This window comes from Notamacropus eugenii, chromosome 6 (assembly GCF_028372415.1).
Source record: "Notamacropus eugenii isolate mMacEug1 chromosome 6, mMacEug1.pri_v2, whole genome shotgun sequence".
In the NCBI taxonomy this organism is placed as follows: domain Eukaryota; kingdom Metazoa; phylum Chordata; class Mammalia; order Diprotodontia; family Macropodidae; genus Notamacropus; species Notamacropus eugenii.
The window spans coordinates 92,285,393-92,429,571 of NC_092877.1; the positions used below are offsets into that span (position 1 = coordinate 92,285,393).

General features: G+C 39.8%; 2 long non-coding RNA genes across 3 annotated transcripts; both read right to left on the reverse strand.

Annotated features, from left to right (window-relative positions):
• Nucleotides 1-42,253: 42,253 nt before the first annotated feature.
• On the reverse strand, nt 42,254-44,707 carry LOC140510491 (uncharacterized). Its single transcript, XR_011969254.1, has 2 exons — nt 44,200-44,707; nt 42,254-42,785 (listed from the first exon to the last, which is right to left on the reverse strand). It is a non-coding gene; the product is annotated as an uncharacterized lncRNA (long non-coding RNA).
• A 14,367-nt stretch (nt 44,708-59,074) lies between these two features.
• On the reverse strand, nt 59,075-104,221 carry LOC140511418 (uncharacterized). 2 transcript variants are annotated; one of them, XR_011969545.1, is made up of 4 exons: nt 103,644-104,221; nt 103,354-103,458; nt 62,679-62,751; nt 59,075-59,666 (listed from the first exon to the last, which is right to left on the reverse strand). It is a non-coding gene; the product is annotated as an uncharacterized lncRNA (long non-coding RNA). The 2 variants fall into 2 exon arrangements; XR_011969546.1 differs by lacking the exons at nt 59,075-59,666; nt 62,679-62,751 and adding an exon at nt 80,196-82,922 and having other exon boundaries at nt 103,644-104,214.
• Nucleotides 104,222-144,179: the final 39,958 nt, after the last annotated feature.

The following is a 144,179-nucleotide window of genomic DNA, read 5'->3' on the forward strand; positions in this document are numbered from 1 at the left end:
GTCATTTTATGAGGGAAAGCCCATTAACACCTGAGGGGATGAGAGAAAGGCTTCATACATGAGAAGCCACTGAGTTGTGCTTTGAAGGAAAATATATTGAGAGGCAGAGCTGAGGAAGGCGTGCATTCTAAGCATGTGGCGCCACATGGGTGGTCATGAGGGTGGACAATAGGAGAGGTGTATGGAGAATTGCTGGCAGGTGAGTTTGACCAACAATCATAACAGCCAGAATTTACACAGGGCTTTAAGGTCTCCAAAGCACTTTATCATCTCATTTTATCCTCATGACAGCCTTGGGAAATAGGTACTCTACTTATCACCATTTTACAGATAAGGGAACAGTAGCCCTGTTAAGTGACTCGCTCAGGGTTGCATGGCTAGTAAGAGTCTGAGGTCAGATTCAAACAGATTCGATTCTTCCTGTTTGTAGGGCAGTGCTCTCTCCATTCAGCACCATTTAGCTGCTTTGGAGAGACAGTGGAGGATTAGGAAATACTATGAAATAGCATTTTACATTTAAATAGAGGGGAGGACACATAGAGGTTATAAGAATAGTCTGATTACCTATTTTGATTATGGATCTAACCAAGATCCAAAAAGCAATCGGTTGGTCTGTGATCTCCAAGGTCAGAGAAGTCAGATTCTACAATGTCTTTCAATAAGGTAGGTTCATCATAGGTAGTGCCATGTAGTGCCTAGAACCTTCAAAGTCACAAGTGGAAACGTCATAAATGCTTATTGCCTTTGGATTTTGCACTGGATGAATACTAAGTTTACTTTTATTGAGGAAGGGGGAAGGAGATAACTTTGAGTATACTGTCTTCTCAATGGAAATGCATTTTAACTTACCCACTCTTACATTTCAAGGGGAGATGCAACGGAAGGGAGTGTATTTTGCAGTTTTAAATGAACAAAAGGGTCTTTTCTGGAACTTGGGGACCCCAAATTTAAATTTATATCACTTCTAATACGCAATTAGACATGCACACCCCTACACATATATACATATGTTCATATATTACATACATGGATATATATTATATAAATACAATTAAAATGATGTATATTATATATACATAATATTCATGTGTCACAAAAGTTTTAGTTCAGTTTTAGGTTTTTGATAGAATATGCATATATAACGTATATGTGTCTCCACACACACACACAAACACACACACACACACACACACACACACAAACTTCCTTGCTGGAAGTTTCATTCTCATTCTTATTTTTCTGTTTCAAAACCTAGATATATCCTGTACATCACGTAAATGAATATGTATTAATGAATATATTAAAATTATATCCAAAGATGCATTTATCATTTCACTGAGATACATTCAAAATGAAGACTATTACATGTGGATAAATGTTTATTGAATTGAAATGAGGGTTTAGAAGACACTAGAATGAATGAAATGCATCTTATTAAAGTGTTTGAAAGGATTACTTCTTTGTAGTACACAAGAACTTCAGTGTCCGGGAAGATAAGGACAGTGTTCTTCTCTTTCTGAGGATTGTTAGAAATAAGGTTGATATCCTTCCTTAGAGGATGACATAAGTATGACCCTACCTGAAGCGCAAAGGGATGAACTGGACAATATTTCAAGATATGTTCCGGCTCTATAATCTATACTCACACTTCAAGAAGTGTAGGTGTATGAGGGGCATTCAAGGATCTTGGAGATGTTTGCATGTGAAGAGGGAGCATTCAAAGTCACAATTAATGGAAGTCACTGGGAATAAGTGTCACTAAGACATATAAGTCCCTTAAGTTACATGGAGTAAAATATAGGCAACACTTAAGAGTCACGAAACATGGCAATGAAATTAATGGTGGAGGAGTAAGTACTGGGTGGTGACCAGGAAGGCAGGGTTAGGTGTTACCCTATTTTATCTTTATTAATGACCTATAGGAAATAAACACCTTCATGAAATTAGCCTAGAAGACCAAATTACAAGGTGTTGCAAACTCTGGTAGAAGGAATAATAATGAAAGAGTTGCCAGTGGAGAATGATGATGGGGTGAAAAGGTAAGAGCTATGCAAAGAAGCCAGATTTTAAAGAAGAAAGCATCTAACTGATTTGGGGGGAAATTATTCAAAGCCTATACAATTCCATCATTTCTACACAAATCCCCATTTTTCCTCTCCAGACTCTTCTCTCCATTCCAACTGTTATCATCCCAGTTCAAACCCTCATTACTTCTCACCTGAACTATTGCAACTGAACTTCTTCCTTCTAGTGTTCCTCTCAAATCCACCCTACTCATTACCACCAGATTAATCTTCCTGAAAGGCAGATTGCCCTCGTAGGTTCATTCTTCTGCTCTAATACCTTCCATGATTTTCCATTACCTCCTGAATAAGTCTAGTTTTCTTTACTCTGCATTCAAGGTCCTCTGTTATTTGACTTCAGCTTACCTTTTTCCACCACTCCCCTCTTGCACCAAAGTTGACACTTGTTCGTATTTTTGTTGTAAGCTCCTTCAGGTCAGGGACAGTGTGATTTTTTTTTTATAATTATTTTAGTTGTTTTCAGTTTCCTACTATCGCTTCCATATATCTTAGATTTCCCCCCTCCCTATTCCTCCTTTCCTCATTCTTCCCCCCTCTCTCCCCAATATGGTGTTCAATCTTATATAGGTTCTACACATACATTCTTATTAAATATATTTTCACCTTAGTCATGTTGCACAGAAGAATTAAAATGAATGGGTGAAACCATAAAACAAAGCAAAACATAACACAGGAGAAAATGGTTTGTTTCATTCTGTGATCCAGTTCCATAGTTCTTTCTCTGGATGTGAAAAGCGTTTTGCCTCAAATCCATTGGGAATTTTTTAGGTCCTTGCATCCTGTGAAGGGCTAAGTCTACCAGAAAAATTCCTCACACACTGTGGTTGTTCCTGTGTACAGAGTTCTCCTGGTTCTGCTCCTTTCACTCAGCATCAGTTCATATAACTCTTTCCAGGCCTCTCTGAAGTTTTCCTGTTCATCATTTCTCATAGCACAATAGTATTCCATTACATTCATATACCACAACTTGTTCAGTCATTCCCCAATTGATGAGCATCCCCTTGATTTCCAGTTTTTGGCCACCACAAAGAGCACTGCTATAAATATTTTTGTACATGTGGGACCCTTCCCATTTTTATGGTCTCTTGGGGATATAATCCTAGAAACAATATTGCTGGGTCAAAGGTTATGCACATTTTTGTAGCCCTTTGGGCATAGTTCCAAATTGTTCTCCAGAATGGTTGGATCAGTTCACAGCTCCACCAACAATCAATTAGGGTTCCAACTCTCCCACATCTTCTCCAACATTTATCATCTTCCTTTTTTGTCATGTTAGCCAATCTGATAGGTGTGATGTGGTACCTCAGAGTTGTTTTGATTTGCATCTCTAATCAATAGGGATTTAGAGGATTTTTTTCATATGACTATAGATAACTTCAGTTTCTTCTTCTGAAAACTGCTTGTTCATATCCTTTGACCATTTATCAACTGGGAAATGACTTGTATTCTTGTAAATTTGACTCATTTCTCTATATATTTTAGAAAGGAGACCTTTATCACAGATACCAGTTGCAAAAATTCTTTCCCAGTTTTCTGCTTGCCTCCTAATCTTGGTTGCATTGGGTTTGTTTGTGCAAAAACTTTTCAATTTAATGTAATCAAAATTATCCACTTTGCACTTCATAATGTTCTCTATCTCTTGTTTGGTCAAAAATTTCTCCATTGACAGTGTGATTTTTAAAAAAACCTGTTCTATCCTCAATCCTTGGCATAATGCCTTACACAGAATAGGTGCTTAATACAATTTGTTGAATTGATTAACTCTAGCCAAACTAAACAGTTTATTGTCTCCTGAAAATATCCCCAAATCTCCCCAGTTTGGCCCTGCTGTTCCTTTTTCCTGGAATGTCTTCTTACCAAACTCTTATCCTTAAAACTCTGCCTTTCTAACTCTTATCCCTCTTAGGCCCAGTCAAATTCCATGATCCCAGTAGCCAGATGCAATCTTCCCCTCCCCTGGATGGCTACTACACCTGTCTTACCACATGTGCACATTATGTTTTGGTTGTATAATTCTTTGTGTTTTCTGTGATACTCACGTATAAGCTCCTTGAGGGCAACCACTGTGTTGACATATTAGTCAACCTACATCTCCCACAGAGCCATCTTCAAACAGAACAGACACTAAATATGTGTTGACTATATCTACTGGGAGGCAAAGCAACAGTAAAAAGCACAAAATAAAGAGTAAAAAAACATCAAAATGCAACAGGTAACAGGGAAGACCTGCTGACTTTAGATTTTTCATAGAAGAAATGTTTTAGATAATTCATTTACAATGAAAATGCTCTTGGTAGTAACAATGATTTTACAAGAAAAATGAATTAAGTTATCAAGAAGTGTAGTAGCTGAAAGAACTAGAAGAGGGGTAAGTCTGGAAAGAAGATGGGAGATGATAATGAAGATTTCCTGGACAACATAAATGATAGTTACTAGCTACCTGGCCCGATGGCTGTTAGGTCTTCTGTGTTACCAGTTCAGAGCTAATCCGTAGGGACTGTTGTGGACATAGGGTTTAAGACAAGTACTTAATGATGCTAGGAGGATGTTAGCCAAGCTATACAGTGAAGAGTCCAAGATTTGTGTTCAGGTGAGTAAGCACAAAGATTATTACCCTAGATGCACTGGTGATTGAGTCGAAAAGTACTTGGAGATCAGGTATAGTACTAATCCATAATTGTGTAACTCATGTCTGAGGCCTCCACCTGACAGGAAGTATCCAGGTAAGCTTCGGAGGACTTCTCACTTCTTAAATGCTTGCCTCCACCCAGATAATTTAGGGACTTCCTGTCTAACATCTTCTAGAATGCAGCATCTTTGCCCTTTGATGTTTATTACCTGCGTGACTTTGGACATGTCACTTAACTTTCCTGGGCCTCATCTTCCTCATCTGTAAAATGGGAGGCTAAAATTAGGCTAATTTTGAAGGTGTCTCTGAGCTCTAGATTTATGTTCCCTGCAAACACGGAGGTTTGTAAGGCTCTAAGAATGAACAGATTTATCTACAGATCAAAGGACACAGATAGGGTTTAAAGCAGAGAGAAAATAATCTGTCACTGATACATCTTCCCTCTCTGGTCTTAGTCACTCACAGCCTACAATGTTTAGAGCATCTACTACAATCCTTTGATATGGCTCCACCACAGCACATGCTTTTAATGAAGACTTCTGTGGCCTTTATTTATGGCTCTTGTGTCCTATAGACTACACTATCCGAGGTGCCCTCAATTCCCAGTAGATATTGTTCTGTGTCCTGGGGCTACTCAGCCTAACGTTAGATTATCTATCTGGGTTTCTTCTAGTAAAACTCTCCCTGAACTCTTCCACTGCTGTCTACCAGAATTAGTTGAGTCGCTCATGAAGGTGTTGTAATACTCCCAGAGTTCCTTCCTCTCCTGTGTCTAGTTTTGTTTTTAGACCAACAGAATCCTAGTCTGGTGTTTGTCCCGGCACTCAGTGTGCATTTGTGTGGTGGGAGGATTCCAGTACTCCTTCAGAAATGCCTGCTTTCCTCCTTGTTGGATCTTAGTGGAGCACACCTTCATGCCTGGAAATTCTTTAGATCCTTTGCTCTTAGGAAATTCATATATACTGCATTCCTTCCCTGATTTCTGTATCTTCAATGAGGGAAGGGAACCCTCCCTTTTTTTTTACACTGAAAATATTCAGCCTTTATTAGATTTAGCGTAAGGTAAATACGTGGTTGCAAGCAGAAAACCAGATAGCTTATACCTGTATCATATGAAATCATTTGCCACTCCTGATACTAGTTTTGAATTACATTCTCCAATTTTTCATCAAGAACAAAGATGTCTAAAAAAAAGCATTGGGGGGGAGGTTGAATCACAGAATATAGAAACATATTGGCATTATACAATATCTTAGTTTAACATTTTGAACGATGTAAGTAGAATTCATCACCTTTTTAATGCAGAGAATGAGGAGGGGAAGATCAGCATTTTTAGAAAGGGGGAGAGAGAGGAAGAGAAAAGAAATAGATGTGAATGAATATGTTTATGGATAACTTTAATTAGAAACATGAGTATCATGAAAAATAGTCCACATGCCAAAATATTGAAACAAAAATAGCAAGTACAACATTTGTAAACAACTGCACAACAAAAGACTTTAGAACACACTCATGTTTCTATAAGAAAAATCCTAGTGGTTAATTTTTGTTTGACTCAGAAAAAGCACTGTTCCTGCATAGATCTCGGAGGAACAAAGCATTTGTCCTCACAAGTCTTTTTAAGGTAGGCAAACGTTATCCAGGTAGAACCAACTTTAAGTAATTCTGTGTTGATCATTTGATTGGTACATGACCTAGAATTCTTGCTTTCTTTCCTTCTCAATTCCATCTTTCTATGATGGTCAAGGTAAGAAGATAAAAAAATAGAATTAATTAAATTTTACTTCCTGATAAAACTCCACTTTGATGTTTGAAGTGAGAGTATGTTGAAGAGATTGGTTACTATGAAGTTAGTGGTTTAGCTAGGGATTCAAATGGTTTATGCCATTTCTCCCTGTTCCCCATTACCAAGGATAATTAGATAGTGTTTTTATTCCTTTATTAAAAAAAAACCACATAACTCTAGACTGGCAATACAAACTGCTTAAAAATTAAAATTGAATTTCACTCAATATATATGAGAATATAGTACTTAAAAATAAGAGTTGACTGTAAACAAAGAAGCAACTTCTCTAGATGGTCCTTTGAATTAGGTACCATGTCCACAAACCAGCATGACCTTCACATAAGCTAAAGAACTTCTAGTTCTCTTTTTACATATGGGTAGTGATGTGATAACAGCCATAACCAGTTGATATCCTGAAATATGACCTGACATCTGTGATTATTAACCATGTAGGTGAAATCATGCCTTCCCATCCATGGTGCCATGCTCCCATGCATCATGCTTCGAAACCTGTTATGAAAATCACTAATCACGGAATGAGTCCGTTTCAGTAGATTGAAAGCTGTATGAAAGCGGCAACGCTTCAGCTAACTGTGCTATTCATAATTCTGCAGTTATCTTTTCTGTCAGTTACATTTTGCTATAAATATATGTGCCCATAAATTGATCCTATCATCAATTTCAGTTAGTTAATCACATTTTTTTGGAAATGATAACCCTCCCTTTATTTAAAAAAATGAGAAATTTTAGCTTCCAGAGACTTCCCAATAATAGTTAAGTTTAAAATGACAGTTTTTAGTAACAAATCATCCTTTATATTTTTATCTTTATTATTTATCATATCTTTTATTATATTTTATCTTTATTTTGATTCTTTCTCTCTCTCTGTCTCTTTCTCTTGCTTTCTTTCCTTTCTTTCTTTCTCCTCCTCTCTCCCTCTCTTACATACAAATACAAAGAAGTGCCTGTGCACACAAAACACAAGGACATAAACAAAAAACACATATCACAAAGCTTAGTAAGAAGACAAAATGGAAGAAAAAACTGCCCTTATGACTCATTTTCAGCACTAGTTCTGATATTAAAGTTCTTAGTCAAATGCTCCTCTGAAATACAGCCAAACAACCAAGTAAAATCCCCCCTCCCCCCAAAGTTTCATTGATCTTTTGGGCATTTTGATGACACAGCAACATGTTATTTTAACATTTTTTTCCACAGAAAATATAAATTTAACAACTTGAGAATAATATGAGAAATTTGAGAAAAATGCCTTATCCACTGTGTCTGACTTTGAGACCAGGTGAAAAGATATCACTAGGGTATAGAAATTCTGAGTGTTTACAAACATTACAAAAATGTTTGTAACTACAAGAATGATCTTTTATTACTACCTTAAAGTTATTAATATCCACATGATTGTGGGACATGAAGGCTATTCACACACACACACATACACACACACACATACACACACACACATACACACACACAAAGTATTCTACTTCTAGCTGATGAAGTGTGGCTCCTTCTCTCTTTAGGCAAAAAAGTGGCGGTGGGCATCCACTCTAGGCTAGGCCTGCTTTCAGCAGGCATCACTTGTATCACTGTAGTACAGAGAGTACTTAATGCTTGGCTGCTGTTTGCTTTTATTTCCTGCTTTGACCCTCTTGGTTTTCCAGCTTTTTTCCTCATTTAGTGGATTCCATTCCTCTTTCAAGTCCAAGTCTTTAAAGCCAGAACAACGCATTGCATCTGTAAGAAAGCCTGCTTCTTTTCCCATAGCTTTTTGAATATGTCACATAAAATCATCCAAATATGACTGTGGAAGGAATGATCACTTAAGATGGATCATTTTCATCAGTATTTTAGTTCTGTTTAAGAGACACGAGAGGCACAAGAATTCTATGGTTTCAACCCATGTATCTGTACAATATATACAATACACAATCATACTTAATTAAAAACATTTGAAAAAGAGACATTTTGCTTACTATATTGCCATCAAATTGCAGTTCTACTTTGGCAATCATATTCACTTCCACAGATTCATCTCCTCCCCAAGGAGATGGCTTCCAAATCTTTATATCCATCACAGACCCTTTTTTTCTGAATGCCAGACTCATGTACTCAATTGTCTATATGACATTTCCACTTCGATGTCCCACTGGAAACTTAGTATGTCCCAAACTGAGTTCATTATGCTTTTCTAAACCCGTTCCTAATTCCTACACCAATATTTCTATTAGTGACTACACTTTCACCTAGCTTCAGGCTTGAAACCAGTGCAATGACCTCCAGTTTTGGAGTCAGAGGACCTGAGCTCAAACCCTCTCTGGGCCACCAGAGACATCTGGTCCAACGCATATTTGAACAAGAGTCTCTTATGCACCATACTGGTGGCCATCCAGTCTTTGTTTGATATAATATACACAGAGATAACAGGAATAAAAAATGAATGCATCAAACAGTTTTTTTAAAGATACCATTTGAGAAAGCAGTGAAAAGATCTCTGTCTTCTTACAATAAGTTTTAAGAAGGTACATTCTGTTTATACCTGGCTCTTTGCAAATTCTACCCATTGCTATGAGTGCTGCCTACTGGACTAGGCAGATTGGAATCCATCTTTTACAGAAAAGTTTTTTGAGTACTTCAAGATAGTTAAGATATCCCCCTGAATCTGCTCTTCTCCCAGGTAAACATCCCCAGTTATTTTCATTGATTCCCATATGATATAGACTGGAGGTACTTTACCATCTTGGCTACCCTACCCTGGTTGTGTTTATCAACCTCCTCTTCAAGACTGTGTTACCCAGAACCAAGTATAGTACTCCATGAGTTATCTGAACAGGTTAAACAGCACAGATCAAAAGGGCTATCCCCTCCCTAGGCCTGGATACTCTGTCTCTTTCAATATAGGGCAGAAGCACATATCACACTCACGTTAACTCATAAAGAGCTTACTGTCCATGAACATTCCCAGATCTTTCCATTTGAACTATAAACCATGTCTCATCCATCTTGAACTTTTGAAATATACTTTTTGAACCTAAGGGTAAAACATTTGTCCCTATTAAATTTACTCTTAATAGATTTGACTCATTATTTTAGTACATCAAGATCTTTTTGGATTCTATCCACCATTCAGTGTGTTAATTATCTACTCTAGATTTAGGTCATCTGTAAATCTGACAAGCCAAAGCCATCTATGGCTTTATCCAAGCTATTGATAAAAATATTAAATATTGATAAAATATTAAACAGAAGAACAATGAGAAATCATTTATTTTTAAGTACTAAACCGTATGATTCCCACATTAAATAGCAAAGGAATTCAAAGAAAGCAAAGATCCCTTCAGAACGAAATAGTAAAATATGGTTTCATGGAGGAAGTGACTTGACCACCTTGAAGGATGGGTAACGTGAAATAGGTAAAGAATAAGGAAATGGTCATCCCCAGAAGGGGGGTGGGGTGGTGATGAATCTAAGCCAGGCCCAAAGGGAGGAATGACAGTGAAATAGGAAGGACCAGAATAATTGGATTCATGTTGGGAAATAAATGAACTTGCCCTGTTCCTAGAAGAAATGGGTAGTTTTCATTCTAAAGCAAACATGGTGAACCTTTTAAATATATTCAGAGAAAGAAATTGGAGAAAACTTACAACAATTGCCTTTTGGATAATTTTTTTTCTTTTAAAGAGAATGGCTGATGGACAGACTGGATTGTCTCCTTGGAGTAAATCAAGCAAATTTATGCAACTTCCATCTGAGTAGCCAAGCTCTGAGGGGGGTAAGACAAAATTCTTTCTCCCATACCTCCCACTCTCTTGTGTGCAATTCAAACATATGTTGTTTGGGAAACTAAAAGAGTATTATTTTACTGGCAAGACTGCCTATACACATACACACACACACACACATACACACACACACAAAATGGGAACTGTCTGCTGAATTAATGATCAGTGACTTTAACTGCCTCAAAGATTTTTGTGTATGTTAACCCAGGCTTAGAATTTGTCAGCTTTTTCATATTGAGTTTTAAGAGTCTGAAAAGATATTCTAAATATAAATTCAACTCAATTCAACAACTACCTACTATGTGTAGAGCTTTGGCATTAAATCCAAGGAATACAAAGACAAAAAAAAATACATATTATTCCCTATTCTCAAGGAGATTGTAGGTTATTGAGGGGGTTTAAGGATAGTCAGCAAGTCAGCAATTTATTAAGTACCTACTAAGTGCCAGGCACTATATTAAGCACTAGATAAGGACTAGACCTCCTTTCATTGGTATGAGGAACTCCTAGGTGAAGAAACTCCTCCTGCCCTTGCAGTTGGGCACTATCTCTGAAATTTATAGACTTTGATGCCCAGAGCACAGGGTAGTAAAGTGAATGACTAAGGGTCATACAGCCTCTGTGGGTCAGAGGCAGGACTTGAATTCAGGGCTTGCTGCCTTCAAAGATGACTCTCTATCTAGCAAGAACAAAATATATACACAAATAAATAAATGGAAGATAATTTGAGAGCGTCAAAATAACTGCCAGCCAGCAGAACTTTAGCACAAGTAAAGCAATCACCAAAAAATTGTACTTTCCCCTTAATCCAGCTGGGTCTGTGCCTCACTGACTTCATAGTTTATTTGTATAAGTCCTTGTTTGTTAAGCTGAGTTTATTTTTTTCTTTGTAGCAAGATATTCTCAGCTTTCCTTGCCTCTTCTGAGACATCTCCAGTCCTTAGTGATGGCAATCATCTATAACACTCTTGGGAGAAACTAAGCAGAGCCTGAAGATTAGTGGTGTTATCAGTGAGATTATCAGCATATCTATTAGGTGACCTATGGAGGATGTTGAAGGTGACATGAAGAGAAAATCCCATCATAAGGAGGTTCCTAGAAATTCTCAAAAAAATCCCCCAAGCCCCAAACCCTAAAACAAGAAGGATGAGTTTATGATAATAAAATATAGATAAAGCACCAAATGAACGTGAGATTTTACAGAAAGGGGTAAATATCATCTGATAGGTACCACTGAGACATTATAATAATAATATTTAGATGCAACTTTAATGTTTGCAAAACTCTTTCCATGTTATTTCTTTGATCATTACCTTGTGAGAAGGATGCTATTATTATCCTGATTTTATAGATGAGGAAACCAAACAGAAAGAGGTAAAGTGATATTCCCGGTATCACATTTCTAGTAAGCATATAAGGCAAGATTTGAACTCAGGTCTTCCTGATTCTAGGACAGCATTTTATCTACTGTGCCACGTAGCTCACTTGATGAGATAGATCTCATAGAGAGAAAATGGTTGTGGAAGAGTGTACTATTTTTAAAAGAAACACAGATGGAAATACACAAATCAACGAGTAGAAGAAAACATTTGTGTGAGGATAAAAGAAGAGGAAAAAGTGATATTGTTGGGGCAGTCTGTTAAGGTACAAATTATAAACCGGTACGAGCAGGGATTATTTCATTCATTGTATTTGTATTTCCAGTGCCCTGTTCAGTGCCTGGTACATAGTAGGGGCTTAATAAATGCTTCTTGATTGATTGGAGCAGAGGTAAGCTATAATGACAATGGGGAACAAAACAGGTTTAGGATTTCAGGGAGCATAGATAAAAATCTCAGCCTAAATTGATCTAACTACAAGGTTTATCAAGTAACATACTGTGGAGACCCTTGCTTATTGAGAGAAGGTACATGGACTCACTTGTCTGCTTTACTGTCAAATGCTGATTCTTTTTTTTTTCTAGACTGGGAAAATGAAGCTTTCTAAATAAATTTTCCCTTCTAGAAAATTGTCTGTCCAGACATAACCTAATAGCTTCCCCATAGATTCTGAGAAGGGGTTGTGTGTTTTTATATTTAGATAGAGGCATCTGGAGACTCTTAAAATTGTATGAGTCTGGAGTAGGTCAAATCAGAGTAGACCCAGGGGCCAATAGATTTCCTTTGGAATCAGGAGCTGTGGTTCATGGATATATTCAGCAGTCACTAGTTATCTCTATCTGGTTTAGTCCATTTCCCCAGAAGGTTTTACTGCACCATGGCCACTGTGCATGCTACAACTTCGTGGAACCATAGGTGAGAGTTGGGTGACAGGTGGACACCGAAGGTGGATTAACAGCCCCTAGGTGCTAGCAGAAGTGCTAGTCTTTCTTGAATCCCTGGGGTAAACCAGGTTGGGAGGAGCCAAAAGGCTTCAAATCCATCATTGAATTAGAGGGATGACTACCCCAATCATGTGAAGACTTACTTCCCCAGGCAGGATGGGCAGATGAGAACAATTTGGCTGTAAAGGTGACTGAAGCAGACTCTGTGGAGTGCTTAGAGCTTGGTCAGACATAGAAGATGCCAAGGTCATCCACTGCGTCCTGGGCCATTGGCAGTTCTGATTTTTGTCTTGCCACTAGGCTTTGATGACTTTGGAAGGGAGAGTGAGGTTGACAACTTTTGGCAACTCTGCCTCACTTAAATCCAATTCACACTTGAGTCAAGACATTACCCTGTGACATCATCGGTCCTCTTAAAGGACAAACAACACCAATTGTCTCTATCTACACACCCCTCTCGACTTTTCTGGGTGAAGGGGCCTGATTGAGCTGATTGCATTCAACTGGATATGTATTGCAAGTCTCATTCCTCCACTAAAAGCAGAATATCTTAATTCTTTTTCTGATAATTATCTCCCTCACAGAGCAGAGGATGCAACTAGGGGAATTACTCTAGATTCACGGATGATATGGAAATGATAGGAACCTTGGGAATTTTCTAAATTTCCCCTCATTTCCATTTTACCAAGCAGATAGGACTTCATCAAAGGGAAAGAATGCTGGGCAGAGGTTAATACGTGGTCTTGATTTTTAGAAAGCAGATTTTTTTTTTAAAATAAGGAATAAGTATGGTCCAATGGACAATGATCCTAAAATGGAAAATGGTTCAAAAGGGATGGGAGATTCTAAAAAATGAAAATTTATCTATACAGTTGCAAGTAATCCTATGGAGGGAGAGAGAGAGAGCTTGTAGGGGCAATTAAAGAAATTAATGCGTTCATAGGGAGCTAGCTTTCTGGTTCAGATATTTAAAGGCTGTGTACAAAACATGGACAAATGGAGCACATAATGAAGATAAATTCAGAGGGATGTTACATTTTTTTAAAAAAATGTATCAAGATGGTTAAAGCTCAGAATGAACTTGTGAAAAATACTAAATATAATGATAAAAAGATATTTCAATGATAAAATAACCGATCAAGAAGTATTTCTTAAGTACCCACTGTATTTTGTGCACTATGCTAAGTATCAGGGAAATATAGAAAGAGAAGAAATAGTACCAGCCTCCAAGGATCTTACATTCTTGCTAAACCATAAAAGGCTAGACTGGGAAGACACAGGTCCACTGACTTAGGAAGACGATGTCAATTGAATGGTGATAAAGAGGAAAAACAACTCCTTTAATCCAATTTTGTTTTCCGTTTATTCCTACAGGAGAATTATCTTCATACTAGAAAGAGATCAAGAAACATCTTAAAGAAGAAACTGAAACCCTAGACAGGAGACAAGATTTGCAGACAACACCTAGCTGCTTTAAAGGATCTCAAGACTCTAAGTCTAGGTTTTTTAAGACTCCAAAAGAATTCACAGATATAATTTCCCTTTCTATGGCTAAGTTAAACCTCCTTTTTGCTAATTGCTAAATGTTATATAAGTGTCTAGGGGTAGCTAGGTGATGCGATGGACAGAGTGCAAGACCTGGCCTCAGGAAGAAATGAATTCAGATCTAGCCTCAGACACTTACTAATTTCATGACCTTGGACAAATCACCTAAATTCTGTCAGCTTTAGTTTCCTCATCTGTAAAATGGGGACTATAGTAGCACCTACCTCCCAGGGTTGTTGTGAGGATTGAATGAGATAATAATTGTAAAATACTAAGCATAGTTCATAGCACAAAATCATTGCCATATAAATGAAGCCATTATTATCATCTCATCCCAATATAGAACCTAAATGACCAAGTATGGGTCTGTGATACTTCTTGGGGTAGGACTGTTTTATTTTGTCTTTGTTTCCCCAGAGTCTAGCCCAGGGTCTTGCATAGATGTGGTTAGTAATTAATTGCTGGATTAAATGTAATTGGCATAATCTATCTTGTTTTCAACAAGGTGTTTTGGAAATTTTTTTGTGATATCCTTGCAGATAAGATAGAGAAAAATAAGCCATATGTCAATTGGTAGATTTACCCTTTTCATACATTCACAACAACCCTGTAAGGTAGAAACCCTATTTGATGGATAAATATTCTGATGTGGATTTGTAATTGGTTAAACGATCATATCCTGAAAGTGTCAATTAATACCCACATATAATATTTGATATATACTACTCTGCTGTCATAGAAAGGACTCAGCAAAAAAAAAAAAAAAAGTAGATAATCTTTAATGAAAAATAGCGGAACAGATTGTGGTATGTGAAAGTAATGGAATACTTTTTTGTGCCTTTAGAAAGGGCAAATATGAGAGATGAGTAGCAATTTGGAAAGACTTGTGTGAGCTGATGCAGAGGTAGCAATTAAGGAATCATGCACAGCACAGTAATGTACATAATGCAAATGACAATACCACCACATGGCAACTGAACTCAAAGGCAACGACCAATATTGTTTCCTGAGGACAGATAATGAAACTCACCTCTCTCACTCGTCTATGGAGAGGTGAGGAATGTGTGCTAGATATGGCGGAGGCTGTCAAACCCGTTACTGTGATAATTGGTTTTCCTTAATTATTTTTCTTAGTGACAAAGGACCATTCTGAGGTAGAGTTGGGAGAGAGAAGATTATCTGGAAATGTCCATGGTTTAAAGAAAATCTCAGAAAGTACTTATAAGTCTTTGGAGAATAAACAATGCTTGAGTTGGAATCAGCAGAAATCTGGGTTTGAGTCCTGCCATAACACTTTCTAGCTGTGTGAGATCACTCAACCTTTTATGTTGTTGTTGTTTACTTGTTTCCAGTTATGTCCAACTCTTCATGACTCCATTTGGGGTTTTCTTGGCAAAGATACTAGAGTGGTTTGCCATTTCCTTCTTCATCTCATTTTTATAGTTGAGGAAACTGAGGCAAACAGGGTTAAGTGATTTGTGCAGGGTCACACAGCTAGTAAGTGTCTGAGGCTGGATTTGATCTCGTCTTCCTCACTTCAGTCCCAGAACTCTAAAGTGTTTGGCAAATCTTAAGACACCATATAAATGGCAGCTATTATCATTAGAGGAATAGTTTGTGAGCATTTAGAAAGAAAAGCAGTGATGATTGAGTCAGTATGGGGTCATTCATCAGGAAAAAAGTCACATAAAACTAACCTTATTTCTTTTTTTTGATACTTGCTTGATTGTTAAATCAATGGAATCGCATAGACATGGCATACATACTTGGATTTCAGCAAACCATTTAAAAATTCTTTCATAATATTATGTTGGACAAAACAAAGATGTTTGTATTAGATGATATTACAATTAGGAGAATTCGGAAATGATTGAATGATGAGACCCAAAATAATTGTAATTGAAGAAAAACATCAACTTAGGGGTGTGTGTTCATCCTTCGTTGCCAAAGAAGACCATGCTACGAGAGAAATAATGACATGACTTGCGCTTGACTTTGTTTTTGAGTGAGGGAGGGCTGTGCAGGTCACTAGTCTCACTTCTCCTCCACAGTCATCTGAATCCAGTGACCAAATATTCATTGGGATGACTGGAGATGACCCAGGATGAGGCAATTGGGGTTAAGTGACTTGCCCAAGGTCACCCAGCTAGTGAGTGTCAAGTGTCTGAGGTGAGATTTGAACCCAGGTCCTCCTGACTCCTGCACTGGTGCTGTATCCACTGCACTACCTAGCTGCCCCAACTTAGGGGTAGATCACTGGCAGAATGCCTCAGAGATCTCCTTGACCTTTTCTTCTCTTTTTTTCAATATTTTTGTCAAAGATTTGAATAAAGGCAGAGATCCTCTGCTTATCAAATACCTGGATGACAAGAGTTAAGTCAAGCCAACAAGCATTTATTAAGCTCCTACTATGTGCTAGACCCAAAAGCTCAGAAGAAAAGCTAAAACACTGAATGCTAGAATGGTAATTCTCTCACTGCCCACCCTCCCAAGCACCCCTTCCCCAAATATAGACAGGCTATAACAATGGTCTGGCTCCGATGAAACTTATTAATGATAACACTAAAGTTCTTTACTTAGGTTAAAAAGATGTGCCCTGGAAATACAGAGAGTGGGGCAGGAGGAGAAGTAGTTATTTCACATAAAATAGGTGTTCCCCCCCCAGTAGCTGAAGGGATTGCAAGCTCAATTTAATATGCCCTGAAGTGAAAAAAAAAGTTAAGGCAAAATTAGGATCCATTAAGAGGTATGGTGTACTGGACAGCGGAGTTTGGAATACCATTAGAATGAAGATCAAGCCACAATCTCCGTACTCTGTTCTAGTTAGACTACATCTGCCACCTTTTGGGAAGGCTGTTGACAAGCTAGCACATCGTGAAAAAGGCGAATGAGAGAGTGAGGGGGCTTCATACTATAGCAAGAAGGGATTGTTAAGTCTCCAGAAGAGAAGACAAGGCTTATGGGAGATATAATGGCTGTCTTCAAAATATTTAAAGTTTCAGTTTCATTAAATTAAAATTTACTTTGACCCAGAGGGCAGGAGCAGTGAGTAGAAGTTACTGAGAGATGGATATCAGCTCGATTTTTAACTTACTTGTCCAAGGTCAAGAAAATAATAAGGCTCAGAGGTGGGATCTGAGCCTAGGTTCTTTAATTCCTGAAAAAAAAGTGCTCTTTCCACTGTACCAGACTGATATACCCTCTGAGGGATGGAGGTCACTAGTGATGTGCCACAGGGTTCTGTGCTTGGTCTTCTCTGGTTCAACCTTTTTTTTTCATCAACAACCGAGATGAAGATATAGATGGCATCCTGATTGAATTGCGATAGTCCCCAAAGTTAGGCAGATTATCTAATACAATGAAAGATGTAATCAAGATGCAATCAATGATCTTGATTTACTGGAAAGACTGGGCTAAAAATAACAAGATGAAATTACAAGTTTCAGGGAGAAAATGTAAAGACCAGCACTTAGGTTAAAAAAACAAGACAAAACAAAAGCAACATTAATTCTTTTACCTAACTAGGTACAGGAAGACAGAGATCAGGTTTTAAGGAAGTTCATGTGAAAAAGGCCTGTGAATTTTGGGTGACCACAAGATCAACTAGAGCCAACAGGGTGTGGAGACTTTTTTTTTTTAAAGCAAATACAATATAGTTGTTGTTCAACTCTCTGTGACTCCTTTTGGGATTTTCTTGGTAGAGATACTGGAGCAGTTTGACATTTTCTTCTCTAGCTCACTTTTTTTTTTTTTTTTTACAGATAAGGAAACTGAGGCAAACAGAATTAAGCAACTTGCCCAGAGTCATACAACTAGTAAGTGTCTGAGGCTAGAATTAAACTGAGGAAGATGAGACTTCTTGATTCAAGGCCAGCACTCTATCCACTGAGTCATCTAGCTGCTCCATATTAATATAATCCCCTGAGGCAGCTGGGGGATAATATAGTGAAGAGAGTGCCAAGCCTGGAGTCAGGAAGACCTGAGTTCAAATCCAGTCTCAGACACTTAACTTAATACTATTTGCTTCAGTTTCCTCATCTGTAAAAATGAGCTGGAAAAGAAAATGGCAAACCATGCCTGGGTCTTTGCTGAGAAAACTCCAAACGGGGTCATGAAGAGTTGGACATAAATGAATAACAATAAATATGAACAAGGAAAGACTTAAGGAGAGTATTTTAATATCCTTAAATTGTAGGATATTGGATTTGAGGGAATCAGAGATTATCCAATTCAACTCCTTCATTTAGTGGATGAGGAAATTGAAGAACATAGAAGTTCGAAAATTGAAACATAGAGTGGATAGAGCACAAGACTGAGAATAAGGAGAATCTGAGTTTGAATTCTACCTCAAACACTTACTAGCCATGTGACCCCCTCAGCAAGTTACTTGCCTCCCTGTGCCTCAGTTTTCTCATCTATAAAATGGGGCTAATAATAGCACCTGTCTCACGGGGTCCTGAAGCCTAAATAAGTTAATACATGGAAAGCACTTTGTGAATGTTAATGTCCTATATACATGCTAGCTGTTATTATTATTTAGACCTGGGCAGGGTAGGTGCCTTAGACATTATCTAATCTATCTCATTTTATAGATGAGGAAACTGAGGTCTACATGGGAAATAACTTGTTTAGGGCAGCAAGACGAGCAGTAAAGAGGAGATTTGAGATCTGAACCTGGGCTCTTTCCCATACTCCACCACAGTGGTATTTCTTGACCCACAATAATGGCAGATTTTAGGAATAGATCTCTCTCAAACCAGAATCTAGGTCACAGATCTCAAACCAGAATCTAGGTCACCTGACTCTCAGCCCTATCATCCAGACTGTCATTGAAAGAGGAAGAAGATGGTGGTGTTCTACTGGGCAAACCTAGGACTAATGGAAAATGCTATAGGGAAGCAGATTTTAGCTTCACAGAAAGAGGAACTTTCTAACAAATAGAACTGACCAACCATTTTCCAGGTTACCACAATAGTAATTCTCTGTTATGGGAAATATCTGAGCAAACATTAGCCAACCATACATCAGGGACATTGCTGGTAGACTTTTTATACTGGGTAGAACTTAGACCAGGTGACTTCTAAGGTCTTTCCAACTTCAAGATTATATGAATTATAAATATCAAGAAAAATAATAAATATACTTATACAGCATTTTAAGGTTTACAAAGTGTTTTCTGAGTTAAGTAGGGTAAATACTATTGTTCTTGGTTTACAGATGTGGAAACTGAGGCCCATGATCAGATTGTTATTAAGTGTCAGAGCCAAAATGCAAATCCAAATCACTTAAACCTTGCACTGTCTCCGCTAAATTGCCTCTTTAAAGTCAATGGTCAGTCTGATAGTAACAGCTGCAACGTTATCCTCAGACATTTTGATCCTGCTCTGTCCGCAGAGGTTTTCCATGGGTGCTGGCAGACAGGAGGGAATGGGACCCTCTGCCCCAATTTTATGACCCTTTGCTGTGTAATTTCCACACCCCTGCCTGGTTTTCAAAGCTAGTAGCAGTCAGGGAGCAAACTCCATCTGCAATCCTTAAGCCTCTGCCCAGGACTGCAGTCTTAAATCTTTCAACAGAAAAACATGAGTTATAGTTGTTAGTGATGTCTCTTTTGTGAGGCCTAGATAAACCTAGACAAAGGAAGTCTGGGAGTCAGCAGAGTGCTTGCAAGTGGCTTGGCTCACCTGGCCTCTGAGCTCAGGCCCTAGTCACTGTGGGAGGAGTGGTGACAGGCAACAGTTTGATGGATCTGAGTACTTAGGAGTGAAGTCTTTGGGCTTTTATTTAACCCTTCCCAGGCATTGTCCCAATCCAACAGCCTCATTTTCAGATGAGAAACTGGATGTCATCAAGGTTAGGAGACTTACCTAAGGCTAGAAAGTAAGTTAATGGTGAGAGCAGGACTGGAGAACTTCAGTTGTTAATAACCTTAGGGTCAGGTCTGACTATTTAACCTGGATCAGAACTGACCTCTTGATGAAAAGACGTTTATTAAACATTTGATAGTTCTATTTTATATACATAGATTTTGATCCCAGACACCAACTAACATGGTGTGATCAGGGCTTTGCTACAGGGCACTGGTGTGTGTGTGTGTGTGTTTGTGTGTGTGTGTGTGTGTGTGTGTGTGTGTGTGTGTGTGTGTAAGGACTGTGGTCCCCCACACCTTGCCTTGTGGTTCTCTGTTGGCCTACTTTATCTTCTAGCACTCTTGTTCCCTGGGCCACCACTTCCAATGTCTCTTCTTTCCTAAGGTGCTAGTTGGACCATTTGGAAGTGAGTTGTCTCCCTTTCTGGTATGTTCCACTTACAGTCAGACTGTTTTTTGTGCTGCTACTATAACCTCTCCCCTTAGTTCAATCTATCCCCAGGTGCAAGAATTCTTAGCTATAGCTTTGCTGCTAAATGAAAGCAGGTAGAAGACAAAGAGGTCTGACTGCAAGGGCAGGGGATAAATACTAGTTTCTTTAATGATATAGATTGTGTTTCAAAACAGGACTGGCAGAGAAGAGAAAAAGATAATAGGGTGTCATAGAAAGGACATCGAGTCAGACGACCTGAGTTCTCATCCCAGATCTACTACATACTATCCGTGTGTCCTTGGTCAAGTCACTGCCCTAGTCTGGGTCTCAGATTTTTTATCTGTACAACAAAAGGCTTAGAATAGATGAACTCTGAAGTCTAAATCAATCAAGTCATAAACTTAAAAGAAATTAAGCACTTAACTATGTGCCAGACATTGTACTAAGTGGCAAGGATGCATTGATTTGGTTTCTCACAGCCAATCTAAAATAACATACGCATTTCCCAACTTTTGAATGACAATGAGAACATTAAAAAAAAAAGAGTATAGTTGATTCTTCAAATAAGATGTAATTGAAATTATTTATTTGATGTTGGATAATGATTGAGTTTGTTTACCCTTGTCTATAACAGAATGAAAAAGTTCATTCATATTGGGTTCTAATTTCCTGTGCAACATGGTATAGTGGACAGTGTTGGACTTGGGGATCAGGAAGACCTGGGCTCAAATCCCACCAAAGATAATAGCTATCACCCTGAGCAAATTATTACTTAACCACTCCTTACATCAATTTCTTTATCTGCGAAATGAGACAGTTTGGACTTTGATGGTTTCTAAGTTCTTCAAGTCTTCAAGTTCTAAACCCATGTTCCCTGTGCCCCTTGGATATCATCCTCCACAGACCTTCCAAAGATAGCAGAGAGCAGGACGTTTCCATTTCCGTGTCCTGAGAATTGTTGAAGGGTTGAGGGACAAGTGGAGAAGTCACGGGCCTTCTCTAGTGATCAATAATCAATGAGTATTTAATGTACAAGGCAGCTAGGTGGTGTAGTGGATAGAGTTTGGAGTCAAGAGACCCTGAGTTCAAATCCAGCCTCAGACACTTACTAGTTGTGCAAGTCACTTAACCTCTGTTTGCCTCAGTTTTCTCAGTTACAAAATGGGGACCCCAGAGAAGGAAATGGAAAACCACTCCACGATTTTTGCCAAGAAAACCCCATAAATGAGGTCACGATGAGTCAAATACGACTGAAAGACTTACCAACATTTAATGTACAACTGGGTGGAATACTATGGGGAATAATATTATGTAAGAACTGTTGCGGCTCTTTGATAAATATGCCTTCTTCCACAAACAAGGAAAAGCCCAAAACAAAATCACCTGCAGTTAATATGAAGGGCATAAAGGAAGACAGGAGTAGGAAGTGGGGAGGAGGGCAGACCAGGCTTGGAGGGAGCTATTGGGGCTGGGATCTAACTCACTGCACCTCTTTCCCTGGTTGCTGCCTTAAGTCAGAGCTATTAATCTTAGCCTTTTCCCTAAGCACTAAATCCTCTTTTAAAAAGTCACACCCTGCCCCCAACTCCTCTTTTTTAGAGAACCCTTTAAAGCAGACCAGAAATGAAATAAACAATAGTGATGCTAGCCAGGGCTCAGTCCAGCTGTGAATGATGTAGCTGATAAGGTCAGGGCTCAGTCCAGATGTGAATGATGTAGGTGAAGGTCTGAGAGATGAGGAGTGGAGGGACAGAAGACAAAGAAGGCTGCTTGAGGGCCCTCTCCTTCTTTCTTTTTTTTTTCTTTTGTTTTTTTTCCTTGGTCTCTGTCAAGTGCCTTCTAAGGAGCTGTATTCGGCCCCTGTGGTTTACTGAAACACATCTCAATCGGTTCTAAGTTGGCATTTTGTGTATGTGTGTATATCTCCTTATTCCCTTTCGATGTATCAATGCTATAAATCCAGCTGACAGACTGACCCCATTGGGTCACCATCAGTGTTTGCTCGCTTGTGTAACTGGCTTACTTAGCAGGTGGGGAATAGGATAATGAGCCTTTTAACAGAGATAGTAGCATTTTAGCCATTTTCCCTTAAAATGAGGGGTGGGACAGAGTGGAGCCAGTAATTTAGGGTACCATTTCTCAGGATCAGTGGTCCAGATGACACCCAAAGAGCAGCCCAGATCAGCCAATAGTCAGAGGGCTCTTCTGCAGTCCAGTAGACAAGGGCTGGGTCTGTGTGTGCTTGGGGCCTAAGATTGCCTCAGGGATAATGAGGTGCTTTGTAAATGCTTTTGGATGATTGTGAGTCATCTGAGAACCATTTAAGATGCAAGGGCCCCTAAGAATACAAGGTGGCTTCCTGGGTGCCCTTCTGGGGTTATCCAGGGTCCACAGACATCTTTTTTTTTTCTGGGGCAAAAGTTATTTCAATTCTCATGAATGTTAATATTCTTTTTAAAGACTTCCAGAAACGAATTGTGAATGGTATTTGCCTTATTAATCTAAGAATGCTAAATACACAGTGGCATCTACTGCCATATGTTTCAACGGTCCTCTACTAGTGAGAATGTTTATTTCTTGTATTGCATTTCTTGTATAATGTATTGCTGCAGAGGGTCATTCCCCTCCATTCCCCTCCCCTCTTCCAGGACCCCTGGACTTCCTTGGAATTTAAATCAATCATTTAACAAATATCCACTGAGTACCTACTATGTGCCATAGCCAGCTGGGAGACATAGGGGCCTTCACGGAGGTGTACAAACAATTGCAATAACAGCTGTTGATGATAAGTACTCAAGGACAATTACTGCCATTTTGGGGCCCTCTAAGGTTTACAAAGCTTTTTACACATTTTACTTCACTGGGTCCTTATAACTTGAATTCAAAGGACTTCATAACCTGGCCCGCTTCTACCTTTCCAATTGTTTTATACCGTACTCCCTACCTCGACAGTGTCGACATGATCTACTCACACTGGCCTCCTAGATGTTCCTCCTCCAAGATACTCAGAATCCTTACTATCCTCCCTGTCCTTCTCCTAGGTCTGGAATTCTCTCCCTCATCATCTTCATCCTCTGGTTTCTCTGGCTTCGTTCAAGTCCCAGACAAAATCCTACCTTCTGCAAGAAGCCTTTCCTAACTCCCCCTTAATGTTAAAGCCTTCCCCGTTGTCTGTTCGTTGTCTTCAATTTATACTGTCTCTATTTTGTTGTTTCCATAGTGTCTCCCTGAGTAGACTCCTTGAGAGCAGGAACTGTCTTTTGCCTTTCTTTATATATTTTTTGTGCTTAGTATAGTGCCTGGTACATATTTGGTATTTAATAAATGCTGATTGACTGGCTTACTAGAATAATCTTGCATGCTAGTTACTATAGGTATTTTTCATCCCATTTTACAGATGAGGAAACTGAGACTTGGGGTATTTAAATGACTTGCCCCAAATTATGTAGCCAGTAAGAGGCAAAGCCAAGAACTGGACCTAGATCTTCCTGTTCCAAATCTAGGGCTCATAATACTATACCACTCAGCTTCCTCATGAGTGATGTAGACCATAAGAGGTTCTGGGAGTTCAGAGAGGGAGCCATCTATGTCTTCCCTACTGAAAACAAAATTTTAAAAAAGACTTTCCCTTCAGAGCCTTTTAAGACCGGATCATTGAAGAAATCCAGTTATAAGTCTTTGCACATCCCCAACCCCACCCCCAAACACACCAAACGCAACTCCCTGGCTCCTCCATTCTTCCCCAAAGTCCTCATTGTTCAGGTCATTGTCAGGAGTGTGAATTTCATCCATCCATCCATCCATCCACTTAGAAGCTAGTCCTTATATTTTCCAGAGAATTTTAAGCACACACAGGCACTTCATACCGAGTGAACGTTTCTGAGAATATCGCTTATGAGCTGCTGATTATGATCTATGGAAAGGCGATGCCATGCTCTCAATTAGAATGAGAAGGATGTTGCTACAAGCCTCGCCTCGAAGTTCTGAACGCTCAGGGTGATTGGCAGGCCTCCTGCTTTGAGCTCCCCGGTGTCTCCTTAGCTTTGTTTTTTCGAAGTGTTCCAGACCTGCTCCCTGTCACTAATGGGGTGGGAGGAAAGACTGGTAGTTTCCTTTCAAATTCCATCATCACTGGCCTCTGAGTCCCAAAGAAAGGCAGTAAAGGGAAAAATAATAGCTCCTGAAACCTAAGTTCTAAAACATCTGAGACACTGAGAAGAAAAAGGGAAAATCTTTTACACTTTGAAATTCTAAGTACTTACCTGATCTGAATGTTATCTCAAGTACACAACTATCTTTTCTTTGTTAACTTGAGTCTGGTCCAGAGTTCATTATTAATTTTAAACATTTTTGTTTGTGAAGCATTGCAATTTTCTTTTGTTGTGATTGGTCCTTAACCGTCCATCCATTTTTATGAAATACTTTTGAAGCGACTTGAGTACCTTTTGAACTATGAAATGAATGTGTCTGAAAACACTTCCTTATCATGTAAAATAGTACATATGCGGTCATATGTTTCAGCTATAAGCTGGAGACTGATTTTCTTTGGGTTGGAATTCATAAAGTCTGTCCACATGTGGATTTATGTTGCGGATTTATTTATGTTTGTTTATCTCTCGAGTGGTATGTAACTAAAAAATAAAATCAATTAAATCAGTAAAAATAAATTATTTATTATTTATTTAAACTACAATATTTTAAGTTGAGACACAAGGAAAGACACAAGAATTGAAAGACAATTCTATCTAATGAACTTTTATTGAGCAGCTACCACATGCCAGTAACTGTTGGGGATACAAAAATGAGTCTACTCTCAAAAAAATTTACATTTTCCCCTTCTCTTCAGAGAGGGAGATAAAAATTTAATTTTGTGAATTTAATAATAACAGTAGCTAACATTGACATAGCACCTTTAAGTTTGCAAAGTATTTTACAAACACCTCATTTAAATCTTGCAACAAGGCAGGTAGGTTATTATTACTTCCATTTTACAGATGAGGCAACTGAAGCAGAGGTTAAGTGATTAAATAGGGTTTCTTGGGTTTTCCTCCTTTAGTCTGGTTTGTCACTCATGTCATTTACTCAAGGCCTGGAATAATAACCTAAGGCCAGCCCAGAAGGAAGATCTTCTAGTGCTTCCTTTTCAAGGTCCTCCTCAGTCTTAGTTCATTCTTATCTTGTCCTTTACCCTACCTTATCCTTTGTTCTGGATCCATCCCTATCCTTGTTCCTCCCCTCTTAAAACAAACAACATTAACATTTGCTTGAAGTCTAGGAGCAGGTGTAAAACAGGTTCTGGAGTGATCAGGGAGAAGAAGTCAAAATGGCCTTAGACTCTGCCCCAGACGGAATGAGTCCTGGCCCTATAACTGTCACTCGTCAGCAAAAGTGATTTTTGGCTAAGTCTCTCCTCTCTGTGCCTTTGTTTTATTATCTAGACAATGGGGGTAATCATGTCTGTTCAGTGTACCTTACATGTTTGCTGAGATGCTAAAATGCAGCTCTTTTTCAAAAGAACTTGGAAAAATATTACTTATTTGGAGCTTTATCTGGGGTTGCACTGATATAGTTACAGATATCCCTTCTCCTGCAGCAAGGAAGTTGGCCACCACTGGGCTAGAGAATTAACAGGGAATTTAATTTGATGCATTCAGCTCATTTTGTAGCCTATGCTTAACTTCCTGAAGATTCTTGGCTCAGTCTTTCCTCCTAGGCATTGAGTTTGGAGGTATGTGAAAAGTATGGATTTTCACCTATGCTAGGTGGGTAAAAAGGCCTGAAAAGGCACCTGAATTAACACACATTAAGTATTTACTCCCGTTCCTCTCTCTCCTGTTACTTTCTGCCCCTGTAGCCTCCCTCTCCCTAAGGATCTGTGACTCTGGAAATGGGGTGCCTCACTCTGATTGGAAGGTGAGGAGCTCCTCTGAGCCCTCTAAAGAGGGCCCTCAGGTCAACCATCTCTTCCAACTCTAAGATTTCCTGATTCTATACTACCTGGCTCTCTATTGATATTTCTCGCCTCTTTCATCCCTTCCCCACCAAAGTTACCTGTGTCCTGGGTTCTAAAACTTAACCCAATCAATAGTAACACTGAGAGCCAGCTGCTTTTTTCTCACTCAAATGCTCAAAAATACATTTTTGCTAGTGAGGAAAAATCATTAAGAATTAACTAAGAAATCATTAGTCAGGGAAAATAAAATTGATAGTTTCTCTGATAAAGGCCTCATTTCTCAAATATATAGGGAACTGAGCCAAATTTATAAAAATAAGAATCACTTCTCAATTGATAAATAGTTAAAAGATATGAACAAACAGTTTTCAGAGTGCTAAAAATGCTCCAAATCATTAATAATTACAGAAATACAAGCTACAACTCTGAGATACAACCTCATACTTACCAGTTTGGCTAATAAGACAGAAAAGTAAAATGACAAATGCTGGAGGGGATATAGAAAAATATGTACACTAATGTGTTTTGTTAGGTTGTGAACTGCTCTAACCATTCTGTTGAACAATTTGGAGCTATGTCCAAAGGGCTACAAAACTGTGCATATTCTTTAACCCAGAAATACCCCTACTAGTTTTGTATCCCAAAGAGAGTTTTTTTTCAAAAAGGAAAAGTATTCATATGTACAAAAATATTTGTATCTGCCTTTTTTTTCGTGGTGGCCAAGAATTGAAAATTTAGGTGATGCCCATGAATTGGACAAGTTGTTGTATGTGATTGTGATGGAATACTATTGTGTATAAGAAATGATGAGCAGGATGGTTTCAGAAAAACCTGGGAAGATATATATAAACTGATGTGAAATAATTCTATCATTTTCTGTAAGCAGAACCAGAAGAACATTGCACATAGTAACAGCAACATTGTAAGGATGGTCAACTGTGAAAGCTGAGGTTCTCTAAGCAACAATGATCCAAGACAATTCCAAAGGATTCTTGACGCAACTCTCCACCTCCAGAAAGAGAACCAAAAAACACAGAGTACAGATTAAAGCATACTTTTTTCACTTTATCTATTACTTTCTTTGCTTTTTTAATTTCTTTTGCACCATGGCTGATAAGGAAATATGTTTTGCATGACTTCACACATACAGTTGCTATACATTGCTTGCCTTCTCAGGTGGGGGAGGGGTGGAAGGAGGGAGAATTTGGAACTCAAAATTTTAAAAAAGAATATAAACTATATTTTTTTAAAAAAGAAATCATTGGCTAGGGTGAAGAAGTCATCAAAGGATATAGTAATGTAAAGGAAAACATTGGAAGACTTCAGAATCCTGACTAGTAGGTAGAGGATTATTTGTGGAACGAGACATACATTTTAGACATGACCAATAGACTGATTTGTTTTGCTTGCTTGAATCTATTTGTTACAAAAAAGAGTCCCTTTGGTAGAGAGTAGGAGTGCTGGGAGGGTGGAGAGGAGGGATAGGGTAAGGGGAAAAGTCCTCAGGAAATGAATGATATAAAAGAGAAAAGAATATAAACAAACCATGAAAAACCAAAAAAAATGGTTAAAGAACTAGAACTAGAAAAAAGATTCCCATTTAGTGGTTCTCAGACTCCTTGGAGGTTCATGATGATGGTTCAAGGGGTTCATGCTAAAAATCCTTTAATACCTTAAGCAACAAAAATTGCCCAAATATGTTACAAATATATTTTCCTCTATAACAATAAGCACATATATGTTTGAAGCATATAGATTTGTTTCTATAATTTAAAACCATCGTGATATGCACACAACAATTTTGGTGCTTGCACTGTGATTACGGTAAACTCTGTCCATTTCTCACTAAACTCAATTTGTTCTTGCAGTTTCTCGATCAGTCATCAAATTGTTTCCAAACCACCATAAGGTCTGAAATTTCAACTTAAACTGATTCCCAACTGATGGTCAGATATATGCATGTATCCCATTTGTCCTCTGTACACTGCACCAGAATAGCTTCTTCCTTTCCCTCCATTATCTCATAATTGTGTTGCATCAGCATGTCTAATGATGTGATCAAGGTGTTAAGAATGTGTTCCTGTAGCCCAAATGTCAGGTTCTTTGGAAACCATAATTGCTGGGGATATGCATTACAGGTCATCTTGAAACTATCACAGATCATCACAAATGTTCTTCAGAAACACAATTCATGTTACCTCTTATTGCAGTACTAAGGTTGTTTTCTGCTTTAAACTTACCTTCTGCTTATGCTGTTATTTTTCTACCTGGCAGATTTTCAAATGAATTGCTTGGCAATAGTGGTCAGTCAGTTCAGTAGAGTTTTTGTGAGAGTGTAGCTGGTGAGCCAGTGATGGAAGATCAGAAAGTTTGTCTACTGGTGTAAGATAAAACATTCGATATAGAGGAGTAATAGCAGATATCAGGATATCCTCAGATTGTTTCTATGTTAGCCCCATCAAAAAGGATAAAAGAATGACCATGATGATGATGACGTAGTGGTAGTAGTAATAGTAGCACTGGTAGTAGTAGCAGTAGTAATAGTAGTGTAGTAGTAGTAGTAGTAGTAATCCATAGTAATAGTAATAGTGGTAGTAGTAGTAGTAGCAATAGTAGTAGTAAGCCAGTAGTGATAGTAATAGTAGTAGTGAGAGTGATAGTAGCGGCAGTAGTAGTAGTAGTAGTAGTAATAGATCTTGAAATGCACAATTCAAGTTCCAGTTGAAGGAAATGGAGAAATTTAGCTTAGAGAAGAGAGGAATTGGTGATGAGATTAGGGGTTGGGGTGAGGGACACAATTTCAGATATTTGAAATTTGAAAGAAAGATCAGACTTATTCAGCCTGATCCCAGCAAGCAGGACTAGGAGCACCAGGTGGAAGACAGAATTTAAAAACAACAAAAACTTTCAACCAGTTATAGAGAGTTGTCCCTAAAATGGGGAAGACTCTGTGATGAGCAGATTCTTCAACACTGGAGCCCTTCATATGGAGAGTGCCCACCAGAGATCTTATAGAGAGGATTCATGCTTCAAGGAAGGGGCTGGAGTAGTTGTCATCTAAGGTCCCTTCTAATTCCAGGGTTCTTTGATTCAGTCATATCACCAAGATGCTTCTGCATCTACTACCTTGTCTTTAGTCATCTCTTAGGATCTCAGTAAGAGCTGTCAATCAAGGCACAGCCTCACCTGCCCTGTGTTCTGAACAGCAAATTAGTGCCAACAGTAGGGCAGGAGTTCATATATTTGACTTGGGCAGCACACCCTGCGGCGAGGCCACAAGCTCTGGAACTGGGTTAATTTCTTTTTCCTAGCAAATGCTCCACTATTGGCAGGAGGGGTGGTAGTGGGAGTCCTGTTGGGAAGGGAAGAAAGCTTGGTGGGCTACATATTAAATATTGTCATTTTACAACCAATTTTTGTCAACCAGCCAACAAAAGACTTGTGTGCAGCCTGGACACGTCTCCATTTCCTTCTGGAGTATCAGCTTGCTGGCTGTGAGGCCTTGCAAATGAAATCAAACAGATGGTAATAACCACACCCCAAGTATCATCCTAATAAAATCCAGTAATTAGGGCAGCACCTCTCCTATCATTTTCGTCTGGGGCCCCACCCATACTCCAATTAACTCGCTCTACCAGGCACAATCCAGGAAGGAACAAGTCAGGCTTTTTTCATTTTTTATTTTTTTGCCTGTTGTTCCCTCCACCTCCTGCCAGATTATGGTGTTGTACTGTCCCTTCCTGCTAAACAAACTGTGTTGTGGTTTTGGAATTAATAGCTGTTCCCCATTTTATGGTGTTTCGAGGCTCCCGTGTATTACAGTATTTGCAGTCACCAGAGGTCACTCAACCAGCTTGGTAAAGTTCAGGAGTTGTTTCATGCATAGAGCACCATGGGGTACAGGCCCTGAGGGAACACAGCTGTTTGCAGACTTTCTGTATATATGTTACTGAAAGCACAAACAAATGATCATGGAAGATGTATGAGTTGGCTTTGGACAGTTTCCAGCTCCTTTCAGCAATGTGGTAGACTCTTTCGCATGTAGCCTTTTCATCTTCCAGGGAATATACCCATCATGACCTGGGTCCTTTTATTCACAGAGACGGCTGTCCAGCATGTGTCCAGAGCTTCCATCACAGGCCTGAGAGTGCCCAAGAATTACAAGTTCTCAAGTAGGATGCAGCCTGGGTGACAAAGAGAGACTCCTCTCTTCCACTGAGAGCAGGGTGAGAGACTGAGTTTTGAGAGAAGACTTGAGAGACCCTGGGCCATGTTACCTGGGGATTGTGGACTTCCTCTAGAGAGATTATTTTTTTTTAATAGAAAAGGATAGAGACCTGTCTTTCTAGGATAGTTTAAGGCAAGGAAATGAATCAGGTAACTTGTTGGTATTACCTTAAACCCCATGAATCTTTGAAATTCACTGAGACTTTTCCCTCACCAATACAGTACTTTTTTTTTTTCCAGTAAAAGACAAGGTTTATTAAATAACCAGTTAGGGGTGGGTGAGATTTTAAGAATCTGAGTATTTGTATTAAGCAGGCCAGATTCTTAAGGAATCTGAGCCCAATACAATACTTTTAATGACATTTTTGTACCATTTCTTTGTACTGTTCCCTGTACTAGTTTTGTATCATTTCTTTGCCATCATTCAAAAGACTTCTGAAATCCTATTTTCTCCCCAAAGTCTTCCTTAAAAAACTGAAAATAGACCCTAACATCTCCCTTAAGCCTGAGCTTACACATTCCACATTTCGTTCCCCCCTCACATTCACACACACACACACACACACAAAACCTTATCCTTATGTACATACATAGCAGTATTTTTGTCTAAGATGTCTGATCAGTTTGTATGACATGCTTTGTATGTTTCTAATTCAACAAATACTTATTAAGAGCCTACTGAAATGCGTGCTAGGTCCTCTACTATGTGTTGGGAGTTTCCATTCAAAAAATAAACATCCCAACTGGAAGCCACTGTTACTAGTTATGGCATGAACATAACTCTTTCTGGCTGTGGTTTTGTCATAGCTATTTCCAAAGTGGTGCTCTCATAAAATGTGACTGTGTTGCATTATCAGTCACGTATGAGGCAGTCAAGTGGAATAGTGGATGGAGTGCTGGAGTTAGGGCTAGCCATGTGACCTAGGCATGTCACTCAACTTTCTCAATTTCTTCACCTGTAAAAAGGGGACAGTAATAGTGCCTACCTCCTAGGCGTATTGAGGGGATCAAATGAGATAACATATATAAAGTGCTTTGCAAACCTTAAAATGCTATATAAATATTACCTATGATTTTTATCAGTCAATGAAGACCATTTTGACTCCCAAGGATCAGGCCATATGACTAGGGGTTTTAATGAGAAATGTGGTTAACTCCTTCATGACCAATCTATCCCACTGAGTTCAAATGATAGTTTGAACCTTTTAAAAAAATATGTGAATGCTTACATGACATTTAGTTTGTACTGTTGATATGTCCAGTGGGGGAAAACCTGCAGCTATTCCGATAAGAAGTTAGCACAGGGTTTTGGGAAATTGGTGGCCTGAAGCTTTTGGCAATCATGTACGCTCCCCAGCAATCAGGAAGATGAAGCTACAAACCAGTGGGGAAAAATTGCTTTTAATTCATGAATCTTAATTGTATTTCTGACATAGGATGGGCCACGATAAACCTAAAGAGATGAGGCAAATTCTTGTGATGTCAGGCCAATGAACAAAGTGTCCTAGGAAGGCAGGTTCTCCTAGCTCCTTCTCCTGTTTCGAAGTGTTAAAATTCTAAAAATGTAAAAAGTATCAGTTGTTTCCCAGGCCACCCAGCAAAAGTCTTTTAGAGTATGGAGGTCATTTGACCATTGATACTTTATAGGAGGGTGACCATACTCTCTTTTTATTGATTTTGTCTTTTAATGTATACATATATTCTTCTCGATATATTCTGTTTTTATACTGCATGCATTTCTAGATTGCCACTACTTCATCAGAGCTCTCGTGTAACAAAATAAAACTAATAGCAGAGTGACCTCATCTGAAAGTGCAGGTAACATTTTACATCTGCAGCACCCACCCTGCCTCTCTATTTAAAAAAAAAAAAAGAAAATTAACAGAAATCTATTTTCTCTTTTTTCCACCCTGCCCGACTCCATTCACATCTGTAAAGTACATCAGAATTTTCAAAGCACTTATCTCATCTGGTCATCACAGGTACCCTGTGAGATAGGGAGAATAAGTACCACCACCCTCATTTTGCAGATGAACCCCAAGGTCACAGTAGGTAGTAGATCTCAGGACTTGGACTGCAACCCAATATTTCTGATGCTCAGTCTTGGAGTCAGGCGGTGGGGTGGGGCAACAGGAGAGAAGAAAAGAGCCATCTTGAATTAATGAGATTTTCATTCTGTGTGTCCCCTCACTTCCCCCATATTACCGTGTTCTCTGAGTCAGAATTAAGTGGGGAGGGGGTTAGGTGAGGGAAAGAATAATTTATATAGTGCCTCCTATAGCTAGACACTGTACTGAGCACATTACAAATATCCTCTCATTTGATGTTCTAGTTTCTGAGCATACCAAGGAAAAATGACAAGTAATTCCTTCCTTTAGAGATATGAATAGTGGGTAGATTGCTGGCCCTGGTGTCAGATCTTCTTGAGTTCAAATCTGGTCTCAGACACTTACTAGTTGTATGACCCTGGGTAAAGCACTTAACCACTGTCTGCCTCAGTTTTCTCATCTGTAGAATACATATAATATTAGCACCCCTAGAGTTGTTATGAGGTTCAAATGTGATATGTGTAATGTTTGTGTATATATAGATATTTGCTGTTATTCAGGCCCTTCCGACTATTTGTGACCCCATGCACCATAATATGCATGGGATTTTCTTGGCAAAGATGCTGACGTGGTCTGCCATTTCTTTCTTAAGGCAAACAGAGGTTAAATAGCTTGTCCAGAGTCACACAATTAGTAAATGTCTGATTTGGATTTGAATTCAGGTTTCCTGACTCCAGGTTCAGTGCTCTACCCATTGAACCACCTGGCTGCTGTGTATGTGTGTATACACACACACACACACACACACACACATATGTATATAATGGTGAAATCATTTGGAAGAGGCAGTATTAACAACAATGGGATCAGGAAGGTCTGGTGTAGAAGTTAGCACCTGAATAATGGGGTGAAGGGATCTAGGAATTCCAAAGGGGAGAAAGAAAGAGAACTTTAGGAATAAGGGACGGGCTGTAAAAAGGTCCAGATTTTGGAGATGGAATGTCATGTTTAGAGAACAACATGTAAACCAGTTGGTAGGAATGTAGAGGGTGAGAAGGGAAGTACTTTTAAATCATACTGGAAAGGTAGATTGGAAACATAGGGTGAAGAGCTTTAAATATTAAACAAAGAAAATTCTATTTTATCCTAGAGGCTATGGGGAGCTCTTGAAGGTTCTTGAGCAGGGAGGTGACGTGGTCTGACTTGAGCTTTAACAAGATCACTTGGCCAGCTGTATGGAGGATGGCTTGAGGAGGGCAGAAGCTTGGAAGCAGGCTATAGGAAGAATCAGGGTAAGAGGTTATTATGACTTCACTCAGGGTGATCACCCCTTGAATGGAAAGAAGGGTATAGATACAGGGGATGTGAAGGTAGAATGAACAAAACATGACAACCGATTGGATAGAGGGGTAAGGAAAAGTAAAGAGCTAAGGATGACTTTAAGGTTTTGTAGCTAGGTAACTGGGCTCAACACAGGTATCACAGCGAATAGATGCTGGTCTTGGAACCCTGAGTTCAAATTTGGCTATAGACGTTTACTAGTTGTGTGACCCTGGGCAAGTCACTTAACCTCTGTCTGCCTCAGTTGCCTCATCTGTAAAATGCACTTAATAATAACACCTACTTCCCAAGGTTGCAGTTCGGATCAAATGTGATAATGTTGGTAAAGCACTTTGTAAAACTTAAAGCTGTTACATAAATTCTATTATTAGTATCAGCTATTTATGCTGGTGATGTCCTTGATAGAAAAAAAGGAAATTAGGAGGTGGGGCTGGTCTAGGGGGGAGAGATAATGAGTTTCATTTGGGACTTAGTATTGAATTTCAGATAAAATCTCATCCCCTCAGTTGCTTTCTTAACTAAGCTGATGACTATAATGTTTCCTGGCTAAAACCAGTGATAGTACTTTACATCTGTAAAGCACATTAGGGTTTTCAAAGCACTTATCTCATCTGGCTATCAGGTACCTTGGGAGATTGGGAGAGTAAGTATCAGCCCCCCCCCCCCCCAATTCTACAGAGGAGGAAACTGAGGTTTAGAGAGTCCCAAGGCCACAATAGATAGATCTCAGAACTTGGACTACCACCCAATATTCCTGATGCTCTGTCTTAGGCTCTTTCTCTCTGCCATTCATTAGCATGATACTTCCTGAGTCTATTCCTTAGCTATTTCTGTACCCTCTCAGGCATTGGTGGATTTCTGGAGAACCCCACTTGCTGCCTTTGCACCATTGGTTCCAAAGGCCTTTGTATAACTGTGGCATCTGGAGGCCCACACTGTAGTGTGAGGAAGTCCCATCTTTATTTCCTCAGCCTCAGCATGCCTACATGGGCTCCACACTGCAGGGCTAGGTGTCAGGCTTCTCCTGAAGCTCTGACACATAGTTCAGAGATATGGGCATATGAGTGGGATTGCCAAAACCTTTTCTGTGGAAATGACCCCGTACTGTGTATGAACAGAGTAGGAGGAAGTTGACTCCATGGTGTGACCTAAGAAATGTGTAATAGTACCTAAAATTCACACCATCAGAATCAGTCCTTGGGCTAAGACACTGTCTCTATTAAAGGTCACTACTAAACTGGGAATGCTCTGTGGGAGAAATGATATGAGGAGGGCACTCCAACCCATCTTCCACATAGTGATTTTCTTAAAGGACTAGTCTGACCATGTTATTCTCCTCTGTAAACTCCTTTGGCTTCCTGTTCACTTTTAGGAACACAGATAAACAGACATTGTGATGTCATTGGTAAAGGAACCCCCCAGATAAGGAAGCTCCCTCTACCAACGCCAGTTCAGCAACTTGATGACTTAGAAAGTTGTACGGAGAATGGAGGGGTCACATGACTTGTTCAATATCCCATCGCCTGTATGTGTCAGAGTTAGGACCTGAACCTAGGTTTTCCTGGTCCAGTCCTGAGACTGGCTTTTTCTCCACTATAACATGCTGCTTCTGAATACATAGTAGGTGCTTAATAAATGTGTGTTTAATTGATGGATTATTGAGCACACAAGCACTTCTTAGCACATTGGAAAGGATGAATTCATTTGATTCTGTATCTGTCACCTCTGAGAGAGGAGAGTGCCAGACTAGACAAAGAGCAGATGAGTTTTAAAAGAACCACTTGGGAGTCTGGAACACAAGGTGCTGCTTAGAGAGGGAAGACCCCAGGGGAACAGCTCAGTGCTGCCATGGGAGCCAAGGACAGAATAAGGGAACAGGATGCCTCAGAATGGGGGAAAATGATGGTGCAGAAGCTCAAGACCAGATTGATCAGTTTTGTCATTTTGACTAGAATAAAGCCTGCTATAATCAGCTTGCAGCAGTGGCTCAGGGGTTAGCCGACCTGGGTTTAAATCTCACCTCTGGTGCTTTCTTACTATCTGTGTGATCCAGGACAAATCAATTAACCTCATCTGTAAAATGAGAGAGTTGGGCTAGATGACCTCTGAATTACCTCCCCGCTCTAGATCTATGATCTAGTAACTTCCTCTCCTTTCTTTCCAGAGCATGGGCATAATCAGACTTCATCCTTTACTTTTTCTTACTACTCAAAACAAAGTCAAGTGCATGTCTTCATTTCTCTGATGGCATGGTCTTCTTCGGCAACGAAGGACAAACACGATAACTGTAACTCAGCATAGGCAATTTTCTTTCTTTTATATTTTCTTACCTGGTGTTTCTTAAAGTTATGCATTTGTGTTTCTGGGTCACAGACTCATTTTAGAGTAGGAATCATAAGATTTACAATGAGGAAGGAACCTTAAAAGTCACCTAATCTGATCTCTTCGTTGAATAGTTAAGGAAATCGAAGCCCGGGTTGATAAGAGTTAGGGAGATCTGAGTTCCAACCTGACCTCAGACACTTACCAGCAAGTCACTTTAATGGCTGCTTGCCTGGGTTTCCTCATCTGTAAAATGGGATAGTAATAGCACCTACTTCCCAGGATTGTTGTGAGGATAGGATGAGATAATAATTGTAAAGTGCTTAGCATAGTATGTGGCACATAGTAAGCACTATATAAATGTTGGCTATTATTACCAAAATGACTTTTTCCAAGGTCATACCAAATACCACGGAATTTGGGATTTAAACCTGGCTCTTCTAATTCCAAAACAATCATTCTTTCTATTATAACATAGGGAATCCTAGGGTTAATTTAGAATTTTTAGATACTTCCTTCTTTTACAGATAAAGTCTTCCTAGGATGGAAGCAACTGTAGAAGTCATTGGAGAGAAATGAAGTGGATCTGTCCAAGACCACATAGCGGTTAACAGCAGAGCTAGATATGAGCGTAGGTCCTCTGGCTTCCAATCCAGTGTTCATTCTCTTTCGTGCCATTCATCTGACCATATTTTTGAATCCTGGGCCTTTGTTTGGGGAGTTTCATAGATTGAGAAGTTTAGAAAATTTTGTAGTAAAGAGTCTTTGGGGTCATCTGGTCAAACTTCCTCATTTTGTAGATGAGAAAACTGAGGGCCAAGGAGATGAAGAGGTGCAAGGTAATAAGTACGGCAAGTGTCCCTATCATGAGGCAAATGAAAAAGAGTCAAGAGGGGGTGGAAAGTTCTTCTCTCTCAGTACAGACCTGGAAGTCCAGTTGAAATTGAAATCTTGAAGTAAATTTTATTTCTTTATCAATCTAGAAATTCAGATTCTGGCTTTATATTCTTGTGATTCCTTTGAACCTACTTTGAAGGATAGCCTAACATCTACCTGCATCTCAGAACTTTCCTGGAAATCTCTGAAGCCCTGTGGGCTTATCCATCAGATACCCAACACTGTCACCTCCTTCTATCACAGGTCTTCTTAACCTTGGGTTCATCAACATGTTTTTTAAAAAGCATTTTGATAACTGTATTTCTATATACTTATCTTCCTTATAATCTTATGTATTTTGTTTTATGAATTTAAAAACATGATTCTGAAAACAGTCCATACTTCGGTAGTCACCAGATTGCCAAAAGGCTCCATGACCCCATTCCCCGCCAAAAAAAGTTAAAAGAACCTTGCTTTAACAACTCCTCATCTGGGGGATAGTGATTCCACCCCTCATTGGTCCAGAAAGAAAGCCACAAAATATGGGAGCTGAGGTCCTCCAACTTCTGTTGGGACAACTAGTCAGCATGAAGACAGGTCACTAACTGCAAGGTTAGGTGCAGCCACCAAGGTCTGGCTTGTACACTCCCCGGTGGACTTCCTCACTGCCTCTCTCCATCACTGAGGTTGAAAGTCAGCCACGTCCGGGCCATGTCTGCTTCTCTATTTGCACAATGTCCCCGGTGCATTGTTGGTTTTACATATTAAGTTAATTAATATTGTAATACCACAATTGAGTATCTGGTGCAGGTGTCAAAAACACATGGAGAGTGAAATTGTTTTTAAATACGTGACTCATAGCTAGCTCATAGCTTGAGAGGTTTCTGAGACTGCTTCAGCCTTTACCTTAAAGAATGGGTGGGGTAGAAATAGGATCTTTTTATTACAGAACACTTTCCTGAGGGGGTTATTTTCCTGTATGTTAATCTGGGCCCAAGTTGTTATTCTAAAGGAGCACTGGAGCTGAAACTGAAGTATCGAGGTTTGGTTGTTAACTCATTCCTGACTCACCAAACAAGCGCAGCCAGCTGTTTTGTTTATCAGAGCTGAAGTCCAGCCAACAGAACAGCTTCCCGCATGGCCCATTAAGAACCAGGAAAGAGAGGCTGCCTCCTGCAAACATAAATTCCCTGCTCAAAACTGCCCAAGGAAACCCTGAGTTCTGAAGAAGAGTGCCCCCTCCATCCCATGCACCTTTCCTGTCTCTTCAGAGGTGACCTAACTGTTACTGAGAAGTCAGTTTCATCCAAAGTTAGGTTTGTACTAAAATTTATGGTCTTTTTTTGTTGGGTGGATGGCGTCTGTGCTCAGTGCCAAATGTAATTTAAGAGGCAAGCCAGGCCAGTAGGAAACAGTGAGCAGTTAGAATGGATCCTCCCAGAACAACACCTTTCCTAACTTCCCAGCCCTCAGGGACATCCCGGCTCCATCGGGGTAGGCTTTCTCCTTCCATCACTAGCATCCTTTTTCAGCTGGAAGAGCTGCCCTAGAAACATGAGCTGGAGGAACCTCTAATTAACCTCTAATATCATTTAATTTCTTTGGACCTCAGTCTTTTCATTTCAATATGAAGGTGCTGTCTGCCTTGAAGAGGGCAAAAAGGGTTAGGGAATGCAACCCTATGGGGATTTGGAGTGAGAAGGAATGTTAGAGTTCATCTAATCTAAAACCTCTCATTTTACAGACATGGAAGCTAATGCCAAGAGTATGGCAGAGTGTAAAGAGCAGTAGGTCTGGAGTCAGAAGACCTGGGTTCAGATCCTAGGATCATATGCTCATAGATTTAGAGCTGGAAGTCAGTCAGTTGGCATATGTGTTTTTAAGCACTTGCTATGTGCCAAGTACCGGGGATACAAAGAAAGGAAAATAGCTCATTCCTGTCCTCTGGCTGCTCACATTCTCATGGGAAGATACCACACAAACAATTATGTACACACAAGATATAGATCGAGCAAATGGAGTGTAATCTTAGGGAAGGCTAGCAGGGGAGGGGTGGGGGAAAGGGAGGACAGGAAAGATCTTTGAAAAAGAAGGTGGGAATGGAGCTGAGTTTTGAAGGAAACCAGGAAGGAGGTTGAAATGAGGAGAGAGGCTATATCAATACAAGTAGAGAGTTTTGAGTTAGCAAAGGCATTAAGTATTCTAAGACCTGAAGGCTTAAGCCCAGCAAAGCCTCAGGACAAACTTCTCCTTCAGGGTCTTACCTGGATCCATTTCAGTTCAAACAAGCATTTATTAAACACCTAGTAGTTGCCAGGATACAAGACCAAAGAAGAAAAAAAAAGAAAAGAGCATCTGTTCTCAAAGGACTTACATGCTTTTGAGTCAGAGGAGCTACTTTGTGGGAAGGGGTCCAAGAAGCTTTCTGAAATCTTATTCATGGAGCCATCCCTGGCTTTCTCTACCAGTGAGGCTACCGAGAGTGCAAATGAAGATGAAATCAATCCTGGGTGGTGGCAGGTGGTTTTTAGTGCAAAACTCTTTTTCTTTTCCCCATAGGGTCTTAAACATCTAAACTTGAAAGAAACTGGCACAAGGAATCCTTTGGCATCATGATGAATCAATCATTTAATCAACCAACCAGTATTCATAAAGTGATTCACTCTTGGATAGGTTCCAAGAATACAAAGGAAAAATGAATGAATGAATGAAAAGCACTAAGGACAGCCCCTGCCCCCAAGGAGCTTCCTAGGCAGAGACCATACACTTGGAAGAGTGGTGCCCAGGGATGTCTAGTCCAGAAGGTTAGAGGAGGGGTGAGTAGCCCCACAAAGAAGTAGGTTAACATGTTAACTCATCCTTTCTTGAACTCAGTGTTTCTGTGTACTCAATGTTGTTTACATGGTCTCCCTTCCCTCCCCTCATCTAGCAATATCATTTTTTTGGGGGGGGGGGGAAGAAATGGTGCACAGAATTGTGATTTCATTGATGTAGGGCACTTCTCCTCTCCCCTCTCCCATGCAATTGATGCAGACTGGACAATCCTCTGTAATTTGTAGTCTTAGGAAACTACCCGGTTGACAGAGAGATTAAATGATTTGCCCATTGTCACATAGGACTGTGGGAACAGATGGATGGGGCCCAGGTCTTCCAGACCCTAAGGCTTATTCTCTGTCTATCATAGTGAATAGATGCTCCTTAGAAGGTTAAATTTTCTGGCATCATTTTCCCTCATATCTTGAGAGATACACAAAACCAAGTTTTGCTAGAACTATAGCTAGTTCAGGGCACCAGGGCTCTGAGGTCTCTTAGCAATACCATGAGCCTTCAGCAATATTAAGCTCCCTCTTCCCAAATTCCCACTTTATTGTCCCAAGTTGTCTGGATGTGGCAAGACAGTAGAAATGATTGAAATTTAGCTATTGGATATATAGCTCTCCATCAAAACCCAGGCTGGAAAATCAGATAGGAATAGAACTCCATCTTCTTCCAAGGTCTGGGTTTTCTTTTCCCTTTCAGGAGCCAGTAATGCATGAAACATATGTATCCATAGACAGGGTGCTCTCTGTAGACATTATTAGTATGAATTCTCCTTTCTAGTTTCTTAGAGCAAGTGTACCATGGCCTCTAGGCACATATTACTCTGCTTCTGTGGTCATAAAATGGTAATGAGACTTCAAAGTCTTTGGGTGAGCACTGGGCATGGGATCCACCTTTCCTTAGGAGGAGCCCTGTTACCAACTTGCTGAGGCTTCAGTCATGGTGACCTCAACTCCCTTTGCCGGCTCCACCCTAAGTCATGGCTCCTATAAAGGCAGCTTATTACATCACTGGTGATTAAGCTGACCTAATTTGTACTCGTTAACTGAGTCCAGAAAGTCAATCAGTACAGAAGCCTACCTTGTAGGCTCTCAGCTAAATCAACTAGAAAGGAAAATATGACTTGTAGGAAAAGAGACTATGAAAAATGATACCCAGTAGCATTTCATCTTGCCTAAAGCTTTTTACTCAAAAACAAAAATCAGAGCTTGAGACATTCAATATATGTGGCATATTTGTATGTATATGAAATAATTTACAATTTATATGAAGCAGAACTTGGACTTTTATATGCTGTTTGGAATTTGGTTCTTCTTGGCCAGATGGCACCATGGATAGACAGCTGAACCAGGAGTTAGGAAGACCAGAGTTCAAATCTAGTCTTAGACACTTGGTGGGTGCCCAACACTGCATAAGTCATTTAAACCGTCTGCCTTGTTTCCTCATCTGTAAGATGGATATAATAATGGCACCTACCTCCCAGGGTTGCTATAAGGAACAAATAGGATATTTGTCAAGTACCCCATAGTGCCCAGCCCATGGTAGCTTCTTAATAAATATGTGTTTACTTTCTTCTTCCCCCTACTGTAGCTGTATTAGTACTCTCTGATGGACATCTCCACTGGGAAAATAATTCCCCACAGTTATATAGCACTTCTAAGCTTTGCAAAGAGCTTTTCTCTCCACAGCCCTGTTAGCTAGGTGTTGTTGTGTTTGTCCTTCATTCTTGAAGAGGGCCATGACATCAAGAGGATGACATGACTTGCAGTTGACTTTGATTTGAGTGAGGGAGGGCCGTGCAAGGTCACCAACCTCACTTTCTTCTCCTGAGCCATCTGGGTCCAGTGGCCTGATATTCATCAGGATGATTGGAGATGGTGCAGGATGCAAAGTGAGACCCTAAAGAAGCCTATTCATTGTTAGCTAGGTGGTTCAGGCATGACTAGCCATGCTTTACAGACAGGAATATAGGCTTAGAGAGGCTAGCTATGGAACCACAGACATGTCACCTAACCTTGTCTGCAAAGGGGGCTGATTGCACCTACAATACACGTCAGGTTGTTATGAGGGTCCAATGCATGGAGGCTGCTTTGCAAACCTTAAAACTCTACTTGAATGTTATACTATTTTTATTGTTACCTTATTCTCCCTTTTTTGGATGTAGCTCAGATAGACATAGTTCAAGGACAGATCACTCTCCTACTGTTATTCCCTTATATTTAATGTTCTGTAGACTCTTACACAGATGAATAAAAGGTTACTTTTTGTAACTGAATAGGAGAAGTTGAATGTAGGCTCATGTTATTACCATGAGATGTAAACTCCCTCTTCTCCTCTTCCCTCCCATGATTTGCTGAGGGTTACACAGCTACAAGGAGTCAGAGCTGGGATTTGAACCAAAGGTTTTTTGACTCTAAGTCTTGTATTCTTTCCACTACACCATATATTCTGGCTGACACTTTGCACTCGGTATTTCCAAAATGTCAATCATCACTTCTCCTAATCCTTCTTTTCCTTCTTACTTCCTCATTTGGGTGACAATACAATCATTTTCCAATTATTTATGCTCAAAATCTTGATATAAACTTTAACTCTTCCTTCTTCCTCACTCTTCATATTGAATCAATTGGAAAGTTGCCCACCAATTCTAGGCCTGAATTAACTCAACTTCTTCTGCTCCTTTCCATTCCAATTGCCTCGACCTTTATTATCCAAGTCCAGGTCTTTACTATCTGTCAAATAAATGATGCAATAGTTTGCAAAATGAGTCTCCTTGCCTCCATTTTGTCCAATCAATTCTTCACCGTTTTGCTAAATCAATAACCTCTAATGCATTAGTCAGGCAGCTAGAGGGCACAGTGGTTAGAGCACTGGATCTGGAGTCAGGGAGACTCATCTTCCTGAGTTCAAATCCAGACTCAGACACTTTCTAGCTGTATGAGCTTGGGCAAGTCACTTAACCCTGTTTGCCTCAATTTCTCATCAGTAAAATGAGCTGGAGAAGGAAATGGTAAACCACTCTAATATCATTGCCAAGAAAACCCAAATGGGGTCATGAAGAGTTAGACATAACTGAAACAGTTGCACAAGAACAAAATGCAGAACTGACTATAAGACAAACGTGAGAGGTGCAAAGTGCTAAATATAGATGATTTTAGGAAGAACAGAATGCCTCTGACTGAGTGGAAAAGTGGTGTCAATAGGGTTGAGTTTGAGAAGAAGATAGTAATTGAGTGAGCCTTAAAGAACTGGAAAGATTGACAGGTAGAGATGTTAGGGGAAGGCATTCTCCTTATTAATAAAGCTTAAGTCCCTTTTGACTCTGAAAGTCTTGTGATTCTACTTAGTCAGGCTGTACACGTCTTCCTCCGGATGGTGGCCAAGATTGGCTTACCCTAGAGGGTACCAGGAATTTCTCAGTGGCCTGCAGGGTAGTATACTTGTTTACAGGGCAGGAGAGAGGGAGCAGTACTGGCAGGCCACCAAATTCTACCTATGCTCCACCTGTAACCCCACCCCTTCAAGATGACATGGGAGGTATCACTGATCACAGAAGGCCTAGTCTTGGAAATTCTGCCAGTTGGCCTGGCATCATGGGGATTTTCTAAGCCCACAAAGAAGAGACAGTTAATTAGAATAGATGACCTTAAGGCTGACAAGTCTCTCTCCCTTCCCCTAACTGTTCCTTCACAAATCTATTTTCCTTTATTCTCCTTATAGGTTCTGCATTGTTTTTATATTTTTAGTGGTTATTCCATTGGTCGGGAGATTGCTTTTTAAAGGCAATCTAAACCTGGGTGATTTAAGTGATTGGTTGAGGAGGTGAGTTGGGCAAGGATAATGTTTACAGTAAGTTCTCCTTTGTAGTAATCCTGAGTCATATTCACTCCCCTCCAACCTGTTTGCTTACAAGTGATGGAATCCACTCTATTCTGGTACTGCTTTCTGATTTAGCCACTCACTGACTTAGAATAAGTCACTTGGTTTCCCTCATGACAATTTTTTCTCATCTGATCAAAGGGAATTTTACAAAACAAAACAATCAAACAAAAAACAACTTAAATCTCATTTATCTGAGGGCACTGAGCACTCAGACCATTTAGAGTCCCAGGACCTGGCTTTGCATGCCAGTCATTACTGACTTACCTATGTAACCTTGGCTAAGTTCTTTCATCTCTTTGGGCCAATGTTTTCTTGCTGTAAAATGAGGGTATCGGACTGCCTGATCTTTGAGGTCCATTTGAGCTTTAAATCCTTATGATCCTATGATTTTTTGATTCTAGTAGTGATAAGAAATGTTATAAAAAGATGTAGAAATGCTGATCATAGTCTGGCCCTATGAATGCCCTTCTTCTCCAATCTCCATATTTCTTCACTTAATTGGATTCAGCGGTGGAGCTGTGATGGTCTGACATAGTGAAGCCTCTTTGCTCTCCTGTCATCTTCAAGAAAAGAAATACATTATTCAAAACAAGGCAATATTATAGCCTTAGGACCCTGACGTTGCATGAGACAAACCAGCCCTACTTCTATCTTTCCAGCAAAACCAGTTTGACATGGGGCATTTTTTTCCTTTCTGGGTGTAGCACTCATTATAAGATTAAGTTGTCTGGCATCACCTTCCCTAATCTCTTCAAACGTCCTTGGAGCCAGGTATCTCCACTGTTCCAGCCAATTAGAACATGGAAGCCCTTGTGACTTAACAGAGTCAACACATTTTGCTGGGTTACCCACTTTTTTACTTTGGAATAACTTGGGCATGGGAGACTCTCTGCCTTACTCTGACTTTTAAAACACTTAGTAAACTCTAAATGCCTCAGCGCTTGCCTGTCCAATTTATCAATGACTGGACTATAAGGGTAGGCCTTTGGTTTCTTTCTTTCTCCTACAAGTTACTTACCCTTTTGATAGATTTCATTGTTTGCTAGCTACCTTCGACAAAGGTGAGCTGGGGTTTTTGAGGAGCAAAGGAAGTGATTGTTCCTGGTCCTCCTTCCATCCTGGATTCCCAGAGTCAAAAGGAACAAGGAGGAAATACGGATTTCTCTTAAGGATTCTTAAGTATTTATGTCTTGGGTCCCTTAGTCAGTCTGGTGAAGTCTCATGACCCATTCTCAGAATAATGGTTTTAAATAATTGAAGTAAACGCTAAATGTCAGTTAGAGGTTAGTGAAAATTAATACATAAAATTTTTTTTTCCTATTTAAGCTCATGAATCTCCTGAAATCTATCCATGGACCACAGTTTAATAAATGCTGTTCTAAGTGCTTTATTGGCCCATATAGCTCTGACTAGAAGATAAAGGGAATGAGCTTGCAGTGACTATAACATGGTTAAAATTCTTCCTTTCCCCTCCTCCATTCTAGCACAAGTGTTGGGCTTCATATTCATCAAGGAACAACCTTCTCTGTGATGTTTCTAGGCATTCCTCCCACTTTTTCCTGTCTGAATGTCACTCAAAGGGTCATACAGGATGTTCCATCTTTGCTGTAGTTTACCCTCATTAGAATATCATTGGCATACATCAACCTAGTCCTTCTCATGTTTAATGCAGGCTTTGGGGAATGGACTCTTCTGTTATTCTGATAACAGTTTCCTTTCCCTTGTATGCGGGTGCCTTGGTTTGCCACCTGGTTATCTGGACATGGGTCCTAAGAGTCAGTGTTCCTATAATCTTTTAGGACGGGACTCTTCAGTAGCAGATAACATTCCTAGAGGGCTCTAAGTTTTATAAAGCATCAATTTTATAAAATTCTCATTCCCCCCACTTGATAGATGAGAAAACCTAGACTCAGAGACATTGAGTGACCTCCTCATGGTCACTTAGCTAAGAAATAGAAGGAGCTAGATTCAAACCCAGTATTCTACTCTTTCCACTCCACCATGATGGATGTAGCATTAGTACTGTGGAAAGAGCACTGTCTTTGGAGTTAGAGGACTTAGGTTGGAATCTTCCCTTTGATACTTAAGTACCTTAGACAAGTCATTCAAACACCCCAAGCCTCAGTTTCTTGTGTAAAATGAGGGGACTAGCTTCTGAGGTTGTTTCTAGCTTCGTAACTATGATTTTATGATCTGGTCTATAAGATAAGCTACAGCTACTGAAGTTGTTTCTAAAATCATAAGGCATAGCTCATGGGCCTGGGCCAGCTGCTCTCTGAGCTCTCCATCCTTCTGGCTTCTCTTGTTTCTCCTATAAGTTAATCCCTTGGCTAACACAACAGAAGGGGAGTGAGTTGAAACTCAAATCCATCAGTTTCATTCTTGTTAGCAGTGCAGTTAAAGGTTTAGCAAGAAAAGTGGAATTAACTGAAATGTAGTAGAGGAGAAGCCTTGGATTTCAGTTATTTACATTTCTTGCCATTAGTAATGGAGAATTGGATGCATTTGAGCTGTTGGACTCTTGGGTTGTTCTGTGTCACAGCTTGTCAATTTGGGAAAGACAACAACTCCAGCTGGTTATCTGGTACCACATAGATAAAACAAGCAGGTCAGAGGCTGAATTTTTCACTTTTCAACTAGTTTTGTCATTGTGTGGCTGCCATCTTAGTGTGATTGTATTATTTTAAATTTTGAGTATGGCAGAGATAAGGGGAAAAAAGGTATAAGTGGTCTCTCTTCATCACTTTCTTGGCCTTCAGATGTCTATGCTGGAGTTTCAGAATACTTCAGTAGTTGTAGCATATCTTATAGACCAAATGATAAAATCATAGATATAAATCTGGAAACAATCTCAGAAACCATTTAGTTGATCCAACCATAATAAAATAAAACTGCTAGAACTCTCTTCTTAATAATTAGCCTTACCTTTAATCTACCCTATCTTTTTACCTTCCTAAGTAATATGTACTCAAAGTTAGGTTATTTTCAGTCCCAACACTATTCTCATCATTAATTTTATTGCTATAAATCAAACTGTTACTGAAAAAAAAATTGCTTATTTATTTAAAAACAAAAACAACAACCAATTTCTAAGACCCTGGTCAATGGATCACTTTTTCTAAACTTAAGTCAATTCATGAAATCCCAGTAAAAAAAAAAATATGATAATTCGGGTAGCCCCTTGGAGTTCATTGTAATGTAATTTAGCCTGTATGTTATTTGAGACTTGTACTCTCTGTTAGATGTAAACAACTTTTCTAATTTAGGTAATTACCTCTTCCAGGCAACTAGCAGCAGTCAGCCAGACCAATCTGACCAGGAGTATAGTTAAAACAAAGTTGGCTGGCTTTGAACAGCTGCGGTGAGGGAACCTCTTGTCAGCAAAGATACAGCTACAAATGGGGGCAGTCAAGTCAGTAAGGAGACTTAGGCTGTTCAGTCAGGATAGTCATCGCATGTATCAAAAACGAATGCCAGTTATCTCTACGTCCATCTCATTGGGACCCCCATGAACACAGATGGCGATGTTGTGCACTCTCTTACCAGACAACAAACCTTGGTTTTGATTTTGGTCTGGCCTCATTCCATAATTTTACCTGTCAATGAATTTAAGCCATATAAACCAATTTCTTCTCTTACCCTTTTTACTCTAGGATAAAAGAAAAACAAAACAAAACTGAAACCCAAACAATGTTCCTCCGTTTTTGGATGAAAATGCATTGGCTAGAGAAATGTTGATTTGGGCCCATTTTTATTATTTTAGAGAAAAAAAGTTGAAACTAATTTTGTTTGATTAGGCTAGTATCTCTGTTGAATAAGTATAGTTTTTGCCCTGGTTTCTGAGTTGAGGAGCAGGCATTTTGGAAGTATGTCTCCTCACGGTTTGCCTCGATGTAAAACACCACAGCATGGGTGTGTGCTGGAGAGATCAATGGGATCAGAAGACCTGATACTGCCAACCAATCAGCTGTTAGGATTCTGGGGTCAGTTCATCTCTCTGAACCCTAGTTTCCTCATCTATGATGATCTGTGGGATGACAATAGATGGCTCGTATGTCCATACACTAGTATGTAAAGATGTTCATAGGTCATAGGAACACTGATTTAGGGCTAAAAGGTACCACTTGTAAACCACAAATTGCTATATAAAGGGAAGCTCATTGTTATTATGACCTCAAAGGACTGTCAAATGGAAAGCTTTTGTAAAGCGTAAAGACCCTTAGGAACGTATGTAATTGTCTTTATCTTTCAGTAGGCATACCACCTTCAGGAGTTCTTAAGTTGAGGTAGATGAACTTGTTTTAAACAAATATTTCAATATAAGTGGCTTTCTTTGCAATCTCTTCCTTGTTAATTTATTTTATGCATTTAAAATATTTTTTTCTGCAAAAGGGTCCATAGACGTTATCAGGCTGTTGAAGGGGTCTGTGATACAAAAAAGGGGAGTGAAAAATATATATATAGGATTTTTTCTTCACAGATCCTCCTCCTGAAACCTATCCACAAATCTTATGGTCTCTTGATAGAATCCCTGATTTAGTGCTAGAAAGGACTTTAGCAGCCATCCAATCCAGCCCCCTCATTTTACAGATAAGGAAATGAAGACCTAGAGAGATCAAGTGATTTTCCCAAAGGTAGTTAATGTCAGAGGCAGCTCTGAATCCTAATTCTCTGACTCCAGATCCATTGTTCTTGTACTTGTGCCATCTTATATGATTACAGGATCATAGATTTATTGTTGCTATCCTGCATTTCTGAAGAGGATTCATGACATCACAAGGTGATGACTTGTGTGTGAATTGGATTTAAGTGAATTAGAGCTGCTCAAAGTCATTGGCCTCACTCTTTTCCAGAATCAACAAAGTCCAGTGGTTGGAGAAAAGTCACAAAGACTGGAGGTGGCCTGGATGTAGTGGATGACCTTGGTGTCTTTGGTGTCTAACCAAGCTCTAGACGCTCCACAGAGCCTGCTTCAGCCACCTTCATGGCCATTGGAACAAATTGTTCTCATTTGCCCATTCAACTGGAAGAAGTCTTCACATGCTTGGGGTGGACAACCCCTAAATCACCAACAAGTTTGAGGTATCCATCAACCTGGTTTAGCCCATTTGTCGAGACGGTTTTATTGGCATATGGGCATTGTTCATCATACAGATCTTGGAGGCACAGGTGTCACATTAAATGCCAGGTGCACACCAGAGGCGGATGAGCTGCCCTGAGAAGGGCTCTCCAAGCCCTCCTACTGGAGGAGGTACTGGTCTTCCCTGAACACCCCATATACCCCTTGGAGGACAATGAATACAACCATCTTGTTCTACAGGTGAGGAAACTGAGACTGAAAGAGTTTAAATGGCTTATCCAGGGTCACACAGTTAGTAAGGTGCAAGAGGAAGGATTTGTGCTTTGGTCTTCCTGACTCCAAGCACAGCATTTAATTCACTGCATCACTTAGCTGTTCCCTATCTTAAAGCAGATTATACTTTTCAGCTGTTTCCTTAGAAAGAAATAGTCCAATATGAACCAAGCATCCTGGAGTCAGTTTTACACAAATGCCCAAGGACTCAGTAGAACTCTTGGGATCAATAGGTTCTATGTCAGTGAATTGGTGCCTTCAGCGGTGATCTTTAATGAGATTGTTTACACCATTAAGGAGCACTGATTTCCACTCGATTATTCTGACGGTGCTGAGACCTCATGAGTGCAAAATAAAAAAAAGCGAGAGAGAAGTAACCTTAGTGCTTCCTTCTCACTCGGGGCATGGCAGAAGCCCATCTGAAAGGTCTTTCTGTTAATTAGTCATTCATCATTCCTGTGGGAGAGGGGGGTAGTGTTTATTGAAGTGTTAGATGTGTGGCAGCAGGGGAGGAGGAAGGGAAAAGAATGAATGCATGTAAGGAAAGATGAGGTCTGATATTATAACTTCCCACAAAGGTGTTTGGTGGGCAGGCAAGGAATCACCCCTGGAGGAGATTGTAGAGGAGCAGGAAGGAGTCTTATCCAGGGGTGGGGAGCCTTCGGCCTCTAGGCCACACATCGTTCTCTAGGTCCTCAAGTGAGGCCCAGTCAAAGGGCTGTATTTGAGGACCTAGAGGCCGAAGGTTCCCCACCCCTGATCTTGGCCAAGAGGGAAATCAGAGTTAAAGAAGTTGGAGGCCCCGGACAAGAAAGACCTTGAGAGTCACTGTGGGTGAAACCAAGCTTAGGGGGCACAGGGACCAGGAAGGGGATGAGAGACTGGACTGGAAGGCTACAATGTAAACTCCTAAGGGGCAGAGACTATTTAAATATTTTTTGTCTTTGTACCCTCAGTGCCTGGCACATATTTGGCACTTACATATTTGTTGAATTGAAGGCAGTGTGAGGGCAGATAGTCAGGAAAAGCTAGAATAAATGTTTGCTCTGAGTGATTATCATGATGGGGTTTCACGAGTAAGCAAATAAAGGTTTGGTGGAAAGAAAATAGACTTTGCAGACATGGGGAGGACCAGAGATCATATTCTGCCTTTATCACTTATAGAGTAGCTGTGGGTAAGTCATTTAACTCTCTGAGACTGTTTTGTCATTTGTAAAATGAGATGATCTTTAAGATCCCTTCCAGAATATGATCCTAAGACTTTTGAGGCTATGAAGCCCAGCTGCCTCATTTTATGGATAAGAAAACAGAGGTACAGAGAAGTTAAGTGACTCAAATCCAGTTCTTCTTGACTTTAAGTCCTAGGCTCTCCCTACTGCACTACCCTTTCTCTAAGGCAAGGTCACAAGGATAAGAAGTCATAGAATTAGGATGTGAACCCAGATCCTTTGGTCCTAAATCTGGCCATCCTTTCCATTATTCCACAAATAAATTTCAGCCACATGCCCTCTTGTTATTAAATTGGCAGTACATGAGCAACACTGGAGAACCCATGCTAAGTGATAGCCTCCCTCCTGTAACATAAATGATGAATGCTTAAAAAGTCAGATCCCTCTCAATTTATTTGCTATTTCCTTATGGAGACTAGTTTTCTACACTCAGTAGGTGCTCAATAAATGTTGTGTGATTGCCAATTATTCTTGATTAATTGTTCAAAATTACTTGATTCCACCTTTAATGACTTCTTTGTATAGCTCGGTAATGGGCCTCCTGTGCTATTCCCCAGGCACACATCGATCTTCTAAACCTACATGGTAGGTGAAGAAAGTGGTACCCAGTAGCAGTGAGGATGGAAATGAATAGTAATTTCTCCCCAAATTAATCGCTATAAACGCTATCTTTTACTTCCTACTCAATTTAAGCAGGCACTCTTTGTGAATCATTAATGAAATAACAGTCACAGAAATTCTAGGGCAGCCTAGAGGTTTCTTCCTAACATGAATGGAAAGGGAGAGAAATATTCCATCTTTTTTAAAAGTCCAGGTTTCCTAGAAAGGTAGTATGTTACAGTGGGAAGCATATCGCTCTTAGAGTTAAAAGACTCAGTTTCAGTTCTTGGCTTTGACACTAGCTTGTGTGACCCTAGACAAATCACTTTAACCCTCTCTTAACATTTACTTTCTTCATTGGCAAATTGAGAAAATTATATTTAATAAATCCCTCAGAGACTATGGAAAAGTGTTTGTAAACTCTATTGTTCTATGAAATATGAGTTATTATAATTAATTCAAATTGTCTCCTTAATAGGATCCCAGGGAGGATGAAAGAGCTGAATTTAGGTATTGTCCCTCAGTGATTAGTGGACAGCCTCTGCACTGTCCTTTGGTACTTTAACTCTAGGTTCAGTCTTTCTTTAAAAAAAAATTTTTTGTTTATGTGGATCTTAAAAGGGTAAATTGAAATCTCCCACTATTATAGCTTTAGCATATATTTCTCCCTGTAACTCGTTTAATGTTTCCTTTAAGTATTTAGATGATGTGCTATTTTGCATAGAGGATTGATATTAAACCAGTACCTATAGTACCTTTCAGCAAAATATAGTTTCCCTGTTTATCTCTTTTAATTAAGACAGATTTTGATTGCCTGAGAACATGACAGCAACCCCTGCTTTCTTACTGCAGTTGAAGCAAAATAGATTTTCCTTTCTGGCCTATTCTTGATGTTCAGAAGCATACCAGCTCAGCCAGCATGACCTTGTGGAACCCTAGAGAAGTGACTTGTTCATTATGGCAGACCTCATTAAGGTCTGTGTCATTGAGTTTTTCAGCTGTTGGTTTGTTTTGCAAAGCTGATGTCAGAACTGAGACCTGGTTAGCAAGCAGGAATGGACTGAACTGGTCAAGACTGGGCCCCATAGACTGGAGAATCCCTGCTGAACATCCTTTGTCTAGCTAAGGGCTTCTTAAACTTTTTCCACTTGCGACCTCTTCACTTTTCCTCAGCACTGGTTGGCATCGTGTGATGTGACGGCATGGGCAGTGCAAAGTGTGCATGGCGTGTGTTCAGAACCAAGGCTGTGGTGGAGTTACATGATGCAACATGGGCAAGAGCTGTCAGAAACACCCCAGATTCATTACACATTTGATTTTTAATTAATTTTTGGTCATTGTATGTTCAGAAATCTTTTATTGTTACCAAATTTTAGTCACAACCCACAGTTTAAGAAGCACTGCTCTAGCTCATCCTTCCTACAACTGCCAAAACAACTTTCCTCACGCACACACCTGATCAAATTGCCCTCCTGCTCAAAAGTCTTGAGATGAAGTGAATGAGTCAGAAAGGAAAAGAGACTCAGATACAGGGTTTACAATTTTGATCAAACAGCTGGATCTGGCAAGCTAGTTTTTTTTGGTACATTTTTGTTTTAAATTGAATTTACAGGTTCAAATCCTCCGTCAGAGGCTTGCTGGCTGTGTGACTCTGAGGAGGCCACTTAACTTCCTGGGTCTCAGTTACCTTACCCATAAAGTGAGGGAGTTCTGCTCAATAACCTTGAAGGCCCCTCCCAGTTACAATTCTATTACCCCCATGATCTTTCAGTGACTCTTTCTTGAACTTAAGATAATATGCAAAATTCTTAGCATGGTGTTTAAGGCTCTCCTCAATCAGATTCCAATCTACATTTCCAATTTAATTTATGTCTCTCCTTCATGCCTTCCCTATTCCAGTGAAAGTGGACGACTAGTGGTTGCTAGATGTTCCTTCATTCTCCTGCTTTCGTACATTTGCTCAGGTCCACCATCCTGGAATGTATTCTTCTTTTCATTTCCATATATTGAAAATCCTTCTCTTTCTTCAAGGGAAGTTGATTCTACAGATGCCATTTTCTCTATGAAGCCTTCCTTCATTCTCCCTGCTAAAACTGCTTGCTTCATTCTCAGTTTTTCCTAGGGGATTTGGTCTAGATTTTTCCCTTTCCTTCACTGCACTCTGTTTTTATCCTACTTATTTGTTTTATCTATAGGATTTTCTCTAGTAGACTATAAACTCCTGGAGGTCAAGGTTCTCCGTACCTAGGATGTAAGCTTGTGCATGGAAAATAGTGATCTTTTCCAGCTAAAACTCTTACAAATTGTTGAAGTAAAGGGAGGGATTGTGATAGGGGCTGGATCTGGGATTTCATTTATATAGGGAACTCCTAGGAGTGGAAACTCTACCAATATAGCTCTGTACCTTCTCTGAAACATGGTTTTAGACCATGGGTTCTTAGTTTTCTGCAATGAAGACCTGTGGCTATTTCTCAGAATAGCCTTGTTACTTACATTTATAATTGAAGGAAATTCTAAGTTTCAGTTAGAAGTTAGTGAAAATAAAGATACAGCATTTTTCCCAACCAAGTTCATAGGGATCTGTGGACCCCAGTTAAAGATCTCCTTCCTAGAGAGTTTCATAGAGCATTGAAAGATTAATTCAGCTGAACTTGAATCCAAGTCTTTGTGGCTGTGAGGCTGTGTCTCTATCCATTACTCCAGGGTGAATTGAGGGAGGGACAGGAAATTGGAGCAAGTAGGAGTAGGAGGGAAGGCCAGGAAGATCAGATAGGCAGGCAATTAGCATCATTAGGATGATGTTCCCTCAACAGGGAGGGAGCAAAGACTGGGTGTTCTTATTGGCAGCAGCTGGTACAAGGCAACCAGGGGATTTGGCAATAGGCAGTAGGCAGAGATCCAGGTTGGCAGGCAGGTAATGTCTTCTGTGAGATCTGGCACCACATAATAGTGGGGACTGGAAGTCAGGTGCAGGACTTCCCTTCCAGAGGAAATGGAATGCTAGGTGGGGAGCTAAGGCAGAGAATTGGTCATGGTGGACAGGAGGAGGCAGGAAATCTGTTACTGAGGCTGGAGTGCCATGTAAGGTCTCCATAACAAGGGATAAGTCAAGAACCTCTCTATCAGTGAATGTGTCAGGCACATGACACATGTTAAGTGTTAGTGGTACAAAGACAAACCCCATAAAAATAACTTCTGCTCTCAAGGAGTTCACATACAACTGAGAAAGAAAACATGTAAATCATATGTATATGTGCATACCTGTCTATATGTATACATATATGACATATGAAGAAGGAAGATGACCTTAGAGAAGGTTCAAATGGCTAAAGGCACCGTGAAGACCATCTACAGAATGGGGCATTGGAGCTGAGTCATCAGACAAGCCAGGGCTATGGAGAGGAAGAAGGAGGAGGGAAAGCCTTCTAGTAAGGGGATCCACCAGTGTAAAGCATGGAGATTGGAAGTGATGTTTCCTATGGAGGACCAGCAAGTAGACTGGTGTCTATCAACCATGGTGTATGGGAGAGGGGAGTAAACTATGAGAAGACTGGAAATGTAGAAAGGGGCAGGGTATGAAAAGCCTCAAATGCCAAGCAGAAGATCCTGGAGGTAATAGGGAGCCACTAGGGTTTATGAGGGGCAGTTAGGTGGTGCAGTGGATAGAGTACTACAAATAGAGTCAGGAAGACCTGAGTTCCAGTCCAACCTCAGACACTTACTAGCTGTATGACCCTGGGTAAGTCACTTAACTCTCTTTCCCTCAGTTTCTTCATCTGTAAAATAAGCTGAAAAAGGAAATGGTAAACTGCTCCAGTATCTTTGCCAAGAAAACCTCAAATGGGGTCACGAAGAATTGGACATGACTGAAATGACTGAACAACCAAGAGTTTATAAAACGGAGAGGCAACATGGTCAGAAGGTCTCTTTGAAAGCTGAGTAAAGGATGGAGAGACTTGAGGCAGGAAAATCAATTAGAAGCATATTATAGTAGTCCAGGTGAGAGGTGGTAAGGGCTTCAAAGGACTCAAACTAGGGTCCTAGGTCGATGTATGCCCAGGAGGAAGGCTGACCATGCTGAGCCTCTGGAGCTTTAATCAATTAGTTAATTGATGGAATACTAATCAATTAGGTAATTAATTGATTTCTTCCCTGCCCAAGTTTCTTTCATTCTTAAAAAAACCCAAACTCTAAAACCCTCTACTTCTCTCAAGCTATTATCCTGTATCTCTACCCTTTCTCTGCCAAGCTCCTTGAAGAAACTCCTATTATTCCTTCTACTTCCTCTCCTCTCATTCCTCGACCCTTTGTAATCTGGCTTCTGACCTCATCTCTCCATTGAAACTAGTCTCTCTAAAGTTACCAATATTTTCTGTCTCTCTCAGGCAATCGAGATTGCATGACTTTTCCAGGGTCATGGAGCTAGTAAGCGTCTGAGACTGGATTTGAACTCAGGTCCTCCCGACTCCAGGGCCAATGCCCACTGTTCTCTTAATCACCAAGTCTGACCTCTCTGCTGCACTGGCATTGTTATCCTCTTGGATTCCCTCTCCTCTCTGGGTTTTTACGACTGCTTTCTCCTGCTTCTCCTCCTACCTGTGTGACCACACCTCAAACCCCTCTGCTGGCTCATCATGCCTATCCTGACCCTTAATTAGGAGTGTTCCCCAAAGTTCTGCCTTGAGCCCACCTCTTTCTCTCTTGCTTGGTAACTTCCTTAGCTATCAGTACCTCTCGCTCCTATGCAGTTTACTCCCACATCTACATAACCAGCCCCAGTTTCTTCCCAGAACATTCATCCAACAATCACCAATTGCCTTTTATATGTTTTAGACATCTCAAACAAAATAGATCCAGAATAGAACTCATTGTCTTTCTTCCCAAGCCCTTCCCTCCTTCCAAGCTTCTGTATTTCTGTCCAAGGCACCACCTTCCTGCCAACCCTCCAAGTTTATAACCTTGGCATTATCCTCAGTCCTCCCTCTTCCTCACCCTACATGTCTAAGGAGTTACCAGCCTATTTCCACAACCTTTTTCACATCTGACCTCTTCTCTGTACTCATGTAGACACCACCTTAGTTAAAGCTCTAGACAGGGATGGGGAACCTGCCTAGATGATTGCAGTTGCCTCCTAATGGATTTTCCTACCTCCAACCTCTCACTAATCCTATTTATTCTACACAATCCATTCTATTTTGTTGCCAAAGTAATTTTCCTTAAGCACTGATCTGACAGTGTCACTTCCCTTCTTAATATCACTGGCTCCCTATTGCTTCTAGGATGAAATGCTAACGTCTCGGTTTAGCTCTTAAAGCTCTTTGGCCCCTGACCCCAACCTATCTTTCCAGCCTCGATGGGTTGCAGTCTCCCCTCCTGTAGTCTGAGATCCAGCCAAACTGGCCTCTTCTCTATTGATCATCTATGACCCCCCATTTCTGTGCCATCACACAGACTCTGTCCTTACCTGCGTCTCAGACTGTCCCTCTGTTGCTTCACAATGCAGCCCCAAGGCTACTTTCTGCATGAAGACTTTCCTGATTCCCGAGTTCTCCCCCAAAACTGCCTTGTATTTGTTATATTTATTTACCTTATATGTATTCAATGTATACTTATATGTGTATTTGTCTCCTCCATTAGAAGGTATGCTCCTTGAAGGTAGGCATGTTTAACTCATTGTATTGGTATTCTTGGTGCCTAGCCCAGAGGAGTTACTTCATAAACACTTGTTGATTGATTGATTGGACATTCAGCAAGAATGTATTAAGAGTCTTTTATATGTCAGTTACTACGCGAGGCACCAAGGATACAAACTCTGTTAGGAGTTTACATTCTTTTTTTCTTAAATTAAATTTTCTTTTATTTTTCAAATGAAGATCCACCTTCTCTCCCAATCTCTACGCCCAAGAAAAACCAAATCCTCTATTAAAAACATGTATAGTTGAGTAAAATTAAATTCCAGCATTGGCCATGAAGGATGTTACTTTCTGTTGGTGGATAACAACATAGTCACGGATAAGATTTTTTTTAAAAAAAGGATACATAAAAATAATTATAATCATGAGGGTGTCTATATAATTTTTGATATTTTTAATACCAAAAGATACTCCTATCTAAAAAGTTTAGGAACCACTGTTCACTTACGTATTCCTTGGAAAGCAGGAAAAGTCCCAGGTAGCATGGTGAGCTGGGGTAGGTGAGGACATGCCCTTCATTAGGAGACATTATTGCATGTTACAACATTATAGAGCTTCCTGCTACTGGCTATGTGCTTGCAACTCTGGCAGCATGGGTCAGCCCAATGCAAATTGCCAATGGCAAAATGCTGAATCATGAAGTTTTCCTGTATTTCCAAATACACAGATAATTAGTATCACGGAGACACATCAGCAGATATTTGGCCATCCTTTTCAGTCATCATCCAGATACTTTATATAGACAGAGCATGGGGCTCAACCCAATAAGATGAAATTTGTGCTGAAATAAAACTGATCACCCAACATGGACTCTAGGTCCTTCAGCAACCTTGTTGCCCTTCTCTGTACAGTCTCTGACTTATCCATGTATTTCTTAAACTCTGGCACCCAGAACTAAAAACAATAATCCAGGGGAGGTCCGATGAGGGCAGACCATAGTTATTATTATTCATTGATAAGGGAAATACCCTACCATATGAATTTAAGTTTTTTGGTCTGGATTTATGATTTCATGTGTGTAAGGAATTTTCAGAGAGGAAAACCCACTCTGGATCAGTAGACACTTAATAAGTTATTATTGATTTATTACAGGCGCAGGGAGTTGCCTGAGGTACTAAGAGATTAAGTGATTTATCCTGGGACACACAACTAATATGTATCAGGGGCCATCCTTGAACTAGGTCTTCCTGATTCTCCTATGTCATTTCTTGTTCAGTTCTGGTTGACATTTTGTGACTCTTGGTGGGTTTTCTTGGCAAAGATACTGGAATGGTTTGCCATGTCCTTCTCCAGCTCATTTTACAGATGAAGAAACTGAGACAAAGCAGGGTTAAATGACCTGCCCAGGGTCACACAACTAGTAAGTGTCTGAGGCTGGATTGCAACTCTAGAAAAATAGTCTTCCTGTTCCAGGCCTGGCACTCTATCCATTGCACCACCCAGCTCCCTGATGCCATGTTACTTCTCTAAGCAATTCAATATTACTATTAAGTGAATTTGTATTTTAACAATCACAGTGGCACCTACCTGCATCTGAAGATACAGATGTGTAACACATATAAGATCATAGATTTAAAACTAGAAGGGAACCTAAACAGCATTGACTCCAATCTCCTCATTTTATAGATGAGGAAATTGAGGCTATAAAGGTGAAATGACTTGACTAGGGTCATATAACTACAAAATGTCTGAAGTGGGATTTAAGTTTAGATTTTCCTTATTAAGTCCCACGCTCAATGGAGTTAGGAAGCCCTGGATTCAAATCTTGCCCCTGTTACTTATTGATCTGGAACATGATCAGTACATAATTGATTTCAAATACTTCACCACTGTGTCCCAAGTAATTTTTGAAGACTCTAGGTTCCACTCAAGTTGATGATCTCCGGCAACTGAGGTCGTTTATATACAGAGGAATTCCTCTCACCTTTCTTTTTATAGGCAGAGCACTGGGCTGAATCTAATAAGATGAAATTCAGTAGGGATAGATGTGAAGTCTTATGTGGGAAAACAGGTAGCTAGATGGTGTAGGATAGACCACTGGGCCTGGAGTAAGGAAGACTCATTTTCCTGACTTCCAATCTGGCCTCAGACACTTACTAGCTGTGTGACCTTGGGTAAATCACTTAACTGTGTTTGCCTTAGTTTCCTCATCTGTAAAATGAGCTAGAAATGGCAAACCATCCCAATGTCTTTGCCAAGAAAACCCCACAAGGGTCATGGAGAGTCAGATATGATGAAAAATGACTAAACAACAAAAACTCCAAATAGGCCTGCACCCAAAATCCCTCCCAGTATGTATATGTACACGTTGATTTAATCTGCCAAGATGTGGTTGTTTATTATTTATGTTTGTTACATATTATTCATTGCTTATTTATTATACTGGGTTACATGAATGTTTCATCGACTCTGAATAAAAATCAAGATGACCGTGTCTGGTAAATAAATGGATATGTGGACCTTTGTAATATCAGTCAAGCAATAAACATTCATTAAGTGCCTCATATGTGCAAGGTGCCATGATAAGTCTTGGGGACACAAATATAAAGAAGCCATCCCTGCTCTCAATAAGGTTACGTTTTCATTGGGGAAACAAGAACGTGTAAAGATATATATACAACTAAAGGGTAAAGTTAATAAATCTATGCACACACAAAGTAGTTAGATGTAAAGTAGTTTGGGAGAGAGAGTCCTAGCCCTTGTGAGGACCCGAGATTCTTCACACAGAAGTTAGTGCTTGAGCTTCATCTTAGGTGGGGAAGGAGTACCTTTCAGTGCAAAGATATGAAGAGAGCGGATGGGCTCAGAACCTCAGAACCCTCTGACTCCATCATCCACAGGTTGGGAACCAGTACTCTAGAACAGAAGAATGAGGTGGGTCTTTGTATACTGACTTCATTTTCTTTGTTTCTCTGAATTCCAAGTTTCCTGTCAATGTTGACAGCTGAAATAGAATTTTCCTTGCCCCCTTGCACCATGCCAGGGGCCTGCAGAGGGCATATTTCTCTTCTTTTAGCCTGCCAGTCATGTGAGAAAAACCCCCAGCACATTCCAGGGAACAAGCTGACAAGCTCATACATGTATCTGAAGGACTGAGCAGTGGCAGGTCCCCTGAAGTGGGGGAGGGTGAAATTGTCTTTGCATTATACCTGAACTAGATTTATAGCCAAAACTATAGAAAATAAGACTATTCTGTGGTAGAACAGTATTTGAGAAATGAGGTATTTTCATTGATCCTAGAGACAAATATAAAATCTGATAGCTGGAAGCAAAAATCTTGGAGATCGTTTAGGGTGACAATATGACCTGTTCTATGAAGGAGTTATGTGGGTCTTGATCACAAAGACTTGCTATTATTACTTCACTTTTAAGTCATGTCTGACTCTTCATGACCCCATTGGATCTTCTTGGCAAAGATACTGGACTGGTTTGCCATTTCTTTCTTCAGTTCATTTTACACATGAGAAGACTTAGGCAAATAGTGTTAAGTGACTTGCCCAAGGTCACACAACTAATAAGTTTCTGAGACCAGATTTGAACTCAGGAAGATGAGTCTTCCTTACTCCAGAGCTGGTGCTCTATCCACTGCGATACCTAGCAGCCCTCTCCATTTTTTAAGGGTGGAATAAGGGTAGATTGGTGGAAGAAGCAACTAGATCTGACTTCAGTGGACCTTGGTTTGAATTCTAGTTTCCTAATTAATTATTTCCTGTGCTATCCTCTAGGGTTGCAAGTCACAGAATACCATAATCTCTGAAGAATTAAGGGTGAGGGCCACCCAAAGGGCAAGGATGTAATGCATGGTGGGTGTGAGTAGGCTACAATGCATTACCAGAACCATGCGTATTTGTTATACAGAACTCATTTTTCTTACCTTTTTTTCCCTTCTCAATAGGAAGGAGGAAAAATAGGTTTCTGTTCATTAAAAATTTTAATTTAGAAAACCGTATTACCAGCAATATAACATATAGAATAAGCATCCTGTATAGAGTGTTTCACAAAGTTTTCATCTTGTTCCCCTTCTCCCCTGTCCACTAAACTGTGAGCTCTTTGACAACAGGGACTATATTTTGCCTTTCTTTGTATCATCAGCACTTAGTACAGTGCCTGGCACACAGTAGGTGCTTAATAAATGCTTATTGATTAATGGATTGATAAGGAATATTACTAGAAGGATGCATAAGTGAAAAAAGATGGGCTAGTCAAACAGTAAACATGGTTAACGATGAACAGTCCATACCTTCCGTTGGTATCCACAAAAAATCAAGGGAGCTAATGCAGAAGGAAACACGTTGGATGGGTCCCTGGTATGGGATTTATAGGGGAATATGTAAAGGAGTTGTACACAATGAGAAATTATGGATGGGTTGTGATCTGCATGGGTGAAGAGAATGTCCACATTGATGAGACTGTCAGTCCAAGAACTGAAGTCAATAGGCTATGAGTAAGTCACTTAACCTTTTACAATGTCAGTTTCTTCAGTAAAATGAAAGATTCGGACTCAATTTCTGAGCTTACTTCTAGTTCTAAATTCTACAATTTTATTTTTGGAAAAAACCAGAAGGAATTTAAAACCAAGTCCAAGTAGGATGGATGATTAAACTGTGGAAGAGAATTTTTGGTTAAAAGGCAAACAAACTAATAACGAGGTGTGGTTATAAAGTAATGATGCTGGTTTTCCTGCGTGGCTGCTAAACTTTCTTTGAAGGCAGTGCCAAAAAAGGAGATCCAGACATATCCTGAGCAATGGCAGCGTCTTTGGATGGCTAGACAAGTGTCTAGCCTCTCCCAAGGTGACTCCTTGGAAGAATAACATTCATTGGGTGCATTTGTTAAAAAAATCATTCTCCTTCCTCATGGACATAAGTTATATGATTTCATTCTTGATTTAGTGTCACATTAAACTTTCCTTGATTTTTAACTGACCATTGACAATTTTAAAAATTACAGTAATTCTTAAAATAGTTCTTTGGATGCTGATTAATCATTCCCTACCTCCCCCTCTGCCCCCAGTCTACAAAACCAAACATTTAGAGTCATAGAATCTAGAGTTGAAAGAAGCCGTCAAGGTCATCTAATTCAAACTTTTTCTGAATGAATAAGTCAACCAACAAACATTTGTTAAGATTCCTACTATGTACCTGGCATTGTTAGATACAAAGACGACAATAAAATAGTTCTTGTCTTGCCCTCAAGGTGCTTACATTGCCGAAGGGAGGGGCAAAGGTTGGCATGATTCTTCCCCAAAATATCTCTAACAAGTGACCTTATTGCCAAAGCTCATACACCTCTAAATTTGGGAAACTGACTTAGTCAAGAGGCAATTCTCTCTACTGGACAATTCAAATTGTTAAAAATTGCTTTCTTAAAAAAATAAAATATTATTCAAAAATCAGCTGAAAACAATTCAAAAAGGAAGATTAACTCAGTTATCTTCTTCCTTTCAGCAGAGATATAAGAATGTTGGATCATACAATATTAGATGAAATTGCCTTATCAAACTGGTTTAACTTTTTTTTTTTTTTCCAAGAAAGGGTTTAACGGGGGTAGGGAGCAAGTAGGGAGGAGAAGTAGATTTCAAAATGACTCAAATAAAAAAAAATCAATAGGACTTGTTAAAGAGAGAGAGAAAAAAATTTCTTTCTTATAGAATTGGATTCTATTTCCTAACAGACTCCATACATTAGTCCTAACATTTATTCTAGATGTTAGCTCCTGACTGTGGCCCCATCATGAAATCATTTTTATGCATTTCTTCCCAGCACCAGGCTAATTTTCTTTTGCAGAAGGTGGATGATTAAACATTGCAAATATTTGAGAAAAAAGTTGTTTTTCTGTGTATCTTGGGTGCACTCACTATTCTCTTACCTCCAGATGGTACACTGCTGATTCATTTCTTGATGCTTCTCTCAAGTTGATCCTTTTCTTCTTTCAAAGAATGCTAAAATTGTGAATAATGTGTTTAGTGAGGATTTGGAGATGGAGTTTAGATCTGAAAGATGACATTCTAACTTGAATGAGGAAGCCTGTGATTTAGAGTTACCGAGGAGGAGGTATTTGCATATATTATATACAAATAGATAAAATCATAAAACATTCCTTTATGTGCACATACACACAGAGAAAGGTAAAAGTCATTACACTAAGAATAACATAATGATATGTTTGATTCATTTATGGAATTAAAAAGGATTGCATTTCTATTTCAATTCTGTTTGTATTGTGAACATTATGAGATAGGCCATTCCATTGCCCTAGGGAGCCAACATGGGTCAGGGGAGTGTGTCTTGGGGTGTAGTGCCTATATGTCTTCCGTAGGAAGATAAATTTCCTCCTTGTAGAGACCGCTGTCCCTTTGACTTGTGGTCTTCCACTCATATACAGTACAGCTACAACTGTAAAGGTCCTGTGACCCTGGAGCTCTTCTCGCATTCCTCATAATGTCTATGAGGACCCTGGTGCATCCATACTCACATATCATCCTCTCTGCCAACAAAGCTTTCCTCCCACTGTCTTTGCTTTAAGTGTACAAATCTCTGATGGAATCTCTATTAATTACTATGGCCTAGTCTTAGAGAATCTGGCCTGTATAAGTTCCTAAGCATAGTACAGTTTATCATCTCTTGATGAGATCTTTGGTGGAGACCAATAAGACTTTATCTTGTCATTCCTTCTCAACACACTCTATGCTCAAAAAGGGGTGAAGTGCAGCAGTGAATGTCAAGTAGGGCTGTCAGACCATCAGGGTTAAAAATGAAATTCACCTCCATTCTTTTATTGAAACCAGATTCAATGATCTCACTCTTTCCCCAGTTGCTGGATAAGTCTAACGATGTGAATGGAAACCAACTAGCCTGACTTAATTTGGGTAAGAAAACAAGTGACAGCTCATTTTGAAGAATGAATGTAGTGATTGTACCCCTTAGAATCATAGATTTAGAGCTGCAACAGACTCTCTTTTCCAGTCCCCTCGTTTTGCTGAAAAGGAAACCAAAGGCCCAGAAAACTCCAGTGATCAGATTCACACAGGTAGCAAACAAATGATTTAAGCCTCGAACACAGGTCCTCTGTCTCCTGATTAGCATTCTTTCTACTGCACCACTTTGTTTTTTCTCACAATCTTTGCTTAAAATGTCCCATAGCCTTGGAGTCCTGTGGGATCTATTCCTAACTGCAACTTGTGCATGAGCTATGTGAGGACCACTCAAACATGTCTGCACCCACAAATATATACTATACTTGGTCTTAGGGAGGAAAAATGATTGTCTCACACACATATACATATATGTGACATTTTATTATAATATATCATTTTATCTTTTACCTAGAAATGATGCTGTGGATAGCCTCTTTTTTCTTAAATCTAGCACAATAGTACAATGACTTGCTTGTAGTAAACATTCAATAAATATTTGTTGATGTAGCCCCCAAGTCATAAAGGTGAATAATTACTTGAAATGTTGATTGCCTCTGGTTAGAGGCAACTGATTGGCTGAGGGCCCTACCACTAGCAACCTGGCTAATGCCTGCCCTTCACCTGTCATAGTGGTTTGCCTGGGTTTAGTTGTAAAGAAGCTCGTGTGGTTTGGGGGTTCAGTTTGAAGGGAGTCCGGGTTCTCCCCAGGGGATTGAGCTTGCTTTTCTCACATTCATTGGTTTATCACTGCCACCTCAGCTTCCTGAGGAAAGTAATGCTACCTGGAGAAAGTAAATCTACCTACTGCTAGTCTAGGGTTTCGCCAAGAAGGGGAAGAGGAAGAGGAAGAGAAAATACTCAGAATACAAATATGAATCAGGTATAGAACAGGTTTATTCCCACAAAGTAGAGCTAGCTATGCACAAAAGAATAAGGGCATGTATTATCGTATGATTCGCTTATCACTAGTAGTACAATCAGTGGAGAGGTTAACATTCAAGCCTTGTTGGAACATAAACAGTTTTTGCAAAGCTGCTGATTAGCCACTTTACATTTCACCTCCACTGAGTACAGTCTGACAGTGACTTCTCTGTTTCTGTCTCTGTTTCTCTGTCTATGCCTCTTATCTCTTTCCGTCTCTGTCTCTATCTCTGTCTCTGTTTCTATCTCTGTCTTTCTCATCTTTATTCTTTCTTTGCTACCAGTCCACTCCCATTTCTTTTTTCCAAGTATTTTATTTTTAAATTTTTTCTTAAATTTATTTTATTATTCCCACTTCTGATGTAGCCATAACCACAGAAGCTGCTGTGGCTGCCATGATGGTGGTAAGAGATGCTACCACAGCACCAGGCTTTTTGAGTTTTCACAAGACTTGCCTTAGCAGGACATGTGATCATGACATCTAGGTGGAAATGTAGCTCCATTCTACCCCCAACCTCTAGGCAGCTCAGAGTGGTCCTTATACTTTTAAGCTGGTGGGAAGAGGGCCACCCAAGGGGTGGGTGGCTCCTTTAACAGATTCATGCAGTTCTGGCTTAGCAGCCAATCAAAGAGTCTCTACCCAGGGATAAGTCATACATGGCTAGAAGCCCGTTCCCAAACCTCACCTCTCTCCTCATCTCTCCCAGCTTCCATTAGGAATGATGACTTAGCGTTCTCTAAGAACGAGGTGGGGAGGACACCCAGAGGGCACCTGCTTCACTTGTTAGAGGGGATCCTTCAGGGTTTGTCAGACATAGCACCAAATCTATCGGTAAAGTTGAATTTATTCTTTTCTCAGACTAAAAGGTCAGACATACCAAATATCATAGGATCATAGATTTATAGCTGGAAAAAACTATTAGAGATTGTCCAGTCCAAACTCCTCCTTTTATAGTAGAATGAAATGCTGGTCTTAAGGCAAGGTCTTTAATTTTTATCTTTGTATACCCCAAATCTAGAAAAGCAGTGTGGCATAGTGCATAGACAGCAGTTCTCGGTGGTCATGAAGACGTGGGTTCATGTCTCACCTCTCGCACAAACTGGTTATGTGACTCTGGGTAAGTCATATAAACTTCTAGCTCCACAGGAATCTCTCTAAGACCATAAGCTACAGAGAAGAGAGCATGGATCTACATTGGTGGAGCAAGTTTCTGCTTTACATGAATGAAATCACAGGTCCAGACAAAAAAAAAAAAAGCCTATCTCTAGCATATCTTTTGTACTTAATAAATATTTGTTTACTTGAATCACAGAGGAGAAAATCGAGACCCAGAGAATTCAAGCAACTTGCCTGGTGTCACCCAGGGAAGAAATTTCAGGTGTTAAGCACTTCTTTAATGTATTCTGTTTGTCCCAGGTTTTGCCATTACTATAACATTGATTCCAATTAACTTCTATAGACTTTCAAAGTATGTATGTTTTCTACCCCTTTACTACATATTACCAAGTGTGTGATGTGGGGTGGGGCCAAGGGAGAGCAGGGACATATAGCTTTATTAGGTATCCATCACCAAGGAATCATTTGAACTGAATGGACCCTGTAGCCTCAACAAGGTTAATAATCTAACAAGGGCAGATAAGAGAATGGGAAAATCCATTGGATTTTCCCTACCTGGATCACAAATATTCTATATTTGTGTATGGAAAGTCCCTTTATTGCCTATAAAAACACTCGTCCCAAAGGGGCTATTTGGTTGGCATTGGCTAGGAATTGAGAAAGAAACTTTGATGGGAAACTTGAAAAATTGTTAGTAAAGGACCTATGAGTATGGGTATCATTTTACCTACTGACAGATGGAAGGTAAAAGGCCGACTCTCTAGCCAGCTTTTGGAAATACATTAATTGAGAAAAGTTGGTCAGCTTGAGCTGTAGAGCAGGATAGCATCTGGCCTTCACTTTTATTTCTTTGAAGTGAATTTCATTTAGCTAAGACCTGGGATAAAATGAAAGAACTCATTCCTTGATGAAAGGTGGGTGTTCGTGTGATTGGGCACATTACATGGAAGGAGCTGGAGTCTGGGATCATCTGTTCCTCTGTGCTGTGAAAATATTTCCAGGGTATGACTGACAAGTGTATGGAACTTCCCTAAGGGCCCATTTCAGATCCAAGCACCTAGAAGCTTGTGTTGAAGCCAAGGAGGAGAGGAAGTCTGTCTTAGCCACAGCTCAGCACCCACACCATAGGAACCCTCTCAAGCAGTCAACACCAAAGAAAAGGAGTCTGAACCAAAATGAAGCTTCTGTTTGAAAATACAAGCTCTGAACAGTGCACCATCAAATCCCTGAATCAGAGTCAGGACATGGTGGTGCTTCCTGATGTAGCTGAGCCAACCAACACCCTGAATTTCTCAAATAAGGAAAATTAATAGCTGCTAAGGACCTGTCTCCCTTCTTCTCTCCCTTGGGGAACAGCCGTGAGAATGAAATGGACATCTTGAAGCACACAGCCCTGGATGTATTACAGAGATGGTAATAAACAGCATAGTTTCTGAAAAGTAGTTTGGTCAGAATCTCAAATTTTCATGAAGCCAAAGCTGGGTGACAAGGAACTGCTTTTTGGGTTGAGAGGTTGCTCAGGCTGTCTTTTAGTTTTTTGCCACGGAATTTCCACTGAGAAGAGGTATTCCTGATGTCACCGTTTGCATATTGATTTAGAAGGAAATGCAGGTTTAATCATTTTGGTTTCTGTATAACTTTGCAGTCATACTGAAACTAGGATATAAAGATTAGCATATGTGGGCATCTTTCTGGGGTGAGTTTGGTTTACCTTAATGACTGTAGGAGGAGATAGGAAGTGTGTTGGGGGAGGAGAATGGGAAAATATATTCTGTAATTCCTGTAAAATAGGACCTTTGTGTTATCTAGGAGGAAGGGAAGGGATAATGGTGGACAAATGCTGCCTGACCCAGGAGAGGCTATGTGCAATCTTTCATCCTGGCAGCTAGGTATATTGGGAGGGTTAATGGATGCATTGCCTTGGCATTTGGATGCTTATTGGGACTCTGAGGAGACTTACTCTAAAATGGTTTTAAACGTGTTGGCACTAGTTCAGTGTGTTTGTATGTAAGGAAAGGGAGTAGGGTAGGGATGGGGGTCCATGATGATCTCTCTCTTATCAAACTATTAAAAGTACCAAATGGAGAGTTAGTTGGAGACTGTGGATAGACTGAGCTATGCAAAATGTCTTCATGAATCAAGCAACCCAGTTTTGGGCAGATTGAATACTCAGAGGTCTATACCACAGCATATTGTGAACAACGGACAATAACCCCAGTACTTTGAACAACCGAGTAAGTTTTTGGGGGGAGGGTTAAAGGATCTGGACTTGTGATTTCATCAATGTGGGTAACTCATGAACTCCCTCTATCTAGCTAGGTTGGCAACCTTTGCAATACAGGGTAATGAGAGGTTAAGCAATTTGTCCTTTGTCACACAGTAAGTGTGTTATCACAGTCAGGACTTTGAAACCAAGACCAACAAGGTGGCATACTGGTTCTGGAGTCAGGAAGACCTGAGTTCATATCCAGCCTGACCCCTACTAGCTGTGTGACCCTGTTTAAGACACTTAACTTCTGTCTGCCTCAATTTCCTCATCTGCAAATTGGGGATAATGAATATATTTACCACTCTGGACTGTTGTAAGGATAAAATGAGAAAATATTTGTGCTAAATAAATGCTAGTTATTCTTTTTAATCTACTATGCCATACTGAACCTCAACTTAGTAATTAGTTATCAGCAAACTAACATGTAAGTTGAATGAATGCTAAATCCACATGGACAAGCAACTTTTGGAGGGTAATGGTCCAGAACCCTGTGACAGAAGATATAATGTAAAAAGCAAACAGAGACATGTCTGAATCCAACCTTCAACACTTACTCATTGTGTGACCAGGGGCAAGTCATTTAGCCTCTATAAATTTTAGCTTCTTCATCTGTAAAATGGGTATAATAGTATATAGTACTTGTCTCACAGAGGTAATATAAGGTCCATATGTTTGTACAGTGCTTTGTAAATTATTGAACATTAGACAAATTGCAATCATTCCTATTGTTCAGACTGATAAGTGAGAAACTAATAAATCCCTTATGGAGGAACAAGCATGGTTTAGGAGGCCTTCCCTGCACCCCACTCCCCAGCCTCCACTAGCTGCTACCACTACTTTCCCCTCTTAGATTACCTCCCATAGACATTGCATTTACCTTGTATGTAACTAGTTATTCATCTGTTATCTCCCTCATAAAAATGTTAACTCGTGGAGAGTGTGTACTCTTATTTTTCTTTTTTTGTATCCCAGTGCTTAATATAGTGCCTGGCACATAGTAGGTTCTTAATAAATGCTTATTGACTCACGGGACTGACAGGGAGGACCTTGGACTTCTGTTTCTCAGTTGCAAATTCATTGAAGGGTCTTGGAACATGCTTGATCTTCTTGATTTTCTAGTTATGAAACTGGCTTAAGTGATTTCTGAAGAACGGTGATGATTGAATGAACAAGGGTAGAGAGACCAGTATGTATTACTGTTGCCTTGATATTTCAGTTTCAAGGACTCCTGATTTCATCAATAAGGATACTCCTTGGGACAGTTAGGTGGATTAAGCACTGGTCTTGAAGTCAAAAGGACTGAGTTCAAATCCAGCCTTTAATACTTAACACTTACTAGCTGTATGTCCCTAGGCAAGTCATTTAACTCTGATTGACTTACCAAAAAAAAAGTGTACTCTTTTTTTACTGATTTAGATCAGATTCCGCTACACTTTACCAGGCAATTTAATAATCTGCCATGGAGAAAAAAGAATAATATAAATTCTGGTCATCTCATGGTCCGCCTTCTGGTGATGAATCTGTTGGGTGATAGACACAAATCTTTGCTCAGTTGTCCCTCCAAGTTTTTATGACCTAGCATCTTCCTTACCTCAAATCACTTTTTATCCTTTATGAATGTGGAGAATTGGAGAGATTAGTCTGGAAAGAAATAGATATTTCCACACATCCAGTTGAGCTGAACAGTTGAGATTTTGGAGTTTCCCTATTTCACATAACCAGAAAGGAAGAACAACCTTCTCCCCCACCCCACCTCAGAGATACGTTGGTGTGTCCTCACCCTCCATCAGATATACCCTTCCCTTGGTGCCCACTTTGATGAGGTCAAATCCTGGGTATGCTTTTTAGCCACCTAATTCAGACAGGCTAGATATACCATTTAAAAATTCTAGTTAAAATGAGTTACACAAGAGACTGTCACCCTGTTGTTAGCATTCACCTCAGTCAATTGACTTTCCAGATTAGATGGAGGAGAGGTGGTAGCTGATTGGCTGGCTTCTGCTTTTCAGTGACTTTCCAGTCACTGTTAATAGCATACAGCAGATAGGCTATACCATCTATGTTGGATTTTAATTTTTAGCCCTCTTTCCTTTGTCTTTCTCTATAGGAAGCTAGATAGTACAGTGGCTAGATCCCTGGGCCTGAAGTCTCACCTCAGACACTGACTAGCTGTGTGATACTGGGGCTGTCACTTAGTCTCTGCCTCAATTGTAAGATTAAATGAGATCATTTTTGTAACAATATTTGTGAAATTTGTGAAGTACATAGCACAGTGCCTGCCTGCGTGTTGTGGTGGTTGTGTTTGTCTCTCATTTTTGAAGACCATGACATCAGAGAAATGATGACATGACTTGCACTTGACTTTGTTTTGAGTGAGGGAAGGCTGTGCAGGTCACCAGCCTCACTTCTCCTCCAAAGCCATCTGAATCCAGTGACCAGATATTCATCAGGATGACTGGAGATGGCCCAGGATGCACTGGGAGACCTTGGCCTTTTCAGGTCTTCACTTCGACGGAGGTAATGCTCATTGAATGAATAGGCTTCTTTAAGAAGTAGTCAGAGAATGGTTCTCTTAATGAGCAAAAGAAAAAAAAAATAACTAAAGCTGGGAGGAAAAGACAAACTACAACTATTGATAGTCACTCTAAGGTGGCCAGTAAGTGGAACTTGGGCATTGAAAATGAAAAGCACTTTCACTAGAGGCCCCTCTATGGACTCTGCCTGAAACTGAGGCCTAGGGTGTCTAATGAACATTGTATGTGCACCCACAAGTGTCCAAGAACAAGAAGTGACAAGTCCTTCAGAGGTGCTTAATATGTGCTTGCTCCCTCCTCCTTCTTACCCTAAAAATGGGACAGCAATGACAATGAAAGAATCCCTGAAGTATCCCTCCCAATACACAGATAGATGCAGAGTGGAATGGGAGAAAGAACATTGATTTGGACCGAGAGGACATAGGCCTGAATCTCGTCTCTGCTGTTTGATTACTAGGTGACCTTAGACTAGTTATTTAATGTGTTTGAGTCTCAGTTTCCTCATCTGCAAAATGAGAGGACTGAATTAGATGACCTACAATGTCTTTCTACCTATAAATCTTGGGAAAAGTGAAATTCAGGTTCTCAATTTGTCCTGTTCCAATTTGAATATGGGTAGTTTCCTGTACTTCTCTCTTGTTAGCCTCTCAAAAGTTTTAATTTCTTCTAAGTTTTATTTGCTATTGCCTAGGGTATCAATGTGTTTTACCAGTCAACATGGATTCATTTTTTTTTCTTCAAAGGCTGGTTGGATTAGTACATTAACTGACTAGGGTATGTTTATGATTTTTTACCTTTTTATTCATTATTTGGCTCCTTTTCATAGAGCTTCCTACCACCCCAATATTTGAGTTCCACTACTGATTAGAGGGTAGAAACTGGAGATGGAGGAGATTTAGTATTCATCTTTCTTCTGCAAATGTACAGATACTTTAGAAGTAATACTTCAAGGAGTTGGGTTGAAACTCTATGAGAATATAGTGTTTGGTCCTTAGGTAAGTTTTCTAGAAATTGCATTAAAGAATTGAAGTGTTGGACCTCTGTTGCATAGACCGTATCTGAACATTACCTTTAAACAAATGACTCCCAGATCCATATTTAGCCTTATTCTCTCTCCTGAGCTCTAGCTGTGAACCATCTTTTAATGCCTTTTTAGGCATTTTGAACTGGATGTCCAGGAGATATTTCAAACTCAATATGCCCAAAACAGGACTCATTATATTTTCCTCCAAAATCACTCATTTTCTGTATTTCTCTATTTTTGTTGAAGGCACTACCATTCTTCCAGATTTGCAACACTGATATTATCTGGAGAACGTCACTCTTCATCTTGATATATCTAATCAGTTACTAAATCTATCATTTCTAGCTTTCTCACATTCTTTCCTCCCTCGCTTTTCATAGAACCACCACCTTAGCTTAGTCATTCATCACTGATCCCTTGGACAATTGCAATGGCCTCCTGATATTTCTTCCTGCCATAAATTATTTCTCATTAGTATCTGTTTTCCACACAGCTGTTAAAGCAATTTATGGAGTTATGATTATGTCATCCCCTTACTTGATAAACATTGATGGCCCCATATTGCCTCTAGGATCTCATTTAATCACCATTGTTTAGCTTTTAATAACCTTCCCAAATTGGTCCCAGCCTAACTTTCCAACCTCATCATACACAAATCCTCTTTTCTTTCTCTGTGGCATGGCCAAATTGGCATTCTTGGGGTTTCTCATACATGGCACTTCATCTCCTCTATATCTGTCCCCTTGCAATGGCCACATCCTGTGCCTAGAACATGGTCTCTTCACCTCCATTTCATGGAATTATTTACTTCTTTCAAAACTTAGACCAAGCATTACCAGTTGTATGAATTCTTCTCTCAACTCTTTCCTTCTTCCCCCCACCCCCAAACCAAATTGATAGGTTCTTCCCTCCCTAAATCATCTAATATTTATTCTGCATATACTCATATAGGTACATATCTCCCTTGGTAGAATGGAAATTCCTTGAGAACAGGGTGTGTTTAATTTTTGTCATTTCATCCTGAGTCCCTAGCAGAGTACCTGACATTTAGTAGACAATTAATAAATACTTGTTAATTGACTGATGAATAGATTCAGACTGCAGAACTGGGACTGAGTTTCAGGTATCAAAAATGAAATCTCTATGTGACTCTGGTTATAAAATTGCTACAGGTTGAGAACATGATAAGAGATCATAAAATAGAGATGCTGCTCCATGGATTGAGTCATCCCAAAGTGTCTAGTGGATTGACAAAAGCTTGTATTTATTTTTAACCTTACTTTGTTCATAACTTGCCCCCCCCGGCTCTTGGCCGGTTTTATAACCATACCCCTCTCTTCCAGTAACACCAGTCTCCTTACTGCTCTTGTACATAAGACAGCATCTCCTGACTGTCTGCTCCCTGTGGCCAGAACTCTCTCCCTCCTCATGTCCTTCTCCTCACTCCTGCGGCTTCTTTCGAGTCTCAGCCGTAGTTTTACCTTCTTCAAGAAGCCCTTTTCGTTCTTCCTTAATCTTAGGGAATTCTCTCTGAGATTATCTGTACTTGTCCTTTATATGAGTGTGTGTGTGTGTGTGTGTGTGTGTGTGTGTGTGTATTTGTACATAGTTGTTTAAGGAGATGGCTCCTCCATTATACTATAGTCTTCGTGAGAGCAAGGACTGTATTTTTGTTTGTTTGTTTTGCGTTTCTGCCTTTCTTTGCATCCCTAGTGCCTAGCCGGGTAGGGCTGAGGGCTAGGGCCTGGTGCATTGTAGGGTTAAGAAATGCTTGTTGACTCACTGAAGATATTATGACCTGGCGCAGAGTTAAATGAGAAGAACCAGGAAAATAATCTATACAATGACTACAGCATTGTAAAGGAAAACAACTTTGAAAGACTGAAGAAATATGATCAATGCCATGACCAGCCGTGACTCTAGAGGAGCTGATAACGAATCACGCTTTCCTTTACTTGGCAGAGAGGTAACAGACTAGAAGTGTATTATTGTTTAGTTGTATCTGACTCTTTGTGAGCTCATTTTGGGGTTTTCTTGGCAAAGCTATTAGAGTGGTTTGCCATTTCTTTCTCTAGATCATTTTACAGATGAGAAAACTGAGGTAAAGAGGGTTGAGCACTTGCCTAGGGTCACACAGCTAGGAAGTGTCTGAGGGCAGATTTGAACTCAGGAAGTTGAGTCTTCCTGATTCCAAACCCTGAGGCACTCTGTCTACTGTGCCACCTAGCTGCCCCCAAGAGGTGTAGAAAAAGACATGCATTTTCAGTTATGGCCACTATGTGAGCTGCATGATGGTTGGACTGAAGGGAAAAAAGATCTTTCAGCAGAAGAATCTGTAGGAACTGTAACTTACTCCCTCTACCACATCATATGCTCTAAGCTTGAGCCCACTTTCCTATGAACTCTGTGGGTGCTTGTAGGAGAATGCCACTGGCTTGGGGGGAGAGGTGATGGTTACTCCCATTGTCCTTAGGAAACACATATTTCTAGAAACTAGTTAAGTATGGCTAATTAATATCAACTGATAACCCATGGAGGGAAGTATACTAGTGAGGGTGAGATCGTAGGGTTACCCTTATAAACATGAAGGAAGAAGTAATCAGCCCCTGTCTAGGGTACCACCTGCTAGTACAAATTGGGTTAGGTGAGCACTATATTTATTTGTTACAAAAAAAGGGACTTTATTATCTTTTTAAAAGGGGGAAGAGGGAGGGAAGAGGCAGTGATAATGAGGCCAAAAAGAAATAAAAAGAAGAAAACAGCAATGAAACATTTACCAGCGTACAGAAGGGGGCAGAAAGAAGTTTAAAAGGGCGTGGACAAGAAGGATTGTTTTGAAGCTACTATGTTAAAAAAAATATACATATATTATTTAGTTTTTATAATTATAATATTTATAATGTATTTATTTAAATATGATATATTTATTATTTAAACATATATATGTATACATATATTTAAAAATCCCAAATTTCATATAATAGACTTTCATGGTTTTATATGATATATGGTATTCTTCTTATGGTTTTTTTTTGTATAGGAAAATTTTCATGCTTATTGATGTTCATCAAGTTCATAATAATAAAAAAAGATTGAAAAAAAGGCATTGTTTCTAGAAAGAGGGAGGTTATAATCTTACTACAGTTTGCCTGGGTCATACTACATGTGGAGTGTTATGCTCAGTTCTGCATGCCGTAGTTTGAGAAGAAAATTAGCATTGTGCTGGTGGTGGTGGTGGTGTGTGTGTGTGTGTGTGTGTGTGTGTGTGTGTGTGTGTGTGTGTGTGTGTGTATGATCTGACATTTAGAAAGTCTTGATATTATGCCATACTGGGGCCAATGGAAGGAATTTAGGATGTTTATGCTAGACCTAGATAAAAGAACATAGGGAGGTGGGGGTGTATTTGGGGATGGAGATAGGATACTTGTCTTCAAGTATTTCAAGGGCTCTTAAATGTAATAGGAATTCAGCTTGTTTTGCTTGGATCCCAGAAGGGAGAAATAGGAAATAGATGTTTCAGAGAAGCAGATTTCAGTCTGATATGAGGAAAAAGTTCCTAATAATAGGAGAGGCTCAAAGCTGGAATGGGTTGCCTTGTAAGGTACTCAGTTGCTTGTTAGAGATTTTCAAGCAGAGACTGATCACTTCTCAGTGACACTGCTGCCAAGTGGACTTGGCAGTCCCCTGGGAGCTTCTGCTCAGATACAGGTTGAACTGGATGACTTCATGGACCTTACAAGACTGAGATTCTTTAATTCTATGATGTAGCTCCCCTCCTTCCTCCTCCAGATCACAGTTCTATGCAATATCATTCTCTCTACGATGAATCTCATTGGGATTGCCTATCATCTCGCAAACATATTAGTGCCCCAGCCCAGCCTTTCTGACAAGCATATCTCTCCTTTACACCAGGATTCATAAGTTTTGGGTGATGGTGTGTCATAAGGATGGTGTGTGTGTGTGTGTGTGTGTGTGTGTGTGTGTGTGTGTGTGATCATGGTATCCCGTGGAAAACTGTGCTTTACACCCCAGTTCCATGTCAGGTCATTTTCTCCCTCTCTGGTTTTAATTTTTTTAATTAAAAAAATCTTTAGTACAGTGTTCTTTGGTCAAAACAAATAAGTTCTGGTCCTTCTACAGTGGAATAAGGTTGGGGTAAAGATAGGAGAAAAAATGTCAAATAGCCTATTAGTTATTACATCCTGCCAAGTGAGAAAGTCAATCTCTCCCGAAAGACCAGTGACAGGTGTTCGAAAAGGATAACATATGGAACTTGGGGTTTTTCTTCAGCCCATCCAAGACAACAAATAGCCTCGCCCTCTGCTCCTCCCTAATCACAGTTATAAGAAGCCTAGGGACTTCTACATAACTGGTCAATCAGGGTACAGGCCTGGGAGTGGTTCCTTCCCTCTAACTGGGGACAAATACAATTCCCAAAGCCTCATTTCTCTGTTACTTGGTGTTGGAGTAAACCCAAGAAAAATGGAAAACAGATCAAATGAACCAAGGGATGCTAAGTGCCATGGTAGCAACCTTATTGAAAACAGGCCCTGTGGTCCAGGTTTCATATAGGGCTTGGGCATACTGTTCCTTGGGCACACTGTGGTGTGCACCCATCCCAACCACAGTTCAGTTTTCACTCAATATCTCATTAGCACTAATGAGGGTAACAAGGAACCACTTGAAGCTGGGGCTTGGTTTCTTCTGCATCATAAGTGAAGTTCTGACCATGGCCTCAGATCTCTTTCTTGACTAGGGAACCGCTCATATACATGTACATACATGTACTGGTACATGAGAGGCAGCATCATGTAGTGAATAGAGAGTTCTCCTTGGATTTAGAGAGACCACAGGGGTGGGGAACCTGAATTCAAAGTCAGCCAAAGGGCTGCACTTGAGGATCTAGAAGGCCTCATGTAGTCTCAAGGCTGCGGGTTTCCCACCTCTGATTCCTGAGTCCTGTACTGGCCAGACACTGCTTATGTGAAGCTGGGAGAATCTCATAACTTCTCAGGATGCCAGGCAAGTCTCTAAGACTTAGTTGTAGTCACATAGCTAAGACAGATTAGAGGCAAGACTTGAATCCAGGCCTCTCTGACTCTGAGGTCAGCCCTCTGTCTATTATGTGATATATACTTGTGGGAGGCAGCTAGGGAGTTCAGTGTATAGACCTGGATCTGGAGTCAGGAAGTCCTGAGCTTAAATCCCAACTCAGACACTTACTAGCTGTATGACCTTAGACCAGTCCCTTAACTTCTAATTTGCCTCAGTTTCTTCATCTGTAAAATGGAATAAAAATAGCACCTCCCTCTCAGGGTCGTTGTGAGGATAAAATAATGTAATATTTATAAAATGCTTTGTAAAACTTGGATTGTTATATTATTTATTATAATAATTAGATATTATTGTGTGATAAGAATATGCATAAAAACTATGAAATACCAGATTTCACTATGTAATTGTTGTAGATTTTATGCCAATTTTTTACAAAAAAATGGGGTGTGACCATTATGTGAAGCTTTTTCTTTTTTCTTTCCTGCTTTCTTTCCTTCCTTCCTTCCTTCCTTCCTTTCCTTCCTTCCTTCTTTCTTTTTTCTTTCTTTCTTTCTTTCTTTCTTTCTTTCTTTCTTTCTTTCTTTCTTTCTTTCTTTCTTTCTTTCTTTCTTTCTTTCCTTCCTTCCTTCCTTCCTTCCTTCCTTCCTTCCTTCCTTCCTTCCTTCCTTCATTCCTTCCTTCCTTCCTTCTTTCTTTTTAAAATTGTGCCGGTATTACTTAAAAATCATTTATTACTAAACAGTCTTGGGTGCAGGATTAAGATGCATAGAACACTTGTGAATATACGTTAAAATTGGGAAGATGCAAATTTTACCATGTCATGTGACTTACTCATGTCCACTCACTGGCTCCCCCTGTGCCTATGGCTCTTCATTGGATTGAGTGACAATACTGTTAGTACTACAGCACTCTAAACAAATCACACAAGTAGGCTTTGGGGAATATACTGTCAGTGCATGTGCACTGAGAATTCTAGGCTCATGGCTCTCAATGCAGGAGAAACAAATGCATTTCCATATGCCACTGGTGAATACACTGCTGCTCTGTTTACCTTTTAAGCGATGTGATGAACAGAAGTATCCCATGTGATGATTACATGATGAAAGGCTATAAACCAATTTTTGGACTGAAAAACCCCAACCAAAACAGGGCACAACGATTATGTGGTGGCGATGATTATGCCATGAAATATGGTATTCCAGTCTGGATTGTGGGTGACCCAAGAGGGAATGGAAAGATACCATTGAGAATGCATGGATGGTAGTCATATTGGATATATCCGTGTACTTGGAGACAGGAAGTCCTACCTCAGATGCCTACTAGATGTGAGATCCTGGGTGAGTCACTAAATCTCTCCCAGAATAACATGTATCTCACAGGGTTGTTAGTGATATCACATGAGAGAATATGAAAAAAACGTTTTGCAAATCACAAAGTGTTGTGTAAAGTTCCTTTAAGTAGACTGTAGCATATTACTAATCTAAATAACATAAAAGGAGTAAAAATTATCATTCAGGAAATGTACAATAAGAAAAGAATGGGGAAACAATTAACAATTCAAAATAAAACAATGAACTTCTAAGACTCAGGCAAAAAGAGTAGTGAGCCTATGTATTATCCCATCACAGGCTCTAAAGAATCGTGCTATCACACACACCAGCCATACCTGCCTAGTTTTCATAAAGAAAATGGCCACCACATAGGCTGACCAACCAACCATTCTAGGCTCTTTTATAATGAAGCAATCTCAATGATTAGCTGCTCACTGTTCAACAACCCAATTGACTACATGCACTATGCCAGGAGTGGGTAACTGGAGACCTCGAGGCCATGTGTGGCCTTCTAGATATTTAAGAGAGGCCTTTTGACTGAATCCAGTCAAATGGTCACCCTTGAGGACCTAGAGAGTCACATGTGACCTCGAGGCCACAGGTTCCCCACCCTTGGCTAGAGCATTGAGATGTATAGGTCTTACCCAGGATGCCAGCCTTTATGTGTCAGGTACTGGACCCAGGTCTTCCTGGTTTTGGAGCTAGCTCTCCATTTATTATGGCACCCTGGGTATTATACTTTAATTGGTGATTTTTGATGCCAATATTTTCTTCATTCTCTCATTTCTCTTCTAATTCTGTCTGCACTGATTTTATTTGGGCAAAAGCTTTTAAACTTCATATAGCTATAATTATTTGTTTTATCTTTGAAATTTTCTATCCATTGTTTGATTAAGAATTCTCCTCTTCAACCCCTCACCGTCAGCTGTAGCTTTCCTGGTTTTAAAAATGTTTATTATGTGTGTTAAATTGAAAGAAATCCTTAGTGGATGTGTGCAATAAAAGTTAGGAAGTGGATCATATGATTAACTTTCTGCAAATAATGTCCTTATGTGCCATTTATATAGAGGAAAAGATGTTGTACTACAACGGGGGTGTGTAACCTGTGACCTCAAGGCCACATGTGGCTCTCTAGGTCCTCAGGTGCGGCCCTTTGACTGAATCCAAATTGTACAGTTCTGTGACTTCAAGTCAGAAGATTCCCTACCCCTATACTAGGACTTACAGAATACCTATGTTTTACCATTTTTCAACTGTGGAGAAATTATGCTACTACTTTGAATCTCAGTTTCCTTGTAATGTAGAATGGGGGTAATGAAACTGTCCTACTCTAGATTTATTATAAGGCTCAGATGAGATAAAGCATAGGAAAGCTTTTTGGCAAATATACTTTTTTACTGCTAGATAGATAACATTTAAAGTTTTCAAAGCCCTTTCCATATATCTCATTTGAACCTGACAAAGATCCTGTGAGGTAGATACTGTAAGTATTATGACATCTATTTTACAAAGGAGGAAACTAGAGCTCTGACAAGTTAAGTCCTATCTATGGGCACACAGTAACTGATAGACAAAGGATTCAGACTCGGGTCTTCCTGACTCCAGAGTCATTAAGTTATACAGTTTCTGAGTACAGCACAGTTTAGGAAAAAGTGAAATAAACTTGCCATTTAAGACCTGGGTCCAAGACCCAGACTACTTTTGCATGTCTATGTAACTTCTCTGAGCCTCAGTTTCCCCATCTGTTATATGGATATAATAATAACTTCCTATATCATAAAGTTCTTGCAAAGAAAGTATGCCACAAACCATAAAGCATTATTTAATGTGTGGCATACTTTTATAGCATATGCCTTTGATAATATATTTATACATCTATATATTACTTAAAGACTCATTATATATGTATATATTCATCTGTACATTTACTTAAAGAGTCATTATGTATTTATATATCCATCTGTATATTTAATTACTTAAAGACTCGTGTACATATCTATATATAGTATACTATGTATGAATTATATATGCATGTATATAAGTCTTTAATGTTTCTTGACCAAAGGCTATTGCGAAACTTCTTGGCACACAATATATAATACAATCTCTAGAGTATTAGTAATATATCTTTCCATTGTAGTATGAATCCAATGTACTGAGATGGGAGTGGGGCAACCTCAGAGGTTGGACGCGACAGACTTGACATGACAGACACAAGGAATAATGATGTCATTTACTGAAAGAACAAATAGTTTTGAGGAATTAATGCCAGGTTCCATCCATCATTGGCTCTCTTTTGCTGAATAAGGCATTCTCCATACCTAGAGAGGCAGCATCATTCTGGGCCCATCTTAAAGCTGCTTACTAAAAGTCATAAGAGGGATGGATGATAGTATGTCTTAGGTACTCCTTAAGTACATATGTATGTAAAAATGAAGTTATAACCATTTTTTGGTAGGAGAGAAAGGAAGGAGGGAGGGAGGAAAGGGAGAGAGAGAGAGAGGAAGAGAGAGAGAAAAAGAGAGAGAAAGAGAATGAGAGGGGAGCCATTAAGACCGAGTTAAGGCAGAGTTAAGGAGAGAGACAACAGGAGGAGTGAGGGAGAAGAAGGAGAGGGAAAGAAAGACAGAAACAAAGAGAGAAGAGAGGGAAAGGAGAAGGCAGTATTTAGTTTCCTTTGAACAGAAATTTGGGGTGATAAAAATGCTCCCCAGACTCAGGAAAGGCGTCCTAAAGCTGTTTCTCTGATGTAGCTCTCCCATCCTTCACAAGGCCTGTCTAAAAGCATTCCAGGTTGTGTAATGCCTGATCTTAGGGAGGAGTCCATTTCCCCTCCCTTCATTAATTCCTGGCCCTTCCTGATGCCACAGGGAAAAGGGAGGGGAAACCTAAATCTGAAACTTCAACAATACGTGGGCATTATTGTACTTCTGCTAAAATGTGATATTTATTTTCATTTATGAGGTCAAGTTTAGGTCAGACTATCCATAGAATTACCTCTGAAAGTTACTTATTTGGGGGAAGGAGTATGTGTAAAGGAAGGCGAGGCAAACACCCAAAGGCTTGTAGAATTTAAGATGAATGGAAAACTTGATCCACAAACACTTGACCCAGAAGTCTTCTTTAGCCTGGACCAGTTTTGTGGCAACATTTCTTTTACTTCCTGTTTGTGACTAGACTTTCCTTGCCCTATTTCCTTTTTTTTTTTGGAAGGGTGGAGGGTGGGGTTTACATTATCTCCTTTTTGATTTTTACCTGCCCTTCTGAAAAAGTATTTTGAGAGGAAAGGAGGAAAGGAAATTTGAAGGCGAAAAATAAGGGACAATGTTAATGTGGAATAGGAAAAGTTGATCTAAGGATTCTTAATTTGGGGGCTGTAAATTTGTTGGTTTAAAAAAACCCTATGGTTTAATAGAATAAATTTCCTTTGAAATCTTATGTATTTTATTTTAAGCAGTTAAGAATATTACTCTGAGAAGAGACCCATAGATTTTACCTGATTGCCAAAGAGGTTTATGACCCAGAAGAGTTTAGGGACTCCTGAGATTATAAACTTTGATTCATAAATTTACTTTCATTTCAATCAACCCCAAAGGGTATCTGGCAGTCAGCAGAGAATATCTGTTGAGTTCCTAACTTGTTCTGTGCTGAGAATTTATGGAGATTGTACAGCATAAGGAAAAGGCCAGGTTTGGCTACCCACTGCTGAAGTGGAAGAGAGCTCAGAAGCATGTTCTTCCTTAAATTCAGGACTTCCGTGTAGTCGTTCCAACTTGGCTTTCCCAGTGGAGATCTCTTTGTCCATAGACGCTGAAAAAGCTCAGGTGGCATGTTACCAGATTTGGTCAGCAGGGGGTGCAGCTGTGCAGCTGAGATGAAGTGTAATAGCCACTTCATCTCAGCCAAGGAGGTTGCAGTAACGAGTGAGACCCCAAGTGAATTAACTAGAGAGCAAGGCAGGAGTCAGCAGCCAAGAGAGGCCGTGGGTATTCTGGCTGCAAAAAGTGGAAACAGACAGAAGAGACCGTGGTGGGAGGGGAAGTGAAAGCCTGCTAACCTCAGCTCACTAGGGTTGCTGTTGGCAGACCAACGTCCATCACAGATCAAAATTAATGCACCTTATACTCACCTAACACTTTGTAAACTTTCATTTCTGTTATTTAATTTGATCCTTATGGTAAGCTGTGAGGTGGCCTTGGAGCCAGGAAGACACGTTAAAAGTTTAATTGCTGACACATATTTGCTGTGTGACCCCAGGCAAGTCATAGAATTTTTCAGTGCTCCAGGCGGATCTGTAAGACTGTAAGTTGAAGACTAGGTGTAGATCTGCACTGGTAAATGGACTTTCCTCATCCTGGAGTATATCCCCAGATAAATGAAAACAAAGGTGCAGTTGCTATATCTATCCTCATTGTGAATTTATCATCGATAAATATAAGCATTTCAGTGTACAAAGAATAAAAAAGAGGTGTGTAACATACATACACATACACATGTATTTTTAAAAGTGTTCATTTCTATTACAAAGGTTTTTTTAAGGACTGTATCTATTATCTATCTACACACGTGCATATATAAGAGAACTAGTTAGAAATAAAACCGATCCATTTTTTTCCTTTTCTGTATTTTTTTAGTTTTCTTCTTTGTATTTTAAAAAGCTTTACTTTAAGGGTATCTATCACAATGCACTAAGCTACCTATCCAATGGAAGCTTTTTCTTTTAAGAACTGTATGTATATATATGTACACATATATGTACATATGTTTGTATATATACATCCATGTAGAGACACATATTCCAGAAAAACAACAAATCAGCATGTTGGTGAAGTGGATAGAATGTTGGACTTGGAGTCAGGAAGACCTGAATTCGAATTCATGCTCAGTAATTTACGAGCTGTGTAATCCTGGGCAAGTAACTCTTCTGCGACTTCAGTTTCCTCATCTGTAAAAAGGGGGTAATAATATTATTCACCTCCCAGGGTGGATGTGAGAATATAATAAGGCAATATTTATAAAGCATTTTGCAAGCATTAAAACGCTATATAAATGCTAGCTATTATATCTGTGAATCCATATTTAATTCTACATCTGTATTCTATCACTTGTCTGTCAAAAGGTACATTTCATCATCAGTTCCCTGATATAGTTGCTTTTTTGTCTTCCAAAGTTGTTTTCTTTCACATTCATTATTAGTGTCGTCCTTAAGGAAATTGTTTTCCTGTTTCTGTTTCCTACACTCTGTATCAATTCGTATAAGTTTTCCCATGCTTCTCCTATGTAATTTGTCATGGATCCATAACATTTCATTATATACATAAATTCAAAATTTATTCCACCATTCCCCAAGCGATGGGCACTTAAAGTGCTGCTATAAATATTCTTGTATATATGGAATCTTTCTGTCTCTCCTCTGTCTCTCTCTCTCTCTCTGGGATATATACCCAATTATAGTATTGCTGGGTCAAAGGTTATGCTTAATTTAGTGACTTTTGGGGAGGGTTCCAAACTGTTTTCTAGAATGGTTGGACCAATTCAATGCATTAATGTGTAACTCTTTTCTGGAAACTCTTCCAACAATGGTTCCTTGTTTGTCATCAATTTCACCCTGATGGGTGGTAGGTAGAACCTCAGAGTTTCTTTAATTTGCAGTTCTCTGATGATTAAGGTATCCAATTTTGCTTCCTGCTACCTTCCAGCCCTCAGATACGGGATGCATCTCTCCTTTCCTTGGAGAGGTGGGGGACTTTGGGTATAGAATGCTGCATATGCTGTAAGATGGGGTCACTCAATTATTTTTATTTACTGGATAGTTGAGTGATAGGGGAGGAAGCAATGTAATGTAAATACAAAATGCATTGATAAAACTTTTATTTTATTTTTATTGCCATGTAAACTTGGAAATTATCCAATTACTTCTGGGCCTCAGGTTTCTCACCTGTAAAAAAGCAAACCAACCCAAAGTAAAGGACTAAGAAGAGCTCTCTGAGATCCCTGCCAGGTTTGGAATCCATCTACTATAACTCGATGACAGGCATAGTCTGTCGTGATCAGATGGGTCTCACTGTCCCATAAACATGCCATGATCATCTCTACCCCAATTTTTGGATTTAGTTGCTCCTCACACTTGGAATCCTATCTAGCCTTTATCAACTTCATGGTATTTCTGGTCTGCTTATGTCATTGAGCACCGAATTATATATTGTCTTATATTTCTCTCTATTGTTTCCCATTGCCAGTGTTCTCCTCCCGACTCGATTGTAAGCTCTCTGGTACTAGAGACCAATTATAAACCCTACAGCACCAAGCACGCTGGCATCTTAGCAGCTCAGTAAACACTTGTAAGCTCATTGATTGACCTAAAGGCTAGCCCAGGGATGGGGAACCTGGGACCTCAAGGCCACATGTGGCCCTCTAGGTCCTCAAGTGCAGCTCTTTGACTGAATCCAAACTTCAGAGAACAAATCTCTTTAATAAAAGGATTTGTTCCGCAAAACTTGGACTCAATCAAAAGCCCGAATGAGAATCACATTCGCACAAGCTGTCAACAGTACTGCATTCTGATAAGCATCTTGAAGCAAAGATGGAAAAGTCCTTGAGATTGCATAACCCCAAGTTCAGAGGGACCAGGAGATTTGAGGTACCCCTAGGAACCTTCACTGAAACTGACGTGTACTGACAAGTGTCTCACTCTCTAGGTCTAGCATTCTCTCATCTCTCAGGAGCTACCCCCTCATCTTTGAACCTCAGAAAGAAAAAGTTCTAACAGCAGAGAGAGCCTCAGGGCTGGCTGACAAGTTTTCCTTTCCCGGGAAAAAAGAGAAAAAGCAAAATGTCGCTGAGGTTTGCCTACGCTTTTGTTTTAAATTTAGAAAAAAATTGATCCTCTCTTTTAAATGGAAGTTATTTATGAGAAAACAATATTTTGTTTTGTTCTATTTTTTTTTGTCTTAGATTCAAATATAGGTGAACTTCTGACAAAGTTTAGTTTACCTCTTCCCAAAGATAGATTCCTCCCTTCCTCCCTCCCTCCCTCCCTTTCTCCCTTCCTTCCTTCCTTCCTTCCTTCCTTCCTTCCTTCCTTCCTTCCTTCCTTCCTTCCTTCCTTCCTTCCTTCCTTCCTTCCTTCCTTCCTTCCTACCTTTGTCTGTATATGTGTGTGTCACCAAACCTTGTATATCCAATACAATTCAGGAACCTTAACCCTAGGCAGACCCATGGACACTCCCTGCCAGGACCCTATCTGCACCCCCTTTTACTTAGAGGATTTGGAATGGTGAATCAAGAGGCAATTGTGAAACCAGCCAGAGAGACCACTTGGTATAGTAGTTAAGAGCTGGGCCTGGATTAGAAAGCCCTGTGTTCAGGGGCTGCTTCTGACACATCCTGGCTGTTTGACCAATTGCTGAGCTTCTCATTGCTTTGAGCAAATCTTTAAAGCTATAAGTCGCAGAGAAGGGTTCTGACCTGCTTTAGTAGAGGGAGTTTCCTCTTCTAGTTCTCTATTACCAATGAATTTAGTCCCTTTCCTTATTTTTTATTCATTTGTTTATTTTAAATGGTGAAACAGTAGAGTTCTTTCTAGTCTAGGTGGTCTTGGAGTTAAGACTACCTGGATTCAGTCTTTTATTCAGATACTTACTTAGCTGTGTGACTCTGGACAAGTCACTTAACTGCTGTTAGTCTCAATTTTTCATCTGCAAAATGGGGATAATAGTATCATCTATCTCTCAGGATTATTGTGAGGACCGAATGGGATAACTTCTATAAAGCACTTTATGAAACTTGAATTACTACATAAGTGCTGTCTAATATTATTATTAATTATTATTCTACTTTAGCCAAAGTTTTCTGTAAACATTGCGTTTAACTGTCACTGGCGTAGGGAACTCCTGGTGTGGAAACTTCTTTCACCAGTGCATATATGTAATTGCTAGTCAGAGGTTGCTTGGGGCCCAGAGAACTTCTTACCCATTGTAGAAAGTTGCCCATCATCAATTACACTTCTCACTTGGAAACCTGGGAAATAATCCCTAATTAGCATCCCAATTCTTCTCTTCTTATAAACCTTTATAGCTCAGATCCTCAAAGAGTTTTACATACTCATGACTATAATACATTGCCTTTGCAGCCTCACCAACTACAATTCATTTCCTTGCCCACCAACTTGCAGGTTGGCTAGACCCCATGTGGCAAACTTATGGAGGAAATGGATGTCATACAAGATGACTAGTCATGGATGGGCTGAGATCTTATGGATCCAGGGAACATCCAAAATGATGATTTCACAGACATATTTTAATATTTTGTTATGTACTTGTTTATATTTGCTTTTACATTATAAATACTTGTTTTAGCTATCCTATCTCCCTCCTAGACTTTAACTTCCATGCAGGTAGCAACCATATTTTTACTGATCTTTATTTCTTCCTGAGAGATTGTTATGGTTCTTTGTGTCTAGTGGTGCTTAATAAATTATCATATTTGGTCATTGCCTGATGATCAGGACACATAGGTGGATTCATAACTGACTAATTGACAAGATTCAAATGTGGTGCCAGACCCCATCAGTTTGCTAAGATAGTATCTCCATAAGAAGGGTACTAGGTAGCTACTTTGGGAAGAATCCTGGTGACATGTGTGAGAGAAGCTCATGTATGGGCTTTCTGTCACTGGTTCCAGTTGGCCCACCAGGTGGTTAGGAAGAGCCCATTTCTACTAGACACATAGCCAGAACTGTCAACATCTTGAAAAGCTGATTAAGCCCTGGTCATCTCTTTTCTATGTTCCTACGTGAGGAAAAGAGGTGACTCCTGACTATGCTGTGAAATGAAAGGCCTCAGGGCTTTGCCATATGACTACCCAAAAAACAGGGTCTCCTTGGTCTGTTCATCTGTTCTTTTCTATCTTTTTTTTAAATTTTACTTTTAATTTATGAATTAAAACAAACATTTCTATAGCATATTGTAATAAAAAGGTGACTGTACATGAAACTGCAAATCTACTATGCACAATTTGCTATTCCTTTCAAATATACAAAAAATTTATCATGTGAATTTCGTTTTTTCCCTTCCCTTCCAACCTAGAGATGGCTACCATTAGATACAAATAGGTATACGTATGTAAAATTTTTCTATGCATACTTCTATTTATCAGTCCTTTCTCTGGACGCAGAGTGTATCTTTATATGTTCTTTATAATTAATTTTGGTATTGATAATAGACAAAAAACTTATTCGCTCAAAGTCTTAAAAACAATATTACTGTTACTGTATACAGTGTTCACTAGGTTCTACTCATTTCACTCTTCACTATTTTGTGCAGATCTTTCCACGTTTTTCTAAAATCATTGAGCTCATTATTTCTTACGGCATAGTGATATTCCATCACAATCATGTATCACAACTTATTCAGCCATCACCCAATTGATGTATATCCTTGCAATTTCCAATTAGAAAAAAATGATAATAAGATTCATTTGAAAAAGCAAAATGTCAAGAATATCCAAGAAAATAATGGGAAAAAAAGTGTAAAGAAAGGAGGTTTAGAGCACCAGATCTTAAACTATATTATAAGGCAGTAATTATCAAAACTATTTGGTACTGGCTAAGAAATAGAAAGATCTTTGGAATAAAGTAGATGTACATTTTATAGCAGCAAATAAACATAATAACCTTGAATTTGACAAGTGCAGACTTGTGTTTGTCCTTCATTGCCAAAGAAGACCAGGCCATCAGAGAAATGATCACTTAACTTGCACTTGACTTTGTTTTGAGTGAGGGAGGGCTGTGCAGGTCACCAGCCTCACTTCTCCTCCAGAACCTTCGGAATCCAGTGACCAGATCACTAGATCAGGATGACTGGAGATGACCCAGGATGTACTGGAAGACCTTGACCCCTTTAGGTCAAGGTCTATGCAGGTACTCACTTAGGGTGAGGCAATGCCCATTCACTGAATAGGCCTGTTTAAGAAGCAGTCTTTGCTGGGGTTTCTCTCCCAGCAAAGACTTAAGATTTTGGAATAAGAATTCATTATTTGGTAAAAATTGTTGGGAAAAGTAGAAAGTAGTATGACAGAAACTGGGCATGGACCAATGTCTCACATTATTTACCAAGATAATGTCAAAATGAATGCATGACCTAGATATAGAAAGATTTTACAAGAAAATTAGAACATGGAACATGTTATTTATCAGATTTATGGACAGGTGAACAATTTATGAATAAGCAAGAGATAGAGAGTAAATTAGGTAGAAAATAGATAATTTCAATTACACTTACATTTAATTTTTTTGTACAAATAAAACAAATATAGCCAAGATTAGGAGGAAAACAGTTGGGAAAAAATTTTATAGATAGTTTATCAGATAAAGGTCCGATATCTAAAATATATAAAGAACTTTGTCCATAAGAATACTAGTCATTTCCCTGTTGATAAATGGTCAGTGGATATGAACCAGCAGTTTTCCAATGAATAAATCAAAACAATTTATAGTTATAGAAAAGTGCTGTAAATCATTATTGATTAGAAAAATGCAGATTAAAACAACCTTGAGATATTGTTTTACAGTTACCGGATTGGTTAAAAGATAGAAGGGAAAAATGACAAATGTTGGAGAGGATTGGGATGCATTCATTGTTGGTGGAATTATAAAATGATCCAGTCATTTTGGAGATCAATCTGGAATTATGCTCAAAGAGTTATTAAACTGACTATATCCTTTGACCCAGCAATATCACTAGTTGGTCTATTTCCAAAGATGATTAGGGAGAAAGGAGAAAGAATCTATCTGTTCTAAAATGCTTATAGCAGTTCTTTTCTATTTCAGGTGTAGGGAATGGAATCTCCAATCTGGGTTAGGAGAACAAGCTGGCCTTTCTATCATTCTTTTGTAATCTAGGTGCAGAGAAGAGTCTCCAACCTTGAGAATCTCCAAAGTTATGAATGTGAGCTACTTTGAACAAATGAAAAGGTCCTAATGCCATTTCCCAGGGCATGATCTTGGCTGGAGGTGGGAAAGGGTTCATGCATTTTCCCCTTCCAGTATGGTTATTTCAACAGAAGCCATGAGAAAAGGAGTAACAAATTTAACAAATCAATGGCCAGAGCTGACTCTAGCTCTTTTGAAGATGCTGATGGTTCTGGCTCAGCAGCAAGTAGAGAAAGCCTCCCCCCGGGCACATGGCGGGCCAACCAGAACCAATTACTGAATGTCTATGCAAGCACTTCCCTCACATGTCATCATGATTCTCTTGGAAGCAGCTAGCTCCCTAGCACCCTCCAAGTGGAGCTGCCATGTTAACACACCTATCTGATCTCACCGTTGGGTGACCTTTTACTCGGCTGAACGAGGGGAGGGCATGATTGACTAGAATATAGTCATCATGAATGATAACTGTCTCAAGCTGAATCGTTGTGTGAGAGGAACTCTTAGTGGTATAACGCTGTATATAAAACACTTCTCACTTCCATGCCTTCTTGACTTTTCTCCATGCAGACTTGCTCCCCTCTCACCCACTCCCACCCTTGAACACTGTGGAACTGGGATTACATTCTCCTGTTTAGGAGAATGGCCTTGTTGCTTCTATCAACTTCTGCCTCTGGCATACATTGGCTTATGCTTTAGCTCTCTTGGACCATAGACCCGGGTGGGGAAACTGTGACCTTCTAGGTCTTTGGGAGCAGCCTTTTGACTGAGTCCAATTTTTACAGAACAAATCCTTTCATTGAAGGGATTTGTTCTGTGAAGTTTGGATTCAGACAGAGAGTTGTACTTGAGGACCTAGAGGGCCACATGAGGCCACAGGCTTTCCCACCCCTGCCATAGACTTTCTCCCCCCCACTTTTGGCTAGGGGCAGCTAGGTGACCCTGTGGATAAGCAGATCCAGAAAGACCTGAACTCAAATCCAGTCTCAGACACTATGTGACCCTGAGCAAGTCACTTAATCTCTATTTGCCTCAGTTTCCTCATCTGTGAAATAGGGATAATAATAACATCCACCTCAAATGAGATGATCATTGTAAAGTGCTTAGCACAAGGCCTGGCACATAATAATTGCTATGTAAATGTTTATTATTACCATCATCATCATCATCAGTAATAATAATAATTCCATCCGGATGTGTTAAAAACCTCACACCTCTCCCTGGATCCTGTCTTCCTAGGCTAATTGTGCAGTGTTCTCCTTCTTGGACTCTATACTCATATTTCATCTCCCATCCCTGTGCTTTGACAGAGACAGTGCCCCATGTCCTTTATGTACTCCCTTTTTACCTCTGCCTTTTGGAATCTCTGCCTGCCTTCAAAGTTCATCTCCAGTCCTAGCCTGGCACTCCAGGAAGCCTAGCCTGATCTCTCCCCCTACCCCCACCCCCTCAGGTCCTAGGATTATCCTAATAATCCTAAGGATTATTTTGTATTTCACTTTCTTCACCTGTGCTGTACTCCTTCTTCCCACCTGAAGGTCAGCTCCTTGAGGGCAGGGAAGGGCCTATTTCATTTTATCCTAGCACTGAGCCTGGCACAAAGCAAGTATTTAATAGATGCTTAATGAATTCAATTGGGGGTGGGGTGGGGCAGGGACAGGAATGGTCAGAACTGAATCACCAGGAAGTTACATAACTCCATCGAGAGGGTAATGAGGGTATTGGACAATACTTTAGTCTGGAGTTGCAAATCTAAATACTGGACTAGGTCCCAAGTCACTTCCAAGCAACATTGGGGTAAAGCTGTCATGTGTTTTGTCTCAATAGAAAAACAGTCATTGTTCTACAAAATATCAGGGTCAGTAGATTGCTAGTATTGTCATATATACACATCTTCATGTTGAAATGCATATCTGAAAATATACACATACATACCATATATATGTACATCAAGATTCCTCCTCTGGGGATATCATGACTGTCAGCTGACACTGCACCGATGGTAAGAGCTGCCTTGTACCCATACACTCACTTCCTTGGGTTGACAGTCCCTATGCTAATGTGGGGGGTCTATCCAGTCCTTATTTCATGCTACTCAGTTTGCTATTGACGATAACAATGCGCTTTAAAGAATGATAATGCATGGATTAAGGGAGACAATTGTTTTTCCTTACTCTTCACATGTCTGGAGCCTGAAGAACTGTGTTCAGTTCTGGGTCCCATGACTGAAGAAAGACAAGGTAAACCAGAGGAGATTGAAAACTGAATCTGATTATTCTTTCACAACATGACTAATGTAGTAATATAATATGATTGTATAGGAGTAGCCTATATCAGATGACGTGCTGTCTTGGAGAGAAGGGAGGGAAAGAAGGGGGAAAAACTGGAACTCAAAATCTTACAAGAGGGAATGTTGCAAGCTAAAAATAAATAAATAAATAGATACATTTAAATAATAAAATAAAACAATATTGCAGTTATTCTGGAAAAAAGAAAGAAGGAAAAAGAGAAAGAAAGAAAGAAAGAAAGAAAGAAAGAAAGAAAGAAAGAAAGAAAGGAAGGAAGGAAGGAAGGAAGGAAGGAAGGAAGGAAGGAAGGAAGGAAGGAAGGAAGGAAGGAAGGAAGAAAAGAAGAAAGAAAGGAAGAAAGGAAGAAAGAAAAGAAGAAAGAAAAGGAAAGAAAACTGTATCATAAGGAGGACAGGTGCCAGGTGTGCTGTAACCACCTCTCAGATGCCATTCTGTTGGAAAGACCTTGTGATAAATATGGAAATACAAATGCAAGCCTTTGTTCCCATCTTTAAGGAGTTAACGTTCTAATGGAGAAAGACAAGGAAATGGGCTGGGGTGGGGAAGAAAAGAGAATGGGCATGCCCACGTCACCCTATCTAATTATTCTAGTCTACAGGACAGTAGCAACAAATATTTTATATTTGCTATATTTTACACTAGGAGTATCAGTGAGGGCAGGTATTTGCTCATTTGTGTAGCCAACAAGCTTTTGTTCTTTGGGACCACACCTTCTCATTATATTCCTTCCTTCCCACTCCTCTCATATGGATAGGAAAGGAAGACAAAATACAGGAAGGACTTAGACCTATTTGCTCTCTCATCGCAGACTACATAGCCCCAGCCCAGGCTAGGAGTCACTTGACTGTATCAAGGACTCCAGTTCACTCCCAGTTCCCATTTCTGCTTTGCTCTGCTCCTACTTTTACTCGACTCCCCTCCTGTCGCTTCTTCTTACCACAACAGCTTGGCCACCAAAATCCCTGCTCAATTTCAACCTGCTCATAGAACCCCAGTTCCCAGGGGAAGGTAAAAGTGTTCCAGGTAGTACCTAACTGGCTTTAACCATGGCTTCAGCTATGTACTGTACTTGCACAGTTTCTTAAACTTTTTCCACTCATGACCTCTTTTCTGCTGCATGACCTGAGAGCATGCACAGTGCAATGTATGCATGTTTTGTGTTCAGAACCAAGGCTGTAGTGAAGTTGCTCCATGCAACATAGACAAGCACGTCCAGAAACACCTCAGATTCATTAGGCATTTGATTTTGAATTAATTTTTGGTCGTTGGGTGCTCAGAAACATTTTACTGTTGCCAATTATTCACAACTTCATATAAGGTGACCCATAATTTAAGAAGCATTGATATATAGCATCCTTGATGCTAGGGGGATCTGGTATGGCTTAGTTACCATTCTATTTGTTTCTTTTCCCTTTAACAATTTGTGACATCAGTCAGTCTGATGTTGGCTAGCTGTCATCATGTTTCCAGCTACGCCCATGCCCGGGGCCCCATCACAGGATCTTCCATCAGGAACTGGAATTGCTTAGGCTGAGAAAGAGAGGTCTGATAATTATTTTCAAATATTTGAAGAGACATCACTTGGAAGAAGGATCAGATATATTCTACACAGTTCCACAGGATTTAACTAGAACTAAGTTGGAAGTTGCAGGGAAATAGATTTCTAACTTTCTACCAATTAGAGAAGTTCCATGGGCCCCCTCATGAGGTTGTTGTCATCACCAGAGGTATTCAATTAGAGAATAGTTGAATGTCTTTCAGGGATGTAATAGAGGGGATTTCTCATGAAGCTGTAGACTGGACTGGTGTCCAGTGTTCTCTCCAACTCCAAGATTTTATGATTCTGTGAAAAGTAAGAAATGGTTGGAAAGGAATGCTCGGGCTCTGCTTCTGGCCTCTGTTTTACCCCTCTAGGCTCAGGTCTATTGAAGGTATCTAGAATTCAGGAAGGGTGATGGACTCAGTCTCAGAGTCTGTAAATTCTTTCCTGGCCTTAGGGGTATAGGTCTAGCACTGGAAGAAGTTTCTCAGAAGCCATTGAATCCAACGCCTTCATTTGGCAGAAAACGAAATTGTGGCCTTGCTCGGTCAAGTGACATGCTCAAGGTCTCAGAGGTAGAATTTGAACCATGTCCTCTACTGGAGTCAGCGCCCATCTATACTGTCCTCATGCTTGCCCTGTGTCTGCTGCCTAACAAAGACTGAATTGCCTGGATCATTTGAAGTAGCTTTGGAAGTGCCCAGTGGAAATGGAGAGTAGTCACAGGTCACAGAAGTCAATCGATTTCTTTATTTTTCTCAGTTTTTTTAGATTGAAAATAACAGTGACATCTTTGAGATCCTGGGATTCTTTTCTGGCTTTGCATGAATCACAGAAGATGGGAGATAATTTGGATTTAGTTTATTAATGGGGATAACAATTCTCCATTCAAGCACAAATCAAAACAGGTACCATAACTTATAGAAAACAAACCATCCCAGTCTCCTGCTATGTAATCAATCTGCTGCACTTCAGTTCAGAAGAGTTAGGACCACAGAAAGCCTGTGCTAGAAAATTCCAACCTCAGTGAAATGCCTTCGGCAGCACACGATTTTAAGTGATTCCTGGCATGGTAGCTAGAGAAATAGCCTCAAAGGCAGGAAGACCTGTGTTTAGGGTCTGCCTTTGACGTGTTCTGACTGTGTGTTCCTTGGCAAGATATTTGACCTCTTAGTGTGTCGGGCCAGTAGTTACCAGGGGGGGTCCTTGAGGTTAAAACTATTTAAATAATAATCCTAAGATGTTCTTTGCTTCTTCAAATACTACTCCCTTAACTACATGTCTGTGAGGAGGAATTTTCTTCATGTACTTTAACCAAAACAATATATTGCAACAGATTGAATGCAGAAGGAAATTTGAGAATACATCTGTCTTCAATTATGCCAGACATTAGAGAGAATTGTAAAGATATGGAAAACAATGCTACTTTTTTCACTAAATTTTTTGTTTTGGAAAATATAGTTATTTTTCATAAAAAATATGTTATTTATGTTAAATCATAATGGGGAAGAGAATAAGCATTCTTTCTGTTGTTCAGTTGTTTTAGTCATATCCAATTCCTTGTGACCCCATCTGAGGTTTTCTTGGTAAAGATGTTGGAGTAGTTTGCCATTTCCTTCTCCAGCTCTTTTCTCAGATGAGGAAACCGAGGCAAATCAGGTTAAATAACTTGCCCAGGGTCAGCCAGCTAGTAAGTGTCTGAGACCAGATTTGAACTTGGGAAGATGAGTTTTCCTGACTCCAGGCTTAACATTCTATCCACCGTACCACTTGCTTGTCAATAACTATTTATACAGTGCCTACTATATAATAGGCACTTTGCTAAGCTCATTACAGATATTATTTTGTTTGAGCCTTTGAGGTAGATTCGGTTGCGATCCTCATTTTACTGTTGAAGAAACAGTCAAACAAAGGTTGACTTATTTGCCTAGGGTCATACAGCTAATAAATGGAGAGGCCAGATTTGAACTCAGGACTTCTTGACTCCAGGTCCACTGCTCTATCCATCGTGACACCTAGCAGCTTCAATTAACTCCGTAATAGGTTTATTGTTGTTATTTTTAAATGAGTTAATAAATGTTTTAAAATTTTATCAGTTTTAATTTCTAACATGGTAAATATTCATAGGTTAATCTGAAAATTCACAGGTTAAAAAATTCTAATTTTTAACCTGTGAACATCTAAATCTAAATTCTAATTCACAGGTTAACCTCCCAACACAAAAGCTCTGTGGTTCTCAAAGTTTTAAAGAGTGTTAAGGAGTCCAGAGACCAAAAAGTCTGACCACTGCTCTAGGCCAGAAATACCAAACTTTTGGCAAGGGAATTTCAATTACCTGCAGAATTGTTATAACCAGAACCAGATTAAAGTGTATTTGGGAAACATTTTACAAATTAAATAAAAATATAATACAACATAGCTGATGTTAGTTTGTGTTTTAAGTCATTATGTGACCTGCAGAGATCAACTTCTGTTTGAGTTTGACACCCCTGTTCTGGGCACCCACGGTGTGTTAGGCACTGTGTTCTCTAAGACCATAAATTGTTGAGAGGGTGCTGACCTTCTCAATACTGGGAGAGGAAGTTTCCTACACCAGTGAAATCCTAGGTCCCGTCCTTGTCCTTCTCCCTAATGCCTAGCATTCTGTTGCTAAGGCTGCACCCTAATTCCTTAGCATAGCATTCTTGAAGGCTTAGCTGCCAGAGTGCTAGGGAGACTTTGAGTATGGTCCCAGGGACAGGCTTTATGCCCAATACCAGAGGACCAATCTAGCTAAGTTTGCAGGGGTGCTTCACCTCTTTGGTTGCAAGGTGGTAAATTTTTTAGCCACAGAAACTCCTCCAGGCCATCTACTAAAACCACAGAGAGGTTGTGATCTGTGTCACACATGAAGGACAAAACTGCTTATCCTTCAAGTATTGAAGTCATGCCCAGGAGAGAAAGACCAAGTTTTACTATAGCTGGGTTAGACCCTGGCTCCGTTTTTAAACAATCTACAGAAAAATATAGATTAAAGTCTGGGTATCTGATCCTTGGGTAGACACAGACATCCTCAACATAGAGCCTCCAGCCCAACTCAGACCATAATCCCTCCATCTATTCCTATCATATTCAACTGTGGTCTAGATGTTTCCAGAAAGTGGAGGGAAGATGGATATGCTAGATGCCTTTTTCCAGGTCTTTCCAGCTCTTCCTCTTCCTGTGCTAGATGTAGATAACCAAAGAATGTGGTTTTTGCTTTGTCTCCTTTTCCCTTTTTGCTAGGCAGAGGAGCAAGATCTTTTTTTTTCTTTTGGTATTTCCCTCTTCTTCTCTTCCTTGGAATCAATGGAGAGAAGACCAAGCCAAAATTATAGGCAGTGTTTTGTCCTCTTTCCTAGAAGACAGAGGGTCAAGGAACCAGATAACTCTTTACCTTCTTTGTGGGCAACATTTAGGTACAAGCAATGCTCTCCTTATTTAAGCAACTTAAAATCTCTATCTGTATCTGTCTCTGTTTCTCTCTGTCTCTCTGTTTCTTTCTCTGTCTCTGTCTCTTTCCTTCCCCCTTTTCTACTCTAACTCTCTATCCCCTAGGAGGTGAAAAGTTCATGCAACATCACATCAAGGTAGACCCAACTTGACCCAGGAGAGGTAGTCCATTGCCATCTTTTTTTGAGAAATATTTGTATATCTCTTATCTTTATGCTTAATGTTAAGTATTATGATATCAACATAATATAAGTCATTTTGATAGGTCTAATGTTCACTATTGAACTAGAAATGTCCTTGATACTATTTGGTTGATGATTCTTATTAAATACCTCTCCCCTTTCAAGCAAAGTTATGAGTTTATGGTTCCACTATCCAAATGCTTTAATGTCAATGTCCTCTGGCGAAATGATCCCTGGAATACAGGGAATATTAGTGCTAAATACATATGGAGTGCCTCTAATCTCATGAACATTAAATTGTTAGGTTTTTTCTTTGTTTTAACAATTAAGGATTTGAAAAAAAAATATGGACATCTTTCATTTTTTTTACAAGACTTCCATTTCTGAATATATACTTCCTTTTACCCCCATCAGAGAGATATCTATTGTTTAAATATATATATGTATATATATACATATATAAGTGTGTATATATGTATATATATATTTAAAAGTTCAAGCAAATCAACCACATCTGATAGTTTATGCAATATTCTATATACAACAAAGAAGGGAAAGAAATACATTTTTAACAATATTTCTCTAGGGGGCCAAACTTGGTCATCATAATCATATAATGTTCCACTTGGGCCATTCTCCAGTCTTTAGATTTTGCTGCTGTGACTTCAGTTGCCTTCTCCCTCCACTCTGGGACTTGCTGCTCCCACTGATAAATTCTTCCGGGAGTTTCCATTTTAAGAAAGTGCCCAGACCAGTCATTTTTGTTTGCATTTCAAATCCTCAGTGATTAGCTCAATACCTGGCACATAGTAAGTGCTTAATGAATATTTGTTGATTTGACTTGATCTTTCCACTTTTCATTGTTTAGTCATTTTGCATATTTTTTTCTGGTTCTGCATTTCTTCATCAGTTTGTATAGTCTTCCTATACTTCCCTGAATTCTTTATCCTCATCATTTCTTATGGAACATTAATATTCCATTAAATTAATATACCACAATTTATGTAGTAGCTCCTCAATTGATGGGAACAAAGAGATTTTAAAAATAATCCTCAACTTTCCTTAAACTGAAAAAACCATTGATTCCCTGCCCACCCCCACGTTAAACTGAGCCCTTCTCCAAAGCTCCTTATTTCTATCAGGATGTGCTATCTTCCCAGTGATCCAGGTTTGTAACCTTGGTGTCATCCTAGATTCATCTCTTTCCCTTGCTGTCCCCCCAGTCTGGTATGTAATTAGTTGTCCAATGCTTTTTAATTACATTTCTACAACATATCCAGGCAAGATTTAAGTTAGGTATTTCAATAGATAGTTCTGGACCTAGAGTTAAGAAGACCTGAGTTCAATCCTGACCTAAGACATTTACTAGCAGTGTGACCCAAGGAGAGTCCCTTAACCACTATTTGCCTCAGTTTCCTCATCTGTAAAATGGGGATAATAATAGCACCTACCTCCCAGGGTTGTTGTGAGGATTAAATGAGATAACACATGTAAAATACCTTCCTAGGCATTACTCACCCTCCTGCATTCTACATTCCAGCTCAAACATACCATTCTATTTGCTACTTCCCATTCAATCAGACTATTCTCTGTGCCAGTAATGCAGACCCTCCTCAACTCCACCTTTCAGAATACTGATCTTCCTTTAAGTTCAGATGCCATTTCTTCTACAAAGCCTTCCCTGGTTTTCCCAGTTGTTAGTATTCTCTCTCTCCCTTCTTAGAGGGCTTTGGATTTTATGTTATTTTTATATCAACCTTTTCCTCACCAAGCATTCATAAAATACTGTTTTTAATAAAAACAGATTTTATTTTTTCCACTTACATTAAAGATAGTTTTCAACATTCATTTTTTATAAGATTTTGGGTTCCAAATATTTTCTCCCTCCCCTCCCAAAGATGACAAGCATTCTGATATAGGCTGTACATGTGCAATCATGTTAAACATATTTCCACATTAGTCATATTGTGAAAGAAGAACAGAACAAAAGGGGAAAACCACAAAAAACAAAAAGCAAAATAAGTGAAAAATAGTATGCTTTGATCTGCATTCATACTTCATAGTTCTTTATCTGCATGTGACTAGCATTTCATGAGCCTTTTGGAATTGTCTTGGATCATTCCAGTGCTGAGAAGGGCTAACTCAATCATCACAGTTGATCATTGCACAGTGTTGCTGTTATTGTGTACAATATTCTCCTGGCTCTGCTCATGTCACTCAGAATCCGTTCATGAATAAAATATCTGTAAAACTGAGAGGCAGGTCACTGTAGTGTATATAGAGTCAGCCTTGCAGTCAGGAAGACCTGAGTTCAAATCCTAACTCTGACACATGCTGATCTTGTGATCATGAAAAATCTCTTAACCTCTCAGTGCCCTAGAAACTCAGTAGTATAATAGGATCATCGATTTAGAGCTGGAAGGGAACTCAAAGGTCATCTGGTACATCCATTTTACAGATGAAGAAACTGAGATTTATGGAGGATAAATTAATATCAAAAGGAGGATTTGAGCCCAGCCAGGTCCTCTGACTCCTGAGATAGCACCTTCCTCTACTATGAATTACAGAGAAGCAACTAATCTGTATTTGTAGAGAAAGTTTCCACACTGGAGATTCCCAAACGTTACTGAAATCAGTGAAATGAACACCTCTCTTACTGAAAGAAAAAAGAAAGGTAAAGTCAAACCATTTACTTCAATAGAAGCATACAAGTGGTGCAGTGAATAGAAAGCTGGACTTGAGACCTGAGACCTTGAGACATAAAGACCTGAGTTTGAATTCTGCTTCTGATGCTTATTATCTGTGTGATCCAGGGCAAGTCACTTAACCTGTTTCAGTTTCCTCATTTGTAAAATGGAGATACCTCACAGGATTGTTCTGAGGATCAAATGAAATGATATATACGTGAAGCACTTTGCAAATCTTAAAACACTCTATCAATGCTAACTATTATTATTATAAGAGTGGCGCTCAACTGAAACAATTGAACACAATAACAACATTATTATTGAGGCAGCTAGGTGGTGCAGTGGATAGATCATGAGGCCTGGAGTCAGGAAGATCTGAGCTTCAATCTGTCCTCAGACACTTGCTAGCTGTGTGTTTCTGGGCAAGTGACAACTTTTATTTGCTTTAGTCTCTCATCTGTAAAGTGGGGATGCACTGGAAAAGGAAATATCAATCCACTCCAGTATCTTTGCCAAGAAAATCTCATAGACATAACTGAATGACTGAACAACAATAAATTGTTATTATTATGTTTCAGAGGATTCATGATTGCCTCCTAATGGGTGTATCCTCTGAGGATACAGATTACTAGTTAACAGCTTTTGATCAATAGTTCCATGAGATAAAAAAAAAAAAATTATCCCCTGGTGGCCAAACTTCTAGTGATGTGCCTCTTCTACCTTAGCTAATTGTTGCTGTTTGGTCATTTTCAGTCACATTTGACTCTTTATGACCCCATTTGGCATTTTCTTGGCAAAGATACTGGAGTGGTTTGCTACTTCCTTCTCCAGTTTATTTTACAGATGAGGAAACTGAGGCAGTCAGTGTTAAGTGGCTTGCCCAAGGTCACAGAGCTATTAATTAGGCTGGATTTGAACTGGTGAAGATGATTCTTCTTACTTCCAAGCCCAGTACTCTATCCACTGCGCCACCAAGCTGCCCTATTCTGTGCCGCCTTAGCCAGCTGGTCCTCAAATGATAGTCTCTCCCTTGTGTCATTAAACAAACACAAAAACTATGCAGCTTTGAATGATTTGCTTAGTGAACACTAAACAAGGTTATTGGGCATGCTAGAGCAGCATACACATATTAGCTTTTCAGAACCTAGGGTTATTTCCATTCCACAATGAGGCATCAAAGCAAGACTTCTGGAGGAACTAAATAATCACACTGCAAATCAGATAAACCAAATACAGATCTGGAGATGGGCCAGTGGTCCAGCTTTCAGAAACTTGGCTGGTGCAAGGACTAATGGGGACTTCAGAAGACAGATAGTCAAGCACTCCTTCTGTCTCTTGGCGTGGGTGAGCTTACAGGTATAGAAGGGGACAGACACGGCCAATGAGTTTGTTTTGCTGAACTTTATATTGTTATTAGAAGGGAGGGTTCTACTGAAGCAGGGATCAGTGGGAAGATCATTGCCAGGAGGCAAAAAAAAAAAAAAAGGTATCAGTAAAATACTTTCAAAGAAAGAAAACATGTACAAGTCCCAGGATTAAGTTCTATATCTCAGTGAATTCTCTCTCTCTCTCTCTCTCTCTCTCTCTCTCTCTCTCTCTCTCTCTCTCTCTCTCTCTCTCTCTCTCTCTCTCTCTCTCTCTCTCTGCTTCTCTCTGTCTCTCTGTCTGTCTGCCTGTCTCTCTTTCTCTCTGACTCTCTCTGTAACTTTCTGTCTCTCTGTTTCTCTGTCTCTCTCTCTCACACACACACAGCAACAAAATTGAATCAACTTGTGTCTCATGCTTTGTTTATGAGTTTTCTTTTCAAAGCCAACCTTCTGAAAACAGAAAGGATTAATTTTTAAAATTTTTATTTCACCTAATAGTGGTCAGTCTTCTCTCACCGTCTGGATAACAAAGTTCCAATTCTTCTCCAAATATCACCCCTCCCTGTTGCCTGTAATATGCTTCCCTTCTGGATTCCTCTAGTGGGAATCCTAACCATCCTTCAGGACCCAAGTCAAATGCTACCTTTTCCATGAAGCCTTCCCTGATCCCATCTCACTCTACCTCTTCCAAACTGGAAACAAATCTTCCTTCCTCTGATCTCCTACAGCTCTTCATTAATATCTCTGCTGTGTACCTATATTCTATTTTATGTCATACTTGCCTGCTTATGCATCTTAATCACCTTATGAGGTTATAATCTCTTTGAGGGTAGGGACTATGCCTCAGACACTTACCATCCGTGTCACCTTGGGCAAGTCACTTAATCACTATTTGTCTCAGCTTCCCCAATGGTAAAATGGGGACAATAATTGCACCTACTTCTCAGGCTTATTGTGGGGATCAAGTGAAATTTCTGTTAAGTGCTCAACACGTAGTAGGTGTTATATAAATGTTAGCTGTTGGTGTTATTATTTGTGTATCCTACTATGTGCTGTACCCTTTCTACCCACTTAGCACTCAGCAAATACTTATTCAATAGAAGCAAAGTTGAGGAGAAGCCGACAAGAAGATGGAGAGCTTGATGCTTGCCTATAGTGTATTCTCTGGAGATAAATTAATTGCCTGGGGAGAGGGCTGTGGGGAGGCAGAGGAGGAGCAAATTCCATAGATCTGTTCCATACTTTGCTGAAGTTCTAGACTCTTTTAGCGAAATATTTGAGAATGAACTGACATTTCCCTTGCATATCCCCCTTCCCCCCCTTCCCCAATTCAGGCTTTTCTAGTTTAAGGAAAATCTTGGCCTGTACTGAAAGCTTCCTGGACTTAGAAACAAATTCCTTTTCTAGGCGCAGCCCTACATAACCATAAACACAGAGAGCTGTGGCTTTTTTTTCTCTCTCTCTCTCCTCCAGTGTTTTAGCCCTTGCTCTGGTTGAGTTTCATCTGCCTGTTGTAATGAGGAGAATGGAGACTTTGTTTTCCTCTTCATGTTAGAACAACTTTTATCCTTTCCATCCCCTTCCCTGCCCCCACTTGCGATAGCCAGAAACATTCCTCAGCAGCTTGCTTCATTTTCAGGTTTGACTTTAGAATTTTGAAGTCAAATGGCAAAAAAGATGTCATGTGTTACCTAAGACCCATGGAAGTCATTTTTCACGGTACCACGGAAAATCTCTGTATCTGCAAACACGACCTCAGCAGCGGCATCTTCAACAACACTGTCCGTGATTTATTGAGTGTGCTAGACCTGATTTCTCCTAGACACTAGCAATGGTAATAATATTAGTTAGTACTTATGGACTTCAAGATTTGCAAAGTGCTTTGTACGTATCTCATTTGATCCTCATGACAACCCTTGGAGGTGGGTGCTGTGATTATTCCCATTTTACAGCTGAGGAAACAAACTAAGAGAAGGTAAATGACTTGCCCAGCGTCACAGAGTGAGGAAGTATTTGAGGTTGGATAGGAACTCAAATCTTCCTGACTCAGAGGAGAAAAGAGGGAGAGGAGAGCATTCTATCTACTACATTACATAGCTGCCTCTGATAATGGAAAATATGATGGTATTCCCACACCCAAATCATCTGGACTGCTTTTGCACCCTCTCACCAGTCCCAAAGACAATTTACCAGCCTTTGAGGATGTTTCATTAGTTTAGGAAGTAAAAGGGCAGAAATATCATGCACTATTTGTCTAGCTGGACTGCTACTCAACATGGATGATATTTATTTCCAACCTAATCTCATAGACAAACCTAGACGATCAAGAAGGTTGGCCTGGCAGCATTTCTTTTTATTAGATAAGCCTTAGTTATCTTGATGCATCTAGTAGATATTTATTGAGGACTCATTCTGTGCCTTGGAACTATGCTAGGTACTGTAGACAACGTGGAACCAATAGACAATGTGGAACCAATCTACTTGAGAAGCTTTTGTTGTTATTGAGTTATTTCAGTCATGTTCAACTCTTTGTGACCCCATTTGGGATTTTCTTGCAGAGATACTGGAGTATCTCTTTTCCTTCCTCCACCATTTTCCTTTTTCAGCTCATTTTCCAAATGAGGAAACTGAGGCAAACAGGGTTAAGTGACTTGCCCTGGGTCACACAGCTAGTAAATGTCTGAGGCCAGATTTGGACTCAGGAGATAAGTCTTCCTGATTCGAGGACTGGCCCTCTATCCACTGCACCACAGAGCTGCCTTATGTTTCAGCTACCTTTGAGCAAATAAAGTGCATTCAGACTATATGTGCGTGCGTGCATGTGTGTGTGTGTGCGCGTGTGCGTGTGTGTGTCTATAAATTCTGGCAACCTCTCTGACACAAAGAAATGTACCTGGGGTAAAGTTCCGCTGGCCAGAACAAAATCTTCTGTCTTGCCAAGGACTATGAATGAAAGGCGGATTGTGCCTTAAAGAGCCAGTTTTGCTTTCTTCTCTGCCTAGAAGAGAATGAGAGATAACGTGAGCATCAGCACGCAGCGCTGGGAGGAGACACAGAGAAGCAATTCTTGAATGTAGGATGTGGAATGGAGGCTGAGAAGACAGGTTAGGGAAGGGGGCGGCAGCCACCCAGCTGGTGTTTAAGAGAACCTGGATTCCACCATGGCCAGACCCTTTCCCCTACCTTCTCCCCGTGGAACATCCTGAGGCTGGGACAAAGGCACGTCCAATCAGTGCCAAGCCTGGCTCCGCTCCTTAGCTCATCTAGACAGCGAAGTATTTCTCTCTCTCTCTTCTCCCCAGTCTGAGGGCAAAGAAGTTGATTCTGAAGCTTATTTTTATTCTTTGAAGTTACGTTTGTAACTTCTGTCTGATTTTCAACTTGCTCACTGCATAAAGGGATGAATCATAGCTTCTCTTGTTGGACTGCTTCAGTAGTGGAGAAAAGGACAGACCTGTCCAAATTGTCAGTGAATGCAGACAGTGCCAACTCCCTTGGCCCCTCTTTCCCACACCGACTGGGGACTCAGAAGCTAAATGAGATAATATTTTATTTATGTTGATTTCAAATATCTTTTATAAACTTTCCAAGCAAAGTAACAAACCACATAAACCAAGACCTTGGTGCAAGCTAGTTAAAGCACTATTAAGTAAACCTGGAAAGTGGGAGGATACTTTCCTCTTAGGCAGTTAGCCAAGGGCAGTTTGACTCTCTTTGTTCTGTGGGGTAGACTCACCAGCCCTATCTGAGCCTGAATGAAAGTGAAAACCATGCCCCTGGGGACAGTGGAAGGGATGCTTTGGAAAAGAGGGACCTCGCTGCACCAAGGAGAGAGCAGGCAGTTTTGGTTTTTTTAAGCTAATCTAAGCACCTTCTATCCCACACCTTATACCCCAAAAGGCTTTGGGGTTTACCACAGTTTTATGTTATTACAGGCTTTAGAGACTAGGTGAACAGTAATGGAAAAGCATAAACTTAAAAGAAACAGAGATAAGCTCTGTAATGGATACCCGGTCTCCCCAGGAGAGACCCAGGAGGAATGAGGAGAGAGAGGGAGGGTCACCAAAGCTGTTTTTGAGCAAATACAGACAGCTCCGGTCTCTTTTACATCCGGGTGGCTTCTGCACAGTTCAGCCTTCCTCACATTTGGCAGCCCCAGGGGTGGGAGTTTCAGCCACTGGTCTCCTAGGGTCCCTGCCAGTCTCCTTCTTCCCTGTGTTGTGCCATGGTGGAGATGCCATTTCTCTCAGTAAGTTACTCTGTTCTCCTCTTGAAATTTTTCAGTTGCTCTCAGGTGTCAGGAAAAAGAAACTGTCTTCTTTTAACATGGTTATAACCTCTCATTTTCCAGGGATCAGTTAGAGTGGATGCCAGGATCCTCTGGTCTCACCATGAGCATCATCTTCAGAGGCATTAAAACAAGAGTAGTAGAACTTGGAGCATACCTCACAGGCTCTCCTGGGTACTCCTTTCACCAATGTAGATCGCAGCCCACCTATAACTTATCATCTTACAGTCCTAGAACATGAGGCTTGGATAACCTAAAAGATACACCCAGAGTCCAATAGCTAGGAAATATCAAAGACAAGGATTGAATTCAGATCTATTTGTCTAAGTCGAATATCAACCCTGAACTTCAGTGCCACTTAACCAATTGCCTTATCTCCATCTGGATATCCCATAGATATCTGAAACTCAAAATATCCAAAATAGAATTCATTGTCTTTCCCCCTAAACCTTGTCCTGACTCTCCTGATTTCCCTGTCTCTGTCAAGGGTCCCACCATTCTTCCAGTTTCTCAAGTTTGCCACCTCAAGGGTGCTAGGAGTCATCTTTATCTCTTCACCCTTACTCACCATCCCCACCCTCACCCTCAACCAGCTACTTGACAAGTCTTGTCGTTCCCCTAATCATCTTTTCCCTGGACTATTTTAATAGTCTCCTAATTAGTCAAGATAAGTCAACAATACCAACTATGTGCCAGGCACCGTACTAAATGCTAGGGAGACAAAGAGAGGCAATAAACATTTCCTACCCTCAAACTGTTCACAAATGAATGAAGAAGGCAACATGCAAACAACTGTGTACAAACAAGATATATACAGGATTAAATGGAGATAATTTCAAAAGGAAGGCGCTAGCACAAGAGGGATCACAGAAAGGCTTCTTGCTGAGACTTGAAGGAAGCCGGGGAGGAATTGGTCATCCCAAATTCAGTTGTCTTCATTCATCTTGTATCTTCCATGTAATTATCAAATGGATATTTGTAAGGTGAAAACCTGCTTATATCACTCCCTTGCTCAAGAAACTTGAGAGGATCTCCATTGCCTTTAGGATAGATTATGATTTTTAAAACCCTTCACAATTGAGGCAGCTATGAAAAGCTAGGTGGTGCAGTGGATAGAGCACTGATTTTGGAATCAGGAAGATTCATTTTCCTGAGTTCAAATCTGGCCTCAGACACTTACCCTGGGCAAGTCACTTAACCCTGTTTACCTCAGTTTCCTCATCTGTAAAATGAGCTGGAGAAAGAAATGGCAAACTTCAAAGATACACTCCAGTATCTTTGCCAAGAAAACTTCAGATGGTGTCACAGAAAGTCATACATGACTGAAATGAGTCAACAACGATTGAGTTGTTACAACAGTTCTTATACTCTATTAGAAGACTATTTTCACATTAGTGCCCCTACCTAATATGTAATTTCTTTAGCACACAGAATACATAGGAGGTAGAAAAGTGAAATCAGTTAAGAGCGGAAATACAGTTTTCTGCAAAAGAAGGGAGAATGACCTTAGACTGGCACATTACAATTACAAAAAGGTATATATGGTGATGTAGAGGAAACTTCAAAGGATGATTGGGTGATTTTCGAAGAGAGCCAGGTTTCCATGAGCACCAGGAGATAAAGAACATGAGTTTGTTAAGGATACAGCAGAGATTTCTGGGGGCACAATGAGCCACGAGGGTAGAGGTCCTATAGAAGTTCAGGGCTGAGGTGGATGAGATGAGAGCTTGGGGAGAGATAGCAGAAAAGGGGTTTTTGACTGGTTCCAACAGCTATGCTGAAGCAAAGGGATTAAGGGAGTAGGAAGTGCGAATTTATTAGCTATGGGATAGGGGAGGAACCAGTTGACTGGGGTTTTTATCTTCTGGTGTTCTGTGATGGCTCAGTGGCAGGTGCCAGCTGGAAGTTCTCTCACTCTAAACACCAAGGACCACAAGTTGAGGCAGCAGAGAGTTCTGGTGGGCATATGGGTCAGTCAATCAATTGGTAAACATTTATTAAGCACCTACTATGTGCCAGGCACCCTGCTAAGTCCTGAGGATACAATAGAGTCAAAAGATAGTCCCTGCCCTCAAGGAATTTACGATCTTTTGGGGGAGACACCAAGCAAAAGCAAATACGTATAAACAAACTATTACAGGGTAAGTAGGAAATAAGAGGGGGAAGGCACTAGAATTGAGAGGAATTGGGAAAGGCTTTCTGTAGAAAATGTGATTAAGAAGCCAGTAAGCAGAGTTGAGGAAGGAGAGCATTCCAGGCATGAAGGATAGGCACGGAAAATGCTGAGAGTCAAGAGATAAAGAGCAAAGAGACCAGTGACCCTGGATGGAAGAGTACATGTTGGAGAATAAGATGTAAGAAGATTGGAAAGTTTGTGAAGGGCTTTGAATGCCAAATAGAGTACTTTATCTTTGTTCCTAGAGGCAATAGGGAGTCACTGGGCTTCACTGAGTAGAGGAGTGACATGGTTGGAACTGTGTTTTAGGAAAATCATTTTAGTGGCTGCATGGAGGATGGATTGGCATAGGGAGAGACTTGAGGCTGGCAGACCCACCAGCAGTAATTGAGGTGTGAGGTGAGGGGCCTGTGCTAGATTAGTGGCAGTGTCAGAGGAGAGAAGGGGAGCCTTCAGAAGATATTGCAAAGGGGAAAGGGGCAGGCCTTGGCAATAGCTTGGATATGGGGAGGGGGCAGGGTGAGAGAGAGTGAGGAATCAAGCATGACAGCTAGGTTTTGAGGCTGAGGGACTGGAAAGATGGTGTTGCCCTCTCCAGTAATGAGGAAGGTAGGAAGAGATAGGAGGAAAGAGAATGGGTACTATTTTGGACATGTTGAGTTTAAGATGTCTACTGGACATCTAGTACAAGATAACTGAAAGGCAACTGGAGATGTGATCTTGGAGGTCAGCAGAGGGTTTAGGGTAGGATAGGTAGATTTGAGAATCCTCAATGTAGACATAGTAATTAAAACCATGAGAACTGATGAGGTTACCAAGTGAATATACCAATATACCAAGTAGTATAAAGAGAGAAGAGGAAAGGACCCAGGACAGAATCCTATGGGACACCTATGGTGAGAGGCCATCATCTGGATGAGAATTTAGCAAAGGAGACAAAGAAGGAGGGGTCAGAGAAGTAGGAAGAGAACCAGGAGACTGGGATATCTTGAAAACCTAGAGAGAAAAGAGTAGCAAGGTGGCTGAGGCAGCAGAGAATTCTGGGTCAGTAAATACTTAGTGATTGGGTCGTTGGGACTGGATTGAATTCACTCTTGGTGTCTGCTCTTTAGCTTCATCCTATGAAGGTAGGCAGAAGGAAAGAAGGTAACAACTGTCTATTAATCTCCTGCAATCTGTCAGGTACTGTGCCTAACACTTTACAACTATTATCTCATTTGATCTCACAGTAATCCTGGGAGGTAGGTGCTATTATTATCCTTATTTTAACAGCTGAGGCAATTGAGGCAAATGGGTTAAATGACTTGCCCAGGGTCACGTAACTAGAAAGCATGTGAGGCTAGATGTGAACTAAGTTCTTCCTGACTGGTGGCCCAAGGCTCACTCAACCGCTCTGTCACATAGCTGCTTTCGGAAGGTACCTGAGAATGGAACGTGCACTTACCTTTTGTCTGAGGATTCTAAGTCTCTGGCAGTTTTGGTGCCCTCCTTTGCAAGGTTGTTGTGAAAAAGCACCTTCAAGAGCCATAGAAATGAGAATTATTATAATTATTCATCTCTTTGGCCTCAGATTCCTCTTCTTTAAAATGAAGAAGCTGAACTTTAAAGTGCCCATAAATGTTAGCCATTTATGATCATGGTATTATAACCATTGCTATCACTTATGTCCTTTTGGTTTTTGAGTTATCAGATTTCTCATTTATTTCTCTGTCCCAACTGTTGGTCTAAGAGTGGGAATCCTGTAATTAGGACAGAGGTTGCTGGGTACAATGCACTAGCCCCCAGTTGCATTGGTAGTAAGTGGCAGAAGTGAGATTTGAACCTAGGCTCTCTCACTCCCCTTCTAGCACTATCCTGATGCCCCATCCCATTTGTGCTCTTGCCCTGAGAACATATGGCTGGTGAGTCCAAAATGTCCTTCCCTGGATATTATATAAAGCCTTGAACTGAAAGTAAATAGCACTTTTTTATCTGAGTGTCCAGTTTGGTTCTGGGTCAGTGGTTTTAGGGCCTGGAATTCAGTTCCCTGCTCAAACTGGTCCAGTAGGTGCTTTATTTGGAAGATGAAATGTTCTGTTGGCAGTTTCTTTGAATAATGAATACTTGGGTGTGGTTCCACATGCTTGGGGTTCAGCAGATAGATAAGTGTAGCTCGTTCGTTTTTTAGGTCACAGTTCAGTTTGATCTAAAGCCCCTGCTAGGAACAGCTGTAGCAAAGAGGGAGGGACAGGCTGAGCAGTGGCAGGCTGGGAGGAGGGTCAGGTCACATGGAGATGAGCTGGGAGTTGGGGAGAGCAGTTGGTCAGCTCAGTCCTCCACTCCCAGGCCCTGACCCTCTTGACCTTGCCTAATTGAACGTCTGGGTCCATGCCTGTAGCAAAGCCCCAGTTCCACCACACAATCCCAGGACGATTTCCACAAAAGATAGTCCAGGGCTGAGATTGTTCAATTGATGGTGGTGGCGGGGGAGGGGGGAGACCCTATCAGATTTTGGTGGGCGCTTTACCTGGCTTCATTTTTATACCCCTGGGCAGGGCAACACGTGCCATTTGATAAATGGAGCTTTGTGGGATGTCTTAGAAAAATTTGCGTTCTCAAAGATCCTTGAACTCTAATCTTAAAGTACATGTGTAACAAACTGAGACTTTACTCCAACCTGGAAGGCAAGGGTATTAAGCACTAATCCACTATTAATTATTTTTGCCTGAGGTCACCCCACCACCACCCTCAGCCCTTTACTACCATGATAAGCATAGACCCTATGACACTGAAAACAGAAAAAGGAAATGATTTTCAGAAGAAAATAGAAAGGTAAACAACAGCTGAAAAAAAAATCATACAGACTTTTTCTTAAGAAAGGAGCTTTTCTTAATATTGGCAGCCCTAAGATGTATGTGTATAAAGTGAAAATCAGAATAGTTGGCTAGTAGCTGGGTGTGTGAGGTGGTGGTGGTATGTGTGCGTGGTGGTGGTGATGTGTGTGTGTGCGTGTGTGTGTGTGTGTGTGTGTGTGTGTATGTGTGGCACAGTGGGAAAAACACCGGAGCTCACATCACAAGACCACCGGTTGATTATGATAAATCACTAAAGCCTTTATTTCCTTATCTGTAAAACGGGGATGATAATAATACTTACCCTACCTACCTCACAGAGTTGTTGCAACAATAAAGGCAAAATATGTATATCAATGGAATACTATATGTAAACTGCCTTTCAAACTTTGAAGCATTAATAAAGGTTAGTTACTAATCTTTTCTACCTCACAGAGTAATGGTATGACTGTGAAAACTGAGCGCCACAGAATCGAAACTTTGGGATCATGGTGCTGGAGAAGACTTTTGAGAGTTCCTTGGACAGCAAGGAGATCAAATCTGCCAATACTTAAAGACACCAATGCAGACTATTCACTGGAAGGTCAAATACTGAAGGAGAAGCTTAAAGACATCAGCCACATAATGAGAAGATGAGACTCATTAGAAAAGACCCTGATATCGGGAAAGCTTGAAAAGGGGAAAAGGGATGGCAGAGGATGAGATGGATAGATAGAATCAGGGAAACAATGAACATGAACTTGGACAGACTTCAAGAGATAATGGAGGATGGAAGGGGCCTGGTGTGTCATGGTCCATGGAGTCACAAAGAGTCGGACACCAATGAACAACTTAACAATAACGTCATAAATGTCAGTTACCATTATTTTTGCTATCTACCTTACAGAGCAATTGTAAGTTACAAAAAAACAAATTTATTTGAAAGTGTCTTCTTGGAATAAAACGCTGTATTTATGCAAGCTATTATTTTTTTAATTTTATCTATTTTTATTGATACCTTTTGTCTTGAAATCAGATTAATTTCCAAACATACCCTCACTTCTCGCATACCCAGTGATCTTTCCCTTATAACAAAGATTTTTAAAAGTAAAAAGTAAATGAAACAATTTGGCAAAAATCAACCAATTTATTAATCATGTCTGACAGGGTATGCAGTATTCTACATCCATAGTGCCCCACCTTTGTAGTGAATAGAGGGTGGTATGTTTTCTCAACTCTTCCCTACGCATTTTAATTTCAAAGGTTGATTATTATAATTACAGAGTATTTGGTGTATTTTTACCATTCTGTCCTTTTAAGTTGGTGTAGTCATTTCATGCATTATACTTCTGATTCTACTTTACTCTATACCAGTTCTTACAAGTCTTTCCATGTTGTCTAAATTCTTTATACTAGTCATTTCTTATGGCATCGTAATATTCCATTCTATTTATATACCCTAATTTGTTTGGCCATTCCCAATGAATGCGCATATACTTTATTTCCAGTTCTTTGCTATAGCACAAAGTGTTTCAACTGAATATTTTGGCCTTCAACTTCCTTTGAATTTATGGCTAGCAATGGAATCTCTAGGTAATGAATATTTATGAGCATTTTAGTCACTTTTTATTTATAAAGGAGAGGAGATGCGATTCCCTCTCCCTGGCTCAATTGATGATTAGATATTAACTCATTTGGTAAGTACACCCAGTGTTCTTCCCCAACGTTTTTTGTTTTTTTTTTTTTGAGGCAATCAGGACTAAGTGTCCAGGGTCACCTAGCTAGTAAGTGTCTGAAGCTGGATTTGACTTCAGGTCCTCATGACTACAGGACTCTATCTACTGTGCCACCTGGTTGCCCCAGTGATCCCTTTATAAAGTACAAAACCATCTCTAAGTCCAGAAGGAAACAGTGTGAATGACTGAGCAAACAAATCAGCCATACCCTTGGAGTATTTAAGTAGTTAAACTATGGAAGAATTTGAGGAGTTTAAGAAATCTAGGAGAGTCATATCTCAAACTGCTTTTAAGGAAAGGGAAAGGACTATTTCCTGGCTTTCTCCACTCCTCTCCCAAAAGAAATTGGCTTAGAAGCTTTGAAAGTGAGCTAATTCACAGTAAGAGATACCATTTCCATCTGGGAGCAGAAATACACACTTGAGAGACAGTTACTTAAAGAAGGAAGCAACTTCAAGGAATAGGATTTCTGGCAGGAGAGAAGAGAGCCGAGTATGGAGAAGAGTGGTCTCTGGCAACACACAGAGGAGCAAACCATTCAGCATCACCGAGCAGTTTCATGAGAATTTTGTGACAAGAGGAAGGACATCCAGGACCTAAGTTAATAGGAGTCATGAGTTACCTTTACTGCACATATATCCTATATATGTGCCTCATTACCATTGAATTCTAAGTTGGAGCCCACTCTTCCCATGGAGACTCTATATTTGTGATAGAAGGTGGGGGTAAATGTTCCAATCCTATTACTCAGTATCAGTAAATGCCTTTGCTAAGAGCTAATTGTGTCCATTGGAAGGCTGTTAATGGGAAGCACACTGTTAAGGGTTTATGAGCTATAGTTTTAGAATTACCATCCCATAGGATTATTCCTATAACTCGAGTGGTAGCACACATTAAGGAGGTAGCACAGAGGAGGCACTACCTTAGCATAATTTCAATTTTTAAAACTATTGCTATTAATAACTGTCTAATATTTGAGAGGGTGTCTAAGTTTAGCTCTAAGGAAAACAGTTCTAATAATTCACATTTCTGTAGTGTGTTAAGGTTGACAGAGTGTCTTCCTCACATAAACCTGTGAGGTATAGGTATTATAAATGTTCTGTAAGTACAGAACCAAGGTATTGTAGATGCTCTGTACGTAGCAGAAGCAAGATTAGAGACCAGGATCCTTGACCATCTTGTGACTTTGTGAAACTCATTTCAATCAATCAATATTTATTAGTGTCTACTATGTGTCATCTGTAAAACAAGGGTCTGGATTTGATGGCCTCTGAGGTACCTTCTAGCTCTTCATCTATGAGCCTATGATAACTTATGGGAATCACAAAATCATAGGATCAGAGACAGAGTGACCTCATGGGCTATTGAGTGCAGACTCCTCATTTTACAGATGATGAAACTGAAGCCCAGGGAGATGGCACCTTGCCCAAGGTCACATGGGTGACTGAGGTAAGGATCAAAGGACATAATATATGTAAAGTCCTTTAAGTTATAGTGTATAAAGATTGTGGAAAATGACATATCATTTTTCCTCTCAAAACTATAAGTGCTGGCTCTAGAAGACCATACAAAGCTAGAAAGGCTTTGAGTGAAACCTGACAGTAATCAATAAACCAATCAACAAACATTTATTAAGTACCTGCTGTGTGTCAGGCATTGTGCTAAGCCCTAGGGATACAAAAAGAAACAGACAGTACCTAACCTCAAGAAGTTTGCAATCTAAAGGAGGAGACCACATAAAAACAGATATATACAAACAAGTTATGTACAAAATAAATAGAAAATAATTAACAGAGGGTAGACTAGATGTCTGTTGCCTAGGATCAGCCTTGACTAAGTTAGGCTAAGTTGGTAGAAAGAATACCAGCCCCCAAGTGATGAATTTTTTAGATCCCAGCAACTCACACAGATTGTCTAGTGATGTATACAGGGACTGCCACAGGTTATGATGAAGGGATAACCCTTCATGAATGAATCCAAAGACTAGCAGATATACGAGTGGAAAGCACTTGAGAAATGATCTTGTCCAGCCCCCTCACTTCACAGATGAATGAAACAAGGTTCAGAATGTTGAAGTGATTTATCCAAGATAATACAGGTATTAAGGAACCATTCTAGACTTCCAGCCTAGGTCCTTCCACTCCAAATTTAGTGATTAGCTCCTCACGGCACGTGTCTTCAAAGCATTATGTAGGCAATGGGTTTGCTAGGAGATTGGATGAAAGAAGTATTCCAATGACACATTTTATGATCCAAGTGACAGGCTTTTCAGTTGCAGTCGGCTTAGCTGTAATGTAATTAAACTGTTCAAAAATGACCACTAGGGTTTGAAAGACTGAAAATACAAGTGGGGTCTGGAAATAATAGGAAGGGCTGACAGGTAGGGATAGATCGACGAGTGACCTGACCCTCTTGAGACTGACATGAGGCTTAGACAAAAGACCCTGAGATAGGACAGTGACGGGGCAGGATATTGGATAGTTGCAGACTACTTGCCCCAGACAACAGAGCAGTGACAGCCCTAAGCAGCAATTAAAATATTAGGTAAGAATAAATTTGTTTCCTTTCAGTTTCTGCTTTCCAGTTTTGACATTCTATTACTTTATGAATCTCCATATCTTCTTATATATTAGGAAAGAAAGGTAAATGGAAATTAAAGCCAGCTGTTGCTCAGGACTTTAGGGGGTAGAATTTACATATGAAGTATCTCTGGAGAACTGAGCCTGTTGAAATTTCCCCAGAGGATCTTGAGGTCCTTAAACAGAGATTGTTCCTGGGATACTCGTCCTTCCAAATATGGGTAATTGCATGAATAGGCAAGAAAAGCTTTCCTCTCCACAAAAGAAACTTCTGTCCAGGCTTGTCCCATCTATTGTTTTCACTTTGGCTAAGTAATGATTAATAGGCTACATAAACAGAGTTCCAGATACCTGCATTTGGTTGTGGATCAGGAAATTATTTATAGTTGCCTGAAGCCAGCCTTGATGTCTGGTATTTCTATGGGATTGTCTTGAGCCCAGGAGGGGAAAAAATGTTGCCTTATGACAATAAGGAAAAGGCATTAAGGTGTTTCTCCAATCAGCTTCTGTGTAAAGAAGGGATGAGATGATATTTTGCAGCCAGTCTAGGGGGAAAAGGAAAATAGGAGCAATTTGATTAAAGATTAATTTCTGAAGTGGGTAGGGGGAGGGGAGGAAATTGACAGCAAGCCACAAAAAGTTGGGTTTTCATTCAGTTCCCTAAAGAAAAGGGCAACTTCCTGTTTATTTCTGTCTATTTGTTTAAAATGGATGTTTTTGGTCATAGTTGGAGAACAGTCAAAAACATTTGGGGAATCTCTCCTGGCCTCTAAATGTTACAAAGCAAATTAAAATTGGGCTCTCCTCTTCTTTTCAGAGATGGAGGTCTCTATGCATGTAATGTCAGACTTTTTCATTGTGTCGATTTGTCTGACTGTTTCTCTGCCTCTTTTTTATTCTTTTTTATAAGGGATTGCCTTCTGGGAGGGATAGGAAGGTGCGATATAATGGGAAACTTATGTGATATAAAAACAAAAAATAGAAAGGGATCATTTCATCTACTGTTAAAATACTTTTTTCTAGGGGTACCTTATTATTATAATCTATCTTAATAATTACCATTGGAACCCTTAAAAATTTTGAACAGAGGTGAAGTAAAGTGAAAATTGAAAAGAAGCTCCACTTAGGCCAAATTAAAATCTCCCCCAAAATAGTCTTTGAAACAAAGGGAACGATATTGGACTTAAAGTCAAGAGACCTAGGTTCTAGCCTGGCTTCTAACTTTTACTAACTGTGTGACCTTGGGTAATATACTTCTAACAGCCTTTTCACCATTTTCATCCTTTTTTTAAAATCATTTTCAGACGTGTCTGACTTGTGAGCCCATTTGGAATTTTCTTTTCAAAGGTACTGAAGTGGTTTGACATTTCCTTCTCCAGCTCATTTTACAGATGGGAAACTGAGGCAAACAGAGTTAAGTGACTTGCACAGGGTCATCCAACTAGTGTCTAAGTCCTGCATCACCCCCATCCTTCTTGACCTTTGCAGCTTTTGACTGTAGGTTTTAGTGACACTGCTATCTCCTGCTTCTTCTCCTTCCTGTCTGACTAATCTTTCTTGAGTTTTTTGCTGGATCCTTTTTCAGGTCATGCCTACAAATGGCAGGCTCTGTCCTGGTCCCTTTTTCCTTCTCCCTCTATATTATCTCGGTTGATGATTTCATTAGTTTCCAATTATCTCTAGGCCAAAGATTTCCAATCTAGCCTTAACCTCTCTTCCAACTGAACTCCAGTTTCAAATCACTAACTGCCTTTTGGACATCTTGAACTGGATGTCTCAAAACCAACACATTCAAAACAGAACTCTCTTTTCCCTCAAACCATCCCCTCTTCCCAACTTTGCTATTTACCATAGAGGGCACCAACACCCAGGTTTGCAGCCTAGGCATCATCTTTGATTCCTTAGATAAATTCAATACCCCATTTCTCCAATCTGTTGTCCAACCTTGCCATTGCTACCTTTACAACATTTCTCAAATATGTCGTCTTCTCTCCACTCACCCAGCCACCACCTTAGTGTAGGCCTTCATCATTTCTCGTTATTAGCCTTCTGGTTGGATTCTCTGTCTCAAAACTCTCCCTATTTTAGTCTATCCTTTATTCAGCTGCCAAAGTGATTTCCTCAAAATTCAGGTCTGACCAGGTCACTCTTACACTCAATAAGCCCCATGGCTCTTTATTACTTCAAGGATCAAATATAAAAACCTCTGGTTTGCCATTTAAAGTCCTTTACAATCTGATCCTTTCTTACCTCTCTAGGCTTTGCACACTCAACTTCCCATTCTATTTCTCCCTCTGGGACTAAGATGAACTAGTCTAATAACTTTTCCAGAAGATAAGCTGCAAGTACTTGAAGACAACCCTCATTTTCTTTTGGGATCCTGACCATCATCCAGAGCAAGCTATCTAGCTCAGTTTCATTTAATTAGCTAATATGATAAACAGGTATCTATGTTTTTATCCAAAAAATGTTAAGTGGTACAAAGAGTAGATCTCTTGGATACTCTGCTGGAGACATCTTTCCAAATCCACATACACCACTGATTATTAGTACTCTTTGGGGCCAACCATTCAGCAAATCATGAATTCATCACTTTGTACACTCACCCATGCTATTTATTTTAGCTACAAGAAGAGTATGAAAGACTCAGAGAAATGGTTTGCTAAAACCATCTTTGCTTCAAAAAGTTTTTAAGAGTTAAATTGGTAAGAAAAAAGTATAGTGGTCTCAGGCAGTCTATAAATGAGAGGAAAATTAGTTCTGGGGTAGAAATACCCCAGGGGAATCATGGGCAAAAAAATCTAAAAAGGTAATTTGTATTCCTTTTAACTACCTAGGATTTTCACTGTCATCTTAGCAAATTATCTTCTTGGAAGCACTTAAACATTTCCAGAAACCTCTAATTAAAAGCTCAGAATGTTACATTTTAAAAATGACAATGGACAAGTTCTAGGCAGCTCTAATCTAGAATTTTGCTTCAAGAATTCTAGATTATTTTCCCCTGGTAGAATTTATGATTTCCTGGGAACTTCATCTTCCTACAAAAAGTCTTGGTACTCGTACCTCCTCAATACCCTCTGCTTCTGGAACCCCTCCAAATGGAGGATAGAGAACTCCTCAAAATTCTATTTAAGGAGGTCTCCCAGGCCAGCCATCTCCTTTCTCACCTGGCTGCACTTTCTTTTTCATATATATATCCCCTGCCTTAAGCAAAGTTCCTGGCACAAAGTAGACACCTAAAAAATGTTTACTGACTGATTGGCTAATATAGAGAGGGATAGTAAGAAGTAAGTCAAAATTGTCCTGCTGTGTGCACAGACCATATCATGATATACGAATGAGGAGCGCATAGCAGATAGCCACCAGGCATAAAAGTTAGGATTCCACTCCTGACACTGGTACACACCAGCCTTGTGAACCTGGGCAATCCCTTTTATCTCTCACTTGCCCTGCTCCACTCTCATAAGAATATAAAATTGCAGAGTACTTGCTGACCTGTATAAAAAGAGTTTCCATACTGGAGTTCTCCATTTTAGTGAATCAAGGATCCAGACATGTGATAACAATCCTTTGAATTTATAAGATGATTCACTAAGATATTAGAGTTGGATGGGTTTATTTGTGTAATAGGACAATTCACACAGCATGTTCCTTATCTCATTGAGTTCTCACAATTACCCTGGGAGGTAGGCAGGGCAGGGCAGGTATTATTATAAGAATAGGAATTATTTTACGTAAAGGAAATTGAGGCTCAGACATTAGGTCACTTGCTTAAGGTTGTCATAATTGGTAAGAAGTAGAGCAAGAGCTCGAACTCAAATCCTCTCTCTCAAAGTTCCACTGTAACATACTCTCTCATATCATTTATGGAAACAGACATAAAAAAATCCCTAAGGAAATTTTAAAAATCAAGGGAATGGAAAGGGACATTGAAAGGTCATCGAGTCCATTCTCTGCCTTCAGGCAAGACCACACCTAAACTATCCCAGACAGATGAGACTCTATTATCTTTTTTAAGACCTCCCTAGTAGAGGAGAGCATAATCCCCTGTTGTAACACGTAGGCTGATATGTTACATACTTCAGCATACCACATATTTTTCAAGAACAACTTCAAAATGAGTCCATTATAGGTCCTGTTAATTAGACTAGCATTAGAAAAAATATATAGAAAATTCTGTAGCCTCCTTATAAACGGTACTTTAGAGAATGGCATTTGTCCTCTGATGTTACAGGTATTTAATCCGAAAACACTGAAACTAATCCGGAGCACAAGGAGGGTTCTCTATACTTAGCCATAGAATTCTCATTTATCTGCAGTTGGATTTCTGCAATAATTATGTAATTGGCTCCAATTAGAATGGCTCATTATTCAAAACAATAAATTATGAGAAAACTAGTCATGACCAAACAGAACTTAAAATAGAAGTGGTGCTCATCCGTGAGCTTGTAAAGCTCTGTAATGCTTAAATAAAACTTAAAAGTACACCCAGTTGGCCTGCTTTTCTCCTCCCTGACTAACCCCTCTATTGATTAGAAACATGTAAAGTATTGGTAACCTTAGATGAAAAAAAAGTTTGCTTCTACTGAGTCAAAGGAACTTCACTACAATAAATAAGCTTTTTGATAAAGACTTCTTTCAGTATATTAAGTGGTTTGTAGCTGATAAAAAACAAAATTTAATTTTCATTTATAAATGAAAGCACTTTCTTCCTGGCTGACCATGATCTTAGTTGACATTAAATGAATATCCTTTAAACTCAAGGGTGACTACATTGGCCAAGTGCTTTACCAAATGTTCTCCATTGATGATTATTAATTAGTGTAAGCCATTGTGGAGTGGGTTCTTTATTCCAGGCCCTTTAGACTTCTTAAATTTATGACCTTTCATTGAAATATTTATAGGACGGAGAGAAGTTCAGTTAAATCCCCTTCTGGAACATTCAGGCACAATTTGCAGTTCACATGAGAGATAGGATCAGAAAATATCTGCTGCATTCTTTAGCAGGTTATATTGTACAGAAAAATCACATGGAAATGTTCTGGAAAGAGGCTGCCTCTTGATAAATTCTTGTTTTTAAACGTTTACAGCCTTTTACAAGATAAGTAGGACCCTCAAAGGGAAATTATGGCACTGTAACATCTCCCAAAATCTTAGGGTGGTTTTAAGAAAGATGCCGTCCACACTGGCTCGGGCAGTGTATGCCCTTCCTTGAGCCTCCTCCAAGTTATGTCGGCAACTAATCTGCCCATAACAAGCACTCAATGAAAACGATAGTTGAAGAGACAACAGATAAGAGGCCAGATTCCTAGGCATGATTGCTTACTTGTAGGTATACTTGCCATAGGCTCCTTCCTACCATTGCTAAGGCTTAAGACATCACCACCTTGGAACATTCTACCCATCCTGTAGCAGCTCTCCTAAATCACTGTTCTTGAACATGACAAAAGGACTATGTGATGGCTGGTGACAGTTTGGAAGGATACAGGAGCTCCATACTTACTTTCACATGTCCAAGGCCTGTGATTTCTTCAATGTGAGCACTATTCCACTGATACAGATCTCAGTGCCTTTGAGGGCCTTCCTGAGATCCAACAACAAAAAATAACAAATGTCTTCTAGTGATGCTTTTCTCTTATATTAAGGTCCTCAGGCAATAGATACCCAGTCAGTCACCAGGCCTTTCTGTAAAGTCTTTCCATACTTGAACTTGGCAAAATCAGAGCTTCAAGTCAGGTGAGAGAAACCAGGCTCACCTCACCAAATGAGGATTGTGTTAGAAGGGAGCAGCCACACAGATGAAAGCAAAGCTAGTGAAGATATGGAGGAGTGATGAGATTTAAGTACAGAGAGTAACTTTGCTAAGCTTTGGGGGGAACCATATTCTGGAGATCTTTGTTGTTCTGAGAGGCATGGTGGTACAATGTGCCTTTTGGATGCGAAGGGTTTTGAAATCCTACACAAACACCCCCAAAGAGTATCCATCCATCCATCCATCTATCCATTCATCCATCCATCCATCCGTGTATACATACATACATGCATGGTATGCTTAGTGTGGAACTGTTACAAGAAATTTCTGTGCCTGGGGGTTGAGTGTCATAAAATTTGCTCAGGGTACATATATATGTATATATACATATATATGTATGGCTAGCACATTACTCCTATAGATACACAGAAGGAAAGATGTCCTGATTCATTAGATTGAAAGTTCCTTCGGGGCAATTCTTTGTATACCTAGATCGAAGAGAATAGTGCCTTGCACATGGTAGGCAATTCATACATTTTGAAATGAGAGAAAAGGAGAAGTCCAGAATGATTCCAGTTTTTCAAACCTGGGTAACCATTGACAGAAATAGAAAAGTTTGGAAGAGAAGCCAATTTGGGGAAAAAGATAATGAACATGCCTTCTGATAGGTTGTATCTGAGATAATGGAAGAATACTTCAATGGAACAATCCAGCAGGCAGTTAGAAATGTGGGCCTGGAACTCAGAAGAGAGATCTGGGATGGAAAATGAAGGTTGGTGAGTCAACATTATTGGGGAGATAGTTTAACCCGTGAAAATGGAGAGAATAAAAAGAAAGAAGGGGAAAGGGTGATTGAGGTTTGGGGTCCTCCTGGAGCTGGTGAGAGATGAAAGCAAAGCTAGTGAAGATATGGAGGAGTGATAAGATTTAAGTACAGAGAGTAACTTTGCTAAGCTTTGGGGGGAACCATATCCTGGAGATCTTTGCTGTTCTGAGAGGCATGGTGGTACAGTGTGGTAAGAGCATTGGAACTAGATGAGTTGGATTTAAATCCTGCTTCTGATGCTTACGACCTGTGTGATGTTGGGCAAATGCTTAACCTCCCTGGGTCTCAGTTTCCTCATCAGTAAAATGAAGGAGATACGCTAGTCAGAAGGTGTCCTCCACCTCTAGTTGACTGTGATCCTGTGGCCTGTATGCTGTCACTCATATTCAACATGTCCTCGATCCAGGGCCACTCCTCCTGCTTGCATCTCCAAGAAGCCTCTGTTCTCCTAGCTTCTCTCTACTTCTAGAATTAGTCATTACTTACATAGTAATGACTCACATTTACAAAATACTTTGAAGTTTATATAGTTCTTTCCTCATGAGAATCATGAGATCGATATTGCAAACATTATTTCTGCTTTCCAGATGAGGGAGCTGAATTTCAGAGAGGTGAAAATAACTTGCCCATGGTCATACAGCTCATATGCGTCAGACTGGAGATTCGAACTCAGGTCTGGCGCTCTTTCCACTATCCATGCTGCTTCTCATTGGTACAGACTGAAGTCCTAGAGAAGTATGCCTCTTCCAGCCTCTGGTTTCTGCTTAACTAAAAATCTTTTCTTTAATTGTTTTCTGACTCATCTAAAAGACTTGGTCTCCCTTTGATAAGGACTTTTCCTGTTTCCAGAATTATTTGCTTTCTCCTAAAGAAGCAAGTACTTATTTATTGAACAAAAGAAGGCAATATATGATTAGGAAGACATGATTCTTCCATAGTTCTTGTTGTTTCTGTCGTGTTGAACTTTCTGTGATCCCATTTGGGGTTTTCTTGACAAAAATATTGGAGTGGTTTGGCATTTCCTTCTCCAGTTTATTTTACAGATCATTAAATTGCGGCAAACAGTTTTAAGTGACTTGCCCAGGGTCAAACAGTTAGTAAGTATCTGAGGCCAGATTTGAACTCATGAAGATGAGTCTTCTGACTCCAGGCCCAGCACTCTATCCATTGTGCCACCTTCTGCCATAAAGGACACGAAAACAGGGATCAGTTCACTATAATAAGTAAGTGAGGCCCAAGTCACTGCAGACAAATGGAAACTTGGCATCTCCCTTAATGTTCTCCCAGTGCCCAGGAGAAATCAGCAGGTTTAAAGCAGTTGTAGGGGCACAGAAGGCCAGTGGGGGCAGAGGACTCAGGAAGGAAATGCTGCCAGCTCCTCTCCAGGGAAACCTCAGAGCCAATGGACCAGTAATCACACCTTATTTATGGCTCTGCCTATCTTTGGAGATAGCCCTTTCAGTCTGGGGGCCACTTAAATTGTTACAGAAGTCATTTCTTTCTTGAGCCCTAAATATGATTTTTGATGACTTCCTCCTATTTCCAGTTAAATAGATGGTTTAATATTTCTTTCTCTGTGAAAGCCTCTCAAATACTTTAAGGTAGTTATGTCCCTTCTAAATAATAATAATAACTGAAAAATTATATGAGGGTTTACATAAAGTATCTCTCTTGATTTTCACAATAACCTTATGAGACAGGAACTACATATATTGGCACCCTCACTTTGTAAATAAGGAAACAGAGACTTTAAGAGGGGAAGAGACTTGCTCATGATCACACAGCCATCAAAGGTCAGAGGCAGAGTCCTAACTTGGATTTCTCCTTTCTTAAGCTCAAGGCTTTCTTCACTATATCATCTTGTCTTTTTTTTTCCCCCTACAGGCTAACTCTCATTGGTACCTTAAAATGGTGAAGAAATTCTCTTTACCAATAAAGTAGACTCTGCAACTTATACAGTAGTCTTTGAGTATCTCTTTAGAATCCCTACAGATTAAATGACTTGCCTAGAGTTACAGGGGCAGACTTGAACCCAGACCTTCTTGGCTTTGAGTTTGGTTCTTTCTCTTAAACAACATAGTCAGATCTGTGATTTAATAACATTGACTTGGCACTTGTATGAATGATGGATTGGAGTGGGAGAGACAGAAAGCAGAGTGACCAACAGGGAGATTAGAGTGTGTGTGTGTGTGTGTGTGTGTGTGTGTGTGTGTGTGTGTGTGTGTGAGAAGGTAGAGATGGAGAGTGAGGAGTGGTTGAGCAAGTACCTGGAGTGATAGTATTACCCTCAACAGAAAACATTGGGGGAAGGGTATCAAATTGCTTGGGATATGTTGACTTTGAGATGCCTATAGGGCATCCTAGTGGAGATAGATGTTCAGCAGATATTATGCTCTAAATTTGTCAGGGCAAAGCACAGGAGGACTGCCAAGGAACTGTTCATATTCTGAACATATGCCTACCATCACATTAGATTTTTTTGGCTGCCACATTTAAGGTCATCTCTGATATCAAGAAGTACATTGTCTCTTTCATCCACAATTGAATGGTTATTACCCACATAATATTTTCCTTGAGAAATTGAGGTGTAAAAAGTCTTCATCATATGCTCAAACATTTGCCACAATAGATGATGGAAAGACAGAATAACAACCATACTCTTAGCTGGTCTGGTTCTGGTTCTGGTTGCTGTCCTTTGTTCTTGAGTGACCTCCCAACTGACTCATTAATCATATGTAATGGAAAGGACATTAGACTTGATCAAAAAGATCTGGGTTCAGATTCCACTTCAGATACTTACTAGTTGTGTCCTCAGTAACTTGATTAATCTCTTTCTTAGTTTCTTTGTAAGTGAAATGGATTCAGTTACCTCTACAATATCTTCTAGCACTAAACTTATGATCCTATGATACTCTAGCACTTAACACAGCTCTTGGCACATAGTAGGTGCTTAATAAATGCTTATCAACTAATTATTGATTGATTTTTATTCTTGTTTGGCCTGATGAGACAGGAGAAACTATGGAGTATATACATGTCTTCTTGAGGAAGTCATTTGCATTCCAAATTATTTTTCAGTTTTAGATTACATTTTATTTTTAAAAGTAATCATCACTCATAAAGCATCAGACGTTAACTTCCTAGCCACAGAGAGATTGTTTCATATCATATGTTCTATCAACTATCATCTTATATTTGTGCAGAGGGAACAGTCAATTTGCCAGCCAACATGGCTGCTTAAGCAAGATGCTCCTGGACATGCATGATGGCGGGGATCTTGGCTCATGTAGGCAGCATGGATATTACTACCACTCACTAATTATTTGATAACTTTTCTTGTTTGAGCCTAAGTTTTTTAGTTGGAAAATAGGGATAATAATTCTTGTGCTACCTACCTCAAAGAACTGGTTTGAGAAGTGATTTATAAACTTAGTGTCATATAAAAGAGAACACTCATTGCTAGTAGGGCAATTTTGTTTATTGCAGCACTGTTTTCACTACAAAATATTGTTTTGGGACTGTCCATTGCTTTTCTACAAGTACACACATCTGGATAAGCATCTGGAATGTGGTAAGTCAGGGAAAAATTTCTTCCTCTCCAGGACACCAGGGAAAGCTCACCATTACCCTTGTTGCAGCCTAGGCTGGCTGGCCATTCATGTGTACAAGTGTTCATTCATCATGGGTCTGTAAATCATGGATGCCCCTGTATGTGAACTTTAAATTAGCTGTTATCTCATCTGTAAAATAAAAGGGCCCAACTAGATGGATCACTAATGTCCCCTCTAGCTCCAAATGTCTGTGACAATGAGGGATAGGGATAGGGGTAGGGAGAGGAAAGGATCAAAGAAGTGGGTGCATTGGCGTAGATAATCAAAAATCATTCCTATTTGGCTTTGGAATGTCTTTTTGGAAATAACTGGTACTTAAGGATGAGGGCATACTTCATGTAAAATAACAAATGCTGAAAAGCTAACATGAGAGGAGGGGTAAAACTGCTCCACTTTGTTCACCATTTCCATGTTATGGATGATCAACACAGAGATTGGTATCCTTTCTATGCATTCTGGGATGGGCAGAAATCTGCAGGTATTTGGTTTAAAAGATCTGTCCTTCCAGCTCTGGTTCAGCTTCAGGCTGTATTTAGAAAGAAAAGGAAACAGAGATGTTGATAATGTCACAGATGATGCTACTGTCAGAAAACAAGGGCAAGTCAGGTAAATGGTAGCCTTAACTAGAAGCCACAGGTTGGGAAAACCAGTTCTTCAGACTCAACTGTTAATGGTGACTTGCTTTTTTGTGACATCAAGAAAAGATTTATCACTGGATTTCAACAAGTCGTTTTCCCCTTACTGAAAGACCTTTAACATTTATTAAGCACCTACTAGACTCAGTGTCCTGGGCTAGATGTTTAGAACACAAACATTTTAAAAACAGATGCCATTTTTGCTTGCATTCTAATGGAGGGGACTCTAATGGCCTGTACACTTTCCATCAATAAAATGTATGATAAGGTATGATGGGAGCAAAGGACAGATGTAAATGGTATACTACAGGAAAATTTGAGGAGGAAAAGAACATTTTCTGCAGAGGTTCTTTACCTAAGGCCCATCAACTTGGTTTTAAGAAATATTTTGATTAATATTACAATTGACCTAATCTTTTCTTCAATTTAATTATTAACAACAATAATGATAGCTGGAATTTATATAGTACGTGTTCTGTGCTAGGCACCATGCTAAGCACATATTAACAAATATGATCTCATTTCTTACAACAACTCTGGGAGGTAGATGCCATATATATCTCCATTTTACAGATGAGGAAATTGAGGCAAAGAGACATGAAGTGCTTTGCCCAGGGTTACACAGCTAGTGTCTGAGGACATATTTGAACTTCAACTTTCCTGAATCCAAACCCAGTGCTCTATCTCCTGTGCCATCTCATTGCTCCAACTATTTTCCTTTATAAAGCTAATGTTTAAAACTTGTTTTAACATGTAAGAGGTGGGGGAAAGAAAATATAATAAAAATAAACAACAAAATAAAATAAAAATAAAAAATTATAAAAAATAATAAAACTATATATTTTATTTTGTTCATTTAAAAACATGATTCTGAGATTTCGCCAGATAACCAAAGGGTTGCATGACACGAGAAAAGTTAAGGACCCTTATTCTGGGGTCATCAGGAAAGGTTGCAAAGAGGAGGTGACCCCTGAACCTTCATCAAAGAGAAAGATTCTGGAAGGGAGAGATAAGGAGGAAGAGTGTTCCGGACATAGGAGTTGACCTGTGCGAATTTGCAGAGGCGGGAGACAACATGTTAAGTTTGGGGAACAGCTAGCAGCAGTTTGTTTAAACTGTAGATTGTACCAAGGGGAGGAATATTTAATGGTAGGCCTGTTCCTTGTTTCCACAGCTGTCAAGCAGCTGGATTGCTTTCATGTACCCAGAATACATAATGTCAAAATACAGGGCTTGACTTGAACTAGATTTTCCTAGCAAATGTGAGAATTCCTCACAAAATTGCCCTGTGACAATGCCAAAGAATCACTGTTGGTCCATCCTGCTCATCTGTGGACAACTTTTTCTTGGGTTATAAGCAAGCCAGGCATCTCTGGGGCTCTTTCAAATTAGTCTGGTGGCCTTTGGGGGATTTCCCATCCCAAAGTACATGAGCTGCTGTGCTTTTAATCACAGAATTTTGTGGCTGAAGGAATCTTGGTCCAACCTCCAGATAAGGAAGAGGAAATTCAGAATTGTGAAGTAACTTGTCTAAACAGGGTCATAGAGTTAGTTGAGTAATAGGATAAATACCTACCTAAATGGAGAAATGGATGGAAAGATAGATCAATAGACTAGTTGATGATAGGAAGAGGGGGAGGGAGGGTGGGAAGGAAGAAGAATGAGAGAGCAAGAGCGAGCGTGAGAGAGAGAGAGAGAGAGAGAGAGAGAGAGAGAGAGAGAGAGAGAGAGAGAGAGAGAGAGAGAATAAGTAGATACTGCCTAGACTCTCCCAATTTAGAGACAAGGTACCCACAAATTATAGTGACCCAAAGGGTAAATGACAGATTCAAATAAAATACAGCATATTGCCATCAGCTTCATGCACATGAGAAGGTTATATAAAAAAGTCGTTCAGGAAATATACAATCAAAAAAGGAAACATATCTTTCATATAATAAAAGCAAAAGGTGACAGACAGACAGTATATTCTCTGTACTAGTTATCCACAGAATGTTAAAGGGGAAAAAAAAGACTCAAAACACACCTTCAGTATGTTGGATAAATCCGTTATGTTAGGTTTTTGGGAGAACTGGACAGACTGAGAAGGAATGAATGGGTTGAGATATGCATTATTAGAGGGAGTATTAACTGAATCTGTCATGGAGGAAGATTCAATGAAATCATAAGTGTGGAAGTGTAAGGGACTTCAGAGGTCTAGTCCAATCCCTAATTTTTCAGTGTGACTCAGGTATTACATAGCCACACCAGAATATGAACCCATTTGTGTTCTTTCCACCATACCATGCTGTTTCATGGGAATTAGTACCAGGATTAAACAGAGGTCCAAGGAGTAGGCAAAGAGTAGTGGGTCAGAATGAAGGACTCATGGTCTTTTAATGCATTCAGTTTCCTGTGAGAATATTTTTAGAAGCTGGTCTTGATTTTGCCATTTGCCATGAATGAGTTTCTGTTTGGTTGCTCCTTGTTGGAATCATTGATCTCAGGGGACCCAGTCACCTCAAAGTAATAAAAGTAAGCAGTCCCCACAGACAGGCTTGGCCCACATTGTACATTCCATGTCACTTTGCATCATGTAGTGCATAATAATGCTACACTAATACTATCACGATGACAATATGGTGCTATTTACCAATTTACTAAAAAAAAGTTTGCTGGGCTGCTTGCTGCTTACCCCCCCCCCCCCAGAAGGACTCAACATCTGGCAAATTTAGTAATGCTCCCTTACCCTGACTTGAGACTTCTGGCTTTCTCAATGACCCGGATCTCATGGCAACCATGAACTCAGGGGAAAACAAAAAAGCTCCAGAGAATCACAGAAACAAGTTATCCTAAACCCCATATGCTTTCTTCTATGCATGAAGCATAGAGATTCTCAGACAAGGGTCTATTATTATTAACTCCGTTTCCTGCCCTTCTCTTTATCTCAAAACTCTGGAACATCACCTCCTACTCACCCTTCCTTTTACCTAATCCCTGAAAATAAAGTGGCCTTTCTTCCGACCAAGACCAACTCCTCTACGTGTATTCCATCTTTTCCCATCTTCTCAAGTAGATTGCCCCCCAGTTCTCCTCATCCCCCCATGCTCTGTCTCTAATCTGAAACTTCTCTAACTAGTGAAATCTTTTCTACTGGCTCTAAACATGCTAATCTCCCTCTCCTTCAAAAATCTCCATTAAACCCTACCGTGTCTTCACACTATTTATTGTTCAATATTTCTCTTCCCTTTCTCAGGCCAGCTCCTAGAAAATTTGTTTCTTTGACTTCCTCTCTCACTCACCCTCAGCCTTTTGCAATCTGGCTTCCAGTCTCATCACTCAACAGAAATTGTTCTCATCTAAGTTAGCAACAATCTCTTAATCAGCAAATCTTATGGTCTTTTCTCAGTCCTAATATTTGCTTCATTTGATACTGTTTACCACACTGTACTCCTGGATGCTCTCTTCTCTGGGATTTTATGAAACTACTATTAAGGAGATTATATATATATGGTGTCTAACGGTGAAAATAATACTGTATGGGATGTAAATTCCTCCAGTAGATTGTAAGTTCCTTGAAGTCAGAGACTATTTTTTTGCCTCTTTTTGTGCCCCCAGCACTTAGCATACCGCTTGGTACATAGTAGGCACATGATAAATGATTGTTGAATGATTACTGATCAGCTGATATAGGTTCCACATACAATATAGAAGGACACATGTAAGAAGATGCTCCTTTGCAGACACAAGTAGGATGGTGATAAGTAAAGGGACTGAGGGTAGTCTCTCTATAAATCTCCTTACTCATCAGAAAACTGCTGGAAGAGAAGGTAGGGAACAAAAACATGTATAATTAGAAAGAAATCCAAAAGGGATTGATCAATGCACCTGGAAGGCAAGCCCCTCTCCCTCTTCATCTGGGGGAGGTGGGTTGCATCTGCTTCCAAGAGGCTCATCTTCTCTACTCTGACAGGTTTCTTTATTCCATAGTAATTACTAATCTCTCTACTTACTACTTGTCCTGCTTCTTGCCTTAGAACGACTAAGAAGTTTCTTGTGGCTGCATGGAGAGAAACTGATCTTGATTTTCCAGTTGGATGTCCCCAGGACATCTCAAATTCAACGTGTCCAAAACAAAACTGCCCCCAAATCCACCCTTCTTCTAAATTTGCCCATTTTTGTCAAAGATGCCATCATTCTTCGAGTTTTTTTATCCCCAACTCCTTCCTCTCACCTCACATATCCCATCAACCGCCAAATATTGCCATTTTGCCTCCAGAACCTCCTTTACCTCTGATTCTTCTCTCTACTCACATAGCCATTGGTTTAATTCATATTAGACTGTTTCAGCAGCTTTCTAACTCTCTCCTCACTCCAATCTATCCTCCATACGCATATCATTTTCCTACTTAATAAACTTCAGTGGTTCTCTGCTACTTTTAAAATAAAATAAAACTCATTTGTTTAGCTTTTAAAGTTCTATGCAAACAACCTATCTTTGCAGCTTCATTGGACATTACTATTCCTCTTGTACTCTGTGATACAGCCAAAATGGCTTTTCTTCTGTTGCCCATACTGAATACTCCACCTCTTATCTCTGTGCCTTTGTCCTGTCTCCCCTCCATACCTGGAAAGTACTTTCTTCTCACCTTCACCTCGCTGAATCCTTCCTTGTTTCTAAGACACAACTCGTGCATAAATTACTGCAATACATCCAGCTGCTAGTGCCCTCCTTCCCAAACTAGCTAATGTTTAACTATATTGTACATATCTGCATTTATTTACTTTATAGTCACTCTCTATGTACTTACACATATCTTTGTTGTTTCCCATTAGGATGTAAGCTCTGTGTACGTAGCAATTGATTCTTTTTTTTTTTGTATCTTCCATGCTGAGCGCTTCTGACAAACCATCTACATTCCATGCATGTTTGTTCTTTGATTAGAATGATACACACATTTAAACACTGAGGTGAAATTGTATGTTGCCAAAAGCAGATGGAAAAGGACAGCTTCCTGCGAGAAAGCAGACAGCAGAATCAGTAAGTGGAAAAGCACAGCATTCTAGAACCATTTACTACAAAGACAAGCATAGTTTTGTTCAGTAAGACAGCAAGCGTAATATATTTTGTGGAGTAGTAAAAGGCAGAGAAATATGTAATAATCTAAAAATATTCTCATCAAAATTTCTTTTACACCTATCAAAGCCTCAATTAATCAGAATGCTGGAGGAGTGTTCCTATTTGTTTTTTCCTAGAGAATTGATGAGTGAGCGGAAAACTCTTTAACTTCTTGCTGTTGATAATCTTTCTAAAATGCAATAGTTCTCTTTCCTGCCTAAGTAACTAGAGTATATTCTGTTTTGATGGAGTGTTTGTGTGATGATTCAGTTCTATCAAGGTTTCAAGGTGATCACCACAAATATCAATTCTAGTAGCACGTTCAATATTAGAGGAATGTAGGCTGGCCCCCATACCTCGATCATTCTTCCTCCTTAACTCCAACTACTGACCTCCCTGGCTTCCTTAAAGTCCCAACTAAAACTCTACCTTCTACAGAAAGCCTTCCCTAAACCTTCTTAATTCCATTGCCTTCCCTCTGTTAATTATTTCCTATTTATCCTGTGTATACTTACTTTGTATATATTTGGTGTGTGATATCTTCCCCATTAGAATGAAAATTCCTTGAAAGTAGAGACTGTATTTTACTTTTTGTTTGTATCTCCAGCACTTACCACAGTGCCTGGCACATAAAAAAAGGTGCTTAATAAATGTTTGTTGATTAATTGTTAATAGATCAGGTTGAATTTATGTTAATCCCAGACATTAAATCTCTCAATTCAATAAACGATAGTGTTCAAGACATCGCCCTCATGACATCATCGGTCCTTTTTGAGAACTAAGGACAAACACTAAATAATGTTTATAATAAAGTCTGTGCAGCGTCCAGAGCTTTGTGCTAGTGATGGAGGAGAAACAACACTGAGATAAAATGTAGTCTCTTTCTCATAGTTCATGGTCTAGCAGGGATTGGTGATATATATAAGAGCTTATGATTTAACAACACATAATAAGCTCAGTACTAAGACACAAAAAAGGTGTTTTGTGAATGTAAGCTTCTTGAGAGCCAGTAATTTCATTATCTTTTTCTTTTTGTATCTCTAGAAAGCACCTAGTATAGATAGTGTCTTGCACGTTGTAGGCACTTCCACCAAATGACTGTTTGATAATCAGTATGGTCTTGAGGCCACATGTGGCCCTCTAGGTCCTCAAGTGCAGCCCTTTGACTGAATCCAAACTTCACAGAACAAATCCCCTTAATAAAAGGATTTGTTCTTTAAAACTTGGACTCAGTCAAAAGGCCGCACCCAAGGATCTAGAAATCCACATATGGCCTGGAAACCAAAGGTTGCCCATCCCTGGCTGAATTGTGGGGTTCATGGGAGAAAAGTTGTTATAACTCAAGAATGGAGGTGAGAAAGGTTTCCTAGAGGAGTTAGCCCTGAATTGGATTTCAAGAGCGGGGAGGAATTCAGCAGATGAAGAGGAAGGACATTTTAGTGTAACCATGCAAGAAAAGTTTCAGTCTAAAACAATAATTTCAAAACCATATTTAGAGAGTTTTGTTTGTTTTGTTTTCACTTTTTAAAAAAAAATAAACACTTTAGAAGGCATTTTCACAGAGCCACAAGGGAACAAAGGTAGGTAGGCAGAAGAGTGAAGGGCATGTTTAGGGGACAGAAAATAGGGTGGACATTTAGCCTTTGCTTTCTTGAGTATGGGGAGGGGGCAGAAGAGGTGATCCCCAGGAGAGAATTCTTATTACCATGATGTCCCTCCTTCCCCCCCCCTCCCCCGCACAACCCCCCCTCCCTGGCCAATCTCTCTTTCCAACCAATCCAGGGGTGAGAACTGGCCAGCCTCTTTCTCTTGAGCAAAGGCTCTCACTGTCTTCTGCCCTCCCCACTATGGGGAGGAGGGGGAGATATTCAGTTGGTTCTGTCCCTATCTCTTCTGATCCTCAGTGGATTCTCTTGTCTCCTCTGGTTCAATAAATGAGGCACTGGAGGTTTCTCACACTCTCTCCTTCTATAGCCATGAAGCTGTACTGTGAGAAACCTGATGAATGCTCTGTTTGCACTTGGCCTGACCTTATGTTAGCTCACTCTCCTTGATTGTCTCTTCTCTAGCATGGAACTAGATGCAGTGTACACAGCACTTATTCCTTCTCTTGGCAGATCCTGAATGAAGGCCCCGTGGGAAGCAGTTACAAAACAGACAACCAACTAAGATGGAACGTGCTTTGGTAGGAGATCTCATATAATTAACAATTTTTTTTTTGGCATTGCCCAGGAAGAATTTCGTACAGTTTTCCTGAATCCAACAAGTCCACTGCCAACAGAAGTAGGCAGATTAAGAGCAATCCAGTTGAGAAAAAAAATGCCATCTTGCAAAGTTTTTCAACTACATGCTCTTAAAATGTTGCTAGTGCTCCATCCCTCCCTTCCCACCATTTCTTCAGCTATTGGCTTCGTGGGCCCGTGTTGACGGATGGGTTTCAGGTCAGCCAGCTCTGCTAAAGAGTTTCTTTTCCCTCCTGGGGGTGAGTTGGAGAGAGGGAGATGGAATAAGCAGCAACAAACTATTTTGCAATGCACAAATATTTTTGTAAAGTGGATGATGCCTCTTGGAGTTATTCTCTTTGAAAACAGTGCAGTGTTTTCATTTTTTTAAGGTCAAGTCATCATTGATTCTAAGAAGAATTTGCCTTAAAGATGATGATGATGATAGTAATAATAATAGATTATGTTTAGGGTTACAAAGCACTTTCAAGTACATGACCTCATTTGATCTTCACAAAAATCTGATGAAGGAAGGAAGTACAAATTTTATCCACACTCTACAACTGAGTAAAAAAATTTGATTATTTATTCAAAGCCACAAAGCTGGCAAATAAGGGGAGTTGGGATTTGAACCCCCATCTTCTGACTTTAAGTGAAATGATATTTTCTCTAGTTCAACGTTTCTCAAACTGTGCTGCAGAGAATCTTTTGACCCAATTAAAAAATGAATCTTATGTGGTTTGTTAATAAGAATTAAAAATAATAACTTTCAGAGGATTTTACTACAAGAGTTAGGGTGGCTAGATGGCACAGTGGACTGGTTGCCAGGCCTAGAGTCAGAAAGACTCATCTTCCTGAGTTCAAATCTGCCCTCAGACACTTATTAGCTGTGTGACCCTGGGCAAGTCACTTAACTTTGTTTGCTTCAGTTTCCTCATCTGTAAAATGAGTTGGAGAAGGAAATGGCAAACCACTCCAGTATCTTTGCCAAGAAAATCCTACATGGGGGTCACCGAGAATCAGACACGACTGAAAAGATTGAACAACTAATTATAAGAGTTTGGTCAAATCTTTGTTTAAACTGAGAGGTTCTACCAATATGGAAAGGTTGGAGAACTACTGTACTAATTCTACCTGTAGAAGATGTCTGAGTTGAAGAAAGAAAAGTTGAAGTTGCATTGGTGACTGGTTTCATTTCTTGTGTGTGTGCGTGTATGTATGTGTGTGTGTATGTGTGTGTGCATGTGCGTGTGTGTGTGTGAATGGGCATACATGTATGTATATTTTTGTTGGGACCTGTGGTTTCTCTTCTCCCAATGAAGACTCTCCCTCTACTAATCTCTGTCAGTATTATGTGATGGGCTACCTTGGTAGGAAGGAGCTTCCCACTCATGGGGGTCTTCAAGCAAAGGCTGGATGGCCATTCATCAGGTACTGGTAGAGAGAACTCTTGTTCAGGTGTGGGCTGCACTGGCTGCCCTCTGTGGTCCCTTCCAACAATGAAATTCTCTGATTCTGAGCTTGATCAGCAATGTTACAGTTTGTTTGTTTGGGGTTTTTTTTGCTGATTGGTTCAAAAGAAATAGTGACAAGTAGGTTTTCAAAATCAAGAGAAATTTGAAATTAAAATGTAATGAAATGAAAAAATGTGGTTTACATTTGCACATGGCCTTCGGTCTCTCTTCTTAACTCACTCTAATCATCTCTGGGCATCGTTAAAGTCACACCATCCTGGTCACTTAGGTCCTTTAGAGCTGTCTCTGACATGTGACGCAGACCCACCTAAGTGCAGAAGTTAAGTGATGGAGTTGGATTAAGCAATGAGACACATTGATTTAATCTTTAATTGGCAAAGTAACCAAGGGGGACCACAGCCACAGTGAAACTGAATATGAAGACAAAAAGTCAGGAGAGGGTAGCTGGGCATGGAAGAAAGGGTTTTATTCTGTATCTGCTCAAGCCAGGAAGTCTATACATAAGCTTTTGGGGGGAACAGATATTTCTTAAAAGCCACATATATCAGCATAATAGTAGTATGAAGGCAGAAAGATCACTTTCTACTATATTCATGCGTGCAACTCTATTGGGATTCTTATGTGAGTTTAGAAGGAGTGGGGGAAAAGAAATCACTAGTGTTTTTTTTTCCCTAAACAGTTGAGTTTCCCCTACTGAACACACACAAATATTTTTGTAATATTTTGTATTATTCATTCATTCAAGCAATAAAATTCATTTTGTGCCAGGATTTTGAAAACTGTGTAGATAATACTATCTTTGTTTATATGATGCATGGGCATTAAGAAAAAGCTTATGATTTATGAGGGATCACTGAGAGTGTGGTATTACTTAAAAGGAAGTTTTCCCCCACCCCCATCTTCAACATCCGACTGCCAGAGGCTTAGAAGGAGGTAGGGATGATGGAAAGAAGCAAGTCTTTAAGGATGCCAAGGAGTCTGCTCTTGCATTGTCTGAGAAGTCAAAGATACTCTGCAAAAGGATTTTCGTTGTCACTGTTATTAAGACCAAAGTAAAAATGTGTTGTGATTGTCCTTTTAAGGCTCTCTCCGAAGATTGCTAGTAGTATCCCGCTGCTTGCCATCCTACGTAGAACCCCTCACATTGGGAATCCAGTGGACTTGCCTTTCCTGAATAATATAACCTTTTCCCCTTGCAAGCAATTTCCCCCAATCCTTAAAAAAATGTAATGCAAGTGTCATTATACCCATTTTTAAGATGAGTCAATAGACTCAAAAATTAAAGTAATTTGCCCATGGTCTCACAACTAGTAAAACTGAGTTCAGAATATGAACCCAGGTCTTTCGACTCTAAATTACTCTCTGTGTACATCCTAAACAGGGTGTGGCACCCTGTTTTCCATAATAACTTATTAGTCTAATAAACTAATTCTGATTAATGTACCTATTTAAGTCAGCATGATAAAATATTTTCCTTCAGTTTTTATTTTTTATTGCTGTTTTTTTGTTTTCCCATTTGCATTGTTTTTTTCCCAATAGTATTTTTCCAATTACATATAAAGATAGTGTTCAACCTTCATTTTTGTAAGATTTTGAGTTCCATTTTTTCTCCTTCTCTCTCGCCTCCCCAAGAGAGCAAGTAATCTGATATTGTTTATATATGTATAATATGATAAATATTTATTAAACACCAGCTCTGTGCATGGCACTGAGCCAGGTGAAGCAGGAGATGCTAAGATGAATCAGACAGGTGGCAGTGGAAGGCTGCACACTGGATCAAAAGGAAGAAGACGAGTTGTGATCTAGGATCTAACATGTACAAGCAGGAAACGATGATTAGCTTCTTCATTTGTAAAATGAGGGAATTGGATTAAATGATCTCCAAGATTTCTCAAAGTTTTAACATCCTATGTTCCTATCCCTTCCATAGATTAATTTTCACAAGAACATTTAATCTAGGTTTGTTTATGTAACTATGTATAGGTATTAACTTAATGGGAATTTCTTAATCTTCTACTGCATGCCAGACATTATGCTGGGTGCTGGGGATAAAAAAGACAGCCTCACATAGTGGCTAGAGAGCTGGCCTCCAAGCCAGGAAGATTTGGGTTCAAGTACCACCTTTGACACATACTGGTTATATGAAACTGGCCATGGAACTATGGGCAAGTTACTTAATATCTCAGTATACCAGGCCACTCCCTAAGACTAGAAGTTGGAAAACAGTTGCCAAACATCTTCGATAGGGGAATTTTCTTCACCAGTAGTTCTACACACCAATGAAATTGCAGGTCTGGTTATTTTTATATATACATACACACACACATGCTCACATATATATATATATATACACATATGCATATACATATATATGCCATTCACTATGCTAGACACTATTACAAAAACAAGTCAAGTCAACAGGCATTTAGTAAACACTGTATGCCAGGTTTGTTGAGGTTTATTTATTTTCAGTTATGTCTGGGTTTTCATGATCCCATTTGGAGTTTTCTTGTCATTTTCTTCTCCAGCTCATTTTATAGAAGAGGAAACTGAGGCAAACAGGGTTAAATGACTTGCCCAGGGTCACATAGTTAGTGCCTGAGGCCAGATTTAAACTCAGGAAGAGAAATCTTCTTGACTCCAGGCCTGGCACTCTGTTTACTGCATAACCTAGCTGCCCTGTCTACCAGGTACTGTGTTAACTATTAGTGATACAAAGAAACATTCCCCACCTCCAAGGAGCTTACATTTTACTTGAGGAAACAACATACACAAACACAGGTACATACAAATTAAATACACAGTAAATCCATAACATTCCATCTCCTCTTTCCATGCTTTTGCACAGGCTCCTCCCCCTCCATCCCTCTACCGCGACTGTAATGCTCTCCCTCCTCACTTTTACCTCTTGAATTCCTAGCTCCCTTTAAGACTCAGCTCAAGAGTCCAAGAAGCCGTTCCTGATGCCCACAGTTCTCAGTATTCTTCCATAGCCAGATTGCTTTATATTTATTTCCTACCTATTTTGTATTTACTTATCTGTGTATATCACTTGAGAAGAGGGACTGTTTTGTTTTTTTCTGTTTCCAGCACCTTGGATAGTGCCTGGCACATAGTAGGTATTTAATAAACAGTTGCCATGATTTGAATTTAAAATGACTTGTAATGTTAAAAATTGTTTTTACATGCAACTGGGAAATAAGATATATAGACAATGGGGTATAGAAATCTATCTTGCCCTACAGGAAAATAGAAAGGAAGGGGATAAGAGAAGAGGGGGGTGATAGAAGGGAGGGCAGATTGGGGGAAGGGGAAATCAGAAGTCACATCATCTTGGGGCAGAGGGAGGAGAGAGATGGGGAGAAAATTTGGAACTCAAAATCTTGTGGAAGTGAATGTTGAAAACTAAAAAGGAATTAAGATAAAAAAGGAAAAAAAAGAAAACCTGTAGGGAAAATAAAATAAAATTATTCATAAACTGTCAGAGCTGAACCAAAGTAGAAGTCCCCTCTGCCTTTGTCTCCTGACAAATAGGCATCCAGCCCATGCTTGAAGGCCTCCGATGATGGGGAAGGGATTCAGTACTTCTCTAGACAGCCCAATTCACTTTTGAACACCTCTTTGAGGAAATTGTTCCTTGTTTTGCACTGAAATCTGCCTCTTAGCAACATCCATCCTTTCTAGTTTTGCCAGCTAGGGCCAAGAAAAAAGTCTTATCAAGCAGTGCTTTGAAGAAGCCTATCTTGTGTTTCCCCTGTTCAGGAGGCTCCTCCCCAATATCCTCTCTTGTCCAGGCAGAACATCCCTAGTTCTTATATGGTATGATTTCGAGTTTCCCTGTCATCCTAGTAGTGCTCTTTTGGACACATTCCAGATTGTCTCTCTTTTTCCTAAAATGTATTGCCTAAACTGAAGTATATTCCTGTGTGATCAGAGTATAGCCAATCTTTCATCTCCCTTGCTCTGAACACTCTGCTGCTGTAGTGTCCTCTCTAGGCTACTCCCAATTCCCAGCTCGCACTAAAAGGTTGGATCTCTGGCGGGGAACTATCCAAAGTTCGGGATATTTTTTGAGCACACATTTCTAAAACTACAGCTCATAAGCCCCACCAGTACACTTATTTTTAATGGTTGCTCTGAGGACACAATTAGCCCAAAGCAAAGGCATTTACTGAGATGATATATCAACAATACTAACAATAATTTCCACCACAATAATTTCCACCACAAACCAGGGTATATTCCACCTACAAATATATACAGGGTCAGTCGGAAGAGTGGACACACAGAATAAAAAGTCATACACTTAGAGAACACCTGTATTCTGGCACTACAGGGCATCCCAATGTTCTTTTCCATTGCATGGTGTCCTCAAGCTTCTCCCTCTGGGCACAGCTTCTCTGTAGGGTAGGTCACTCATCTGGGCTGCTTTGGCTCATTCTTCTCTACAGTTCATCACCTGATTACCAGGCCTGGCTCTTTTCTTTCCTACCAGAAGTTAAACTCCTCAGATCTTTCTCTTGTCTCAACTACGTATCTAGAGAATGTGTCTCATTTTTTAAAGGGTCTCTACAGATTTGACCTATCAGTCCAGCGAGAGAAAAAGGGCACTTTTTGATAAAAAAAAAATTGATTTACACTTCGTAAATAAACAAGAATATAGACAAATACATATACTTCAATTAAAAACTTATTACCCCACTGTCTCTTTTGCCTGTGATTTAGGGATTAGGAGAGGAAAGAATTGATCACAGTTGCCCTAATCCACTCCCTCACTCCACTACACTGCTTTAAAATGTAGGTCAAGACTACATTAGCACTTTTTTTGCTTCCATGGCACATTATTGACTAATAATGAACTTACAGGCCACTAAAATCCCTAGATATTCATCCTGTGAACCATTGTTTATCCATGCCTTCCCTATTCTATACTTTTTCAGTTGATTTTGTAAACCCAAGCCCTTGGGTTTCTAAGTGTAAGGCTTTACATTTCTGTGAGTGCTCAAAGTATCTCTGATTCCAATAGTGTGGCAAATGTTTTGTTTAGAAGCCCTTTCCACCAGCCAGATCATAATCATCAATGACTTCATCATTAATTGCTTGGGAGTTACCTAAAACCCATATACATTAAGGGACTTGTCCATCTTGACACAACTACTAAGATGGCGCAGTGGTGGTTTTCAGGATTAAGCTCACAACTCTACAGACCATTCCACATTGGCTCTACCAATCTTACATTTCTTTTCATTAGATTCAACTAATTGTTGAATGCCAGCTAATAGTTCTAGTCTATTGAGATCTTTTGGGAAATTTAGATATCAAAAGAGAAAAAAAAAACAGAATGAGTTGAGTAGTTTTAACTCCTTTCTGTTATTTTTAAATCACTGTTCCATTTACCCCAGAAATAGTACAATCACTTCTTGCTCCCAGCTAGATGTCACCATGTATAGGGCCTAGAATCAGGATGACCTGAGTTCAAATCTGGCCTCAGATGTTTACTAATTGTGTGATGATTTAACCTCTACCTGAGTTACCTCAACTGTAAAATGATGATAATAGTAACACCTCCTAGGGCTGTTGTAAGGATGGAATGAGATAAAATTTGTAAAGTACTTAGTGTAGTGGCTTTCTCCAGCTCAGTCTTCTGAACTTCTTGCCATATTATGTATCCTTCTTTATCATTAAAAGTTCCTACCTTCGAATAACGGCTGTCATGAAAACACCCTTTGTGTCCCTAATGAGTGTTCTGACTTAACAATTCCTAGAGATGCTCTCTGGGTTCTTTCCAGATTTAAAGTGACTAAATGAAGGTTTGTTTAGTTTTGTTTTTTAAATGTGGGTTTTCCCTCTGTTACCCAAGTGAGCTTAATCTATACTTGGAAAATTCCTGTCAGCCCCACTCATGTAAATACATTTTTCTTCCTCTGTGCTATCTGAAGACTTACTGAAGGAATTCAACTTCCAAAACACACTACTACTACTACCACTACTACTACTACCACTACCACTACTACTACCACTATTACTACTACTACTACTACTACCACTATTACTACTACTATACTACTACCACTACCACCACTACTACTACTACTACTACTACTACTACTACTACTACTACTACTACTACTTCTACTACTCCCAAGGTCTTGTCTCTTTAGTGCTCCATCATAAATCTTATGACTTATGAATACATCTGTTACTGAAGAATTTTTACTAAACAGATTCATTGCAGTTCCGTTAAAAAAAAAAAGCAAAAAAGAATGTAATTAGGTCTGGAACATGGAAATGGTCTTGCTATGTAGAAACAAGCAATTATGATAGTATCTGTGACAATGTATAGCATTCTATCTGTACATCACCAGTAGCCAAGAGTATACTGGAGTTAGCTCAAACCAGTTCATGAGAGCTGGTTGTTAAATTTTCAGTGTGAGCATTTACACCATGAAAATTGGCAATTGCTAAAAATCAGGACTTGATATATTGTTTTGTTGATGGTCTAGACTTAAGAAAGTAATGGAGGACATGTTAATAATTCATATTAAACTTAAAATTGTGATTTTTTTCCTCAGAGAGCTAGGTGTTAAACATTTGCTAGCACACTACTACAAACAGTCTGTGCATATGGAAAGGTTCTCTCTGATTTAAGCTTACTTTCACTATTGCAGAGCCTGTTTTTCTGCTTGACTCTACCTCTGAAACATACATTGTTCAGAAAAACTCCCTTTTCTTTCCTGGTGACTAAGCAGTGAAAAAAAATATTGAATTTGACACCAAAAGACCTGGACTTGAATCCCACCTCTGTCACTTACTACCTGACCCTGAGCAAGTCCATCAAATTGATGGGTTTGGACTTGGGATGGATGACTCAAAGGGACTTTATAGCTTTAATGCTGTGATGCTGTGACTAAAAATCAAGTGAGGTGACTTTAGGCTATTGTGACTCCAGAGTCCACCACAATCAGACATTTAGAATTGTGGTTCGATGTGTGTGTCATTTATTTTCTTTCTGCCCATCCTATTCCATGCCCATTCATCTTCAGTATAGCATAAAGATGTTCTACATTTTCAGTTCGTGTGTGTCCGAGTAGAGTTGAATCCCATGTAGGAGGAAGGCAGCAGACAGGAAGTTTTCAAGGACCTTGTTTTCAGCGATTCTATCATCCAATATTAAATGCAATTTTGATATTAAGATAATTAAAAAATTGGACATCGTGTCTTTATCACATCCAACTTTCAAGGCTTTGAAGGGTAAACACAACTACTATAGACAACTACTCTCCAAGACCACAGGAACGGCACCTGCTTCAGAAAACTTTCCCTTTTTTACTCCGAATCCTCTCAGCATGGATGTCTTCAGTTTGTAGCATGGTATTTTGTACTTGATTATAGAATCATGACTTTGAACTGAAAGACACACTACAGCCATCTAGTCTAGCCCTCCCATCTTACAGATATAAAAGAGATTGGACCAGATAACTTCTAAAAATCCTTTCCTGGTCTTTGAGCCTATGAAGTCCTGACTCGGACACTTGTTAGCTATGTAATGATGGACAAGTCATGTAACTTTTCTGATCCTCAGTTTCTTCTTCTGTAAATTGGATATAATTATGCTACCTACCTACGTACTACAAGTCTTATTGTATGATGCCAATGTGAATTATCATTGTTAACTATGAAGCTGCTGTGTGTTCAGTTGTTTCAGTCATGTCTGACCCTTTGTGATTCCATTTGGGGGTTTTCTTGGCAGAGATACTGGGGTGGTTTGCCATTTCCTTCTCCAGTTCATTTTATAGATGAGGAAACTAAGGCAAGGGTTAAGTGACTTGTCCAGGAACACAGCCATATTTGAACTCAGGAAGATGAATTTACCTGACTCCAGAATGGGCACTCTATCTACTGCACCACCTAGCTGTCCCTTAACTATGAAAATGAACATGAAAAGCATTTATATAGTGTTTTTTAGGGTTTCTAAAACACTTTACAAATTTTCTCTCATGATCATCCCAGCAACCCTGGGAGGTAGGTGCTATTATTCCCATTTTACGAATGAAAAAACTGAGGTTGATGGTGGAGGTCAATTGACTTGCCCAGGGTCACACTGCTAGTAAATGTCAGAGACCAGATTTGAACTCAACTCTTTCTGACTCCAGGTCCAATGCTGTATTCACCTGGCCTTTAGAAATGATCTAGGCAAATTCCCTTCATTTATAGATGAGGAAACCAAGGCCCAGAAAATTGACATGACTTGTCTAAAGTCGTGCTATTATTGTAGAACTGGGATTGGAAACCTGGTTCTCTATCCCAAAGCCTGATGCTGTCTCCATTATATAGTGCTGGCATTTAAACAGAGCTGCTCAAAGGTTTGCAAAACAATTTATGTACCCTATTTCATTTGATTCTCCCAGAAACCCTGGGAGCTAGGCACATTTATAGACACAGAAACCAAGGCTGAGATAGTCACACAGTAACTGTAGGAGGCAAGAGTCTTGCTCAGGCCTTCCTGGTTCAGAGTCCAGCATTCTCCCCACTGCACCAGCAACTGTCTAATACTGAAAACAATAATAGCAGCAATAAGAAGCGTTGACACTTTTGTGGTTGTTGTTCAGTTGTTTCAGTCATGCCCAACTCTACATGACCTCATTTGGGGCTTTCTTGGCAGAGATACTGGAGTGGTTTGTCATTTGCTTCTCCAGATCATTTTACAGATGAGAAAACTGAGGCAAACGGTTAAGTGACTTGCCCAGGATCATACAACTAGGAAATGTCTGAGGTAGATTTGAACTCATGAAGATGAGTCTTCCTGACTCCAGACCTGGCAATCTATCCACTATGGTACCACCTAGCTACCCCAAATTGACACTTACATAGCTCTTTAAATGCATTTTCATTTGACTTTTACCACAAACCATGTAAAGCCAATACTATCTTACTTTATAGACAAGGAAATAGGTCAAGAACAGCCTTGCTACCTCTCTTGTGGTGAAGAGGATGATAGAGAAGTAAGAAAGTCCTATGACTGAAGATGGGGGATGGAAACTGGGTGAGTAGAAAAGTATATCATAAAAGGTGAGAACTGAATGAGAGAGAGAGTAAAGTTGAGAGGAAGGAGGATCCCTAAAGTGAAGACAGGATACCAGCTCAAATACAGTTAACTTCATTGTCTTTGAAATAACTGAATTCCCTGGAATTGTGTATTCTACCTGTCAATGAGTAGATTCTCTTTTAGGAATGGCAATGTGGTGTGGTTGGACTTGAGGGTCTGAGGGCCCAGTTTCAAATCTCATGGAGCTCTGTCCCTTACTAGCTGTGTGACCTTGGGTAAGTCACTAGATCTTCTGGACCTCAGTCTTCACATATGTAAAATGAGAAGGTTGGACTAGATCCTCTCTGAGGTCCCTTCCATTTTGATGGTCAATGATCCTATGGTCTGACTTTGTCACTCTCCCCCAGAGTAACCTTGGGCAAATCATTTCACTTTTCTATGTCAAAGTTTCATTCCATGTAAAATGAGGCACTTGGACCAGATGATCTGTAATGACCTTTTCAAACCTGGAATCTGTGTTTGTCTGATCACAGGAACTCCTCAGGAGAATATTAGGGTAGAGAAAATATTTACCTACAAGTGTATTTTTCTGAATACATCCTTGCAAGGGAAAGTCTCATTTCCCAGAAAATTGTCACAAGCCCTCTCCTCCACCCTATCCCACTTCCTGTCTGATTCACAGAGCAAACTTTTGTCCACATGAACTTTGCCCACATTTCCTTCTCCATGATCACCGTTATCCTCTCCAAAGCAGAACTATTTTGTTGTTGTTGAAATTATTATCAGCCATAGCTTTGATTAGAGTAAGGAATCTCTTGTGTGGAAACTCCCTCCACCCGTTCAGACCAGTCAGTCTGTAAATTATAGTCTTGGAGCATTGAGAAATTAAGAGTCTTGCCCAGGGTCACCCAGCCAGCCTGTGTCAAAGGCAGAATTGGGACTGCCTGACTCAAAAGCTAAGCATTGAACAGCTATTCCAGACTGCAGTTGCATATCACTAGAAAATCTTTCCAGATGAATGATGAAGTTTAAAAAGACCCTAAGGGTGCATATGTGTCAATATTATTGTTGGGAAGTATTTTCCTCTCAATGCCTTGGCATTTATTCTTGTAAATCAAATTCTTTGACCTGAGTGTGAGCACTCACGTAATAACAGCTTTTAATTGAATTCTCGCTATGCTTCAATATCTCCAATTTTATACTATTTCTCCATCACCACTGGTGCTCACAATTTCAAGTTGTTGTTTCCCTATGAATGTGATTAATGAAGCAGTTATATATGACTGGAGCTTAACAGCAATTACTGGAGTATTCAGTGAGTCACCTGCTCTCTCTCCTTAATTACACGCAACCATTGACCAACACAGTTTGTTTTTTACTAAGTAATTTTTTTTTCTGGGACAGGGATATGTGTGGGGTGAGGGAAGAGAGAAGGATGTGAATATGTTTGCAAGGCAATTTGTTT